Genomic DNA, 128628 nt, shown 5'->3' on the forward strand with positions numbered 1-128628 from the left:
ACACGTGAAGGGGCTATCTACATACTGAGTGGACACGTGAAGGGGCTATCTATATACTGAGTGGACACGTGAAGGGGCTATCTACATAGTGAGTGGACACGTGAAGGGGCTATCTATATACTGAGTGGACACGTGAAGGGGCTATCTATATACTGAGTGGACACGTGAAGGGGCTATCTATATACTGAGTGGACACGTGAAGGGGCTATCTATATACTGAGTGGACACGTGAAGGGGCTATCTATATACTGAGTGGGCACGTGCAGGGGCTATCTACATACTGAGTGGACACGTGAAGGGGCTATCTACATACTGAGTGGACACGTGAAGGGGCTATCTACATACTGAGTGGACACGTGAAGGGACTATCTATATACTGAGTGGACAGGTGAAGGGGCTATCTATATACTGAGTGGACACGTGAAGGGGCTATCTACATACTGAGTGGGCACGTGCAGGGGCTATCTACAAACTGAGTGGGCACATGAAGGGGCTATCTACATACTGAGTGGACACGTGAAGGGGCTATCTACATACTGAGTGGACACGTGAAGGGGCTATCTACATGCTGAGTGGACACGTGAAGGGGCTATCTATATACTGAGTGGACACGTGAAGGGGCTATCTACATAGTGAGGGGACACGTGAAGGGGCTATCTATATACTGAGTGGACACGTGAAGGGGCTATCTATATACTGAGTGGACACGTGAAGGGGCTATCTATATACTGAGTGGACACGTGAAGGGGCTATCTATATACTGAGTGGACACGTGAAGGGGCTATCTATATACTGAGTGGGCACGTGCAGGGGCTATCTACATACTGAGTGGACACGTGAAGGGGCTATCTACATACTGAGTGGACACGTGAAGGGGCTATCTACATACTGAGTGGACACGTGAAGGGGCTATCTATATACTGAGTGGACACGTGAAGGGGCTATCTATATACTGAGTGGACACGTGAAGGGGCTATCTATATACTGAGTGGACAGGTGAAGGGGCTATCTATATACTGAGTGGACAGGTGAAGGGGCTATCTATATACTGAGTGGACAGGTGAAGGGGCTATCTATATACTGAGTGGACAGGTGAAGGGGCTATCTATATACTGAGTGGACACGTGAAGGGGCTATCTACATACTGAGTGGGCACGTGAAGGGGCTATCTACATACTGAGTGGACACGTGAAGGGGCTATCTATATACTGAGTGGACACGTGAAGGGGCTATCTACATAGTGAGTGGACACGTGAAGGGGCTATCTATATACTGAGTGGACACGTGAAGGGGCTATCTATATACTGAGTGGACACGTGAAGGGGCTATCTATATACTGAGTGGACACGTGAAGGGGCTATCTATATACTGAGTGGACACGTGAAGGGGCTATCTATATACTGAGTGGACACGTGAAGGGGCTATCTATATACTGAGTGGACACGTGAAGGGGCTATCTATATACTAAGTGGACACGTGAAGGGGCTATCTATATACTGAGTGGACACGTGAAGGGGCTATCTATATTCTGAGTGGACAGGTGAAGGGGCTATCTATATACTGAGTGGACACGTGGAGGGGCTATCTACATACTGAGTGGGCACGTGAAGGGGCTATCTATATACTGAGTGGACACGTGAAGGGGCTATCTATATACTGAGTGGACACGTGAAGGGGCTATCTATATTCTGAGTGGACAGGTGAAGGGGCTATCTATATACTGAGTGGACACGTGGAGGGGCTATCTACATACTGAGTGGGCACGTGCAGGGGCTATCTACATACTGAGTGGGCACGTGAAGGGGCTATCTATATACTGAGTGGGCACGTGAAGGGGCTATCTATATACTGAGTGGACACGTGAAGGGGCTATCTATATACTGAGTGGACACGTGAAGGGGCTATCTATATACTGAGTGGACACGTGAAGGGGCTATCTATATACTGAGTGGGCACGTGAAGGGGCTTTCTATATACTGAGTGGGCACATGCAGGGGCTAACTATATACTGAGTGGGCACGTGCAGGGGCTAACTACATACTGAGTGGGCACGTGCAGGGGCTATCTACATACTGAGTGGGCACGTGCAGGGGCTATCTACATACTGAGTGGGCACGTGCAGGGGCTATCTACATACTGAGTGGGCACGTGAAGGGGCTATCTACATACTGAGTGGGCACGTGCAGGGGCTATCTACATACTGAGTGGGCACGTGCAGGGGCTATCTACATACTGAGTGGGCACGTGCAGGGGCTATCTACATACTGAGTGGGCACGTGCAGGGGCTATCTACATACTGAGTGGGCACGTGCAGGGGCTATCTACATACTGAGTGGGCACGTGCAGGGGCTATCTACATACTGAGTGGGCACGTGCAGGGGCTATCTACATACTGAGTGGGCACGTGCAGGGGCTATCTACATACTGAGTGGGCACGTGCAGGGGCTATCTACATACTGAGTGGTCACGTGCAGGGGCTATCTACATACTGAGTGGGCACGTGCAGGGGCTATCTACATACTGAGTGGGCACGTGCAGGGACTATCTACATACTGAGTGGGCACGTGCAGGGGCTATCTACATACTGAGTGGGCACGTGCAGGGGCTATCTACATACTGAGTGGGCACGTGCAGGGGCTATCTACATACTGAGTGGGCACGTGCAGGGGCTATCTACATACTGAGTGGGCACGTGCAGGGGCTATCTACATACTGAGTGGGCACGTGCAGGGGCTATCTACATACTGAGTGGGCACGTGCAGGGGCTATCTACATACTGAGTGGGCACTTGCAGGGGCTATCTACATACTGAGTGGGCACGTGCAGGGGCTATCTACATACTGAGTCGGCACGTGCAGGGGCTATCTACATACTGAGTGGGCACGTGCAGGGGCTATCTACATACTGAGTGGACACGTGAAGGGGCTATCTACATACTGAGTGGACACGTGAAGGGGCTATCTACATACTGAGTGGACACGTGAAGGGGCTATCTATATACTGAGTGGACACGTGAAGGGGCTATCTATATACTGAGTGGACACGTGAAGGGGCTATCTATATACTGAGTGGACACGTGAAGGGGCTATCTATATACTGAGTGGACAGGTGAAGGGGCTATCTATATACTGAGTGGACAGGTGAAGGGGCTATCTATATACTGAGTGGACAGGTGAAGGGGCTATCTATATACTGAGTGGACACGTGAAGGGGCTATCTACATACTGAGTGGGCACGTGCAGGGGCTATCTACATACTGAGTGGGCACATGAAGGGGCTATCTACATACTGAGTGGACACGTGAAGGGGCTATCTACATACTGAGTGGACACGTGAAGGGGCTATCTATATACTGAGTGGACACGTGAAGGGGCTATCTATATACTGAGTGGACACGTGAAGGGGCTATCTACATAGTGAGTGGACACGTGAAGGGGCTATCTATATACTGAGTGGACACGTGAAGGGGCTATCTATATACTGAGTGGACACGTGAAGGGGCTATCTATATACTGAGTGGACACGTGAAGGGGCTATCTATATACTGAGTGGACACGTGAAGGGGCTATCTATATACTGAGTGGACACGTGAAGGGGCTATCTATATACTGAGTGGACACGTGAAGGGGCTATCTATATACTAAGTGGACACGTGAAGGGGCTATCTATATACTGAGTGGACACGTGAAGGGGCTATCTATATTCTGAGTGGACAGGTGAAGGGGCTATCTATATACTGAGTGGACACGTGGAGGGGCTATCTACATACTGAGTGGGCACGTGAAGGGGCTATCTATATACTGAGTGGACACGTGAAGGGGCTATCTATATACTGAGTGGACACGTGAAGGGGCTATCTATATTCTGAGTGGACAGGTGAAGGGGCTATCTATATACTGAGTGGACACGTGGAGGGGCTATCTACATACTGAGTGGGCACGTGCAGGGGCTATCTACATACTGAGTGGGCACGTGAAGGGGCTATCTATATACTGAGTGGGCACGTGAAGGGGCTATCTATATACTGAGTGGACACGTGAAGGGGCTATCTATATACTGAGTGGACACGTGAAGGGGCTATCTATATACTGAGTGGACACGTGAAGGGGCTATCTATATACTGAGTGGGCACGTGAAGGGGCTTTCTATATACTGAGTGGGCACATGCAGGGGCTAACTATATACTGAGTGGGCACGTGCAGGGGCTAACTACATACTGAGTGGGCACGTGCAGGGGCTATCTACATACTGAGTGGGCACGTGCAGGGGCTATCTACATACTGAGTGGGCACGTGCAGGGGCTATCTACATACTGAGTGGGCACGTGAAGGGGCTATCTACATACTGAGTGGGCACGTGCAGGGGCTATCTACATACTGAGTGGGCACGTGCAGGGGCTATCTACATACTGAGTGGGCACGTGCAGGGGCTATCTACATACTGAGTGGGCACGTGCAGGGGCTATCTACATACTGAGTGGGCACGTGCAGGGGCTATCTACATACTGAGTGGGCACGTGCAGGGGCTATCTACATACTGAGTGGGCACGTGCAGGGGCTATCTACATACTGAGTGGGCACGTGCAGGGGCTATCTACATACTGAGTGGTCACGTGCAGGGGCTATCTACATACTGAGTGGGCACGTGCAGGGGCTATCTACATACTGAGTGGGCACGTGCAGGGGCTATCTACATACTGAGTGGGCACGTGCAGGGGCTATCTACATACTGAGTGGGCACGTGCAGGGGCTATCTACATACTGAGTGGGCACGTGCAGGGGCTATCTACATACTGAGTGGGCACGTGCAGGGGCTATCTACATACTGAGTGGGCACGTGCAGGGGCTATCTACATACTGAGTGGGCACGTGCAGGGGCTATCTACATACTGAGTGGGCACGTGCAGGGGCTATCTACATACTGAGTGGGCACGTGCAGGGGCTATCTACATACTGAGTCGGCACGTGCAGGGGCTATCTACATACTGAGTGGGCACGTGCAGGGGCTATCTACATACTGAGTGGACACGTGAAGGGGCTATCTACATACTGAGTGGACACGTGAAGGGGCTATCTACATACTGAGTGGACACGTGAAGGGGCTATCTACATACTGAGTGGACACGTGAAGGGGCTATCTATATACTGAGTGGACACGTGAAGGGGCTATCTATATACTGAGTGGACACGTGAAGGGGCTATCTATATACTGAGTGGACAGGTGAAGGGGCTATCTATATACTGAGTGGACAGGTGAAGGGGCTATCTATATACTGAGTGGACAGGTGAAGGGGCTATCTATATACTGAGTGGACACGTGAAGGGGCTATCTACATACTGAGTGGGCACGTGCAGGGGCTATCTACATACTGAGTGGGCACATGAAGGGGCTATCTACATACTGAGTGGACACGTGAAGGGGCTATCTACATACTGAGTGGACACGTGAAGGGGCTATCTACATACTGAGTGGACACGTGAAGGGGCTATCTATATACTGAGTGGACACGTGAAGGGGCTATCTACATAGTGAGTGGACACGTGAAGGGGCTATCTATATACTGAGTGGACACGTGAAGGGGCTATCTATATACTGAGTGGACACGTGAAGGGGCTATCTATATACTGAGTGGACACGTGAAGGGGCTATCTATATACTGAGTGGACACGTGAAGGGGCTATCTATATACTGAGTGGACACGTGAAGGGGCTATCTATATACTGAGTGGACACGTGAAGGGGCTATCTATATACTAAGTGGACACGTGAAGGGGCTATCTATATACTGAGTGGACAGGTGAAGGGGCTATCTATATTCTGAGTGGACAGGTGAAGGGGCTATCTATATACTGAGTGGACACGTGGAGGGGCTATCTACATACTGAGTGGGCACGTGAAGGGGCTATCTATATACTGAGTGGACACGTGAAGGGGCTATCTATATACTGAGTGGACACGTGAAGGGGCTATCTATATTCTGAGTGGACAGGTGAAGGGGCTATCTATATACTGAGTGGACACGTGGAGGGGCTATCTACATACTGAGTGGGCACGTGGAGGGGCTATCTACATACTGAGTGGGCATGTGCAGGGGCTATCTACATACTGAGTGGGCATGTGCAGGGGCTATGTATATACTGAGGGGACCTGTCAAAAGAGTCTAGCTTGTCATGGCTTAAAAAAAGTTTTGGTCAAAAAATAAATTGTGTTATGTATCACTGTGGGAATGGACGCCGGGGAGGAGGGGGCCTACAACAATCTTCTAGTCAGGGACCCCAAAATTTCTAGGGGCGGCCCTGATTGCAGTTTATGTAAGAGTTAATATTGTCTTCCCTGTTTGTGGTATACGATACAAATTTCTTACTACATGAAACATACTTGCCGGCTTTACAAATAGTATGTCCACACATAAAGCATCCTTTGTAATATGTTGTAAGATATAATATAATTACTAGTGCTTCCCTAGGACAAAAATATTATTATATTGCTGTTTACACTGGTGTTGATCTCAGGTTTTGTTTGTTTTTATGCTATGTTATTAGATTGTGTATCACCCACCCTGTGATGTCACAGGAAACATGGGGGAGGGGTATGACTTTTAAATTGTGTGCAATGCAAGTACCATCAGATCATGACTAAAGCCCAATGGGGCTGAAACGCGTTGATCTTCTAACTGTGCCAGGTTTTGATGTCTGTATGTGAGTAGTTTCTCCTGGGTCTCGGGAATGTCCGTGCATGCCGACTTTTTTCGTGCTCCCACACCCCGATGTGGAAAGTTACCTGTGAGATAGACTACTTAAGGCCATATAAAATTTTTGCAATTTGGCACGTTTGTGATGGCAAACAATACAAGGAACTGGAGGTCAATTCACAGTCTGAATGCAACTGAAAGCTGCACCAAAGTTTTCAGAGGACCTGCCGTAACCATTGTCATCAGTTCAATACCAGTAATGAATCAACTAAAAAAAGCTTTGGAAAAAGAGAGGAGAACCTGGAGGCAGAGTCGGCTCCAGGTTACAGTAGGCCCCTGGGCGACAGAGCCTCAGTGGGCCCCTTTGCAGTGAACTCACGTTATAGAATTAAAAATTCTGAAAATAAAACAAACTCCATTTCCCGAAAATATTCCTTAGTTTAGTTTCCTCATAGTTATTTTATATGCAGCCCCACTCACCCCTATGGATTCATTAGATATAGCCCCCTCACCCCCATGGATTTTTTATGTACAGCCTTATGTTGGGCCCCCCAGGAACCCTGGGCCCCGACACTTGCCCAGGAATGCTCAGTGTTGGTGACGGCCCTGTGTGGTGGGATATAAAAACTTAAAGCAATTATTTATCAAAGCATATGATTCCGAGAGGATTGTCTTTAAAAAAGTTTTCCAAAAGGAGGATACAGTTGGGAAATCTCTACTTGGTAGGCTATTTTTCAAATTTTACAAGAGGGGGCTAACTTGCCCTAAGGCACCATAACCAAGGAGTAAAACTTAACCTTTATTAGTATTAAATTAATAAATGATGAACAAAAAAGTGACTTAAAAACACAGGGTTGCTTCAATGCCACGTGTAAACGTATCCCAGTGCTGGTTTACCGGATTCGCCAGACTGGGTATCATGAATGCCACATAAGTGTTGTTGGGGCATTTGCTGTAGTTGTGGGTGATGGAATTAAAGTGTCAGGTGAGGGTCCAATATAGGTTGTATGTATTTTAGCTAAGTGGGTATATGAATCGAGAAGGGTACAGTCTGCACCTCCTGGTCAGATCAACAGGCTTTCTTTTCAGTTACCCAGATGGGTTACTGGGGAAACCTTACTTTTGCACTGTAACTCTGCAAAAGTTTACGGGGTATGTCTCAATATTTGTTATTTCAAATGAAAAGTTTGGAGAGTAGTAGAGAGGTCCCCAATTAGCCCATCAATGAGGTAGGGCTGCCTTATCAGCGTCCGTACTTGGTGTCCTGTTGTTTATTGTCACCCTACATACACTGATTAACAGTTGACCCAGTCATCTCATACACCTGATAAATTCATTCACTCCACACACTACTAACATTGATTCTACTCTGCCTCCTATGTAATTTTGTGTAAGATTAATCACTGGATTGGCGCACTCTGCTGGTTAAAATTTGCTACCAAAGCCCCCCAACATGTTTCGCCGAATTCACGGCTTCATCAGGGGTAACGGGCTTAGCTCGCGAGCGGCGTGCGGGGTATATATTTATATGTTAACCCAGAATGCCATTGGTGATGGGAGGGCACAAACAGATGAGGATTAGAGATGAGCGAGCACTAAAATGCTCGGGTACTCGTTATTCGAGACGAACTTTTCCCGATGCTCGAGTGCTCGTCTCGAATAACGAGCCCCATTGAAGTCAATGGGAGACTCGAGCATTTTTCAAGGGGACCAAGGCTCTGCACAGGGAAGCTTGGCCAAACACCTGGAAACCTCAGAAAAGGATGGAAACACCACGGAAATGGACAGGAAACAGCAGGGGCAGCATGCATGGATGCCTCTGAGGCTGCTTAATCGCACCATTATGCCAAAATTATGGGCAACAGCATGGCCATGACAGAGTGACAGAATGAAGCTAGATAGCATCTAAAACATCTAATAATTGACCCTGACACTATAGGGGACGGCATGCAGAGGCAGCGGCAGCAGGCTAGAGAGTGGCATGGCGACATACCCTAAATGGACTCAGGCTTCAAACCAATGGGTGGCAGAGAGGAACCAAAGGAGGTGAGCAAGAAGCGCTCAAATAATATCGGTACATGATAAAAGTTTGCCAGTATATTTTGTGGATTACACAGCAGGGTGGCGACAAAGTTAACATGGAAGCCATGAAAACAACCCAAAATTCTGCCTGACACAGCTCGTTTGATAAGGGGACCATGTATGGAGGCAGTGAACTAGTAGTAGATTAACCCCTTAACGCTCTGCGCCGTAGCTCTACGGCGCAGAGGTATAAGGGATGTATGAAGAGGGCTCACGGGCTGAGTCCTCTTCATACAAAGGTGGGGGTTTTTGCATTCTGCACAAAACCCCCACGGCTAATAACCGCGGTGGGTGCTTGCACCGATCGCGGCTATTAACACCTTCTTTGCCGCCGGCAAAGTCGCCGGCGGCGTTCAAGACGGCGGCGCGCGGGCGCAGCCATCTTTTTTTCGATCGCCACGCCCCCGAACGTCATCGGGGGGCGGCGATCGGTTGCCATGGTAGCCTCGTGTCTTCTCTTGACACGAGGCTACATGGCAGCTGCAGATTCGTTACAATGAGCCAGTGGCTCATTGTAATGAATGTGCTGCAAAAATGCCATATATTGCAATACAGAAGTATTGCAGTATATGGTAGCAGCGATCTGACCATCTAGGGTTAATGTACCCTAGATGGTCTAAAAGATAGTGAAAAAAAAAAGATAAAAAAAAGTTTAAAAAATAAAAAAAATTAATAAAATATTAAAAATTCAAATCACCCCCCCTTTCCCTAGAACTGATATAAAACATAATAAACAGTAAAAATCACAAACATATTAGGTATCGCCACGTCCCAAAATGTCCGATCTATCAAAATATAAAAACGGTTATGGGCGGCGGTGACCTCCGAGGCGGGAAATGGCGCCCAAATGTCCGAAATGCGACTTTTACACCTTTTTACATAACATAAAAAAAGAAATAAAAAATGATCAAAATGTCGCACAGACCTCAAAATGGTAGCAATGAAAACGTCGCTTCATTTCGCAAAAAATGACCCCTCACACATCTCCGTGCGCCAAAGTATGAAAAAGTTATTAGCGTCAGAAGATGGCAAAAATTTTTTTTTCTTTTTTGTACACATTCGTTTTATTTTTGAAAATGTATTAAAACACAATAAAACCTGTATAAATTTGGTATCACCGCACCGAACCAAAGAATAAAGTAGGCGTGTTATTTGAAGCGAAGAGTGAAAGTCGTAAAAACTGAGCCCACAAGAACATGACGCACGTGCGGGTTTTTTTCAATTTTTCCACGTTTGGAATTTTTTTTCAGCTTCGCAGTACACGGCATGTTAAAATAAATAACATTACGGGAAAGTAAAATTTGTTACGCACAAAATAAGCCCTCACACAGGTCTGTACACGGAAAAATGAAAAAGTTATGGATTTTTGAAGTTGGAGAGTGAGAAATGAGGCGAAAAACCCTCCGTCCTTAAGGGGTTAAAGGTGCTGCAGTTAAAACTATGTTAGTTGGATCTTGGCATGGAGCTGGCGCTCCGCTGCCAGGCGAGCTTTCGCCAATCCAAGCCCCTGTCTCTAGGCTACTCCCCAAACAGCACTTCTAAGAACCTTTTGTATAAGATCAAGTGTAGTAGCTTTCTTATAAGTTTAGGATATGCCGGGTGAGGGGAATGTAAACAGATGCGCAAGAAGCGCTGAAATAATATCGGTAAATGATAAAAGTTTGCAAGTATATTTTGTGGATTACACAGCAGGGTGGCGACAAAGTTAACAAGTTTGATGTGGAATGCCCTGTAATAGCTCTTGGGCGGTGTGCCTTTTATCGCCTAGGCTCAGCAGTTTGAGCACCGCCTGCTGTCGCTTAGCGACGGCACTGCTGCTGTGCCTAGAGCTACCGACTGATGGCGCCATGCCCACGGATGGTAATTCGGAGGAGGAGGAGGTGGAGGAGGGTTGGGAGGAGGTATAGTAGGCCTTTGAGACCTGGACCGAGGTAGGCCCCGCAATTCTCTGCGTCGGCAGTATATGACCAGCCCCAGGGTCAGACTCGGTCCCAGCCTGCACCAAGTTAAGTGTAGTAGCGTTCTTATAAGTTTGGGATATGGCGGGTGAGGGGAATGTAAACAGATGCGCAAGAAGCGCATGATGCGCATGGAGCTGGCGCTCCGCTGCCAGGCGAGCTTTCGCCAATCCAAGCCCCTGTCTCTAGGCTACTCCCCAAACAGCACTTCTAAGAACCTTTTGTATAAGATCAAGTGTAGTAGCGTTCTTATAAGTTTGGGATATGGCGGGTGAGGGGAATGTAAACAGATGCGCAAGAAGCGCTGAAATAATATCGGTAAATGATAAAAGTTTGCCAGTATATTTTGGGGATTACACAGCAGGGTGGCGACAAAGTTAACAAGTTTGATGTGGAAGCCATGAAAACAACCCAAAATTCTGCCTGACACAGCTCGTTTGATAAGGGGACCATGTATGGAGGCAGTGAACTAGTAGTAGATTAAAGGTGCTGCAGTTAAAACTATGTTAGTTGGATCTTGGCATGGAGCTGGCGCTCCGCTGCCAGGCGAGCTTTCGCCAATCCAAGCCCCTGTCTCTAGGCTACTTCCCAAACAGCACTTCTAAGAACCTTTTATATAAGATCAAGTGTAGTAGCGTTCTTAAAAGTTTGGGATATGGCGGGTGAGGGGAATGTAAACAGATGCGCAAGAAGCGCTGAAATAATATCGGTAAATGATAAAAGTTTGCCAGTATATTTTGGGGATTACACAGCAGGGTGGCGACAAAGTTAACAAGTTTGATGTGGAAGCCATGAAAACAACCCAAAATTCTGCCTGACACAGCTCGTTTGATAAGGGGACCATGTATGGAGGCAGTGAACTAGTAGTAGATTTAAGGTGCTGCAGTTAAAACTATGTTAGTTGGATCTTGGCATGGAGCTGGCGCTCCGCTGCCAGGCGAGCTTTCGCCAATCCAAGCCCCTGTCTCTAGGCTACTCCCCAAACAGCACTTCTAAGAACCTTTTGTATAAGATCAAGTGTAGTAGCGTTCTTATAAGTTTGGGATATGGCGGGTGAGGGGAATGTAAACAGATGCGCAAGAAGCGCTGAAATAATATCGGTAAATTATAAAAGTTTGCCAGTATATTTTGGGGATTACACAGCAGGGTGGCGACAAAGTTAACAAGTTTGATGTGGAATCCATGAAAACAACCCAAAATTCTGCCTGACACAGCTCGTTTGATAAGGGGACCATGTATGGAGGCAGTGAACTAGTAGTAGATTAAAGATGCTGCAGTTAAAACTATGTTAGTTGGATCTTGGCATGGAGCTGGCGCTCCGCTGCCAGGCGAGCTTTCGCCAATCCAAGCCCCTGTCTCTAGGCTACTCCCCAAACAGCACTTCTAAGAACCTTTTGTATAAGATCAAGTGTAGTAGCGTTCTTATAAGTTTGGGATATGGCGGGTGAGGGGAATGTAAACAGATGCGCAAGAAGCGCTGAAATAATATCGGTAAATGATAAAAGTTTGCCAGTATATTTTGTGGATAACACAGCAGGGTGGCGACAAAGTTAACAACTTTGATGTGGAATCCATGAAAACAACCCAAATTTGTGCCTGACACACCTCGTTTGATAAGGGGACGATGTATGGAGGCAGCTATATGGACGACTTTTGGAGGTAGCAATGGAGACAACATGTGGAGGCTGCTATGGAGACAATTTAATTTGGATAGTGCCTGTATGTGGCAGTCCAAAAAAGTTTTCAAACCAGAGGAGCAGGTAGGTGGCCCTCCAGAAAAATGGAATAGATTGAGTGCCTGTGTGTGGCAGTCCAAAAAAGTTTTCAAACCAGAGGAGCAGGTAGGTGGCCCTCCAGAAAAATGAAATAGATTGAGTGCCTGTATGTGGCAGTCCAAAAAAGTTTTCAAACCAGAGGAGCAGGTAGATGGCCCTCCAGAAAAATGAAATAGATTGAGTGCCTGTATGTGGCAGTCCAAAAAAGTTTTCAAACCAGAGGAGCAGGTAGGTGGCCCTCCAGAAAATTTGAATAGATTGAGTGCCTGTATGTGGCACTCCCAAAAATTGTTTAAAACAGAGGACCGGGTAGGTGGCCCTCCAGAAAAATTAAATGCATAAAGTACTATAGCTAGAGCCAGTGGGCCCTGTCAAAAAATAGCCAGTTTCCTCTGCTTTAGTGTACAAAGAGGAGGAGAAGGAGGAAAATGAGGAGGAGGAGGAGTGCATAAATTATTAAGGTTGAGCTTCCTTCACCTGGTGGAGATTGGAAATTATGAGAAATCCAGGCTTTATTCATCTTAATAAGCGTCAGCCTGTCAGCGCTGTCAGTCGACAGGCGTGTACGCTTATCGGTGATGATGCCACCAGCTGCACTGAAAACCCGCTCGGACAAGACGCTAGCGGCAGGGCAGGCAAGAACCTCCAAGGCGTACAGCGCCAGTTCGTGCCACATGTCCAGCTTTGAAACCCAGTAGTTGTAGGGAGCTGTGTGATCATTTAGGACGATGGTATGGTCAGCTACGTACTCCCTCACCATCTTTCTGTAAAGATCAGCCCTACTCTGCCGAGACTGGGGACAGGTGACAGTGTCTTGCTGGGGTGACATAAAGCTGGCAAAAGCCTTGTAAAGCGTACCCTTGCCAGTGCTGGACAAGCTGCCTGCTCGCCTACTCTCCCTCGCTACTTGTCCCGCAGAACTACGCACTCTGCCGCTAGCGCTGTCAGAAGGGAAATACTGTTTCAGCTTGTGCACCAGGGCCTGCTGGTATTCATGCATTCTCACACTCCTTTCCTCTGCAGGGATGAGAGTGGAAAGATTTTGCTTGTACCGTGGGTCCAGGAGAGTGAACACCCAGTAATCGGTGCTGGAATAAATTCTTTGAACGCGAGGGTCACGGGATAGGCAGCCTAGCATGAAATCTGCCATATGCGCCAGAGTACCAACGCGTAAGAATTCACTCCCCTCACTGGCCTGACTGTCCATTTCCTCCTCCTCCAACTCCTCCAACTCCTCTTCTTCTGCCCATACACGCTGAACAGTGAAGGACTCAACAATGGTCCCCTCTTGTGTCTCGCCAACATTCTCCTCCTCTTCCTCCTCATCCTCCTCCACCTCCACCTCCTCCGATATGCGCTGAGAAACAGACCTGAGGGTGCTTTGGCTATCAACAAGGGAATCTTCTTCCCCCGTCTCTTGTGACGAGCGCAAAGCTTCCGACTTCATGCTGATCAGAGAGTTTTTCAACAGGCCAAGCAGCGGGATGGTGAGGCTGATGATGGCGGCATCGCCACTGACCATCTGTGTTGACTCCTCAAAGTTACTCAGCACCTGACAGATATCAGACATCCACGTCCACTCCTCATTGTAGACTTGAGGAAGCTGACTGACCTGACTACCAGTTCTGGTGGAAGTTGACATCTGGCAGTCTACAATCGCTCTGCGCTGCTGGTAAACTCTGGATAACATGGTTAATGTTGAATTCCACCTCGTGGGCACGTCGCACAACAGTCGGTGAGCGGGCAGTTGGAGGCGGCGCTGCGCTGCCCTGAGAGTGGCAGCATCTGTGCTGGACTTCCTGAAATGCGCACAGATGCCGCGCACCTTCGTGAGCAAATCTGACAGATTGGGGTATGTCTTGAGGAAACGCTGAACTATCAGATTTAACACATGGGCCAGGCATGGCACATGTGTCAGTCTGCCGAGTTGCAGAGCCGCCACCAGGTTACGGCCGTTGTCACACACAACCATGCCTGGCTTCAGGTTCAGCGGTGCCAGCCACAGATCAGTCTGCGCCGTGATGCCCTGTAATAGTTCTTGGGCGGTGTGCCTTTTATCGCCTAGGCTCAGCAGTTTGAGCACCGCCTGCTGTCGCTTAGCGACGGCACTGCTGCTGTGCCTAGAGCTAGCGACTGATGGTAGTTCGGAGGAGGAGGTGGAGGAGGGGTGGGAGGAGGAGGAGGCATAGTAGGCCTTTGAGACCTGGACCGAGGTAGGCCCCGCAATCCTCGGCGTCGGCAGTATATGACCAGCCCCAGGGTCAGACTCGGTCCCAGCCTCCACCAAGTTAACCCAATGTGCCGTCAGCGATATATAGTGGCCCTGCCCGGCAGCACTCGTCCACGTGTCCGTGGTCAGGTGGACCTTGTCAGAAACGGCGTTGGTCAGGGCACGGATGATGTTGTCTGACACGTGCTGGTGCAGGGCTGGGACGGCACATCGGGAAAAGTAGTGGCGGCTGGGGACCAAATACCGAGGGGCGGCCGCCGCCATGAGGTTGCGAAAGGCCTCGGTCTCTACTAGCCTATAGGGCAGCATCTCCAGGCTAAGTAATCTGGAGATGTGGACATTAAGGGCTTGGGCGTGCGGGTGGGTTGCACTATATTTTCTTTTCCGCTCCAGCGTCTGGGGTATGGAGAGCTGAACGCTGGTGGATGCTGTGGAGGATCGTGGAGGCGACGATGGGGTTTTTGTGCCAGGGTCCTGGGCAGGGGGCTGACTATCAGCTGACACAGGGGAAGGAGCAGTGGTGTGCACGGCCGGAGGTGAACGGGCTTGGTGCCACTGATTCGGGTGTTTAGCATTCATATGCCTGCGCATACTGGTGGTAGTTAAGCTAGTAGTGGTGGAACCCCTGCTGATCCTGGTTTGGCAAAGGTTGCACACCACAGTCCGTCGGTCATCCGGTGTTTCCTTAAAGAACCTCCAGACTTCTGAAAATCTAGCCCTCGCCGTGGGAGCCCTCGCCACGGGAGCTTCACTACGTGACACATTTGGCGCTGATGCACCTGCTCTGGCCCTGCCTCTCCGTCTGGCCCCACCACTGCCTCTTCCAACCTGTTCTGCTATAGGACTCTCCTCCGTCTCAGAAGCACTGTGTTCACCCGGCCTCTCAACCCAGCTTGGGTCTGTCACCTCATCATCCTCCGATCCCTCAGTCTGCTCCCCCCTCGGACTTCCTGCCCTGACAACAACTTCACCACTGTCTGACAACCGTGTCTCCTCATCGTCAGACACCTCTTTACACACTTCTTCCACTACGTCAAGAAGGTCATCATCACCCACAGACTGCGACTGGTGGAAAACCTGGGCATCGGAAAATTGCTCAGCAGCAACCGGACAAGTGGTTTGTGACTGTGGGAAGGGTCCAGAAAACAGTTCCTCAGAGTATGCCGGTTCAAAGTCTCACTCCAAATTCCTCACAATTGGCTAGTATATGCACTGCAGCAAGGACAGCCACCAGCAGATCAACCAGAAATAAAATATATATAACGCTATTGTAGGCGTAAGTAAGCCGTTTGGATTCTCCTTTGGCTATTTTCTAGCCAAGTATGAAAGCACACTGATGAGATGACGCTGAGTTATGAAAAAATAAACGTAAAATAAAAATAAACTGGCAGACTGTGCCTAATTGAAATCAAACCCCTAATAAATTTTCCCACTTTGGTGTTTGAGGTGGATATGTGTGTCACTAAGAGCTAAACACAACGGTAGCAAGTCCCCCTGCAAATTCCTCACAATATGGTACTAGCTGCACTACTAGTGCCAGCAAGCCCAGCCACAAGCAAACAAAAAAAAAAAGTATAACGTTATTGTAGCCCTAAGAAGGGCTGTTGGGTTCTTGTTGAATCACTCCTGCCTAACACTATTCTAATAGAACACCCTAACGCTGTCCCTGACCAGCAGCAGCTCTCTCCCTAGCGGCATCCAGACACAGAATGATCCGAGCAGCGCGGGCAGCGGCTAGTCTATCCCAGGGTCATCTGATCTGGCCAGCCAACCACTGCTATCGACGTGTAAGGGTACCACGTCATGCTGGGTGGAGTGCAGAGTCTCCTGGCATGTGATTGGCTCTGTTTCTGGCCGCCAAAAAGCAAAACGGCGGGAGCTGCCATTTTCTCGAGCGGGCGAAGTATTCGTCCGAGCAACGAGCAGTTTCGAGTACGCTAATGCTCGAACGAGCATCAAGCTCGGACGAGTATGTTCGCTCATCTCTAATGAGGATCTGCAGAATACATCAACCTTTCAAATTGTTAATTTATCTTCATACCAGCTCAATGATGCAGAAAGGTCTGTACTGCAGAAAGGTTTATCCTTTTGTCCAATGCATAAAATGAACAGATTTGAAATAATAAAAGATTTATATCTGTTCTGCAGACAACTAACCTTCAGAATTCTTTATCAACAACCCATGCTGATTGGGACCCTCACTGAAAATGACCGACGCATTTTTAACGACCTGCTAGATCTCCTACAAGAAAACGAAGGACCCTCAGGTGAGCCTGACCCCACCAAATTTCCAAATCGGCTACCATCTCAATCTACTCCCTCCCTCAATATCTGTCCAACTATAAATGTCTTTTTCCACGCAGTGACCAAAGAGATACAAGACCTCAAAATCGACAACAATCGAGGCAGAAATATTACTCTACAAGAACAGGAAGAAATGAAAAATCTCAGCAACAACAAGACATTTATTATTAGAGAAGCGGACAAGGGAGGTAATGTAGTGTTGTGGCCCATAGATGACTATATGAAAGAAGCTAAAAGAAAACTTAATAATAGTCAATTCTATTATGCATTACCAACAGATCCAACGGACACATTCAAAAAGAAAATAGATCGCTTGATTGCCACCGCAGTGGAACACGGAATCATTACTCAAAAAGAGGCCAAGTATCTCCAGGTGGATAAACCGGTCACACCAACCTTCTATCTTGTCCCTAAGATTCACAAGTCCCTGGAATCACCACCAGGTAGGCCAATAGTAGCAGGCATAGGGGGTCTGTGCGAGAGGATATGCATTTATCTCGATTTTTTCTTGCAGCCCATTGTTACCAACTTGGATTCCTACGTCAGAGATTCCATCATGGCCGGCGCCAGCACCCGGCTTAGCCGGGCAAGTGCCGGGGCCCCAGAGGTCTCAGAGGGGCCCACAGCACACACTGGCAAGATGAGCATACTCAATTACATCGGCATGCTTGTTGCCGATGTAATTGAGAGAAGCGCCTCACTCACACTGCCGGCGCGGCTGACAGGGGGGCGGCACCGCAAGTGGACACTCACAGAATATTATTGCATCGGCGCTGCCGATGTATTTCTGGAGCAGCGCGTCTATCACTGTGCAGGACGCTGGCCGACGTCATGACCTCACGCCGCCAGCGTCCCTGCTGCTGCACAGAAGACACTGTGCTGAAGATGTAGCAGAAGAGCGGCGAGCCCCAGAAGAGATGAAGAAGACATCGCATGCAGCCCTTGAGGTAAGTTGGCGTTTATTTTTTTTCTGGCCACTAATAATGTACATTTAATTAATTAATGGAGGCTGGGAAGGGGGTATATATTAATTAATGAAGCCTCAAGGGGGTTTAAATTACTGAATGGAGCCTGGGGGGGGGGGGGGTATATATTAATTAATGGTACTCGGGTGTATAAATTAATGGAGCCCCAAGGGGGTATATATTAATTAATGGAGCCTGGTGGGTATATATTAATGAATGGAGCCCGGGGGATATATATTAATGAATGGATCCCGGGGGGTATATATTAATGAATGGAGCCTGGGGGGGGTATATATTAATTGATGGAGCCTGGGGGGGGGGGTATATATTAATTAATGGAGCCTGGGGTGGGTATATATTAATTAATGGAGCCCGGTGGGTATATATTAATGAATGGAGCCCGGGGGATATATATTAATGAATAGAGCCTGGGGGGGGGGGGGGGGGTATATATTAATTAATGGTACTCGGGGGTATAAATTAATGGATCCCCAAGGGGGTATATATTACTGAATGGAGCCTGGGGGGTACATATTAATTAATGGAGCCTGGGGAGGGGGTATATATTAATTAATGGAGCCCGGTGGGTATATATTAATGAATGGAGCCCGGGGGATATATATTAATGAATGGATCCCGGGGGATATATATTAATGAATGGAGCCTGGGGGGGTACATATTAATGAATGGAGCCTGGGGGGGGTACATATTAATTAATGGAGCCTGGGGGGGGTACATATTAATGCATGGGGCCTGCGGGATATAGTAATGAATGGGGCCTGGGGGGTGTATATTGATTGGAGCCTGGGGGGGTATATATTAATTAATGGAGCCTGGGGGTGTATATTAATTAATGGAGCCGGGGGGGGGGGGGGTTGTATATTAATATTTGTATCTTAAGATTCTGCGTTTTTAATGCCACCACATTTCACTGCTAAGGGGCCCACTGAGGCTCTGTCGCCCAGGGGCCCACTGAAACCTGGAGCCGGCCCTGGATTCCATGCACCTTATTGAGCAGCTGGAAAAGCTGGAAGTCCATCCAGGTCTTCTTTTGGTGACCATGGACGTAGAGTCTCTCTATACCATCATAGCACACGACATTGGATCAACAGCGGTAGAATATTTTCTGGATAAACAATCCAACTCAAATCGACTTCATGACTCTTTCATTCTGGAACTCCTCAGTTTCACCTTGGGCCACAACTATTTCCTATTTGACAAGGTATATTACAGGCAAATATCTGGGACGGCCATGGGCGCGCGCTGTGCCCGCTCCTACGCAAACCTTTTTCTAGGGTGGTGGGAGGAGACACAGGTGCGCCTCATGCCCCGTTACTGCATGCATGTCATCAAATGGTATTGATACATAGACAATATTGTGTTTCTCTGGCAGGGCACGGAAGAGGCCTGTATGGAGTTCATTTCAGAACTAAACGACAACAATCTAAATATCAAATTGATTCCACAAATTTCCGAGAACACGGTAGAATTTCTGGACTTAAAGGAAATCTACCACTTTAAAATGACCCTTCTGACCCACAAATACCTTAAGCTAGCTCAGGATGAGCTGATGCCGGACCATATTTTCAATTAAACCAGAAACCGCTGTATTTGTAGAAAAATTCTTTTCTTGTGGTAGTAAAATCTCCCTTCGGCGCTTCTGTAAGCGTCATACGGCGCGCACCCCGGACCCTGCTCCGCGATCACGCTCTCGTCAGCGCCGCTCCCGTCACTAATTTTGCTGTGCCCGAGAGCCGGTGACGTCACCGAGCTCTCGGGCACACTAGCGCATGCGCACCACCTCCTCCTGGCGCGTCGCGGCCGGATCCCATTGCGCATGGGTGAAGTCCCGAAGCCTCGTAGTATCGCGATACTACGAGGCTTCGGGACTTCGCGCATGCGCAATAGGATCGCGGCGCGCCGGGAGGAGGTGGTGTGCATGCGCTAGTGTGCCCGAGAGCTCAGTGACGTCACCGGCTCTCGGGCACAGCAAAATTTGTGACGGGAGCGGCGCTGACGAGAGCGTGATCGCGGAGCAGGGTCCGGGGTGCGCGCCGTATGACGCTTACAGAAGCGCCGAAGGGAGATTTTACTACCACAAGAAAAGAATTTTTCTACAAATACAGCGGTTTCTGGTTTAATTGAAAATATGGTCCGGCATCAGCTCATCCTGAGCTAGCTTAAGGTATTTGTGGGTCAGAAGGGTCATTTTAAAGTGGTAGGTTTCCTTTAAGACTGAGCATGGATGAGAACAAAATCAAAACATCTCTATACCGTAAACCCACAGCTACAAATAGTGTTTTACACTATGATAGCTTCCATCCCAGACATCTCAAGAAGGCAATACCTTATGGCCAATTTCTAAGATTGAAAAGAAATTGTAGTGATGATGATGACTTTAGAAAACACTCGGCTGATCTTACAGCACGACTCAAAGCAAGAGGTTACCCCAAAAAAGTCATCTCTAGAGCCTTCATGCGAGCTAAAAAACAAAATCGAGAGGAGATGCTGGTTCCAAGGAATAAAGCGAAATCTGACAACCAGGTGAGAATGATCACTACTTACAACAATCAATGGACTGACCTTTATGAAATTCTCAACAAAAATTGGAACATCTTGTTGAGTGAGCCAAAATTGGAGAGATTTATCAACAACCGTCCCACACTAATAGCAAGGAGGACCAAAAACCTCAAGGACCAACTTACCGCAAGTCATTTTGTGCGACCTAGTGTAGGAACGGGAGGACACCGCATCAAGGGCACGTATTCCTGTGGAGAGTGCAACATATGCCAGTTCATAACTAACGAAGATACCTTTACCAATCCCTTGAACAATAAGCAGTACAAACTCAGAGAATACACAAACTGCAAAACTCATAACGTAGTTTATGCCATCCGTTGTCCATGTTCAAAAATTTATGTTGGACAAACAACCCAACAACTAAAGAAGCGAATTCAACAGCATATATCTACAATTAGGACAGCGCATCGTGATTTCAAGCAAAACTTTATCATCAGTAGCAGCACATTTCCTACAATATCATGCAGGTAACCACAGAGGCCTTCAAGTGGCGACTCTGGAAAAAGTAAGCCTAAACATGAGAGGGGGTGACATAGTACCGAAACTCCTACAACAAGAGTCAAAATGGATCTTTGATCTAAAGTCAACATCCCCGCAGGGCATTTAACGAAGAACTATTATTCACCGGCTTTTACAGGTAAGTTGACTACAACACAACATCACATTTCTGCTTAGTTTCTTTATATGAATTGTCATTTTTCTCTATTAATATTTTATTTTATTTTCATATTTAATATATCCAGGATAGATTCCTTTTGTTAATTGACATGCCGGGTTCTGTTCTCTTAATATACACATGGTCACTCAGTCTTTAGTTAATTATTTTCATTTTTTCTTTTCTTTTCTTTTTTTCCTTCACAGGATCATAAGACACCGCAATTGGATACATCATGCAGTATTAACTGCTTTAAAGCAACATTGCATAAGAAATCACAGGGAGCACAGCACCAACAGATCATAGGATGCACCTATAACACGAATGTCCAAGAACAGTTATCAAAAGCTCAAGCACTACGATACTCACCGCAGAGAAATGATCCCGTCCAGTCCTGGATACAAGGAACATAGGAAAAACAAGAAGGAACATGTAACAATTATGATCAAAAAACCTGACCATCGAAACATAGACCTATAGAGAGCTCCTTATTCCAGGACTTTATATACATACTCTCTCTGTCCACTTTGGTAAAAGCCGACTTGGAATCATAATCATTTTTATCTTTATCTTATACATTTATCTTTTTCTATTTGCAGCATTTACTATGATGTTAGCAATCACCAGTCTACCAATAATGCCTTCTATCCACTATTTTTGGATTTGCTATTCATTGTTTATGTCTTGCTTTATGCTACCAGACGTACCTGTCATAACCTTGATCCTTATGCCATCAGCGAGCGCGGTGGTTGGGCGTGCGCTCGGTCGTGACGTCACATGGCCCGCCCAAATTGGAGGTGGAGGATTGGGCCGGTCATGTGACCTCGCGGCGGGCGCGGGCGCACACCCCGCACTCGCAAGCATTCATTACTGTTGTATATTATTTTCTTGCTGCTATATTAGAGACTCAGCACCATATGGTGCTTTTTAATTGATTTTAAATTGTCTTTGGCATACACGTTTGGTCTATATTTATGTGAATTCAAATAAAGATTTTCTATTTTTTCACTTCCATTGTGTATAGTATCAGTACCTTTAACACGTTCCCTTTTCCTTGGTGCACATTTTTTTATGTTCAATGATCAATATGATTCCATGTTCAATGATTGATTCAATGTTCAATATTATTTGCAGGTGAGGGGGGCCCCTATGGGAGCTGTATTTCCCCCTCACTTGCAAATATATATGCAACACCCCTGCCAGTGCATAGGCAAGGTGGTTGTTGCAAATAGCTTCCTCTCCAGGTCGGAAGCTGCTCAACTCACCCAGAAGCTACCACTAGGAGAACTTAGTGATTGCAGCTGTCTGGTAAGGCAAGAGCTGACAATACATAATGCTGTTGTCCAATTAGGTTCTTGTAAAGCAAACAAAGTAGGAGTGCCACCACCTGACCAGGGAGTTCATAAACCCCTGGTGGGCGGGAGCACATGGTCTTGGATTCCAGTCGGTAGATAGGGAAGCAGGTCCAGTGTGCAGCTCCCTGCAGAGCTGCTCTCCAGACCCACTACCAGGCTGCTGCCTGATACCTGAGGGCAAGTCAGGAGACTTAAGCCCCAAAGCAGAGTTCCCCATCTGTACCAGCCCAGCCTGCAGTTACCACCTGGCTGAGAGTAACCTTCCTGCGGACCAGCTAACTCCCACCAGCTCCCTAGCTTGCTGAAATCTGCTCTTCATCGTTTGGCCGTTGGCTGCTGTTCAAAAAAAGAACTGTAAGTTGATTTGCACAACATTACCTCAGTCTAATCCCTGGATACGGCTGCTTACCATCACGGAATCACCCAGGGATTCCCCGTCCTACAGACACCTCAGGGGTTGCCCCAGAGAGAAACCACTGCATCCGCCTCTCCCTCCATATTTCTTGCACACACCACCTGCTGGAGACCTGCCAGGCTGGAGGTCAGTCCTCCGGTCCCCTTACCAAGCACCCTGACATCAGCGCGCCCAAGGCCGCACCAGCCAGCCCCTCTGGTATTCTGGGCCCCGGCTGCTTCCAGGCCTCAAGAAAAGGCTAGGCCCGGAGGTTGATGTTCCATATACATGACACAATGGGAAGAATTGTTTATTTTTTCTCCAAAAAAACCTTTTAACCCCTTCCCGACCGAGCCCTCTCCATAGCCGGTAAGTCTTTGCTGCATATTGCAGCAAAGGCTTACCGGTAACACCCGCGATCGGTGCTAGCACCGATCGCGGGTGTTTTCTCCTCGATCGCTTCAAAGAGATGGCGCCGCATGGGCGCCGCCATCTTGTCGTGGATCGCCGCTCCCCGATGACGTCACGGGGAGCGGCAATCCGTCGCCATGTTAGCCTCGGGTGTTCCGAATACCCGAGGCTACTTCGTTTTAACCCATGCATTACAATGTGCTAATTGCAAATTGTAATGCATGGGGAGTAAAATCCACATATACTGCCATACAGTAGTATGGCAGTATATGATAGGATGAATCAGACTACCTAGGGTTAGAGTACCCTAGGGAGTCTGAAAAATAGTAAAAGTAAAAATAAAAAAAAGTTTAAAAAAAAAAAATTATAATAAAAAAACCTAAAAGTTCAAATCACCCCCCTTCCCTAGAACTGATATAAAACTAAATAAACAGTAAAAATCATAAACACATTAGTTATCGCCATGTCCGAAAATGCCTGATCTATCAAAATATAATAAACTGAAAATAGCGTCCAAAGTCGAAAATGGCATTTTTTTGCCATTTTGAAAAATATAAAAAAATTCATAAAAAGTGATCAAAAGTTCGCACAGTCCCAAAAATTATAGTAATGAAAACGCCATCAAAATTCGCAAAAAAATTACATTACCCACAGCTCCGTACACCAAAGTATGAAAAAGTTATTGGCGCCAGAAGATGGCAAAATAAAAAAAATATATTTTGTACAGGAGGTTTTAATTTTTTTAAATGTATGAAAACATTATAAAACCTATACAAATTTGGTATCCACGTGATCGTACCGACCCAAAGAATAAAGTAGACATGTCATTTGGGATGCAGAGTGAAAGCTGTAAAATCCAAGCCCACAAGAAACCGTCGCAAATGTGGTTTTTCACCATTTTCACTGCATTTGGAATTTTTTTCACGCTTCCCAGTACACGCCATGGAATATTAAATACCGTCACATGAAGTGCAATTTGTTACGCAGAAAATAAGCCATAACACAGCTCTTTATGTGGAAAAATAAAAAAGTTATAGATTTTTGAAGTTGGTGAGCGAAAAATGGAAGTGAAAAAACTAAAAAAGGCCAAGTCGTTAAGGGGTTAAAGAACACATAAAGTGGATGGGAAGATTTATTGATGACCTAATATGGATCTGGTAAGGAAATCTAAAAAAATATAAAAAGTAAAACATCCAAACAGCCATAAAAAAAAAGAGATGGGTTAAGATAGGAGGAACACAGGTCAATAACATTTGTCAGCACGCAGTATAATGAGTTAAAAACATCGTCCCATTCTATCACATGATCCAGACCTATATAACATGATAGCACCCTGGCTGAGGTTTGTTTCTAAAAGAGACAATTCTGTGGGCTCCATGATATCTCCAAGTTTATTTACTAGTAAAGAACAGAGAAACCCGACTTGGCTAAATTACAAAGGATAATAATAATAATTCTTTATTTATATAGCGCACACAGAGTATGCAATGCTGCACAGAACTTGCCAAATAGGTCCCTGTCCCCAATGGGGCTCACAATCTAAACAACCTACCAGTATGTTTTGGAGTGTGGGAGGAAACCGGAGGACCCGGAAGAAACCCATGCAAACACGGAAAGAACATACAAACTCTTTGCAGATGTTGACGTGGGTGGACATGAACCCAGGACCCCAGTGCTGCAAGACAGAAGTGCTACTCACTCAGCCACCGTGCTGCCCCGTTATATGCAGGATGCTTTAAATGCAGTCATACAATTTGTAAAGCCTGCACGTATGTGTCAACGTATTTCACAAACAGGGAATACAATATTACCGGTAACTCTTACATAAACTGCAATACCACAAATGTGGTCTACTTAGCAGCTGGTAGTTCCTTCAGAATACAGTACGTTGGTTGTACTATTTGCCCAGTAAATACAAGGATTAGAAGGCATATGTCAGATTCATTATCTAAACATTTCAGGGATTGCCATCAATGGATTTTTGTGGCAAGGCACATTTATGCCTTTTATAGATCAGGGGAGGAGAACACCATTGGTAATGTCTACCTGTATATGTTGTAAGATATATTATAATTACTAGTCCTTCCCTTGGGAAAAAAATATTATTATATTGATGTTTACACTGGTGTTGGTCTCAGGTTTTGTTAGTTTTTATGCTATGTTATTAGATTGTGTATCACCCGCCCAGTGATGTCACAGGAAACACGAGGGAGGGGTATGACTTTTAAATTGTGTGCAATGCAAGTGCAACACCCCTGCCGATGCAAATTATTAATTTATTAATATGTGTTAATAGGTGTTGCGAACGTCTCCCTCTCTATGACAAGAGCCACACAAGGAGGTCTCTATAATGGGAGAACTTGGTAAATGCAGCTGTAAGTCTCTGCCACGCAGGTCATGAGTTAAATGTTCTAACCAATGACATGCTCTGTTAGTACTGTGAGGTAGGAGTAAGCTTTTTCGACAAAGTGCTTGCTACCTCACAAGGGGACATTATAAAGCCCCTTGTGGGTGGGAGCAAGTGGTTAGATTAAGTCCAGACTCAGAGGTCCAGTCTTTACCAGGAGAACAGCACAGGAAGTCAGCCCAGGAAGAAGCAGTGTCTGAGGCAAGCTGCCCTGACACCTGACCAGAACTGAGGTCCACATCAGGACTACGTCCCTGCACAACCAGCCCAGCCTGAAGATACTTCACCAGGCTGTGAGCAACCACCTTCCTGCGGAGCTGCTCCAACCAGCTACCTCTAAGCACCTAAGTCTGCTGATGTTCATCACTGGCCACAAGGCTGCATTGCCAGCCACTCCATAAGTCAGGAGTCCGGCTTCCTCCAACCACCCATAAAAAGGTCAGGCCCCGGTGGGGGATGCTGCATAAGTAACATCAGATCATGACTAAAGCCCTAAAGGGACAGAAAAGGGTTGATCTTCTAACTGTGCCATATTTTAAAGCCTGTATGTGAGTAGCTTTTATTCATAAAGAGAAGAAATTGTTTCATATCCACATTGGTTGCTGGACATCAGACTTTCTTTACCCATCAAAGTCTATTCCAGGCCCCCAACTATAATGTATGGTTTATAGTACAAGTCCATATGGGCCCCGTAAGCCTCTTGGGCCTGGTGTAACCGCACTCTCTGCTCCCCCTCAAGTTACGCCCCTGCTTGTAGGTTTGGTTCTGGTAACGTATCTATATAGTAAGCTTTTTTACTGCTGCTGCATCTATGTAGAAAGATTGGTTTTGGTACTATTCCCATATGTTTAATTATATTGTAGTTTTGTTATTGCTATTTTTAAGCACTAAACTTAAGACCGTTTTCGAGGCCGCAATCTCATTATGGTTTTATAGTTCTACTTCTAATACATCACATTGTAAACATAAGATAAGAAACTAGAGTGTGTGTGGGTAAGGGGGGAGGGAGGGCAAAATTTCAAGTGGTGGCCCTGTATGGTGTTATTAGTTTGCTTTGAATAGCAGTTTTACGGCACTATATTTTGGCTTTATGTTGCAGCATTATAACAGTGCATAGGTGTATTAGTTTGCCTTGCATGGCAGTATTTTAGCACTTTGTTTTGGCTTTATACGGCAGTATTATGGCATTTTATGTGGTATTAGTGTCCTTTGTATGATAAAATTGCACTTTATATTTGGCTTTGTATAACAATATTAGGGCAGTGAATTAGGGTATTAGTTTGTTCTATATGGCAGCATTACAGCACTACATTTTGGCATTGTAGGGTAGTCTTTTGGCACTGCATGGGTGTATTAGTTTGTATTGACTGATAGTATTGCACTATATTTTGGCTTTCTATAACTGCATTATGTTTGATATTAGTTTGCATTGCATAGTAGCACTACAGCACTATATTTTGGCTTAACATGGCAGTATTATATTGTCACATGGTTGTATTAGTTTGCTCTGTATGGCAACATTATAGCACTACCGTTTGTCATTGTAGGGCAGTCTTATGGCACTGCATGGGTGTATTAGTTTTTATTGTATGATAGTATTGCACTATACACTCACCGGCCACTTTATTAGGTACACCTGTCCAACTGCTCGTTAACACTTCATTTCTAATCAGCCAATCACATGGCGGCAAATCAGTGCATTTAGGCATGTAGACATGGTCAAGACAATCTCCTGCAGTTCAAACCGAGCATCAGTATGGGGAAGAAAGGTGATTTGATGCCTTTGAACGTGGCATGGTTGTTGGTGCCAGAAGGGCTGGTCTGAGTATTTCAGAAACTGCTGATCTACTGGGATTGTCACGCACAACCATCTCTAGGGTTTACAGAGAATGGTGCGAAAAAGAAAAAACATCCAGTGAGCGGCAGTTCTGTGGGCGGAAATGCCTTGTTGATGCCAGAGGTCAGAGGAGAATGGGCAGACTGGTTCGAGCTGATAGAAAGGCAACAGTGACTCAAATCGCCACCCATTACAACCAAGGTAGGCAGAAGAGCATCTCTGAACGCACAGTACGTCCAACTTTGAGACAGATGGGCTACAGCAGCAGAAGACCACACCGGGTGCCACTCCTTTCAGCTAAGAACAGGAAACTGAGGCTACAATTTGCATAAGCTCATCGAAATTGGACAGTAGAAGATTGGAAAAACGTTGCCTGGTCTGATGAGTCTCGATTTCTGCTGCGACATTCGGATGGTAGGGTCAGAATTTGGCGTCAACAACATGAAAGCATGGATCCATCCTGCCTTGTATCAACGGTTCAGGCTGGTGGTGGTGGTGTCATGGTGTGGGGAATATTTTCTTGGCACTCTTTGGGCCCCTTGGTACCAATTGAGCATCGTTGCAACGCCACAGCCTACCTGAGTACTGTTGCTGACCATGTCCATCCCTTTATGACCACAATGTACCCAACATCTGATGGCTACTTTCAGCAGGATAATGCTCCATGTCATAAAGCTGGAATCATCTCAGACTGGTTTCTTGAACATGACAATGAGTTCCCTGTACTCAAATGGCCTCCACAGTCACCAGATCTCAATCCAATAGAGCATCTTTGGGATGTGGTGGAACGGGAGATTCGCATCATGGATGTGCAGCCGACAAATCTGCGGCAACTGTGTGATGCCATCATGTCAATATGGACCAAAATCTCTGAGGAATGCTTCCAGCACCTTGTTGTATCTATGCCACGAAGAATTGAGGCAGTTCTGAAGGCAAAAGGGGGTCCAACCCGTTACTAGCATGGTGTACCTAATAAAGTGGCCGGTGAGTGTATGTTGGCTTTGTATATCTGTATTATGTTGGTATTAGTTTGCTTTGTATAGTAGCATTATAGCATTATATTTTGTCTTAGCATGGCAGTATTGTATTGTCGCATGGTTGTATTAGTTTGGTTTGTATGGTAGCATTATAGCACCATATTTTGGATTTGTAGGGCAGTATTATGGCACTACATGAGGGTATTGGCATGCTTTGTATGACAGCATTATAGCAGCACTATATTTTGGCTTAGCATGGCAGTATTTTAGCACAGTGCATGGTTGTACTATAGTGAAAATATACTTATTATAGCAATATATTGTGATTTTTATGATATTGTAGCATATGGCACGGCACGGGGGTATTAGTATGCTCTGTATGGCAGTATTATTGCACTATATTTTGGTTGCACAGGTTAGTATCATGGCAGTGTATGCGGGTAATACTCTAACCCTGTTTGCCTTTTGTTAGTTATGTGCTTTTCCTAATAAAGAGGGAATTCTAGCACAGTCTGATTTCTATGGATGTGCAGCAACACGGCCGATGCGCTACTTAAGCTTTTTTGGCCCTACGTAGGAGCCTTACACGCGTTCCGATTGGTTAAGTAAAAACCAATCAATAGCCGCAAATGCTTCCTGTAAACCAATCAGGTTGTGAGACTTCTCCTACGTTGTAGCTAGTCGGGACTGCGTTTACTTCCGGATATGTTAGGAGTAGGAAGCCGCAGCCGGGAGAAGCCGTAACACAGCGGGAGGTAGTGGGAGCCTGAGGTGAGTGTCCTGCGGAGACCGTACACCGGGGGTCACCTTGTCGTGCTGTGGAGGTGGCGTCCGTACGGGGAACTACAAGTCCCAGCATGCACCGGGGTAGGACTTCTATAGTCCATGCCCGGGACTGGGAGTGTAGTTGGAAAACTTTACTTTATCAGTTTGGGAATTTGTAAAATGACGGTAGAAACTTGGCATAACCTGTTACTATAGCAACATCGGCCTAGCATGTAAATACAACCGGGCTGTCCTGTCTGTACATGGACTTAAAGGGGTCTTCCATTTAAAGTGATGGATATATATGTGAAAAATCGCTTTCATGTTCTGGCAGTCTGAGCCGGGCCGTCCGAAAACTGGTTTCTAGGTGTTTGCTTTATGACAACAACACGGCGCCGGTGTAGTAAAATAGTGATGATGTGATTGGCTGTACATAATGGTGGAGAATTCCTTGATAATAATAATAATTCCCTTATTTATATAGCGCACACATATTACGCAGCACTGCACAGAGCATGACAAATCAGTCCCTGTCCCCAATGGGGCTCACAATCTAATCAACTGACCAGTATGTTTTGGAGTGTGGGAGGAAACCAGAGGACCCGAAGGAAACCCACACAAACACGGAGAGAACATACAAACTGTTTGCAGATGTTGACCTTGGTGGGAACCCAGGTCCCCAGCGCTGCAAGGCAGAAGTGTTACCCACTCAAACACCATGCCGCCCTTGATGTCAGATGTGTCACACTAATCAGCGATAAAAGGGCGGTCATATGACATTCGCTTATCACATGACCCCTCCCCCCTTCGGTGTAGGGTGGAAGCCCCAACTATCATAATTATGGAGTCCCCAAGTGCCCCATGTATACATGACACTTGTACCCCCTTCATTTGTGTTCGCTTGGGGTTCCTGTAGTCAGTAGAAACTTATTCTGGAATCACATCTTTTAGGACCACATCCTCCATATGTATCATCAGAATACAGATTTCTCTGTCCTACATAAGGGAATTGCTCTCTAAGCAGTTTCCTATAACGCAGTAACATTGTGATGATCACTAGACTGGAGATGATTACTTTAACACCTTATATTTTAGCAGCTGAAATGCCACACACTGGCTACAGATAAGGATTACGGGAATGGCTAGTGGTCAGCAGAATGTAGTGAGGGGGGCAGCAGTTGTCTGGCCTGAGAAATTAAGCAGCAGTTTAAGTTTCAATGCTTTTGTTCACTGTCACTTCAGATATGTCACCTTCTCCTGTCTGTGCAAGTGCATCCCACTATGTGTACATTACAGTAGCTTTGGATAACCTATACTGGGGTCCTGGGTTTGAATCCAGGTCAACATCTGCAAAGAGTTTGTATGTTCTCTCTGTGTTTGCGTGGGTTTCCTCCGGGTCCTCCGGTTTCTTCCCACACTACAAAACATACTGTTAGGTTGTATAGATTGTGACCCCCATTGGGGACAGGGACCAATTTGACAAGCTTTGTGCAGTGCTGCGTAATCTGTGTGCACTATATAAATAAATAATAATTATTATAATTAATATTAATGAGAATACATAACTTCCAGGTATGTGCTAGTGGTCAGTAGTGGTCGGTGACATCCGTGCCTGCAGTAGACTCCTGGGGTATAAGCCTATTGTTGTAATGTGATTTGGCATTGTACTTCAATCTTCTTCAATCTATTTTTTCTGTCCCATGACATGTGGACAGCGTTGCTCATACAGTCGTGTGTATAAACCAAGGTGTGGGTGCGTTTCTCTAGTAACTCTTCACATGACAGTATTGTGTGTCGGTTGTACAAGCGACATTAGGAAGCATCGCATGGGATGTACACATGGAGGACTGGTCAGACTTGTCCCCTGGGAGTAGAAGGAGCACAGTAAACTGTTAGATAAAAGGCTTTAAGACAACTATTTATTTCAGCTGCTAAGATTCACACGGCATTTTTAACCTGTTCAGACCCGGCACTTTTTTGAAATTTGTTGGGCTTCTGCTTTGTAGGAAAATCCCCCCAAATGACAGATTTGTCCTTAACGTGGTATTCTCATAAATACATTATAATTGCAGGTGGCAGGATCTCCAGGCATTGCGCCGAGGGGGCCTAGAGGTGACGCGGCCAGCGTGGGACGTTCTTTTCCCATACCGCCGCACTTGCTGGAGCCGACGACAGCTCAAGCTGAAAGGCCACTGGTTAAAGGGGTTGTCCGACATTATAGAAAAATCTCAAGGTGGTCAGGAGAGGGGGAAGGTACTTGGGCTGTACAAAAAATAAACCTGTACTTGCATTTTATGGCGCTCCCACCTGATACAGAAGTGGGACAGGGGACGGGTGGACATGTCAGGAGGGCGGAAGATGTCTGAGCCAAGGTGCCATTCCCCTGTGAAAAAAAAAAACAAAAAAACCCAACACAGCGGCGTAGGACACCAGGAGTGCCGGAAAAAGTTCGCCCACTGCAACGTCGGACAACCCCTTTAATAACTTAATTCTAAGACCGGGCCTGGCATAGGGCCTGCCTTGTAAAGCCGGGCCTGGCAATCCAATACACTTTTTTAAAAGTGTGCAAATGACAGGGTGGGCCTCGGAGACCCTGGCCTGCAAGAGGTCTGGCGCGTGCCAGTATATTAAACTCTACACCAGGCAGGACTTTTTTGTTATTTTTTTTTTTAATAATTTGTTTTATTGGTAGCCAGAGTACACAAAGAAGAACAGGAATGCAGTCCTTATCACAATTCAAATAACAGATCAAACATGAGTCACATATGATGATACATATTGCATATAATGTTGGAAGAGGATCCATAGCTGCCCTGTTTTGTTGAACTTGGCATACAGTATTTTTCGGACTATAAGGCGCACCATCAATAAATGCCTGCTTAAACGTCTAGGTTCATATATAAGGCGCACCAGAGTATAAGGTGCACCTGATTATAAGGATGAATGACCAGCAGGTGGCCGACCCGTGCACAGTTCAAGGCAGCTGTTGTCTGTCAGTACGGTTCATATATATAGCGCACTGGACTATAAGGCGCACCTTTGATTTTTGAGAAAATCAAAGGATTTTTAGTGCGCCTTATAGTCCGAAAAATACGGTATGTGCCGTGCAAAGAGGAAGTGAGGTCTTCCATGTGCATGATGTGGTGTACTTTGGTGATCCACATAGCAATTGTTGCAGGTAGGACTGCTAAGTAAATCCGGTGCTTTATTGTGCCCACAGTGGGGCATTAAAGAAAATCTACCACAATGACGAAGGATTCTTCACCAAGCGCACTTACATGCTGGTGTGTGCTTTTTCTGACATGATCTGTTCTTCTTTTAGCTTCTTATGCCCTGTTTTTTACAAAAATAAGGCTTTTAACCTTTTCATGGCCATTCCATATAAATATACAGCAGCTTTTCCTGTGACAGATTACCAAAAGGACAGTAATTTACATTATGACAGTGTCCAAATTCTACTGGCTATATCTGCTGAACCCTGGCATCTAGAAACATAGTTATGGTGTAAAATTAAACAGGAGAGTCTTCCCTTTCATATGATGTAAAAAAGAACAGGAGATATCCACTCTTAAATTTACAATCTGCATAGAAAGCTGCACATAAAAATCAACTTTTTTTGTACAACTTTAAAGAACATCTATCACCAGATCAAGGATTGTAAACCAGGCACACTGACATACTGGTGTGCGCCCCCTCTGGCAGGATCTGATCTTCTTTTGGCTTCTTATGCTTTTGTGTTTAAGAAAAAAGGCCTCTAAAAATTACGCAAATGAGCCTGAGGGGCTCCAGGCTCCATAGACGTTAATGATCGGTATACCAGCATCTTTAATAATAATAATTCCTCTATTTATATAGCGCACACAGATTACACAGCGCTGCACAGTGTTTGCCAAATCAGTCCATGTCCACCTACCAGTATGTTTTGGTGTGTCAGGAAACCGGAGAACCCTGAGGAAACCCACACAGACATGGACAGAACATACAAACTCTTTGCAGATGTTGACTCTGGGACTGAACCCAGGTCCCCAGCGCTGCAAGGCTGTAATGCTAACCACTAAGCCACCGTGCTGCCCCTATAAAATAATATGTGAACTGTGCCCTATATCTATAGCAGGGAGCCGGCTATAGATGTCCATTAGCTGCACATAAGGTTTGTCTTTTTGTAGCTTTAAAAGCGTAGTGTAAAGCAAGTAGTTTTTATACATAATGCAGTGTGAACAGAGGCAAACTAGTCTACCGTATACAGTGCATCTTGTCTCTGCACATAAAAAACTGAACCAAACTTGTATTAATGACCTAGAATTTTGTTGATGGTACAGGAAGCGGCCTGGATGTCCCTGATAAATGTTGTAAATTCTTACACCTTGTATACGGATGATGATAGGAGAGCACTGCTGTGTTTACCAGCAAACAGTGACCCAGATTTATCACTAATGAGGCAAACAGTACTATGTGCAGGGGGCACCAGATCATTGAATACTGCTCGGGAAGTGTGCACCATGTCTTTTAGGAGCACAATTTAGCATGTAGCGTGTGACATAATTCTGTTGTGAGTCGCTGTATTAAATGTGTCGCCAACTCGGACCAAGCAGTTATGGGTCCCTTCAGGCCGGCGGCACATGTGGGGTTTTGAACCCGTTTTTGAGCTGTTTTTAAGCAGTCTGTTAAAAATGCATGCGCTTTTTGAAAACGCATCAGTTTTTGACCCCTTTTAATTAAGGTAATTGGTAAAAACGGTCTAAAACACATGCGTTTTTTTAACGGACTGCTTAAAAAACGGCCCAAAAACAGGTTCAAAGCGCCACGTGTGCCGCCGGACTAAGGTGCAAATTTTTCTGTCTTGTCGGACACTTCATAAATACATGTACATGCTCCAAAGACGTTCTGTTTAGTGCATAGTCCGATGGAAAATTGGCGCATACAGAATAAAAGATCTGGGCCAGTGACTTGTAGAGACAATGGATGTAGCTATTAGGATTTATTATTGGCAAGAAGCAAAAAGCACAGTGGTCACCAACATGTGGCTCTACAGCTGCTCCAGGACTACAACCCCCAGCATTCCCCCGCAGCCTCAGCCAGAGGAGAGTAGCAGTAGTCACATGTATGTAAGTAAGTGATGCCACTAGTGGGAGGCACAGCCATAGGTATATAATGTCCCAGCAGACAGCCAAGCCCTGGCCCTGACGCTTCCTTCTTCAGCCCTGGTGTCAGGACCTTGTGTGGACTTGGCACTGCCGGGATAGGCTGTTGACTTGCACATCCTATGGTTTCTTATGACTATCAACCCTAGAGTCCCATCGCTAAACAAAATACATGACTTGCTGTATTTATTGGATTGTAGTTTCCCTTCAATTACTAAAGCATGCTCTGATGCCTTTTCCTATAATCTGGTAAATGGGCTGATGTTTGGGGTCTGACCCCTAGAGGGCACTCTCATGCACTGTATCAGGACACTGGAGACCTAGTGTAAGCATTAGCCTATGTGCAATATGTCCTTCTACAATGTGCCCTTAGCTTGGAGGGTATAGGGGGGGATAGGATCTGTATTGTTATTAGTGTTTGTTTTAGGGGTTTAATGCATTGCTTGTGAATGAAGGCATGTGTGGGGTGGGATATGTTAAAATATGTGCTTATCACATCAGTTTACAATGTAAACTTTACATGGTCTCGCTGATGTCACTGCTCCATAGCCAACACCTGGTGGTATCAGGTATGTCCCCAGCCTGGTGATACATCGCCATCTAGTGGGAGAGTGTGAAATTACCAAATTATTCTGTAGAGTCTGTGGCCATGAAGCTAACGTGGCCTGCTGCATATAATTGTTCTTAATTCTACCTGACCTTTTGTGTTGTAGTATTTATTCCACATTTATTGATACTAGCAGGAAAATATGATATTTTTCTGTTTTTCAGAGGCAGCTAGAAGAAGAGAAAAGCCCAGGACACTAGGGCAGGACTTGTGCCTCTTCTCTAAATTATGCGGTTAGCAGGTATGTTTATTATCCTTAAAAGGACATTCCCATTTCATATAATGATGGCTAGGATATACCATCACTTTTATGATCAGTGGGGGACCCCTCTGGCTGCTGCTCATGGCCCTCCAAATGTGTAGGGAGCAAGAGCCATTTAAAAAAAAAAAAAAAAAGAGTGCCATTACCATATCCTATGGCCTACATTTATTAAAGGAGGCCTATCACATGATTTTACTACCCTAACTAACAATGCCTGCTGATAAAGGGTTACAAATCCTCCCCATATCACCTAAAATTAGCTGCCAGTGGGGCACTGTACCTTAATTACTGCCATTTTTGTGATATGCAAATTGGCTTTCCTGACGCCGTGTGTTACATTCATGTCATGTGACCAGTGACGACATCGCAGGTCCTTTAGCCTTCTAACAATAGCAAACTGTACACCATGTAAGTGATTACATGAAATCCCAGCAGCCTCCATGGAGGAGAGTAGAAGTCCATGGAGGCTGCTGTGACTTTATATGGTCACGTACAGTACAGATACAGTTTGCTATTGTTAAGAGGCTAAAGGACCTGTGATGATGTCACCCATGGTCACATGACATGCTGAGAAGAGCCATGGGACATGGGGAGGAGTAGATGGGGAGCGTCCGGCCAAATAGTAAAAGCCTTCTCTGATGCCAGGGAATATAACATAAAAGGTGATTTATGTGGATTTCAGGGCAACTGTTTTTAGCTAAAAGAAGGTGTCATTTAGTTAATAGGGCTCTATCACTGGCTGTATTTGTGCAAATGTGCTGACAGGTTCCCTTTAAAGTGTTCGCCCCAGTTTTCTGTCTGTCTTTGCACTGAAAAGAATGTGCAGACTGCTTGCACATGTAGCTATGGAGTATCCTGACCATATGCCATCGCGTGGAGAGACTGTCCCTTTTAATTATAATCTTTTAGTTTGGAAGAGGATGGGATAGTTATACAGTGTTCTTGGTATATTGTGGCAGGTCCAGTGCGTATTATCGTGGTACTCCTCACCGTGGGCCTTACATGGATATTAGCTGGAGTTATCCTGGGAACACAGAATGGCTTCCCCCGATTGCAGCAGATAATGGGTGGTAAGTGACCTCATGCTGAGCTCCGCTCCTCTCATCTACCATGCTCTGCATTCAATACCACACTTCACCACACTTCCCATCATGTATTATCCCTACTTTACTTATTGGCCATGTTGTCTTAATTGTGCTCATTATCTGCAGGTTCCGAGGTGACCAGTACGGTTGGTGAGTATATGTGCCGGCGTCTCTAAACCAACCTGGGCACACTTGTACTAACCTCTGCTAACCACATACCCAAATGATGATCATTGTCACTAACCATTCTAATTCCACCTGCGGTTGTCATTCATTTCACGAGCGGCTGTATGCATGACACCACTAATAAGAGGAGGCATCGCTGGTAACAGCACCACTCAGCAGACTGTATGCCAGTCTATGCCATCCTGGGAAGGTGCTGATATCAGGATGTCTAACAGGATTAATGCTTGTCGTCTACATGTTTGTATCTAAAAGCGCAGCAGATGGGTAATTGCTAATCGAATCCTTATTGTTGTCTGATTTCATTCTAAATCATGTGGGTACAGCTGGCACACGCATTGGAGGGTCTGCGTGGTCTCCTATGGATAAAATGTACATCTTTCTGGCACACTAAGACTCATTTATAAAACGAATACATAGGTTTACTGCTCTATAAGCAGAAACCCATTCAATGGGGGCTGACAGATGTCACTACTTTTGGGTGATGCTTACCCACTGTGTCATATCTCCAGTCTTCGCTGCTTTGCTTCTTGCTGGCTCTGCTCCAGAGGGCTACAATCAATGATTCCAGTCTGAAATCTGTTGTGTGAGCAACATCTCTGATGCTGATCTGTGACTTGCCTTTTGCTTTACGCCGCAGCATTGCTGGCGGTCTTTGTCAACGCACTTTTTTCACAGTTCTATAATTTAACACAGATTTTATCGATCTCCATCTAAGCTGTATGCATTGAGCTCCCCCTAGTGGAGGCAGTAGTAATATGCTTGCTTGAAATGAACCACAACTCGCCTTGTAACCACAGACCTGCCTACACACTTTTAGAGATGGGAGGTAATTTCTTTATTATCACTGGTAAATGGAAGGATAGTTTAGTGGCCACTTTTATACCCCCAAAAATATTTACTTTACAGTCCACATTCAGAGATGGATGAAGTTTAAATGGTATCACTACTTATAAATGACTCTTGGTGGCAGTTTATGTTCTTTCATGTCGTCTTCTCTGTCCCCCAGTAACCTCTCCCTGTCTTTCTTCTCAGACCCACGGCCCAGGAAATATAAATGTGGCTTACCGCAGCCTTGTCCTGAGAAACACTTTGCCTTCCGAGTAGTGAGTGGAGCAGCGAATGTCATAGGCCCCAAAATCTGCTTTGAAGATAAAATGTGAGTCCAAGTTTTCTGTAAGATGGTGGTGGGTATTGGTGAGTAAACCGAGGAAGGAGACTGCTAAATATATTAGAAAATTCAGACCTTTTAAAGGGATTGTTTGGGGATAGAAAACCTATTTGCAAAGTTTATTGGGGAATTTTGAGCATTTTAGGGGGAAGGGGCTCCTGTTCTATGAGCAAAAGCAATGAAGTCTGTAAAGCGAGTCCCTCTGCATTATATGAACAACAAGAATGGGGAAAAGTCAAGTTTTCATTTCCCCAATTTGTCATTAGGAGAGAGTCTGGAGCCCTTCACCGCCCCCATACTATGTTGGTGCCATTGGAATAAGGAATTTCTTCCATCTACAAGATGTCCAAGAGTAACACTTATTATAACCAATCAAAGCTTAGCTTTTATTTTCGCACAGCAGTTTATAAAATGAAAGCTGAGCTCTGATTTGTTGCCATCAACAACTAGAACAGTTCTGATTTATCCCCCCAAATTTTACTTCCAGCTTCATATACACTACCTCTTATCCTATGGACTGTCTTATATATGTGACCTGATAGATGAAAATTTTTCCTTTTAAAGGGGTTTCCCTCTATAAACACTAGGAGGGGGTATCCACGGGTTAGCAGCATTCGCTTGATTACCCCAGCCCTACCATTGATATGGAAAATGGATCTCTTTAAAGGACATTTACCATGTTGATGCAGTATTGCACACCAAGCACACATATACGCTGATGTATGTTCCCTGAAACAGGACCCGTTATTCCTTTATCTTCTATTGGCCTTGTTTGGGAGAAAATTTTAATTAATCAAATTAACCTCAGGGGCTCCTGTCTACATCACAGAAGCTCCATCTGACATTAAGGCTACATTCAAACACATGTATGGGGGACGTATATACGGCCGATATACGTCCCCCATACACTTCTATGGGTTCACGGCACCGTACAGGAGCGGTAACGTGCGGCACCATACCGCTACGTAGCCCATAAAAAGATAGGACATGTCCTATCTTTCTACGTGATACGGCGCTGTGCGCTGTATATGCCTATGGAGAGGGGCGGGGTTGAGCTGCGCTCATCCCCTGCTCTTTTCCGTAGCGCTGATGTATGCCCGCCGTACTACGGTATGTCTGCCTAATGTAGCCTAACAGTTCTCTGGCCGTCTCCAAGACTAGGCCAATAGAAGATGGATAATGAAGAACGGATCCTGTTTGAGGAGACACACAGCAGCGTGTAAGTGTGCTTGGTGTAAAATACTACATCCATGTGGTAGATTTCCTTTAAAGGTATTTACCTGTAGTACAGGGATGGCAAACATTTAGAGGCCAAGTGCCCAGACTGAATTCCAAGACCCACTTATTCATCACAAAGTGCCAATTTGGAAATTTTAGCATGGAACTTATTTCTACCTGCTCTGCCACAGCTTTCTATTGTATCCTTGGAGCACCAAAACCATTGAAAGAAGAAATGGAAATTGAAATTATCTCCATGGTCCTCAAGAGGGATTGCAGTGCAGGATAATCTAACCTGCAGTCCCAGGCAGCGCGGGATGTGTCTCTTTAATGCGGCAGCAAACATGTCCTGGGCTGCCTGGGACTGCAGGACGATGCCTGCGGTCCTGTCCAGTGAACTCTTTGCCTGGACAATGCCCTCTAGCATCCTCCTACCATAGATACGCCACCACTGTTCTATTAGTTACAGCCTTGTTTCCTATCACAGGTTGATGAGCAGCGTCCAGAACAACGTTGGTCGGGGACTGAACATTGCGCTGGTAAACGGTCAGTGCCATGATGTGTTCTCTACATACCTACATATCTTGCATCCGTCTGGTTTGGCAACTTCTAGGAGCCAATATACAATGGTGTACATATTCCTGTAGTCAGTAGGGGGGGGGGGGGGGGGGCTAAGTGGCTGATTTACATATGAGCACTTCCACAGCCATTTCATTTTCACTGCCCTGTTGTGGTTTTTTTTTTTATGCTCCCCACCTTTATGAGCCCATATGAGGGCTCATTTTTGTGGGACAAATTGTATTTCCTAGTACCACCATTTAATGATATATGATAGTCACCATATTTGATAACACCCAGTTGTCACTTTATTCATAATGTACCAGGAAAAATAACAGAGGAACAGCCCTCATGGTAAATAGAATTATTTACTTAATCAGACATGTCAAGAGAAGTCTGCGTATTTTTAGAAAGACGAGGGTCTTTCTGAACTTTGCCATGTAAGTGAAAAAATATATTTTTTATTTTAAATTCTAGGAGTGAATGGAGAACTCATAGAGGCCAAGAGGTTTGACATGTGGGATGGAGGTAAGTCGTTATGTGTTATACTATAAAGCTGTTTACATCTGCAGCTGAACCCTGTGTCATATTCCATGAAAAACGTATTCTGAGTTTAGTTTTGCTATCCCTCTGCCATTAGTAGGTCCTGTTGTATGTCAGTAGGTGCCCATTGCATGATGTGGCATTAAGGACTGTTCTTTCCATTCGGACAAGAACCATTACATAGATGAGAGCAGGACAAGTCATTTACACCCCATACACACATGGATGACCAGGAGTAGTAAAATCAGCTGACTTAACGCATGTTCACGCATGCCTTCCAGAGCTATTGAAGTTAGTGATAAAGTACAGTGCACCGCGAGCCACATTTATCAGGGCTTGTACGCCTGAAATACTTGTCATTCCTAGCACAGGGCCAGGAATTGCGCTTATATCCCCCATTACACTCATCTACACCAAGTGTGATGAGGAAACAACTGGCGATAGAGTGGGACGGCGCGCTGCGTTCCAACCCTAAGTTTGTGCAGTGCCTATAGTTGCGGATGTTCAGGCACAGGCTAGCGCTCTATTTTGTGCCAGGTCAGACCTGGTGTAGAAGTGCCCACTGGTTCAGCGCATAGCTGATGCCCACCCGAAATTATCGGCAATTTTTCTGACGTGGGCACCATCACATGCTGGTGCACTTGATGTAAGAGGATGATAAATGAGCCTTCGTGTGTAGGTATATACATGTGTGACCAGAGTTCAGGTTTATCAGATACCACTGGCCCTGTTCCTGTACATGTCACTTCGTTTCCATCTCTAGAATGTTTTCGTTTTTTCTTGTCATCTTTTCAAAGATGTGAATGAGCTTTTGAATTTCCTGCGCCCCATCCATGAAGGAACCCTAGTCTTGTTGGCTTCTTATGATGATCCAGCTACAAAGTGAGTTGAAAAAGCAACATCTTCCACAGTTTTCCCTGAGTTCTCCATGGTGTGAACCTATTTTTTCTTTGTGTGTTTCTTTTTCCAAGAATGAATGAAGATGCAAGGAAGATGTTCAATGAACTGGGAAGCTCTTCGGCCAAGGAGGTTGCTTTCAGAGATAGCTGGGTCTTTGTGGGTGCTAAAGGGGTTCAAGATAAATCTCCATTTGAGCAGGTATAGTTCTCTCTGTTTTTATCAGTTTTTTTACGATATTACAGACTCTTCAATAAGATCACTGATATCATAATGGTGGGAGTCCGACATCCTGACCCCCACTGATCTGCTGTACCTGGTACACAGAATGAAGGCGGATATTTTTATCTGTTCTCTGTGTAGTTGCTGTGATTAGCAGTGACTAAAGTTTCTGTAGCAGCATGCTATACATAGAACGTTATGACATTGATGACCTATACTATGGTTTGTAGGGTTGAATAGAGCATCAACGTTCCTGTATAATCTGCTTCTTCATTCATATGCAAATGATGGGAGCTTATACTAAAAAATATATGGATAGGTTTGGAGGTTTCTGCAGAAAGACACCCCAGCGATCAACTTTTATCACATAAGGCTCTTCTGTGAGCATAGGCGCTCAGTTGCCTCTAGGCGCTGTTTGCCAGCTAGACAGCGATTACTTCTACCTCCCTGATATATGTGCATACTGAGAAAACAAGGGAATCCAATATTGAAATTCAATACGCCTGATCATCCGGAAGTTTACTTGTACCCATCATGTAGCTGGCTATTCCCATTATGATAATTGTCTCCTTGTATCTTGCAGCTAATAAAGAACAGCAGAAACACCAACAAGTATGAAGGATGGCCGGAGGCCGTGGAGCTGGAGGGTTGTGTACCCCATCGTACTCTGGATGTTGAATGAATAACCGGTAAAGAAGAAGCAACTCGCTCAGGACATCACATGCTCTGGTGATGCGCCATGCCGCCTATCTGATTCGCTATTTTCATTATCTTGTGTGACCGGCCTGCCATTCTCTGCTGACAGTAACTACACCATACCTGGATATTACTGCCAGCTCTGTATCTTCCTCTTACCAATGCATATGGAGAACGGCTGTAAGAGGTGCAGTCTCTAAGCAGGTTTGTGACATAGCACCACATAACCAGATGACGACTACCAACCACTCGCTGATCAAGAAGCGACACCGGGAAGCTGCAATCTGCAAAATAATTGTACATTTCCATGCATGTCCCCCACTGCATGATGGACATTGGGGCTAATATTCTGCTGGCACATCCGTGCATTTCACATATTCATACTGGATGGGCATGGACAGAATAAGCGATTGCCCCAGAAGAAGCCATTTTTATGACAAATTAAGGGGGAGGTACATAATGGCTTGTATGGTGCTATATTTCAAGACCTTCATATTGGTCAAAGTTGACCTCCGGGCTGGCATTATCTGTACCACACATTTCCTTTTAGTTTTATTCGATCAGGATGGTGTATCTGATGGGACTGAGAATAGTTGATGACCTACCACTACTTCCCCCTGAATGGCGGCGTGGCATCTTAATAGGTCAATCCAAGCACGGATATATTCTGCCCTGAGACTATGTTACCTGATCATTTCTTTATTTATTTTAATATTAAACAGATGGGAGGGAGGGTTAATAAATCGTGGCAATTTAATACCACACACTCCAGACCAAGAATGTAAGGTCAATACCGTAACCTTCCTATACGAATGTGATATGGCTGCCCCGTGCGAGGCATATCTCTTACAATGGGAATAATTGTGTGTGCACATTGATTGTGAGAGCGCGTGGCACAGGAGGGGGCAGGCTCTGAAGCTTTCCCTATGATCACTTTTTTTAACAGAGGATTTAAGACAACAATGTCACGTATTCTTTCCAGTAAATTTAATCTTTTCTTATACTGGTGTTTGTGTTTTTATTGAAAGCATTTATATTCTAGATGTTTTTGCGTCTGTGGACTAGCTGCCATGAGCTCTCCTATACATTGCACACAGAAAATTGAGTTAAATCTGTTAAGAGACCAAATCAGCAGTGGCGTAACTTGAAGCTAATGGTCCTCCGTGCATAGTCTTGTGCCAGGCCCCTGATTATAATGTATGGTGTATAGTAATAGTCTTCTCTTATGGGAAAGTGACACTTTATGGGCTTCTAAGCCTCTTGGGCCTGGTTATGACTGCACCCTCTGCACCCCCTCAAGTTACGCCCCTGCAGGTCAGCAGGGTCATAGAGAAGTGCTGATGTGAATAAAGTAATTTTGGTAAATTAAAAAATTACTTTTAGCAGCACCATCTGTCATACATCTATTCCCTGTTCTTTCTTAATCCTCCATAGATCCTCCACAAAATGTCTTTTGTTCTCTGGTTTAATACATTTATGGATGAGATTTTATCCTTTTTGTACTACATGTGCATCTGTCACCAGAACATCATTCACCTGTACGTGGGTGCTGGGACCACTCTTCCTTTTTTTTGGGAATACAGGATACAAATTTGGGGTTTGTGCAGAAGGATTTAGTTGTACTTGGCTGCAGTGCAAAGTGAATTTCCCAGTGGATAATGCAGCATTTATGTTACAACTGGTTTTTCATATAGCAGAGGATCATGCACCTGCCCCGGGGCATCAGGTCTGTGGCCGATCCTTTAACCCATTGTAGCGACAACAATACTTACAATTGCCATTCAATCAGAATTTTCAGTTTTTACTGGAAATGAGCTTTTAACAAGATGCAATTTCAGGGGACATTTGTCCTTGCTCAGCAGAATCCATTACCAATGGCCTTTATTGATGTAAATTCCATGTTGTCGGTAATGCTACGCTCTTTAGACCTCCAGCAAATTGATTGCCATTAGTCCAATGACATCTAACGCTCTTATATCTGCAGGGATCCTCTTACTGAAAACCCACGTTGTGTTATATAAACTTATGATTATAAGGCTTTGTGCATAGGGCTGCAGTTCTGAAAAAATCCATATGTATCACATTTTACACATGAAATTGCAGCAGAATCTGGCCCTTATGGATCTTAAGCTGGCCATGTAGGTGGTCGGATACTTCAGCTTCTAACCATGCCAAAAACATGTTTGCCTGAGAATGAATGGGAGACAGCCTAATCCTTATCTCCCTGATATCTATATATGGGGTCTTGAATCTCCTATTACATATTGGTTGGCTCTTCTCCATCAAGACTTCTAAACCGTTACATAGGTCCGGTAGTTTTCAGTGGAAGGCTTAGAAGATATCCGCAGCTGAGCTTTGGTTTTCTGTTGAGGTTTGCAGGTTTATACCTGTGGATAGGGGAAAACTTGATTCAACCCCTTAAATTGCATAGCCATGTTCTTCTTTAAGGCTGATCTATATTCCAAGAAGACGGTATAATTGTCCCTATTGCTAGTTTGGAGCCACCTTCCATCTTTTCACTGTTTTATGTTGAGAAATTACAAATAATATTAATATTAAAAATGACATTTAAAAATACACTAAAAATGTGCATCCAGGAAACTAACAAATGTAATGTATTTCTACAAAAAAAAAAGGAAAGTTATTTGCATTACATTGCAGTGATACCTTTGCCTCTGTTATATTATCCCTCACTCTGTAATATTTCAGGATATGTTAACCCTCTATCAGAGCTGCCAGATTTCCAGCTGTGACTGCATATGGCATGGAAACTATGAGACTATAGAGGGGCCCGGCCTGTGCAAACACTCCATACAAGGAAGACACGAGATTCATCTGAAAGTTCTTAGAGATCTTGGAAGGATAAGGGACATATAGCGGTAATAATAACTTTTAAATGTCCTACTGTTTGGGATTTAGATTTGTGGAGGTATTAATATTATTGTTGTAATAAATGTGTACTGTCACAGGGGACTCAGATTGCAGAGGAGAGATCTGCAGCAGATGCATATTATAATGTCCACACAAAATTATCATGTAGAAATTCTCTACACTGTGGACGTAATGGCTTTCACATCTTAATCATTTAAAAGCTACAATCATCTGTAGAAAAATTTCCATCATTAATATTTGCAGTGGATTCTGATGGTACATAGGGGGCCTGAATATTACATCTAATAATAATCTTTATTTCTATAGTGCCATCCTATTCCAAAATGCTTTACAAATCATAGGGGAATATATACAAATACAATAACACATTACAGAGTATAAACATTCATATGGATAATGGGGGTGACACAAGAGCTTACAGTCTATGAGGATGAGGGGGTGACACAAGAGCTTACAGTCTATGAGGATGAGGGGGTGACACAAGAGCTTACAGTCTATGAGGATGAGGGGGTGACACAAGAGCTTACAGTCTATGAGGATGAGGGGGTGACACAAGAGCTTACAGTCTATGAGGATGAGGGGGTGACACAAGAGCTTACAGTCTATGAGGATGAGGGGGGGGGGTGACACAAGAGCTTACAGTCTATGAGGATGAGGGGGGGGGGTGAAACAAGAGCTTACAGTCTATGAGGATGAGGGGGTGACACAAGAGCTTACAGTCTATGAGGATGAGGGGATGGCACAAGAGCTTACAGTCTATGAGGATGAGGGGGTGACACAAGAGCTTACAGTCTATGAGGATGAGGGGGGGGTGACACAAGAGCTTACAGTCTATGAGGATGAGGGGGGGGGGTGACACAAGAGCTTACAGTCTATGAGGATGAGGGGATGGCACAAGAGCTTACAGTCTATGAGGATGAGGGGATGGCACAAGAGCTTACAGTCTATGAGGATGAGGGGGTGACACAAGAGCTTACAGTCTATGAGGATGAGGGGGGGGTGACACAAGAGCTTACAGTCTATGAGGATGAGGGGGGGGTGACACAAGAGCTTACAGTCTATGAGGATGAGGGGGGGGTGACACAAGAGCTTACAGTCTATGAGGATGAGGGGGTGACAAAAGAGGTATAAGAGCTTGTATAATGGCCCAGCCATTCTTAATAAGGGAACAGAATACATTAATTTAATAAATAAAAATTCTGCTGCTTGAACCAGCCATCAGCCGACACCAAAGTCCAAGGTGAAAGTGACTGTAGAGGAGCCTGGTATCTGGTGTTTGCTGGATAACAGGCAGGAGGAGGAAATAGGGTTAGTAAAGAGAGAGTAGAAATTGCATGCAGTTATAGCAATAGTGATAGAGTTGCTCAAAAAAAGATGGGTTTTAAGTGCACAGGGTGGGTATCAGTCTGATAGTTCAGGGAAGGTCACTCCAGAGAATTGGTGCAACTCGGGAGAAGGCCTGGAGACGGGCATGAGAGGTTCTGATTAGGGTAGAGAATAATCTAATATCGCTGGCAGATCGAAGAGCACGGGTTGGACTATAGATGAGATGAAAGAAGAGAGAAAGGGAGGTGCAGCATTGTGCAGAGCTTTGAGGGTTATTGTTTTAAACTAATCGGAAAAAGACAGGCAGCCAGCGCAGTGATTGGCACAGACTGGAGCCATCCGTGTAGCTTTTGGTCTGAAAGATGAGCCTGGCTGTTGCATTAAGAATGGATTGTAGAGGAGAGAGTTTAGTGAACGGAAGACCAATTAGTAGGAAGTTACAGTTGTCTAGTCGAGAGTGAATCAGAGCGACAATTATCATTTTAGAAGTTTCAATTGTCAGAAATGGGCGGATTCTGGAGATGTTTCGGAGATGCATGCGGCAAGAGCGAGCAAGAGATTGAGACCCGTGTATACTAACAATATGACATTTCTTCGTATGAGACTTGGACTCACCTTATTCATTGTCTCCTACTGCAGCCAGTGTTCCCTCCTCAGGGGTGCAGTAAGACTGCCATGTGTCCTGGGATGTATGACTATTATATCCCCTACAAGTCTGGGATTCACTCTGCCGGGCCCTTCAAAGGTTCTGAAATATGTACACTCACCGGCCACTTTATTAGGTACACCTGTCCAACTGCTCGTTAACACTTAATTTCTAATCAGCCAATCACATGGCGGCAACTCAGTGCATTTAGGCATGTAGACATGGTCAAGACAATCTCCTGCAGTTCAAACCGAGCATCAGTATGGGGAAGAAAGGTGATTTGAGTGCCTTTGAACGTGGCATGGTTGTTGGTGCCAGAAGGGCTGGTCTGAGTATTTCAGAAACTGCTGATCTACTGGGATTTTCACGCACAACCATCTCTAGGGTTTACAGAGAATGGTCCGAAAAAGAAAAAACATCCAGTGAGCGGCAGTTCTGTGATGCCAGAGGTCAGAGGAGAATGGGCAGACTGGTTCGAGCTGATAGAAAGGCAACAGTGACTCAAATCGCCACCTGTTACAACCAAGGTAGGCAGAAGAGCATCTCTGAACGCACAGTACGTCAAACTTTGAGGCAGATGGGCTACAGCAGCAGAAGACCACACCGGGTGCCACTCCTTTCAGCTAAGAACAGGAAACTGAGGCTACAATTTGCACAAGCTCATCGAAATTGGACAGTAGAAGATTGAAAAAACGTTGCCTGGTCTGATGAGTCTCGATTTCTGCTGCGACATTCGGATGGTAGGGTCAGAATTTGGCATCAACAACATGAAAGCATGGATCCATCCTGCCTTGTATCAAACGGTTCAGGCTGGTGGTGGTGGTGTCATGGTGTGGGGAATATTTTCTTGGCACTCTTTGGGCCCCTTGGTACCAATTGAGCATCGTTGCAACGCCACAGCCTGAGTATTGTTGCTGACCATGTCCATCCCTTTATGAGCACAATGTACCCTGTAACATCTGATGGCTACTTTCAGCAGGATAATGCGCCATGTCATAAAGCTGGAATCATCTCAGACTGGTTTCTTGAACATGACAATGAGTTCACTGTACTCAAATAGCCTCCACAGGCACCAGATCTCAATCCAATAGAGCAGTGGTGGTGAACCTATGGCACAGGTGCCAGAGGTGGCACTCGGAACCCGTTCTGCTGGCACTCAGGCCATCAACCCAGGACAGAGTTCTCCAAACACTAAATCTTTCTGCAGTCCCAGGCAACTTAAGAGATGCTGCTCTCAGCGCTATTTTCATGCGACAAATCATCAACGGTTTGGAAGTGTGGGAAAAGTGAGAAGGTTTTGACAGAAGTGCATTATCTTTGGAGGTCTTCCTGCTGGACCCACCGTTCTTCCTGTACAGAGAGACCCTGGAGAGAAGCTACTATGATAATCTGTATTTTCCCTCCTTCTTTCAACTGTATTGGTGGCCTCAGGGGGCCGATACGATTGAAAGATGTAGAAGAACAGGTAGCAATAAGTTACTTCCAAGTTTAATTCCATGCCGGCACTTCACAGTAAATTAGTGGATTTTTGTTGTCAGTTGGGCACTCGGTCTCGAAAAGGTTCGCCATCACTGCAATAGAGCATCTTTGGGATGTGGTGGAACGGGAGATTCGCATCATGGATGTGCAGCTGACAAATATGCGGCAACTGTGTGATGCCATCATGTCAATATGGACCAAAATCTCTGAGGAATGCTTCCAGCACCTTGTTGAATCTATGCCACGAAGAATTGAGGCAGTTCTGAAGGCAAAAGGGGGTCCAACCCGTTACTAGCATGGTGTACCTAATAAAGTGGCCGGTGAGTGTATATGTGTATTGAGAGCAGGAACAGATGTACAAGGATTTAATGGGTGCAGGTGCTTCTCAGTATAAAATTTGGAGGGTGGCAGTGGGCCCCGGGCTACCGCCTAAACCACCTGTATTGTAATCGACTACTGCGACTAGGCCTTTTCTGTTTGCTTCTTGTTAAAGATTTTATCCAGGGCTCCAACAACCCTTCTTCAGTTGTAAGGTGATTTCCATATCGGTCTTTGTTCCCACCACTGGGATGAAACCCTACAAAAAGACACAGACACCTGGACATAAACTGCACTCAATCACACTTTATTCAGGGTGCGCAGCCCTGTATATAGAAAACAGAAATGCTTTGCATAGGGCGGGAAAAGGTCATAGGATACTTAGATGCTATAGGTTAGCTTGAATATACTTTGAGCAACTCCCCTTAAGCTACATTTCCCAAAATAATGTTGACATGCTCTACGAATCGTTTCTTCTAAAAAGCACTGTTCTCTGGGCAACAGAATCTTATCACTATCCCAGCCACAAATGAACTCTGAAGGCTCCCCAGTAGTCAAAACAAGATAAGCAGATGCTGCAGAGAAGAAAAGCAGCAGCAAGGACAAATTATCTCTAGGCTGATTACACAAGATGGTGTCTGAATCGCAAGACACACGCCTCCATATATTTCTACAGGCACATACACACGGCCATGGTTTTCCATGGTCCTGTGTATAAGACCACTGCCCATGATGAACATTTTGGAACAGGTCTTATTTCTGTCCAATCTTGGACCTCCCGCGCCAATGGCACACAGACCATGGTTCTGTTGTTTGTGGCCCGATATTGCACATGTTTTGTGTGCAGATAACTTTAGTCTGTCCCCTCTCTTGGAGACACTTGTCAGACTCCTATGATAACAAAGAACCCCACCACCCACTTCTTTATCTAACATGTAAATGAGGAATACTGGTGCCACTTTCTTATCAGCCAGATCCCAGAGTTTGTCCCTTCATTTACACTTGTATCTGTGGGTTAAGATCTATTGTTCACACTACAATTCCACAACTGTAAGAGATACCTGAAAACTATAGAAGATAAGATCAGTGGAAACAATGAGCACTTTGCATACTGATAAGATTCATTTCATCCCAATGTACGGCCATACCCATGATCCTCCACCTATGTCTTACCTGACTCAACCTATATTTATATAAAATATTACATAATATAAGTTTTTTATTTCACCTGTATTCTTAAAACTTGAACTTATAGCAAAACGACCATGAGGTTCAGCATAGCCAGACACTTTACCATAAATTGATGAAACCTCATGTGTGGAGTACACAGCAGCAAGGGGACAATGCACTGAGGATATCACTTCAGATAAATACTTGTATGTATTCTGGGTCATTCACCTCTGTGGTAATCTGCACTTACATAACAGTTACATCACTCTCCATTGTGATCTGATGTTCCTCGGTGTCATGTTGTGACCTGCTGTATAATTACTGGGAATAAATATCTATGAATAGACTAAGCGCGCGATAAGAAATAGAATTATAACGTGGAAACAATCAGCCTTTATTGAAATGTGGATTTAATATGTTCTATTCATTCAATATGCAGTGCAGTTCCCATAGTGTCTTCATCCCAGATTTAGAGAGGAAAATTAGGCATACGGGTAGATATTTTTGATGCCCACGGAATGAAACAGTTTAATATAAAATGGACATAGGCAAGAACGTACGCGGTTCACTGGTCCATGGTTGTTTTTTCAGTCAATGTGTCATCTGTTTTTATAGATGATGGTACATGGATGTCCATGGGACATCTGTGGTTTTCATGTCCCAATAGACTTCTTTGAGTAGGCCCAAGCCACAAACACATGAGGGAATAGGACCTGTTCTGAGTTTTCTACAGCCTCACACGGATCTGTGAAAAACACGTCCGTATGTATAGGTCCAGTGAAATAAATGTGTCAAAAAAACAACATTCATGGATGTGAAAGCATAATCAGAATCCCAATAGTGAAGCTTTTCATAACACAATCAGTCAATGTCCCACAGTAGAAGTAGCCATTGTGTCATATTGCACTGTACAGAACTTTTACCCGCAAACAGGTTTACTGCTTATTGTTCAGCTGGTCGTACACATTGTATGGAGGAAATCTGAGGTTGAGCCTTTGTTTTTTGGCATTGCATTTAAAAATATACGTTATAATTTTGTATTACAAACTATTTCGTCCCATGTCAATAGCGAAGCCACTAATATGTTTGGTGCTCCAGATTATTAAAGACTAGCGCACCCTGCACGCGCCTATTACACTTAGGCCCTATTCAAATGACTGTCATTGTGATATATACGTCCCCATAGACGGCTTTGGCGATCCGGCGGCGGCACGGTGCCACACACGCATGGCATTGTACCGCACTGTACACAGGGAAAAAATAGAGCAATCTTTCCCTGTGTGTACAGCCATGTGGATCTATTTCCTATGGAGAGAGTAGGGGTAAGCACCACTACAACCGAGTGAATATTTGTGTGTCAGAAACCCAAAAACAAACATCAAATGATCTCAAAAGGCAAGGCCCTTCACATAAAATGCCTCCTCATAAATACCACAGACCAACTCCTAATAGAAATTCAAAACCCATCATAAAAATGGAGTTCTCAAATCACATCGTCTTTATTTCATATTAAAAACAAACAGTTTAATGACTATGATCACAACATTATTTCTTTTAGATAGGGGGAGATTTATCATCAAGTTTCTGAGGTAAAACTGTCTAGTTGCCCTTGGAAACCAATCAGAGTTTATCTTTGATGTTGAAAGCTTCTGTGGGGAAAATGAAAGATGTGCTCTGATTGGTTGCAATGGGCAACTAGAACAGTTCTGCTCTAAAAGACCTATGGTAAATCTCCCCCATAACCTCCAAAACTCCAGGTCAATTATTACATTATACAACATGCAACTCCTATAGGATGAAAACCTAAAAATGTGAATTGCAAGTATAAAGTGCTAGTGCTAATAAAGGTGCTAAGGCTCCAGAAAGTGTATACATTAGGTATATATCTCATTGTTCATCTCCGGTCTTACCCATAGTGTTGATCATGAGACCATGTATACCAGAGTACACATGTGTATATGTGTGTGAATGCACCCTTAAACTTGCACCATTTTTTATTTTCCCTTTAATAGGTGTGCTCTGCATTTCAATTGTCGAAAGTCGCAACACAAAACTTCTGCAAACACATCATAAATACATGTGCAAGCAATTTGCACTTGTATTTATGTGCAAAGTACAGCAGAAAACTGGTGCGGCCAGTTTAATAAATGTGGCCCTTTGTGTCTGCAGTAAGTGGCTTTTCAAGCTAGAAATCTCTTATTTATCTCATACCCTACATGTTAAATGTTGGACTAAGATGCAATTTTATTATTTGAACTTGCTTTATTAAAAATAACCGGTGTTAATTGGTAAAGAGAAGTGTAATTTGGAGCTGCTGTGGCATTACAGGAGGTATCACTGTGTGTGGACTACATTTCCCGCCATGCACCGCGCCTGGAATCCGGAAGTGTCACAGGGAACGGCTGGGAGGGGCGGGGCACTCTGTGGTCACGTGATAACCAGGAAAGGCGAAGCTGTTCTGCTTCTAATCAGCTACGTAGTGACTGTCAGGGCAGTGATTGTGCAAGTCTATGGAGCGGCGCCGGGTAGTGCAGACATAGGACGAGGAGTCACCCGCTGTTCTTAGAGGGGAGGTCTACATCTATGAGCAGAAGCTGAGAGTCACCAGTGACAACGCCTAGCAGGATCCATTCAGTGGCAGCAAGCAGAGAGGGGACGTTTGCAAGCAATGGAAGGTAAAAAAGCAAGCATTGGAGAGTGACTTTATCACATCACAGGATAACGTATGAGACGTCTTAAAGGGGATCTCTATAGTGACTCTGATGGTGGCACATAGATCTAGCAGAGGGTGCTAGTACTTATGGAGGGTGAGGACTGACTACCCTGTGCCATGCACCATGCAGTATTCGCTGTTCCTCTTTTGTGCTTGTGTCTTCTCCATTGCACTGTCCAAGCCGACGAATGAGTCCAAGGTGACACCGCAGAATCGCCCTCTTGGCACGAGATTGGGTGAGGACCTATTAAACACGTCTGGCGCTCCCTCCTCCAGTTCCTTATCGCCTACATTGCCCTCCTTATCTCCTGTGGGTTATCTTCAGATTGGCGATGGGTGTTGCCTACAGTTTGACTTTCCGGAGCACAGTAAAGGAGTCATAGTGATCAGTGCTGGCGCTGCGTCCCACGCCTCCGAGCTCAGCGTACGTTCCCTGGACACGTCCGTCTTACAGATCCTTAATGTGAGTCGTGCCCCAGAGGGACTGCCGGATAAATTCCTGGCACATATCTGGTCAGGGATGCCTGGCACTGCCTCTCTCCACCTCAGACTGAAGCTTCTGGAGTCCGTACTTGAAGAACGAGAGGACTTTTCCATCAACGTGGTTCCTAATCCCGATGCTCCGGAAGATGCAGGAGGCTTTGCAGCCAGTCACTTCTCGGAGAGCCCGCTCCTGTATGCCCTCCTACCCCTCCTCTTCATCAACAAATGTGCCTTTGGATGTAAAGTGGACCTGGAGATCCTGAAGAACCTAATCAAGCGTCCCTACCCGGTCCTACTGGGCATTGTGGGCCAATTTGTTCTGATGCCACTCTATGCCTACCTCCTCTCCTTGCTTTTGAGACTTTCTCAGCCCTTGGCATTAGGGCTGGTGGTGACTTGCTCCTCTCCCGGCGGTGGTGGGGGGTACCTGTACAGTCTCCTGCTGGGTGGGGATGTCACGTTGGCAATATCAATGACGTTGGTGTCCACAGTGGCGGCGGTGGGCTTGATGCCACTCTCCTCCTCCCTGTATGGACATTTCTTGGGGGTCCACCAGACATTGCACATTCCTTTTCTAAAGATCTTTGCCACGTTGCTTTTTATAGCGGTGCCAATCTCGACAGGAATGGTGATTAAGTGGCGCTTTCCTCAAGTGTCCAAGCTTCTCCTACTGGTGATCAAGCCTTTCAGTGTTGTGTTGATGGTGGGGGGGCTGTTCATGGCCTATCAGATGGGCTCCTCCCTGTTGAGCCAGGTGCCCCCAATCCTGGTGGTAGCCGGGGTCAGTGTGCCGCTGGTAGGTCTGATGACTGGGTACCTGTTGGCATACTTGTTGCGTATACCCATTGCCCAGCGTCGGACTGTCAGCATTGAAGTTGGGGTGCAGAACAGTCTCCTGGCCCTGGCTGTTCTCCAGCTCTCCTTCCAACGTGTTGAGGCAGATCTCTCTTCTCAGGCACCTTTCCTGGTGGCCCTAAGTGGCACCTCCGAAATGTTATTACTGGTCCTGTTACACTTTGCCTATAAAAAGTTGAAAGACAATACCTGAGGTGCCATGTGCAGTCGGTGGCTTCTACGACATGTTTACATGCTGCAAGTTTCTCTTTATTTATATTTACATCTAAATTTTTTGACATATCACCACATTCCTGCGTCCTTATTTAAAACTTTCCAGCAATGTCGCAGGGTGGTGCAAATTGTTTTTTTTTTTTTTTTAAGTTGAAATTTAAGACATTCCATTTAACTAGCGAGACGTCTTAATGATGTTCTATGACCTCAGGCAGACAGGTGTTAATATTTGAGGTACGAAATTCTGAAAGGTGTCCTCTACATTTATGGTGCCTACGGCTATTATAACCTTGTGTTAGTTAACCCTTTACTTTATTACATTGCCATTCCATCATTATCCTCAAAGGCCAAAGCTCTGTGTTCAGTCCGCTTCATGCACTGAGGGGGGGAAATGGCTATTTTTTTATACAATGTTTTTTGTAATGTATGCAGGGTACGGTTCAAGACAATTTACTTTTTGTCGTATAAAAGAATTAAAACTAAGTTGAAACCATTGTGTGTCATGTGTAAGTATATGTGCGGGTTCCCTCATGTATATGTGGTTAAAATTCTGTAGCCCAGGGTCAGCGACTATTAGTTCGTCACTGACCCCTTACTACGGAATGTATGTAGCATCTCTGCTTTATAGATTGTGAACTTAAGGGTGTAGATACATGGTGCTAGCCGCATCTAGTTAGTGCATTGTGCCGATATGTAATAACAAAATTATTTAGTGACTGTATCAAATGAATAATCATTTTATAATAAATTGTAAAATGCGTTAATTGGATGCCGGCGACCACAAGGGAGCCTAGTGATGTACCATTATTTTTAAGATTGGCACACCCCTTTAACACTTCTCTTGGCTCATCACTTATTGGGAACGCTCATCCTATTCATAGCTACTTGTAGGTCTTGTGTCCCTAAAATATGTTCTTAATTACCTCCACTCAGAGGTCTCACTGTGAGCCTGAGGTGTTAACCGCTTAGGTGCCTGGCTTTGCACCTCAAATCCTGTGCAAATAATGCAATATGGTCTGCGCCATACTGAATCATGGAATCTGTGGCCAAATTTAATGGACTGACCACAGTGCACAGCACGGACTCCCATCATCATAGTGATAAATGATGTGCAGAGTCCCTGCTTCCCTGCAAAATTTCAGCGTCAAACCGTAATAATGTTGTCAGTAGGACGTCCTGTCCTCTGCACTGTGGTCAGTCTGTGGAAACTGTCCAGGGCACAGCCTGTGATTCATGACCACGCTCATGTGCTGCTTACCTAGGTCTTAAACTTGTAATCATTTCCCTGAAAGTGTAGATTTTGGTGATTGCTGATCCCTTAATTAGTCCCTCCCTTAGGCTTTCCAGTCAATGGGGGACATTTACTAAGGGTCCGCAGCCGCGAATCCGTCGGGTTTTCCCCGAATATTTCCGCTTTGCGCTGTATTTCACGGGATTGTGGCGCACGTGATCGATTTTTGGCGCAATCGCGCCAACTTTCGCGCGACAGAAATCGGGGGCGTGGCCACCGGCCAACCCGAAGGATTCGGAAAAACCGCGGAATTTAAAAAGCCATTTGTGTCGCAAGATCCAAGCACTCACATACACCAGAAAAAAGCAGGTGAACTTCGGCGGACCTCGGCGCAGCAGCGAAACATGGTGAATATCGGCGCACGGACCTTAGTGAAGCCCGGCAGAACCCGAATCAGCGTCGGAGAAACCGCCGCTGGATCACGACTGGACCGGGTAAGTAAATGTGCCCCAATGTGTATAATCCACCCAGACTATGTCAAAAATATAGAACATGTCAATCAAAATCTGTGTTACATTCCACGTGTGAGCATACCCACGTCCTTACTCCCTTCTGTGCGCAACACATGGGGTTAGGCCTGTTCTACAATTCTAGTAAGGAAGGACAAAAGTTGGTCCGTCACTTACCTGTTGTGAAATGTGAGGTTTTACGAGTTGCCATGTCAGGTTCTTGTGTACACAGGACAAAGGGAAAATGTCTGCCTGTTGTTGTCTCTGGCTGTCGATACATATTGTACTGTAGCGCTGCCATCATTCCCTCCACTTTACGGAAATTGTCATTATTTCATGAATCTTTGATTACATTCCTATTGTCCTCGGCCACATTATGTCCACGTTATCAAGGTCATGAATGAAGATTATTGATCCGGTTTTCCAGCTCTTATGTCATTAGCAAATTGAGATCCATTAGTATCACTAATGTTATCCCTGGGCTCAACAGCCCGGAAATACAAGTATCTCATCCTAGTAGGACTGTGGAAGAAGCATGACATCTGAGACCCCTTGTGTCTCGCAGAAGGGGACCTCAAGTACCCCTGAGCTTCTTTATACTGAATAGAAGTCAATATTCGCATCAGCCTCTACACTCCATTGAATTTTTTGGAGTATAGGGCTGCTCAAGGCCCCTATTCTGCTGATTTATACCCCCCTCAGAAACGTATATGCTATCCTATATATTTGCAGCATCGGCCACAGTTTAGCAAAAGAGTGTTGCAGTTTCCCACAGAAAGACGATTCGGGAAAGGAAGGGACCCGAGCAAACTTACACTCCATGGTGTGTCCCCTGAAACCGGATCCGTTCTTCATTTAGCTTTTAATAACATGTTTTTTTTCCAGAATTTTTTTTTAAATGTGCAGATAAGCCTCAGGGGATCCTTGGCAGAAGCCCCTTCTGGCTCTGTCGGCTGTAACTGGATGGGGATTGGATTGGATTTGGGAGGGGAGGTAGGAGTCGGGCATAAGCAAGGAAGGAAGGTGTGAATAATTAGCGGCCTGATGAGCCAGAAGTGGGTTCTATGATATACACAGAAGTCCCCTGAGGCTCATTTGCATATATTTACACAAATGTCTTTCACAAAAAAATAGGCCATTAACAGCATGTCACCCGCTTTACCACTTTAAACTACTGGTCCCCTTAGGTAGGGTATGAAATGTCCTTTCTAGAATTCCCTGTTTTGAGTGAAATCTCACCAATCTACCTATAAAAAAAAAAAAAAAAAAAAAAAAGTGTGACATGTTTTGACTGAGATGAGTTAGGTTTAGAGGCTGCGGAGGAACATCCCTATCTTGGGCTCTCTGTTCCCTAGAAACATTCTTTTGTATTAAAGATACAATTCTCATCTTTCAGATCACATTAGGCTTGTGGTTCTATGACTTATAGAACTGCGCCCTTCCACTGCATGGTGAGGCACAGCCCCTTCCGCACCAAATGGACGTAGAGGGCTGAGAAGTCGCAATGACTCGCTCTGTACCCGACCTTCCGTCTAAAACATAACTCTGATTCTGTAGATCACACAACCCCAAGCCTGATGCAATCTGAAAGATTAAATTTTTGTCTCTAACATGACCCAGGCAACATGTTTCTAAGGTATTACAGAAGAGTAAACTGAGGTGTATGAGGGGACACTCACCCTCCAGCCACTGTGACTCATCTTGGGCAAATATGACTCTTCTCACCTCAGTCTCGTGTGTCTTCGTAGGTAATATTTTTCTCATAGGTAAACAGATAAGAGGGAATTTCATACCCTACATGAGGGGGACTGGTAGTGTAACAGGGCAAAATCCGATACCGGAGTTGCTTTTAAAGGAAAACACATTTACTGAAATAAAGTACTACCTTGTGAGCAAACTTTCATCTTCAGCATTTACCTCACAGTCCGTAAACAGCGCAAGTTTTTTTTTGCTCAGGCTGTGTCTGGTAATACATCTATCTTGTACCATACAGCTAGTACATGTGTACTTGTTATAGGACAATCCTAATCTGAGGTAAATGTCTTGTATTTGTTATAGGACAATCCTAATCTGAGGCAAATGTCTTGTACTTGGCCTTTGAACACGGGCGGTAAATGTCGAAGATGTCCTCATATAGTTTTATAGCTCTGTACAACCTTGTGCACAGATATGGATGGTTCTCCATTGGTGTGGTATGTAGTGGTGGGAGGAATGACGCTTCTTGATACACCCCCCCCCACCCCCCCTCATGGCCGCTGTGTCATTCACCTTACAGGCCGCAGCCATGAGATGGATTAGCGCAGGGTAGCCATGGCAGCGGCATAGCTCCGAGCCCGCAGGCTATCCAGACAAGAATAGCTTCAGCTTTGACTATAGTCCTGTCAGACATAATCCTGTTAACCAGCGTCATTATCACGGCCACGTACACAAGGGAAAACGTCTGTCTCTACCTCAGCGAATGTACACACCGACCCGGTGATCCGGAAATCCTGATAATTAGCCATTTTACAATAAGAGGATTTAGGATTAGCAGAGAACATCCCTGAATATGCTCATCTATGTATAATGAACCCCCATTCGTTAGTTGTATTGCAGTCTCAATAGTTGGCGCCTTACAAATCAGATACCAATGTAAAAAATATGGCGCTCCTTTAACCTCTTAGAGACCGGACACCCTCTTCTGTTTTGCATTTTCGTTTTTTTTTTCCACTTGCTGCGCTCAGGAAGCCACAAACATTTTCAGTTTTATTTACAGAGCTGAATGAGGGTTTGGTATCTATGGAAAACTGTACTGCCTAGTGTCAGGATTTAATATACTCTGCAATTTGCTGAGAAGCTGGGAAGAAAAATCCCAAATATAGCAAATAATTATCGTGTGGGCTCTGCTTACAGCTTTCACTGTGCGCTCCATTTAACACCTCTCCTTTTTCTTTGGGTCCCTATGATCATGCAGGTATTAAAAAAAAATATATATTTTGAAAATTTTGCCGCATATTCTGACACTGAAAACATTTAATTTTTTTTTTTATTTTATATTTCTGTATTTTTTTTTTTTTTTTCACAATTCAGACAATTTCAGGGTTTTTCTCGTACTTGCAAGTTGGGCCCTGTCCACAGGATATCCAGGTGGTGTCTCGTTGATTGGACCCCCATGGTCATGAGAATGGGGCTCTGTTGCACCTGAGATGCGTGGAGCAGCCAGTAAAACAAGTGCTGACTGATCCGTTCATCTTTATGGCGCTGACAGAGATAGCCAGAAGCCACACTCATCTATCTCCGTGAGCTCCATAGAGATGAACGGAGCAGTCTGTGCATGCACGACTGGCTGCTTTGGTCATTTCAGGTACAATGGATTCCTGTTCTCGTTCTCTCCCATGAATTGCAAGTTACTTGCTATCTCCAGAGAAACCCTTTAACCCCACAATGTGATTATAATCTTTTAAGGGTTATTCGAGGTATTTTAAAGAAAACCTACCACCACGGATATACCTATTAAGGTAGATCGGGTGGAAAGTGCCTCTAATGTATTTGAGGATAGCCCTTTAAAGGGCTAATCCTCACATCCCCTGTATCTTTTTATAACTTTTATTGCCCTAATATGCTAATTTTCTAAAGAGGCTACTGGGGCGTGGAGTAGCCCGAGCTGAGACTACATGGTGCGGCTACTCCACGCCCCAGTAGCCTCTATGATCTTTCTACCCGCATATTTTTGGTGTGCAGCTACGAGAAGCTGCAGGCCCTTGTCTGCTAAGTCAGGGTTCTGAGCATGCGCAGAAAACAGGCCCAAAGCCGGAGCTACTGAGCATGCGCAGAACTCAGGCTTTGTGGACGAGGGCGTGCAGCTCCTCGTAGCTGTGCGCTGAAGATATGCGGGTAGGAGGATCAAAGAGGTTACTGGAGCGTGGAGTAGCTGCGCCGTGTAGCCTCAGCTCCGGCTGCTCCACAACTCAGGAGCCTCTTTAGAAAATTAGCATATTAGGGCAATAAAAGTTATAAAAAGATACAGGGGACGTCTCGCGCCTTATCGATCTACCTTAATAGGTAGAGCTGTTGTGGTAGGTTTCCTTTAAGTTCTCTATCTGAGGGGATAACATGCTGATTACTGGGGGTCCCATCACTAGGACCTCTACTATGCACAAATCTATAGGCCTCGAAGACCTGCAAATAACTTTGTTTCTGGTAGTTGCATTGGGAATGAATGGGGAGGCTGAGCGTACCATAATCAGTGGAGGTCACGGCACGCGAGGTATACTGTACCTTAGTAAGCGTCGCCTGCTATGGGTTGTGCCAGGTACTGCAGCTGAGAATAAGCAGCTGTGCTGCAGCTTTCACCCAATTCCCTGATATAACATGATGACCGGCACGGTTATAGATAAATTTATTGAAGTACTGTGACAACTGTATTAAAAAAAAACAAAAAGCTTCCTTTTACATGTAAAACAATCCCCTATAGTGGACACATGAGAATTAACAGACTAGCACACACATATATATTGCCATTCATGTCATAAGCACCATCACCCATCCATCTGCGGGTATCATGTACATGTATAGGCGTGTGCCCAGAGACGTTCTCCTTGTGGTGTAATATTCCCGGGGCCGACAGGTGCCTCATCCTCCGGGGCGGCTGCAGTGGGTGCTCAATGGCAGGTACTTGTGTGAGACAATGCAATCCCTCCCGCTTGTACAAAATGAAGGTTTAGATGTTGTCAGGAGACTCTGAGATGAGAAGGTAAAAGATATTATACTTGGAAATTCCAAAAAAATAAGTAACGAGATATGTTGACTGATAAATCAGGGGTACTTACTCATAGATCCAGGCACTGTGACTGTGGTAATCTTATTTTAAATCTGTTATTTGTGGTATCCTTCATTCTTAAATCCGCTTTCAAAATTATGCTACTGAGCTATAATGGCTTCACAAGCTGTTACACTGTCCACCACACCCCCTCTGCATTTCAAAAGGAAGGTGAGGGGGGAAGGGTGAGAAGGAAGGAGGCCATGGATAACTAATATAAGATTACCCCAGACACAGTGCCTGGATTTATGAGTAAGTGTCCCTGGTTTATCATACTTCATTTTGACTCTAGATTTCCTTTACTAGGTCATGGTGGTCTAATACAGGAGACCTCCAATCATCTGTGCACCGGAACTTACACAAAGAAATGAGACAGAAGAACAGCTCCGTTCTTTGCATAGTGGCCGGGCAGCGTCACTGCAGCTGAGATCACATTAAAGTGCTTGCGGCTTCTATTAAACAGTGTCATACAGAGGCATTACTAATGTGCTGTATATCATTTGCATGTGGAAATAAGTTTCTCATAAGTTGTGCTTCTTCAGCTTCATTTCTAGGAAATCTGTAGCAGAAATAGCGTGGGGTAATTTCCTGAGTTACTTGATAAGACAGACAATTTCCTCCACTTCCTTCAACGCATTCTTGTTAAAAATAAGGTTTCACCTTTAGGGGACCACTGTGAATACAGACTTATGGGACTGCTACTGGTAGAGCACCCCCTAGTGGTGACAACAGGTGGCTGAGACTTTTACCAGCAGATGGATTACACTACAAACCTAGGGGGTAGAAGCAATGGCTGCTGCTGCAGGGCCCACAGAGTCTACTTCCCCCATGTGGCACTGATCTTCAGATTGGAAGACTGCCTGACTATGCATATATACGCGTGTGTGTGTATGTGTGTATAAATGTATAGATGTGTATATGTTATATGTATATGCTGTGTGTGTATGCATACATGCTATATGTATTTATATGGTACTATATGTGTGTACACACCTTTATATGGTACTGTATGTGTATCTACTGTATGTTTGTATATGGTACTACTGTATAAATGCTATATGTATATGTTAACACTGTATACATGTGTGTATATATGGTGTATTACATGTGTGTATATATGGTGTATTTCATGTGTATAAATGCACATGAGTGTATAGATTTGTGTGTGTATAAGTAATATAAATTTGGCGACAATGGAGAAAACAATAGGGGTACTAGAGGCTCAACTAATCTAAATGTAGACCTTGGTAGCTGGTATGGTGCTCAGCCCACATCAGCAAAGTGAGTAGATATTAGAGGCAACAATCACCTGTAGTTTCCAATTAAATTTTATTTTCTGAGTGCAGGAGGACGCCAGCCATAATCCAGACAACAGAGCACTTTTTGGAGGCCATAATTATATAAATGTGAGTGTATAAATACTTGAGTTTGTAGAAACATGCGAGTGTACAAATATGTATTTTTTTTTTAGGAGGAGGTCTGCTATGGGGCCCAGCCACTTTTAGTTACGCCCCTGTATAAACCATATGTAATCTAGTACATGACCACACAAAGCCTAATGAGCATGCACAGCTCCGGATGATTGGCAAGTACTTACCAGTTGCGGCTGGTACGTGTGGTTTTCTCAGTGTAGTAAAAGTGAAAAAAGCATCATAAGCAAACAGGATCCCTGCAATGAGCCCGAAAACCTGCAAATGAATGGGAATGACTTTATTAGGACGTCACAGAGACACCGTATAAACCTAGATTAAAAAAAGTATAGCCCCCGCTCCCATGTACGTAGGCCTATGTAGTGGTTGGATGAGTACAAACCAATAGTATATCACCTCTTTCCCCTAACTAATGGCCTGGTACCTGGCTCTCCTGGCCTCTCATAGAGGGTTAGCAGGGATTCCATTCTCACTATCGGGAGGGGTGGCGAAACGAGCCTATCTACTGGTGCTCCATTCAGTACTATGGGAGTGACTGGGAGACGCCCAGTGCTCACCTATTTCCGACTGTTCCATAGACATTATATGGACAGCGGATATCTACCTGATTGGTGAGGGATTGACTGCTGGGACCCGCACCAATTGTGAGAATGGGGTCCGCTCTCATTAGTGGGAGGAGTGGTGAACAAGTATATCTCTTGCTGCTCCATTCAATTCTACAGAAGTGACTATTTTCTAACACTCTCATAGGCATTGAATGGAGGGCAAGAGACGAGCTCGTCTTGTCGCTCCACCCACAATAATGAGAATGAGGACCCCACCCCACGACTGTCATGATTGGTGCCGGTCCCAGCAGCGGGGAATATAGTTAGAGGAAAACTAAGGGCCAGTTTCCATCTGTAATTTGGCTTCAATTATGTGGTTTCCTTCTTTTTTTTTTTAAATTGTAATTTTAACAGATCTAAAAGAAGAAAGTACCAACACCTGACAAGTAATACAGAATTGTAATGTCTCCTCCTTAAAAATCCGAAAACTACAAAGCCTGTAGAGCATGCAGGCTCGCACATGAAATCATTAGGCAGACCTTTGCATTAGTCATGGTCAGGACGACATATTGTAATGTCCAAAAAGCGTGTAGGTCTGCCTAATGATTTCATGTGTGAGCCTGCATACATGTTTTGTAGTGTTCGGATTTTTTCTATATGAATTTTAAAGAAAAGAATACGAGTGCTGGATTTTAGATACCGTATATTTACTATGGAATTTAAGCAGATGGACACATTAATGGCAAAGTATCTGGTTTTTTAACAGATACCTTTCATAGATGCATTTAAAAGTCTTATTATTTTATAGCGTTTTTTTGTATTCCATCTATCCCCTTTAATAACAGTAGGTCTAATGAAACATACTGACGATCACCATTAGAAGCCTATTGAAATCAATGGGGGGAAAAAAATCTGTTATTCATCCCATTTTAATAAAAAACTGAAAAAAAGAAACTTGAACGCAGATTGGCCCTTACTGCCACTAATGGAAAGCAAGGTACGCGTTTTTTTGAAATGGGTCTGCTAAAGGTATTCTTTAAAAAGAAAAAAAAAAAAAAGGGATACTTTGCTTTTATTATTTCTAGACCTCTGTTTACTGTAAATTATAATCCTTTTTTATAAAAAAAACAAAAAACTAACCCCAAGCCAAAACAGATTGTAACTGGCATTTAGATACTTAGGACAGATAGGAAACCTATAATCAGCATATTCATCACACAGTTCAGTTTCTTGCTTTCTGTCTTTATGTTAAAATATTCCAATTTACCAATAAAATATGGTAAATTCATGCCGTATGTAAATTATCTGATAATAGTCACACAGTATCAGCTTTTTAGTTAAAAAAAACTTACTAAATTTATTTTTTGGTAAAAATATCTGGGCAGTAGATTACATTTATATAGGACAGAACTCGGACTCGTACTAAGAACAAGAAACGGAACAAAGAGGGGTTAACACACCATTGGTTGTATTAGAGATAAACAAATAGTCTTTATTGGTTACAAAATTTCTTTAAGAATATTTAAAAATCTACAATAACTCGGACTCATTGATGTCTATGGTGCTATGTACACGTCAGATGGTTTTCACGGTTGATTGCAGCGTGCGTTACTCTGAAAATCGCCTATTGAATCATTGGGTGTGTTCAAAAACTGGGCGGCACTCAGTATATCACCCTTGTATATCGGAGCAGGGGTAAAATATACTAGAAACATCTGTCAATTACACAACTATCAGATCCAATCCGGTAATACGTGATACTCACCGATCCGGCAATACCAGGACCATCACCACCGCGGATTAGACACACTAAGCAGAGAATGAGGAAAAGTCCTGCACCGATGGCGGCACGTAAAAAATCCTAGAAGCAAACCGAGACACTGGTTTAGTAATGGGTGACACTTGGTATTATGGCATGCAGCGCCCCTTACTAGTCAGGCTTATGGGCGGTGCCCTTCTTATCAGGCCCAAAACATATCACATTTTTTACGTTCTAACCTCTATTTCACGAACTCCAACTTCCCAGAGAAACTTGCACAAACAATGAAGGTCTATGGGCCCGGACACATTGCATCATGATTACCATGCCGTAAGTTGACACTAGGGGGCACAACTTTCCAATGTATGGAATATCCATCTTTCCACATTGCGGCTCTCTGGATTTTGGTTCTTCTGTGTGTTAGAGCCTCCTCCACTGTAAATAACACCTGCACTGTTTGCTATGTGCCAGTCCCCTGCCAAGGCCTCTCTGCCCGCCTCTAGTAACAGGCACAGATATCTCTGTTTTCCTTACACCTACAGTATAAGTGTTGTATGCCCCAAAGCAACAATTACATGTAATTACATCTCCCTTAGTACGTTGTCTCTCTCTTAGTAACCCACACAGAGGATATCCTCCCAATGAAGGCACATGATGGGGGTTATTGTATGGACAGTTATGTACGGTAGATTTGGCAGAATTTAGAATAAACCCTTATCAATCAGTCTTAGTGAGCAGATGATATACAGAGCATCTCTCTTGCTGGAGTGCCCCCTGCACCCTGGCGTTGCATGGGCAGCATATTGATTTCAGATACTGGGTGATGGTCTCTGTCGCTGCAGGGAAATTAACATTTGCAGGACAGACGATAAGTAGATCACCATGAGTATTCATCTCTAACAGGAAGGGCTAGTACTATGGAGTGTTTAAAGTAGCTCTCTGGATTTTACACACTGCAAAATGTTAGGGATCTATGGGGCACATTTACTTACCCGGTCCCTCGGAGTTCCCGAAAGTGCATTGTCCGCTATTCACTTAGATTTTGCGCCCAATTTCCTGCATCTTTCGCTTCCCCACTCAGCTCCGCCAGAGTTCACCATCTTCCTCCCGCTGCATGTAAGTGCTTGGCTTGCGACACAATTTTGAAGTTAAATTCCACGGTTTGTTTGAATCCTACGGCCTTGCCCCTGATTTCTGTCACATGAAAGCCGACTGCGCCAAAATCCGATCACGTGCGACAAAAACCCCTTTTAAATCCCTGTCCCACTGGCGCAAAATGGAAATCGTCGGGGTGTCCGATGAAAGTGCGGTCTGCGAGGCCCTTAGTAAATGAGCCCCTAAGGGAAACATTTACTAAGGGTCCGTGGAACACATTTCCGTTTCCCGAATTTTTCCGTCTTGCGCCGCATTTAACTGGAGCGGGATTTAACATCTCAAATTGTGTCGTAAGCCATGCACTTACATGCACTGGGAAGAAGAAGGTGAACTCCGGCGGACCTGAGCAGGGAAACGACACATGCAGGATCTCAGGCGCATCAGCTACGTGAATTGCGCCAGACTTCATTGGACCGTCCGGATCGTGACAGGACCGGGTAAGTAAATGTGCCCCTATGTATATGATGATCCAACTTTCAGCCCTCTTGTTCCATTTAGGACAAGCTCAGCAGAGGAATGCATGCAAGTATATGGGGGAAACGTGTGCGTTTACGCATGTGTTAACAAAGCGCATGGTTAACACAACATTAACAGTTTTGTACACAGCAAGGTAATAAGGCAAATCTCCTCTCCTCAGCTGTTGTATTGCATTTGTATACGCCACATGTGAATGCACCCTAACTCGGATAACAAGGCTCATTGGCTTATGTTCTTAGAAAATGAACCCCCACCAGAAAAATTCCACAATCATTTGTACTGCTCATGTCAGTGGGTGATCAACAGTAGGGTGGCATAATGATTTCCAGAACCCTCAAGTCATTAGTTTAGGTAAACTAACATTGAATTTCTCATAGAGCGAGTGGTTCCATAATTTCTCCAAAGTGTCCCTAGAGCGGTTTTTAAACACAGCGACAGGCCACGTGTTCCATGTGCCACTGTGAGCAGTGTCCTAACTATCCCTGCAATGTCACTGGACTTGTCTCCCCTCCAGCACATTTGGGATATCATTGGTCGGAAATTGCACATGTAGCTGCCAGCTGCAGATCTTGTTGATCTACTTCTCTTAAGTCTGTACAGTGTGGAGAAATAATCCTTATTAATAACCTAATTGATAGCATGCCAGGGCGTGTAAGTGCAGGTATTTCTGTACATGTCGCTCATACTTGATATCAGATAGGCACTTAGTATTTTTTTTATCATTTGCATATCATTAGCATGTCTGCCGATCCTGTGATTTCCATAATTCCATGACTTTTACTTCTTGATGTGTATATACTCTTACTGTGCCCATACTCTGTCTGGCACCTGTTCCTCTGGCAGTGGTTTACCTCAGTAAAACATGGGAATCACAGAGAATCAGGAGAATGTTTGCTAACAAATACAGTAACACATCCTTAAATGGGTTTTCCCACAAACACAAGTTAGGCCCTATTCACAGGATAGGGCCTAACTTGCTGATCAGTGAGGGTCTTAAGACACCCACACAGATCACGAATACGAGGGCTCTGATGGAGACATGCATGACCGTGCTCCATTATCGCCAAGCGTGTCATCAGACCCCTCGTTTTCGTGATCTGTGAGGGTATCATCACTGAGACCCCCACTGATCAGCAAGTTATGCCCTGTACAGTGGATAGGACCGAACTTGTGTTCGTGGGAAAACTCCTTTAAAGGGGGTTGTCCCGTGTTTGTTTGCACAAGATATCCACAAGATAGAGGATAACAGCCTGATCCATGTCCCAGCAGTCAAAACCTCAACAATCAGTCTATTATTCTCTATCCTGTGGATATGGATAACAAACTAGGGACAACCCCTTTAATAGACATGGCACAAATGTCTTGCAAGTCACACACAAGCTGCAGTGCAAAGTGATAAGTTTATCAGATTATCCTTATCTCTAGCACAAGACATCAGAGAGAAAAATAAACCTAAACAGATAGTTTCTATGGGCAAATTATGGTTTTTATGGCTTTCCCTTCCTTCATAAATGTAACATTTGCCAGTTATCTTTAGGCTAAACTGATCAATACTTACAGTCCAGCCCCAATGGATGAATGGGATCTGTTGGTCATAGCGTGTTGCGAATATGATGAAAATTATAACGGCAAATATGAGTTCTCCGATTGCAACTCCAAGGTATCCCGGAGAGATTGAGGCAGCGTAACAAATAAAGACGATGATGCAAATGGCCTGCGGAGACAAAATACACGGAATTGGAGCATGTCAACTTATGGGCGGCGTATATAGGTTTCTGAAATAACATACACCATAATACAGACACTATACACGGTAGAAGTAACACACTAGGCCAGTGATGGCTAACCTATGGCACGGGTGCCAGAGGTGGCACTCAGAGCCCTTTCTGTGGGCACCCGGGCCATCGCCAGAGATGACTCCTGGTATCTTCCTGCAGACCCAGATAGCCCAGGACTTGCTGTGCACAGAGCTATTTTAAAGTGACAGCTGTACCTGGGATTATTTTCTGCTTTATTGGTGTCCTCAGGTGCTGGTATCAATGAAAACTGTGACAGAGAAGGGAGTATAAATCACAAATTAAATTTCTGTGTTGGCACTTTGGGATAAATAAGTGGGTCTTTGTTGTAGTTTGGGCACTCGGACTCTAAAAGGTTTGCCATCACTGCACTAGGCTGTAGCTATACAGGCGGTCCCCTGCTTAAGGACACCCAACTTACAGGGGACCCCTAGTTAAGGACGGATGCCTCTGCCCACTGTGACCTCTGGTGAAGCTCTCTGGTTACTTTACTATAATCAGCTGTAAAGTGTCTGTAATGAAGCTTTACTGATAATCCTTGGTCCCATTACAGCAAAAATGTTTGAAACTCCAAAATTTTTTTTTTTTGTCTGGATCTACAATTATAAAATATACAGTTTCGACTTAGATACGAATTAAACTTAAGAACAAACCGGTGGAACCTATCTTGTACGTAACCCGGGGACTGCCGGAATATATTTAACTGCTACACATTATACTACTATAAGTACAGTTGAAACCAGAAGTTTACATACACTATATAAATACAATAAACATATATTTTGTTTTTGGTCAATTTTGATTACCAAAATTATTTATATTTGCAAAATACCAGAATAATAAGAAAGAAAAATGTCTGGTTCATCCTTGGGTGCAAATTCCAGAAACCTTTAGGTGACTCGTTCTCCTGTACAAACAATTACAGTACAAGGTGGGAATGTCCAGCCATCATACCACTCAGGAAGGTTCTGTGTCCCAGAGATGGACATGCTTTGATCAGAAATGTGCAAAACAACCGAAGAACAAACGCAAAGACCGTATAAAGATGCTTCTGAGGCTGGTGAGCGCGAGTCATTATCCAGTGACACAAGTCATGTATTGACACGGGCTAAAAGACCTCTCTGTCAGGAAGAAGCCATTACTCCAAAAGAAACACAAGAGATCAACCAGGACGTCAAAGCTTGAGCACAAATGGCTCATACAAATGGGGATCGCGTCAGGGATTGTGTCGCACACGATCTGATTTTGTCGCACACGATCGGTTTGTGTTGCAATCGCACCGGCACAAATTGGGGGGTGGGCCGCCAGGCAATCCGACGGATTCCGACTAAGTGCGGGATTTAACATTTAAATTTGTGTCGCAAGCCAAGCACTTACATGCACGGGGAAGAAGAAGGTGAACTCCGGCGGACCTGAGTGGGGAAGCAACACATGCAGGAATTCGGACGCACAATCGTTCTGGATTGCGGCACAGTGCATCATCATCGGAGAGTTTGAATCGGGGATCGTGACTCGGACAGGTAATTAAATGTGTCCCATTGTCTTAATGATTACACATCATTTAGGATTGGTGGTGATCTCAGGCCACAGATCATGGACCACAAGTGGTTCCCTTTTCATTACAGGCATATGATATAGATGCTCCTCCTGCACCTCATTTAGCCCTCTTCTTCATTTTAGGTAGTCTCAAAATTTAGTCCTATCCAACGAACAAGTGATGACAGCAATTAAGATTATCCTTGCTGTAAGATCTGAATGCATATCTAACACTGACCACGAGATCACATCAGTTAGGTGAGACTAGCCAACTACATGGCCACCAGAGATTACAGGGCCAGTAGGAGCAATAGTCTGTCAACGTCCCAAAACCACCCCACCAAGGACTGTATAGAGCTGTGATTTGAGTATTGTATTGCAGTATTATTTGAGCACAGTATGGGAGTTGGGACCAACCTATGTTTTCGGCTAGGCTTGTTAGTCAAGAGTGACACAAGAACTCCATCACAATTGTCCCTTGATGTATCGTGCGCTATGTATAAAGAATGAAGACAAACATCCATTCATTGTATAATTTTGGTTTTTTCAACTTCTGGTTCTCCGTGGGATGGCAACATGATGCACTGCACACTGGGCCATCATCATTGGTGGCCAGATAATAGTGGCAGCTGTCAGCAAATTCCATGTCACATTCCATGTGGAACGTCTGGGTTACGTATATTAATATTCATATGACCTATCCATATGAGACTACAGTATCACACCTTTACACACAGACCTAGGAGGTGATTTCTGCTGCTCCTCCATGTGAAGCTGGATCTTCAGGCCATAGTCCTGCTCACAAGTTTTTATGATCTGGCTCCTTCTTCTAGTGGTAATAAAGGCCTCACTGTAGTGGGGAGGAATCTTAGCTGCCTCCTACATGAAGTCTTGAGAACCCTTCTGTGTAATGATTTACTATTCAGTCCCAAGGGTTTTCAGCCAAAAAAAAAAAAATAACATTCTTGTAATTTTTCCTGCAATTTCCAAAACTGAACTCTGACAACTGATACTTATCTTCCTCTTCCACTTTTAAGAGGAGATAAAAGCAGCTGTTTGTTGAGGGACTCGGGGACATAGGGAAGACAAGGTGGTTTTATTTCCCTGAATAACTAGAAGGGTCAAGATGTCAAAAATAGATGTTTTAGCTTGGAAAATTCCAATTTTGTTAAGTCATAAATCTGAATCACCTCTGACCACTGCGTTCCTTTCATCTATTGGGCAGGCGCAAGAATAGCTAAGGGCTTGTTCAAATCTGTGTTGTTATTCCTGGTGTTTTAAAAGAAAACCTACCATGTATTATGAAGCAAACATACCTTGAGACTGCTGTAGCTACACTGATGCAGGATCATACCTTGGTGCCCCTCTCCATAGCGCTGTATGGCGTACAGCGCCGTATTCAGCAGAAGGATAGGACATTTGCTGCACCTTTACGCTCCGGTACGGCGCCGTGCGCCCATTGCTGTCTATGGAGGATGTATATACTCTTATTCACTTGTTGCACATTTCCATGAAGAAATCTACAGCATTAGGCTAGTTTCACACACATGTAGCCCGGGCGAGCACATGGCAGCGCGCTGGAGAGGGGTGAGCAGCGCTCTTTAGCGCCTCTGGAGACATATATATCACACCGCAAACTTACCGTGTGAAAGTAGCCAAACATTGGTGAGGTTAAGAGTAACAGAGGGCTCCAGACTTCACATCAAATGTTTGATGCGATGTTTGGCCCATTATGAAGATCGATGCGGCTTTTCATTATACTCACTTTTCGGCTTCTTCTTCCGTGGCTCCATCTTCTCCTCTTCCGGCCCAAGCGCAACACTATGGAAGAGGAGAAGACGGAGAAGTGGGGAGAAGAAGACGAAGGTGAGTATAGTAGATTATTTTTTCAAGGGGCTGTGGCCATTTCATTAAAGAGGAGCATCTGCTGCAGCCATTTCTTTACATGGGGGCTCTGCAGTGGCCATTTCATTAAAGGGGGGTTTTACTGTGGACAATTCTTTAAAGGTGGGCTCTGCAGTGGACATTTCTGTGAGGGGGGGCTCTGCTGTCGACATTTCATTAAAAAGAGGCCAGTATGGGCTGTGGTGGTGTCGTTGGGGCGGAGGAGATTAGGACTGGTTTGGATGCTGGGGGCCCGTGGGACATTTAAGTCCCCACTGGGTATATGCTCAGCCTATACGCCAGGAAAGGTCACGCTGAGCATATACATATACTGGCAGGAGGAGTCATCCTTTTTGTGAAGTATACGCTCAGCGGAGGTCAGTGGAGGCAATGGGGGGCAGATGCAACACATTGCATCCCTCCCTCGGCTTTTACTGACCATACACTGCTGTTGATATTCATCAGAGGACGATGCATCATACTTCATAAGAATACAGTGGGATACATCCTAGCTCTCTGTTGTAGGGAGACATCGGGAAATGGCCCGATGTATTCTTGGCTACAACGCAATGGGGCACATTTACTTACCCGGCCCATTCGCGATCCAGCGGCGCGTTCTCTGCACAGGATTCGGGTCCGGCTGGGATTTAAGATGGTAGTTCCTCCGCCGTCCACCAGGTGGCGCTGCAGCTCCGAAAAGAATCTTAACGCCCCGGAATGCACCATCCCATAGAAGGTGAAGGTGAGCGCTCCCCAAGCGACACATTTTCGGTTTTTAAATGCGGCGGTTTTTCCGAATACGTCGGGTTTTCGTTCGGCCACGCCCCCCGATTTCTGTCGCGCGCATGCCGGCCCCGATGCGCCACAATCCGATCGCGCGTACATGAATTGCCCCGCAAAAACCCGGGGCAATTCATGTACAAGCGGCGCAAATCGGAAATATTCGGGTAACACGTCGGGAAAACGCGAATCGGGCCCTTAGTAAATGACCCCCAATGTGAATGTAGCTTATCCCGTACTATCCGATGCTTGGAGTCCTGCTCCTTACATGGTGTTGGATTTAAGGGATGAAGTGAATTGTATTAATCCTCAGCAAGATAACACAGAAGCAGTAAAAATCCTTTCTATTCTTGGATTCCATGGCATCATGAATCCATGACATCTAATACACTGTCATAAATTGCAGATGATCATTGGTGGTACAATTTCTGTATCCTGACTCCACCCTGAATAATTATATCTAATTTAATGAATGAACAGGTTTGATCTCCCAGATTGTTGGGGGTCTTACTGCTAAATCTGTGCCCACAATTATATCCTGCCGCTTCTTAGGGCCTGATCATTGCAGTAAGCAGAGGCCCTTGAAAATTTTAACAAACGAAAATGAATGAATTTTCTACAAAAACAAATCCTGCGCTGCCAAAATATTTAATACACTACAACCCATTGGCGAAATATATGAAAATTGCACAAATCAAGAAATGTGACCATAAAAGTCAGGATGTTAGACATTAGAGTTTTGGCGGAGGTTGCACATGTTCTGTTGCTGAACACGAGGCCTGGGTGTGTCAGGAAGAGTTTACTCTGAATATATATTACTCATTCCTTCCTTCCCAGCGAGCGCGATGGATGCAATCTCTGCAGACGGAGAGGGACTGTGGTTAAGATTGTAAAATATTAAAGGCAGAGTATGAGTCAGGCAGCTGGTAATATATCCTAATGCGTGTAATAACACAGCGCCTACAGAGGTGGATATATAGGGATTATATAGGGAAAAGGAAAATGGCAGCACTTCAAGGTTCAATCCAAAACACGTGTACCTTATTCAAGTGACCACTACAAGTCACACAGAGTGCATGTAGACATGGTCAAGACAATCTCCTGCAGTTCAAACCGAGCATCAGTATGGGGAAGAAAGGTGATTTGAGGCCTTTGAACGTGGCATGGTTGTTGGTCTGAGTATTTCAGAAACTGCTGATCTACTGGGATTTTCACGCACAACCATCTCTAGGGTTTACAGAGAATGGTCCGAAAAAGAAAAAACATCCAGTGAGCGGCAGTTCTGTGGGCGGAAATGCCTTGTTGATGCCAGAGGTCAGAGGAGAATGGGCAGACTGGTTCGATCTGATAGAAGGCAACAGTGACTCAAATCGCCACCCGTTACAACCAAGGTAGGCAGAAGAGCATCTCTGAACGCACAGTACGTCGAACTTTGAGGCAGATGGGCTACAGCAGCAGAAGACTACACCGGGTGCCACTCCTTTCAGCTAAGAACAGGAAACTGAGGCTACAATTTGCACAAGCTCATCGAAATTGGACAGTAGAAGATTGGAAAAACGTTGCCTGGTCTGATGAGTCTCGATTTCTGCTGCGACATTCGGATGGTAGGGTCAGAATTTGGCGTCAACAACATGAAAGCATGGATCCATCCTGCCTTGTATCAACGGTTCAGGCTGGTGGTGGTGGTGTCATGGTGTGGGGAATATTTTCTTGGCACTCTTTGGGCCCCTTGGTACAACGCCACAGCCTACCTGAGTATTGTTGCTGACCATGTCCATCCCTTTATGAGCACAATGTACCCTGTAACATCTGATGGCTACTTTCAGCAGGATAATGCGCCATGTCATAAAGCTGGAATCATCTCAGACTGGTTTCTTGAACATGACAATGAGGTCACTGTACTCAAATGGCCTCCACAGTCACCAGATCTCAATCCAATAGAGCATCTTTGGGATGTGGTGGAACGGGAGATTCGCATCATGGATGTGCAGCCGACAAATCTGCGGCAACTGTGTGATGCCATCATGTCAATATGGACCAAAATCTCTGAGGAATGCTTCCAGCACCTTGTTGAATCTATGCCACGAAGAATTGAGGCAGTTCTGAAGGCAAAAGGGGGTCCAACCCGTTACTAGCATGGTGTACCTAATAAAGTGGCCGGTGTTGCTGTATGAATAAGCTGCATTACCTACATAAACATCTATTGTATAGTAGTGCTATGTATATAGAGATCAAACATAGTCACATCGACTGTTTGGTTTCCCTGAGATCACTGCTTAAAGGGGTTGTCAAGTATCCACAGGTTTGGTAATAACTTGCTGATTGTGACCCCTCCTGTAGAGCATGGCTTCCCCCAAACTACTAAATCTATGCCCTGCATACTGAGAAATATGTTTATTCATATGAAAATTAGGATTTTGGTACAAAGTGGTCATGGCCACAAGATCTTGTGCCCACTCTTATGTGCCAAGTTTCACAGGGCACTGTCAATTAAATGGGTTGGATAATAATAATAATCTTTACCAGGGTAAGTCACCCATAAGATCAGCCACATTGCACTTACAGGATGCCCCCTGTCTATGATGATGATACAACCGCCTCTCCTCTAGGTGTAGAGGATGCCCCCTGTCTATGATGATGGTAGAACCTCCTCTCCTCTAGGTAGATCCACCTCTCCCCGGCCGCGGGGAGAAGAGGAACAACCAAGGTAAGGACCGGGGGACCACTGTTGTAGAGGATGTCCCCTTTTCCTGGTTACAGGCCTAGATATAAAAAGATCTGTGCGGCGGGCACACAGCAGTGTGCATGTAGCCTAATGACGTCTCCCCCTCAGTTGTCTTTTTTCCTAAACTGAATAACCCCAAGTTTCTGTCATTGTATGCTAGTCCCCCGATTCCCCTAATAATCATGATTGCTCTCCTCTGCACCCGTTTCAGTTCTACTATATCCTTTTTATAAACTGGTGCCCAAATCTGTACACAATGGGGCAGATTTCTCAACATGTCTAAAAGTAAGATGGGGATGTTGGTTAGCGACACCGGGGTTACCACCAGGGGCATTTCTTTCTATTAAAGCGAACCTGTCACCAGGAGACCCATTTTTAGCACTCCCCCAGTCCCCACAGAGCATAGTACATACACTGCCAAAGTGTTTTTGTATTAAAAATAGGTTTTACAGAAAAAAAGATATGTTATATTGTACCTTTCATTAGCATCTGCTGTGTGACTAGGCAGTTGCCAATTGGGAGGGGCTGGAAAGGAGCAGTTCCCCCCACCCTTGGGAAACTGCTACTCCATGTGACCTTTTCAAATATATGAATAACTCCCGTTACTTGGCTTAGCAACGCCCCCTGCTCCTCTACAGCCAATCCCGAGTTATTCATATACCGTATATACTCAAGTATAAGCCGACCCGAGTATAAGCCAAGACCCCTAATTTTACCACCAAAAACTGGGAAAAACTACTGACTCGAGTATAAGCCGAGGGTGGGAAATGCATTGGTCAAACCCCCCCAGTAGTATACAGCCTGCCAGCCCCCAGTAGTATACAGCCTGCCAGCCCCCAGTAGTATACAGCCTGCCAGCCCCCATGTAGTATTTAGCAGCCCCTAGTAGTATACAGCAGCCCCCTAGTAGTATACAGCAGCCCCCTAGTAGTATACAGCATCCCCTAGTAGTATACAGCAAGCCCCTAGTAGTATACAGCAAGCCCCTAGTAGTATACAGCAAGCCCCTAGTAGTATACAGCAAGCCCCGAGTAGTATACAGCAGACCCTAGTAGTATACAGCAGCCCCTAGTAGTATACAGCCAGCCTGCCCACACGGCCCTTAAAAAAATAAACTTATATACTCACCCTCCGATGTCAGCGCGGCTCCCCGATGTCGGCGCGACTTACCGATGTTCCCGATGTCAGCGCGTCCCGTCTTCTTTCTTCTCCGCGGCTCCTCTTCTCTCTTCCAGCATGGACGCGGCCATCTCTTCTTCTAGTATGCGCGGCCACTAAGAAACCATGGCCACCTCCATGCCGGAAGATAGAAGAGAGAAGAGGAGCCGCGGAGAAGAAAGAAGACGGGACGCGCTGACATCGGAGGGTGAGTATTTAAGTTTATTTTTTTTTTAAGTGGGTAATTTTTTTTTGTTCTTGACTCGTGTATAAGCCGAGGGGACGTTTTCCAGCACATTTTTTGTGCTGAAAAACTCGGCTTATACACGAGTATATACGGTATTTGAAAAGGTCACATGTTTCCCAAGGGTGGGGGGGGGGAACTGCTCCTTTCCAGCCCCTCCCATTTGGCAACTGCCTAGTCACACAGCAGATGCTAATGAAAGGTACAATATAACATATCTTTTTGTATAGAAAAAAAACACTTTGGCAGTGTATGTACTATGCTCTGTGGGGACTGGGGGAGTGCTAAAATGGGTCTCCTGGTGACAGGTTCCCTTTAAACAAAAACTGTCACAGCTCAGTGGGTAAACAGGCATGTTTCATTAATAGTCTCATGAGGCGATAGTCACCATTTTTCAGATACAGGGGGGGACCTATTGACTCTATAGACACGCTAGTTAGAGGCGCTTTATTGGGGAAGGGGTGGATGGGGGACAATCCCACTGATATGGACTGAGCATGGGATTTAATATTCAAATTGTGTTGCAACCAATGCACTTACATGCACCGGGAAGAAGAAGAAGGGGGCCAATACTAACCCCTGTGTCGCCCTCTTCCGTGGTAACTTCCAAGAGGAAATCCAGCACAATAACGGGGAATGAGTTTAAAAATCCAGTTCCTTTATTCGAACATTGTTAAAATTTCAGGGCAACATGTACATCAGCACACGGACAACATAGCACAGACCTACGCATAACTTCAACCCAATCTGAGAATGTACCATTAATGGAAACATACCATCCACCTACTGAGGTACAACCGGTGGCAGGTTCCTATAATGTATTGTAGTCTAATCCTTTTTATATTAAAACTTTTTGTGCCCCAGATTCTCAGAAAAATTTTATTCAACACATATACAAATTTTCTTAGGAGGCTACGTGGGCTACAGCCACTCCATGCCCTAGTAGCCTCTTCTGATCCCTCATACCCTCCAATCCCTCATACCCTCCGATCCCTCAAGCCCTCGTCAGAGATCCCGGAGTACTGCGCATACGCAGATGAGGCCAAGCAGCTACTGTAGCTACCAAGGGATTGAATTAGGCTACTGGAGCGTGGAGTAGCCGTAGCTCCCGCTCCACGTATGGTTACTTCACGCCCCAGAAAATTAGCATTTATTTTATATAGATAAAAGTTTTCTGAGTATCTGCGGCACAAAATATTTGTACAATTTTTTGCATTTGGAATATTACTCGTTTTTACTTTGGTTTCTAAGTGAAGAGTTTACACCAGTCTCTTCCTCATGTTAACAAAACATCTACAAAAAATACCCTCTACCTAAAGCCACCATTTCTGGGCCACACTGCCACAGTCTATACTGCTGGATGCTATAAGCATTGTATGGCGGTAATAGGATGCACAGTCTATACTGCTGGATGGTATGAGCACTGTATGGCGGTAATAGAATGCACAGTCTATACTGCTGGATGGTATGAGCACTGTATGGCGGTAATAGAATGCACAGTCTATACTGCTGGATGGTATGAGCACTGTATGGCGGTAATAGGATGCATAGTCTATACTGCTGGATGGTATGAGCACTGTATGGCGGTAATAGGATGCACAGTCTATACTGCTGGATGCTATAAGCATTGTATGGCGGTAATAGGATGCACAGTCTATACTGCTGGATGGTATGAGCACTGTATGGCGGTAATAGGATGCATAGTCTATACTGCTGGATGGTATGAGCACTGTATGGCGGTAATAGGATGCACAGTCTATACTGCTGGATGGTATGAGCACTGTATGGCGGTAATAGGATGTACAGTCTATACTGCTGGATGGTATGAGCATTGTATGGCGGTAATAGGATGCACAGTCTATACTGCTGGATGGTATGAGCACTGTATGGCGGTAATAGGATGCACAGTGTATATTGCTGGATGGTATGAGCATTATATGGCGGTAATAGGATGCACGGTCTATACTGCTGGATGGTATGAGCATTGTATGGCGGTAATAGGATGCACAGTCTATACTGCTGGATGGTATGAGCACTGCATGGTGGTAAAAGGATGCACAGTCTATACTGCTGGATGGTATGAGCATTGTATGGCGGTAATAGGATGTACAGTCTCTACTTCTGGATGGTATGAGCATTGTATGGCGGTAATAGGATGTACAGTCTATACTGCTGGATGCTATAAGCATTGTATGGCGGTAATAGGATGCACAGTCTATACTGCTGGATGGTATGAGCACTGTATGGCGGTAATAGGATGCACAGTCTATACTGCTGGATGGTATGAGCATTGTATGGCGGTAATAGGATGCACAGTGTATACTGCTGGATGGTATGAGCATTGTATGGCGGTAATAGGATGCACAGTCTATACTGCTGGATGGTATGAGCACTGTATGGCGGTAATAGGATGCACAGTATATACTGCTGGATGGTATGAGCATTGTATGGCAGTAATAGGATGCACAGTCTATACTGCTGGATGGTATGAGCATTGTATGGCGGTAATAGGATGCATAGTCTATACTGCTGGATGGTATGAGCATTGTATGGCAGTAATAGGATGCACAGTCTATACTGCTGGATGGTATGAGCATTGTATGGCGGTAATAGGATGTACAGTGTATATTGCTGGATGGTATGAGCATTGTATGGCGGTAATAGGATGCACAGTCTATACTGCTGGATGGTATGAGCATTGTATGGCGGTAATAGGATGTACAGTGTATATTGCTGGATGGTATAAGCATTGTATGGCGGTAATATGATGCACAGTCTATACTGCTGGATGGTATGAGCATTGTATGGCGGTAATAGGATGCATAGTCTATACTGCTGGATGGTATAAGCATTGTATGGCAGTAATATGATGCACAGTATATACTGCTGGATGGTATGAGCATTGTATGGCGGTAATAGGATGCACAGTCTATACTGCTGGATGGTATGAGCATTGTATGGCGGTAATATGATGCACAGTCTAAACTGCTGGATGGTATGAGCATTGTATGGCGGTAATAGGATGCACAGTCTATACTGCTGGATGATATGAGCACTGTATGGCGGTAATAGGATGCACAGTCTATATTGCTGGATGGTATGAGCATTGTATGGCGGTAATAGGATGCACAGTCTATACTGCTGGATGGTATGAGCATTGTATGGCGGTAATATGATGCACAGTCTATATTGCTGGATGGTATGAGCATTGTATGGCCGTAATAGGATGCACAGTCTATACTGCTGGATGGTATGAGCATTGTATGGCGGTAATATGATGCACAGTCTATATTGCTGGATGGTATGAGCATTGTATGGCGGTAATAGGATGCACAGTCTATATTGCTGGATGGTATGAGCATTGTATGGCGGTAATAGGATGCACAGTCTATACTGCTGGATGGTATGAGCATTGTATGGCGGTAATAGGATGCACAGTCTATACTGCTGGATGGTATGAGCATTGTATGGCAGTAATAGGATGCACAGTCTATACTGCTGGATGGTATGAGCATTGTATGGCGGTAATATGATGCACAGTCTAAACTGCTGGATGGTATGAGCATTGTATGGCGGTAATAGGATGCACAGTCTATACTGCTGGATGATATGAGCACTGTATGGCGGTAATAGGATGCACAGTCTATATTGCTGGATGGTATGAGCATTGTATGGCGGTAATAGGATGCACAGTCTATACTGCTGGATGGTATGAGCATTGTATGGCGGTAATATGATGCACAGTCTATATTGCTGGATGGTATGAGCATTGTATGGCGGTAATAGGATGCACAGTCTATACTGCTGGATGCTATAAGCATTGTATGGCGGTAATAGGATGCACAGTCTATACTGCTGGATGGTATGAGCACTGTATGGCGGTAATAGAATGCACAGTCTATACTGCTGGATGGTATGAGCACTGTATGGCGGTAATAGGATGCACAGTCTATACTGCTGGATGGTATGAGCATTGTATGGCGGTAATAGGATGCACAGTCTATACTGCTGGATGGTATGAGCACTGTATGGCGGTAATAGAATGCACAGTCTATACTGCTGGATGGTATGAGCACTGTATGGCGGTAATAGGATGCACAGTCTATACTGCTGGATGGTATGAGCATTCTATGGCGGTAATAGGATGCACAGTCTATACTGCTGGATGGTATGAGCACTGTATGGCGGTAATAGGATGCACAGTCTATACTGCTGGATGGTATGAGCACTGTATGGCGGTAATAGGATGCACAGTGTATATTGCTGGATGGTATGAGCATTATATGGCGGTAATAGGATGCACAGTCTATACTGCTGGATGGTATGAGCATTGTATGGCGGTAATAGGATGCACAGTCTATACTGCTGGATGGTATGAGCACTGCATGGTGGTAATAGGATGCACAGTCTATATTGCTGGATGGTATGAGCATTGTATGGCGGTAATAGGATGCACAGTCTATATTGCTGGATGGTATGAGCATTATATGGCGGTAATAGGATGCACAGTCTATACTGCTGGATGGTATGAGCATTGTATGGCGGTAATAGGATGTACAGTCTCTACTTCTGGATGGTATGAGCATTGTATGGCGGTAATAGGATGTACAGTCTATACTGCTGGATGCTATAAGCATTGTATGGCGGTAATAGGATGCACAGTCTATACTGCTGGATGGTATGAGCATTGTATGGCGGTAATAGGATGCACAGTGTATACTGCTGGATGGTATGAGCATTGTATGGCGGTAATAGGATGCACAGTCTATACTGCTGGATGGTATGAGCACTGTATGGCGGTAATAGGATGCACAGTATATACTGCTGGATGGTATGAGCATTGTATGGCAGTAATAGGATGCACAGTCTATACTGCTGGATGGTATGAGCATTGTATGGCGGTAATAGGATGCATAGTCTATACTGCTGGATGGTATGAGCATTGTATGGCAGTAATAGGATGCACAGTCTATACTGCTGGATGGTATGAGCATTGTATGGCGGTAATAGGATGTACAGTGTATATTGCTGGATGGTATGAGCATTGTATGGCGGTAATAGGATGCACAGTCTATACTGCTGGATGGTATGAGCATTGTATGGCGGTAATAGGATGCACAGTCTATACTGCTGGATGGTATAAGCATTGTATGGCGGTAATATGATGCACAGTCTATACTGCTGGATGGTATGAGCATTGTATGGCGGTAATAGGATGCATAGTCTATACTGCTGGATGGTATAAGCATTGTATGGCAGTAATATGATGCACAGTATATACTGCTGGATGGTATGAGCATTGTATGGCGGTAATAGGATGCACAGTCTATACTGCTGGATGGTATGAGCATTGTATGGCGGTAATATGATGCACAGTCTAAACTGCTGGATGGTATGAGCATTGTATGGCGGTAATAGGATGCACAGTCTATACTGCTGGATGATATGAGCACTGTATGGCGGTAATATGATGCACAGTCTAAACTGCTGGATGGTATGAGCATTGTATGGCGGTAATAGGATGCACAGTCTATACTGCTGGATGATATGAGCATTGTATGGCGGTAATATGATGCACAGTCTATATTGCTGGATGGTATGAGCATTGTATGGCGGTAATAGGATGCACAGTCTATACTGCTGGATGGTATGAGCATTGTATGGCGGTAATAGGATGCACAGTCTAAACTGCTGGATGGTATGAGCATTGTATGGCAGTAATAGGATGCACAGTCTATACTGCTGGATGGTATGAGCATTGTATGGCAGTAATAGGATGCACAGTCTATACTGCTGGATGGTATGAGCATTGTATGGCGGTAATATGATGCACAGTCTAAACTGCTGGATGGTATGAGCATTGTATGGCGGTAATAGGATGCACAGTCTATACTGCTGGATGATATGAGCACTGTATGGCGGTAATAGGATGCACAGTCTATATTGCTGGATGGTATGAGCATTGTATGGCGGTAATAGGATGCACAGTCTATACTGCTGGATGGTATGAGCATTGTATGGCGGTAATAGGATGCACAGTCTATACTGCTGGATGGTATGAGCATTGTATGGCGGTAATAGGATGCACAGTCTATACTGCTGGATGGTATGAGCATTGTATGGCGGTAATAGGATGCACAGTCTATACTGCTGGATGGTATGAGCACTGTATGGCGGTAATTTATGGTAAGAGAATTGTATGGTGATAATACAGTGTACAGTGTGTACCGCTGATGGTTGATGTATAGGGCTTTATGGAAGTCAGTATAGTGGTCACAGTATAGTGTAGCGATTATGGTAGCTATATGATCTGTGCATTGTGTGGTGGTAATATGGTATATAGTGTGTACTGTTGATATACAGTGTTATGGGTGCATTCACACATTGGGGCTTATTCACTAAGGCCCTGCGGATCGCATTTCTGTCGGACTTTCTGCCATTTTCGGGATTTGCGTGCTGGGATAGGTATTTAGAAGACGATTGTGATCGCACACGATCGTATTTTGGTGCAGTAGCGCCGGCTTTCATGCAACAGAAATCGGGGGGCGTGGCCGTCGGACGATCCGACTGATTCGGACTGAGCGTAGGATTAAACATTTAAATTGTGTCACAAGAACAAGCACTTACATGCACCAGGAAGAAGATGGTGAACTCCGGCGGACCTGAGCGGGGAAGCGACACATGCAGGATATCGGGCGCACGATCTTAGTGAATCGCAGCAGATGTGACAATGCACATCGGGGAACGCGCCAGGGACGGGTAAGTAAATGTGCCCCATTGAGATTTTCAGATGCAGTTTTTGAAGCCATAAGAAGGTGTGGATCATAATGGGTGAGAACATATAATTCTGAGCTGCTACTCCTCCTCGCTTTCTCACTCCACTCCTGGTTTGGATATCAAAAACTGCATTTGAAAAACTGAACATGTGAATGCGCCCTCAATGTTAGTCAGCACCGCGTGGCGATTTATGTACAGATTATACAAGTCTCCGGCATCATTTGAGCTTTGCCGGCAGGGAACTACCGTGCTTGCGCAGAGCTCAAATGATGCTGGAGACGGGCTGGAACGGATAGAGGAGGGTCAGCAGTGGCTACTGGGGGTGTAGAGTAGCTTTCACCCCGGAGCTGTCTCAGGCTACTCCATGCCCCCAGAAGCCTTAGAAATGATATAGCATATTCCAGCATTAAACTTTATTTCTGCAGCAGCCGCATGAAATACAGGATGCAGCTGCTGCCCGGACAGGGAATCTACCATGAGGAATATCTCAGAAAGTAGATTCTCCATGGTAGATTTCCTCTAATAGATGCCATCTAACAAACATTCATAAGGATGAATTCACATACAGCAGTTCTGTAGCTGAAATCTCACGTCCATCTAAATCCTGGCAGTGTGTGCAGAGGTTTCTTCACGCCCCATTCAGAGGAAAGCAACAGCGACAAAAACTTTCTGCCGCTTGTGAATATCCCCCAGTACTAGAGAAATAACATCTTTACCCCGTGCATTCTATATATGGGTGCAGTATACACATATACACGGCTCTTCTAGGGAACTTCCTGCTGTTTACTTTGGCTTCTAGAATGGAAACTAGAAATATTTTCCTTCCCCGGTAACACCTGAGTAGTGTGAACAGTCCCTTACTTCTCTCCTGGACTGATTACACTTCTTTTCCTACATCCCAAAGCCAGACTTTACTGCCCTAGTCCTGCATGTACATGCCCTGCTCTAAGAGGAGAGGACAGTCCTCCTGGCACCAGCATGGCACCGGGCATGAATCAATGGCACCCTCTGTCTGCTCACATGGCATTCCCTGGATTGGTACTACTGATACCAGGTGTCATTCAAAAGCTACAACACATGGTGGGAAAATGAAAGAGGAGAAGGGGGAAGGAAAACTAAGGATAGGGATAAGGAGGCGAGGAAAGCTGCAAATAAAGAAGATGGCAGAGAGAAGAGAGAGTGCCATGCAGGTGGGCACTGCAACTTACTATCTCTGCTGTTAGGATGATCCCCTTCCTGGTCCGTATGTAGTCTTTGACCTGGCTCATGCAGCTGGCACTCTGCTGGGTTCCTGAGTCCGACATGCTGGCACACAGGGGCACGGATGGAGCTGGCCAGGCGCGGTGGGGAGCAGTCACTGGGCGGGGGCAGGGCACACCCAGGGGCTGGCAGGGGAGTGTTCCTCCGTGTATGGAGGAGAGGAGAGGCCTCGGCTGCTCACACCAATCCGCTCCTCTGTGTTGTCGGAAGTTGAGAAGATTTCTTGCTGCAACAGGTTGAAACAATGTAACTCTGACATTACTGGAGGATGGCACAGGGTATATAGTATGTAGTGCTGGAGGATGGCACAGGGTATATAGTATGTAGTGCTGGAGGATGGCACAGGGTATATAGTATGTAGTGCTGGAGGATGGCACAGGGCATATAGTATGTAGTGCTGGAGGATGGCACAGGGTATATAGTATGTAATGCTGGAGGATGGCACAGGGTATATAGTATGTAGTGCTTGAGGATGGCACAGGGTATATAGCATGTAGTTCTGGAGGATGGCACAGGGTATATAGCATGTAGTGCTGGAGGATGGCACAGGGCATATAGTATGTAGTGCTGGAGGATGGCACAGGGTATATAGCATGTAGTGCTGGAGGATGGCACAGGGTATATAGTATGTAATGCTGGAGGATGGCACAGGGTATATAGCATGTAGTGCTGGAGGATGGCACAGGGTATATAGTATGTAGTGCTGGAGGATGGCACAGGGTATATAGCATGTAGTGCTGGAGGATGGCACAGGGCATATAGTATGTAATGCTGGAGGATGGCACAGGGTATATAGTATGTAGTGCTGGAGGATGGCACAGGGTATATAGTATGTAGTGCTGGAGGATGGCACAGGTTATATAGTATGTAATGCTGGAGGATGGCACAGGGTATATAGTATGTAATGCTGGAGGATGGCACAGGGTATATAGTATGTAATGCTGGAGGATGGCACAGGGTATATAGTATGTAATGCTGGAGGATGGCACAGGGTATATAGTATGTAGTGCTAGAGGATGGCACAGGATATATAGTATGTAGTGCTGGAGGATGGCACAGGGTATATAGTATGTAGTGCTGGAGGATGGCACAGGGTATATAGTATGTAGTGCTGGAGGATGGCACAGGGTATATAGCATGTTATGCTGGAGGATGGCACAGGGTATATAGCATGTAGTGCTGGAGGATGGCACAAGGCATATAGCATGTAGTGCTGGAGGATGGCACAGGGTATAAAGTATGTAGTGCTGGAGGATGGCACAGGGTATATAGCATGTAGTGCTGGAGGATGGCACAGGGCATATAGTATGTAATGCTAGAGGATGGCACAGGATATATAGTATGTAGTGCTGGAGGATGACACAGGGTATATAGCATGTAGTGCTGGAGGATGGCACAGGGCATATAGTATGTAGTGCAGGATGATGGCACAGGGCATATAGTATGTAGTGCTAGAGGATGGCACAGGATATATAGTATGTAGTGCTGGAGGATGGCACAGGGTATATAGCATGTAGTGCTGGAGGATGGCACAGGGTATATAGTATGTAGTGCTGGAGGATGGCACAGGGTATATAGTATGTAGTGCTGGAGGATGGCACAGGGTATATAGTATGTGGTGCTGGAGGATGACACAGGGCATATAGAATGTAGTGCTGGAGGATGGCACAGGGTATATAGTATGTAGTGCTAGAGGATAGCACAGGATATATAGTATGTAGTGCTGGAGGATGGCACAGGGTATATAGCATGTAGTGCTGGAGGATGGCACAGGGTATATAGTATGTAGTGCAGGATGATGGCACAGGGCATATAGTATGTAGTGCTAGAGGATGGCACAGGATATATAGTATGTAGTGCTGGAGGATGGCACAGGGCATATAGTATGTAATGCTGGAGGATGGCACAGGGTATATAGTATGTAGTGCTGGAGGATGGCACAGGTTATATAGTATGTAATGCTGGAGGATGGCACAGGGTATATAGTATGTAATGCTGGAGGATGGCACAGGGTATATAGTATGTAATGCTGGAGGATGGCACAGGGTATATAGTATGTAATGCTGGAGGATGGCACAGGGTATATAGTATGTAGTGCTAGAGGATGGCACAGGATATATAGTATGTAGTGCTGGAGGATGGCACAGGGTATATAGTATGTAGTGCTGGAGGATGGCACAGGGTATATAGTATGTAGTGCTGGAGGATGGCACAGGGTATATAGCATGTAATGCTGGAGGATGGCACAGGGTATATAGCATGTAGTGCTGGAGGATGGCACAAGGCATATAGCATGTAGTGCTGGAGGATGGCACAGGGTATATAGTATGTAGTGCTGGAGGATGGCACAGGGTATATAGCATGTAGTGCTGGAGGATGGCACAGGGCATATAGTATGTAATGCTAGAGGATGGCACAGGATATATAGTATGTAGTGCTGGAGGATGGCACAGGGTATATAGCATGTAGTGCTGGAGGATGGCACAGGGCATATAGTATGTAGTGCAGGATGATGGCACAGGGCATATAGTATGTAGTGCTAGAGGATGGCACAGGATATATAGTATGTAGTGCTGGAGGATGGCACAGGGTATATAGCATGTAGTGCTGGAGGATGGCACAGGGTATATAGTATGTAGTGCTGGAGGATGGCACAGGGTATATAGCTTGTAGTGCTGGAGGATGGCACAGGGCATATAGTATGTAGTGCAGGATGATGGCACAGGGCATATAGTATGTAGTGCTAGAGGATGGCACAGGATATATAGTATGTAGTGCTGGAGGATGGCACAGGGTATATAGCATGTAGTGCTGGAGGATGGCACAGGGTATATAGTATGTAGTGCTAGAGGATGGCACAGGGTATATAGTATGTAGTGCTGGAGGATGGCACAGGGTATATAGTATGTGGTGCTGGAGGATGACACAGGGCATATAGTATGTAGTGCTGGAGGATGGCACAGGGTATATAGTATGTAGTGCTGGAGGATGGCACAGGGTATATAGTATGTAGTGCTGGAGGATGACACAGGGTATATAGTATGTAATGCTGGAGGATGGCACAGGGTATATAGTATGTAGTGCTAGAGGATGGCACAGGATATATAGTATGTAGTGCTGGAGGATGGCACAGGGTATATAGCATGTAGTGCTGGAGGATGGCACAGGGCATATAGTATGTAGTGCAGGATGATGGCACAGGGCATATAGTATGTAGTGCTAGAGGATGGCACAGGATATATAGTATGTAGTGCTGGAGGATGGCACAGGGTATATAGCATGTAGTGCTGGAGGATGGCACAGGGTATATAGTATGTAGTGCTGGAGGATGGCACAGGGTATATAGTATGTAGTGCTGGAGGATGGCACAGGGTATATAGTATGTAGTGCTGGAGGATGGCACAGGGTATATAGTATGTAGTGCTGGAGGATGGCACAGGGTATATAGTATGTAGTGCAGGATGATGGCACAGGGTATATAGCATGTAGTGCTGGAGGATGGCACAGGGTATATAGTATGTAGTGCTGGAGGATGGCACAGGGTATATAGTATGTAGTGCTAGAGGATGGCACAGGATATATAGTATGTAGTACTGGAGGATGGCACAGGGTATATAGTATGTAGTGCTGGAGGATGGCACAGGGTATATAGTATGTAGTGCTGGAGGATGGCACAGGGTATATAGTATGTAGTGCTGGAGGATGGCACAGGGTATATAGTATGTAGTGCTGGAGGATGGCACAGGGTATATAGTATGTAGTGCTGGAGGATGGCACAGGGTATATAGCATGTAGTGCTGGAGGATGGCACAGGGTATATAGTATGTAGTGCTGGAGGATGGCACAGGGTATATAGTATGTAGTGCTGGAGGATGGCACAGGGTATATAGTATGTAGTGCTGGAGGATGGCACAGGGCATATAGCATGTAGTGCTGGAGGATGGCACAGGGTATATAGTATGTAGTGCTGGAGGATGGCACAGGGTATATAGCATGTAATGCTGGAGGATGGCACAGGGTATATAGCATGTAGTGCTGGAGGATGGCACAGGGTATATAGTATGTAGTGCTGGAGGATGGCACAGGGTATATAGCATGTAATGCTGGAGGATGGCACAGGGTATATAGCATGTAGTGCTGGAGGATGGCACAGGGTATATAGTATGTAGTGCTGGAGGATGGCACAGGGCATATAGTATGTAGTGCTGGAGGATGGCACAGGGCATATAGCATGTAGTGCTGGAGGATGGCACAGGGTATATAGTATGTAGTGCTGGAGGATGGCACAGGGTATATAGCATGTAATGCTGGAGGATGGCACAGGGTATATAGCATGTAGTGCTGGAGGATGGCACAGGGCATATAGTATGTGGTGCTGGAGGATGGCACAGGGCATGTAGTATGTTGTAATGCTGGAGGATGGCACAAGTGCGATTGTCTTGTACAAGTCTCAGCTGCACCATACAGAACTCTGACTCTTGGAAAGACCATTGTGCCATGCACACATCACAGTCCAGTGATCTGATTCTATCAGCATGTACTGTTTGGATCCGAGTTGTGCGTGAAATTTCTCCATTGAAGTCAATGGGTATGTAAATAAAAAACAATGTCACTCCGAGACCTTCATAGTACAGTCACTTTTTGATGCACATGTTTCAAAGCAGTAGCTTAGAGCTGAAAATGTCTTAAGTGGATATGTGACACAACTTGCATGACACTAGGACTACAAAAAAAAGGATGGTAGAACAGAAAATACACCAAAGTTACATCAAAAATCGTATGATTGTCGTATTAATTGACACTTAGTTTGTGGGGGAATTCACAGCAAGTCAAATATTGTTGCAGACTCTAAATGCAGAATTCTAACTTTTCCACCATCTAAATGGAGTATCTTATGGTAAAGGGGTCGGGTCGTATTTTAATGCTATCCCCTATTCCCAGATTGAGAACTGATGAAACTCCTCTTCCTCAGTGACACACTACTGTGAAAATTAGCAGGTAATTGCGGAAAGGTCAGTGGTCAGATGTCGTCAGCTGTAGGAATGTGGTGGGCGCAGTTCGAGGGCAGCTCCATTTAGACCTCTAGGAGAGAGTCCCTGTATATAACCACTCCCTGTATCCATAGTGACTGAAGACAAAGTCTGACAAGAGAGAGCTTGTTGAAGGGTTCCATGGGAAAACATTAGCAGACACTTTCCTCCTCCCTCCGTCCCTGAGGCACGGTGCTCGCACATGTCCTGCACTCCCTGCATGTACACAGCCATTTATAGATGGGGCAGATAGGGATCAGTGCCCTGAAGGACCATGAACAATTATATGACATGTAAGGTCCAGGGCAGATGGGAGTTGTCCTGACAGCCCACAATTCTTCTAGTAACGCTGATGCAACACGCAGACATTCCTATGAACAGCTGCCAGACACCTGGCTACAAAAAATCAAACATGGCCAATACAATCTCTTCCTATCTGGCAGCCTCCCAAACCCTTCATACAGCACACGCCATATCCCATTGGGGCAAATTTACTTACCAGGTCCTGTCGCGATCCCCGATCCGGACGGTTCGACGAAGATGAAGTCCGGCGCAATTCATGTAGCTCGTGCGGCCGAGTTCCTGCATCCGTCGCTTCCCCGCTCAGGTCCGCCGGAGTTCACCTTCTTCCTCCCGGTGTATGTAAGTGCGTGTCTTGCTACACAATTTGAAATGTTAAATCCTGCGCGTAGTCCGAATCTGTTTGGTTGTCCGACCCCTGATTTTTGTCGCGTGCAAGCCGGCGCCAATGCGCCAAATTCGGATCGTGTGTGCCAAAATCCCCCGTTAAATGCGGCGCAAAATGGAAATCATCAGGAAACCCGACGAAAATGTGCTCCGCGGACCCTTAGTAAATGAGCCCCACTATGTTGGCAGGATCCACAAACAATTGGGTGTTTCTTAATGTCACCTATTCCGAAACATGTTTGCAGGGCTGATGATCAGATAAGCAATTGTCAAAGAGCAATTGTCTCCTATTTTCAGCTCAAATAGTAGGTCTGGGGACAACTAAATCCGGCCTGACAAAATGGGCTCCCTAAATGATTTCGGAAAACCCCTTTAAGCAACTACTTAATTGCTGAGCAAAAAATAGCTTGAGAACATATCTAAAATTAGTGTGTGGTTCTTTTCGCTGCAATATGATCCCGGATTTCAGGGAGCAGGAAAGGTATAAATAAGTTAGCCATAGTTCCATAAAGCTATTATTGCCACGTATGGAGCACATACATTTGTGTTTTTATGGGCGTGCAGAAGCTTGTATGGACTGCGGTCACTGAGATTTATTAATAGCCCCGAAATACTTAACTCTTCTATCTATTGTTTAATACGTTGCTGCTTATCAGGCGGAAAAGGCAATCTGAGGACAGAGGAATCCATACCGGGGCGGTAACTGTCAGCGGCAGGAGAGTGATTTAGATGGTGAGTGTTATATTTTACATGGGATGGTTATGTAAACTAAGCAAAAATCTTGCTTGCGTACAGATTAGCAAACTGATATGTCGCCCCGCCCCCCGCCCTTCTGAGAATTAAAGGGTATCTCCATGTAAAAGTTCTGGGGTCCTGGGTTCAAGTCCCACTAAGTTCAACATCTGTAAAGAGTTTGTATGTTCTCTTTGTGTTTGCATGGGTCTCCTCCGGGTCCTCCGGTTTCTGCCCACACTCCAAAACATACTGGTAGGTTAATTAGATTGTGAGCCTCAATGGGGACAGGGACCGATTTGGCAAGCTCTGTTCAGCGCTGTGTCATCTGTGTGCGCTATATAAATAAAGAATTATTATTATTATTATTAAAATCGAAAGGCTGCGAAAGGTCAGGGCATGGATTATGTGACGTTTTACTGTGTTATGGGATAGCTGTTCCCCTGGAGCTCTAATAGGACCTTCATGGGGGCTTACAATTCCTCCTAATATGTCCCATAGTTTTCCACAATTAGGACACTTGAATCTATGTCTAGATCATTGTCCCGGGACTAGCTTCACATAATCTACCTGTACAAGTTCCTCAATATCACAGGTTCTCCAATCAGGTCTTGGTGCCTGCTCTTTTTGTCTACTTTGTGGTTTAAAGCCATTTATAAAGGCTCTGTAAAAGAGTTTGATACCTACCTGCTCTACTTTCACCTCATCAAATTTTAATCAAATAAAATTTTAGATTTACTCAGAATTAATCTACTGTGTCACTTGGAACTCGAGTTATGTCGATCAGTGATGCAATTGCTTCTTCTAATCTATTGTGACACCAAACCATTGATTGTTTCAAAAAGTAGTTTCTAGAGTCCCCTGGTGCCATTTCCCTTAGAGTATTATGAGATCGGCACCTGCACTGGGTTCAGGTCCCAGTTTATATGTTCTCTCTGTGTTTGTGTGAGTTTCCTCTGGGACATCCGGTTTCCTCCCACACTCCAAAATATACTGGTAGGTTGTATAGATTGTGAGGGACAGGGACCAATTTGGCCCCATTAGGGACACGGACCGATTTGACAAGCTCTGTGCAGCGCTGCGTAATCTGTGTGCGTCACAGACTCACTCCCTGTACCTTCAGAAAATAGATCATGACTTATAAGATGGCTTTTTCAATCTAACTTAAATGTTCTCAAGAAGAGAAAAAAGATCTGGAAACCATCAGGGGTGCCTCTTGCACATGAACCGGACAAGCCAGTGTCATAGAAAAGGTTAGTCTTAACGGAGAAGATTGTCAAGATCATGTAACCAGGGGCGTAACTTTAGGGGGTTCAGGGGCCCTTATGGTGTCACTTTCCCATATGCGAAGACTATTACTATAAACCATACATTATAGTCGGGGGGCCTGGCACAGACTTTGCACTGGGGCCCATCAGCTTCTAGTTACGCCACTGCATGTAACATAAAATCAGTAAAATAGCAGCACATAAATACAGCTTCTCCAATATACTTTCAGTATCTCAAGGATATTCTATGGTTCTGTGCCAAAAAATATTGGACACAGAGATGAAAGACTTATGTATAACGTACTGTAAATCCGGCGGCAGACTTTGAGATAGAGGAGACACAGAGAAGTTTGTGTAAGAATAAAGTTCTTACCGTCCCCGGGGTTTGTGTTCTGTGTGTCCTCTGCCATAGAGCCTGTTGTGTTGCCCGGGTCTGCAGTACTGAAGCCGATCTGATTAAATCTGCCCTACGTTGGTTAAGTGCCAAATAATGTTAGGGTGGTCCTCAAGGGGGTCAGTATATTGGAGAGGAGCCAAATTCAGGAGAAGGATGAGCTCGGAAGCAATCACAGAAAGTTGTTTCTGAAACTAGCTCAACCTTTATTATGAGACTTTTTATACCCTCACCAATGGGTGACTTCATAACCTTTGGTCAATATCATTGTGCTATCAAGTAACATATTGGTTTTTACGTTACAAATAATAAAAGTAAGTAAATAGCCACGTCACACTTATCTGGGAGAAATAACTTTATATCATTCAGTGATTATATGACCGAGTAAAGTTCTTTCAAGCCTTCATGAATCATATTTTCCATAAACTGAATTAGAACACCCTTATTGTGCTAAATCATTATAAGTGACTTAAAATTATTTTCTTAGGGATAGATTCTATATTGTCCTCTTTTCTATCAGCTGACATATCTGCCCTAGTTAGAGGTTACGGTTTCCTGCCTTTGAGGAAATGGTAGTCATAAACAGAAGCTGACGGGAGGGATGGGATTTTTTGGCAGTAATGTAAGGTCGTAGTACAGTCATGGCTACTGGCAGTGTAAACTATGTATGTGATTATTAGGGGATTCCCCTGTGTCTTTCTTATAGCTTAAAGGAAATCTACCATCATGGATATACCACATAAGGTAGATCCAATGGCATGCTCCTTTTTGTTTGTTTAAACTTTTACTTTAGCAAAACATTGTAAAATTGTTATGTTCGATATATGTAAATTTTCTCCAGAGGCTACTGGGGTGTGGAGTGGCCGCACCGTAGATTGGGAGCTACGGCTACTTTACGCTCCAGTAGCCTCCTATCAGCTTCTCTTCAGCACCTGTCAGCGAAGTCGGAGTTCTGCGCATGCGCTGCATATCTGGATTTGGTTGAGCGCAGATACAGCAACGCAGCCTGCTGTCGGATCTACCTTATTAGGTAGATCTGTGATGTTAGGTTTCCTTTAAGAACAGTGCTAATGGGATCCCCTCTTTGTAGAAGAAAGGTAAACTTTCAACTGACAGCTAGGAAAAGCAAAATATTACAAGCAGTTTGCTTCCCTCAGGAGTTGTGGCCACATCTGAGGTCCTCCAATAGTGTGCTTCAGGTTTGGACTGGGGGACCAAGGGCCCACCAGTGAAATTGATTTTAGGGGGCCCACCTACTGCTACATGGAAATATTAAATGGTTCATAAATACACAAGTTTTTCAGCACAAAAAATGTGTACTCATCTTCCGATGCCACATTTTCGTGTGTACGCCGCCATCGGTATACACTATGATGTCAGCGAACAGCTGACATCATGACACAAGTAAAGGAACCGTGCAGGGGGCGGGGAGCTGAAGCATCGATGGAAAGAAGAGGACCTGTGGGGGAGGGGCATCGGAAGGTGATTACGCATTTTGTTTTTTTCTTATAGGCTGGGCAATCAGGGAGGGGCCATAGGCTATATTATAGGGGCAGGGGCTGCAGGCTACATACGGGGGGGGGGGGGGCAGGGGCTGCAGGCTACATACTGTGGGGCAGGGGCTGCAGGCTACATACTGGGGGGAAGTGGCGGCAGGCTACATACTCAGGGGCAGGGGCGGCAAGCTACATACTGGGGGACAGGGGCTGCAGGCTACATACTGGGGAGCAGGGGCTGGAGGCTACATACTGGGGGGCAGATGCTGCAGGCTGCATACTGGGGAGCAGGGGCTGCAGGCTACATACTGTGGGTCAGGTGCTGCTGGCTATATACTGCAGGAAGGGGCTACTGGCTATATACTGGGAGCAGGAGCTACAGACTATATACTAAGGGCAGGGGCTGCTGGCTGTATACTGGGAGGCAGGGACTGCTAGCTATATACTGGGGTCAGGGGCTGCTGGCTATATACTGGGCGGCAGGGGCTGCTGGTTATATACTGGAGGGCAAGGGCTGCTGGCTATATACTGGGGGGCAGGTGCTACAGGCTATAAACTGTGGGGCAGGGGCTGCAGGCTATACACTGGGGGGCAGGGGCTATAGGATATATATTGGAGGGCAGGGGCTACAGGATATATACTGGGGGCAGGGGCTACAAGCTATATACTGTGGGCAGGGGCTACAGGCTATATACTGTGGGCAGAGGCTACAGGCTATATTCTGGGGGACAGGGGCTGTTGGCTATATACTGGGAGGCAGGGGCTGCTGGCTATATCCTGGGAGGCAGGGGCTGCTGGCTACATACTGGGGGGCAGGGGATGCATGTCTATATAATGTCTATATGAAAATGCTCTTTTACTAGCCAGGGTCCTATAGTGAAAAGCAATGGCACTCGTATTGTGTAGGGCAGTGATGGCAAACCTTTTAGAGACCGAGTGCCCAAACTACAACCAAGACCCACTTATTTATCGCAAAGTGCCAACACAGAAATTTAATTTGTGATTTATACTCCCTTCTCTGTCACAGCTTTCATTCATATCAGCCCCTGAGGACACCAATAAAGCAGAAAATAGTCATAGGTACAGCTGTCACTTCAAAATAGCTCTGTGCACAGCAAGTCCTGGGCTGTCTGGGACTGCAGGAAGATACCTGGAGTCCTCTCTGGTGATGGCCTGAGTGCCCACAGAAAGGGCTCTGAGTGCCACCTCTGGCACCAGTGCCATAGGTTAGCCATCACTGGTGTAGGGAATTAGAGGACTGAGGGGGTAGCTGTAGAATGGGTAGTTTGTTTGCAGTGTTGAGTGGTCGCTGGAAGAAGTCTTACTGGTGCTCTGGACCTAGAGAAAAAAGAAATAAAAATTGACATCTACAGCTATAGATGATGTTACTTGGGAATCCCTGGATATAACTGTGACCCAGAACTGAGATACGATCCTTGTTTTGAGCTTGTACACATCCATATTTTATTATGTTATACACAGATCTAAGCCGACATGTTATAAATAATAATAGTAAGCTTTATATAGCGCCATCATATTCTGTAGAGCTTCACAATTAATAGGGGACTTATACAAATAAAATACATTACAGGGTACAAACAGTATTGAACAATAGGAGTGAGGGTGTGTAAAGAAGTGTCAATTTGGCCCAATCCCAGTTGTGCAGGCATGGAAACTGACAATTTTACACAGATTTCACCCATTTTATGTCTAATTTTGCAGGACGATCCCACAATCACAGGACAGTTAGGTCGCGTTCACACGTGGCCTTCGTTGTTGCGTTTTGAAATGCAATTCAAAGGCTCCACTTGTGATCAGACGTTGAGGTAACATTGCGTTTCCAACAAAATGGAACAATGTTACCATAACATATGATCACGGGTGTAACCTTTGGATTGTTTTTCTAAACGCAACGTATATACCACGTGTGAACACGTCCTTAGACTTGGGAGGGATTTTGGAGCATAAAAGATGCCACCTTGAAATGCAGATGGCTTTCTTTTTCATTATTATTTTGCTTTTCATTTTGTAATCCATTTTTTTGGTTAAAAATAAATAAATTACCACAAAAATAGAAAGCATATTGCATGTGAAAGAGAGTGCTAACGACCAATCAGAGTACAGCTATCATGTTGCAAACTGCTTTGGAAATATCAAAGGTGAATCCTTATTGGATCACCGTCTGACGAGGTAATTTTTTTAATCGTTATAATCATAATTTCCATTGACTAATGTGGTGGAATGGTATAATGTATGAAATACTTCTGATGATGCTAAACTACAACTCCCAGCTTTCCCCTGACTGCTTGATGTCTTAATTGGGCTGATGGGAGTTGTAGTTTACTAAAACCCGCAGAGTGAGCGCTAGCGGTTAATAGTGCAGCAGCTTAGAACTACAATACCCGGGATGCTCCGCGCCACAGCCCAACAGCCCAGCATGCTGTGCGCTCTGACTATCCCGGCAGTACCATCCTGTGTGTGAAAATAATAATGGCGGCCCCCGGTTCCTCTCAGGCTCCGGTATCTTTCGGTTTCAGTCGTGTCTCCAAACCAAAGCTCCTTGTTCCCGGTAATAAGGAGGCGGGAGATGGTGAAGAGAAGGAGTATCTGCTGGCGGCGGAGGGGAAGGAGCTGCTGAGGTGAGACATGAGTATGTTTTGCACCCCGGAAAGCTGGGTGACGATTACCATGGCCACTTCTCTCTCAGGGCTCTTGGAAAGCTGGGCGACGGACACTATGGCCACTTTCCTGGTGCTGTGCTCAACAAATATGCCACTCAGGGCTCTTGGAAAGCTGGGTGACGACCACTATGGCCACTTTCCTGGTGTTGTGCCCAACTGATATGCCATTTAGTGCTCTTGGAAAGTTGGGTAACGACCATTATGGCCACTTTCCTGGTGCTGTGCTCCACAGATATGCCATTCACGGCTCTTGGAAAGCTGGGTGACGATCACTATGGCCACTTTTCTGGTGTTGTGCCTCACAGATATGCCATTTAGGGCTTTGTGAAAGCTGGGTGACGACCACTATGGCCACTTTCCTGGTGTTGTGCCCAACTGATATGCCATTTAGTGCTCTTGGAGAGCTGGGTGACGACCATTATGGCCACTTTCCTGGCGCTGTATTCCACAGATATGCCATTCAGGGCTCTTGGAATGCTGGGTGGACATGTAATATAGTCATGTGACATCACACTCGGGCGAATTGTCCTGAACAGATAAAGTAATAACGTAAAGGGTCAGAGTGATGAGGACATATTTACTGCGAAATTGCAGCTGAGAACCCCTTGATGAAGGGAAACTTGTCTGTAGTAACATATTGCAGCCACTGCACAGAAAATGGAGCTGTTCTTTTATATAAACATTCTATGTTTTGATTCTGGAGGTAGAGATTCCGAAACTGTTGACCCCCTTTGGACCCTTTTGTTGATTAACTTTACTAATAGAAATGGGAAACCTGTCACTACATTTTATGCATTTTAAAGGAAATCAACCATTTGATGCATTATGAAGCAAACATGAGAATGCTGTAGCTACACTGATGCAGGCACATATCTTGTTTAATCCTTGAGCTGAGTGGTTTTGTAAAAAAAAAACAATTATAAAATTCAGGACCTTGGGAAAGCTGGGTTGCAACAGGCTGCCGTACATAAACACATTGGACAGTTCAGGAAACTCCGTGTAGACAGGACTTATCGACCTGAGTTGGATGACGTGTACACAGCAGCTGGGGGATGGTGCAGCAATTTATTGCTTCTGCCTGTCAGACACAACTCAGTCATAACATAATTCTCTGGAGCAGTGTAAGAGGAGAAGAGCCGAGCCAGGCACAGGAGCGACAGAGCCTCATTATCCTGAATGTCATAATTGTTTTTTCACCAAAACCATTAAAAAAGATATGTTTCTGCATCAGTGTAGCTACAGCATTCTCAAGGTATGTTTGCTTCATAATGCATCAAATCAAATGGTAGGTTTCCTTTAGAGGGCATCTACCACCAGAATGTATGCAAGACTGTATGCAATTGAGCCTGAGGCTCATTTGCATACATCCCTTCATCCTCAGGTCGGGTATGAAATGTTCTTCATCCCCCCATTGCCATGTAAAAATGAGAAAAGTCATATTTTGCCTTAGATGAGTATAGAGGTTGCAGGCGGAGAGTCACTTCAGGCACCCCTGCGTTTGATTCTGTAGTAACTACAAATTGGCATCTGGTGTCATATTAAATATAAGAATCTCATATTTCGGATTGCTTAAAAAAAAAAGTGGGAACTGGATTGGCTGCTCTCATTTCCATGTATGTCCTTTACTGCCTGTATCTCAGAGCCACAATCTGGAAGATGAGGTTTTTTAATATTACACCAGAACCATGTTTCTAGGTGCTACAGAACTGAAGATACGGTCACCTGAAGTCACAGCTTCCCGCAGCCTCTTAACTTTACTTATCTTGGGCATAATATGACTCTTCTCTGCTCATTTTCAAATGAGAAGTTTTTTTTTTTTTTTATAGGTTAAGAGGCGAGATTTCAATTAAAAACAGGATTTTGTAGAAAAAACACTTCACACTCTACCTAAGGGGATAGTAGTTTGATCAGGTAAAAATCTAATGACAGGTTCCCTTTGAATCAGGTCTGTACAGGCAGTCCCCGGGTTACATACAAGATAGGGTCTGGAGGTTTGTTCTTAAGTTGAATTTGTATGTAAGTCGAAACTGTATATTTTATAATTGAAGTTCTAGACAAATTTTTTTTCTTTTGCCCCAGTGACAATTGGAGTTTCAAAATTTTTGCTGTAATTGGACCAAGGATTATCAATAAAGCTTCATTACAGACATCTTACAGCTGATCATTGCAGTCTGGGGCTATAGTATCACCCAGAGAGCTTCATCAGTGGTCACAGTGGGCAGAGGGGTCCGTCTGTAACTATGGGTTGGCTGTAAGTCGGGTGTCCTTAAGTAGGGGCCCGCCTGTAATTGAAATATTATACAGCAAGAAATAAACTAGAAAACTCCCTATGACAGTGATGGCGAACCTTTTGGGGAGTGAGTGCCAAAACTACAAGCAAAAGCCACATACTTTTCACAAAGTGCCAAATGCCAATTTAAAGTAACTAAAGTAACTCACAGGTTTCAAACGTATTGGCATCCTGAGGACACCAATACAGTAGAAAGGAGAAATTCTGATTATTAATGTAGTTTACCTCTAAAGTCCCTTAACAGGACGAATCACAGGTCCGGAGAAGAGTCTATAATGATAATCCAGCTCTGTCAGCACCTCCTTGCTCCTCTTGCACTTCTAGTCACTTTAAAATAGTGCCAAACGAGGCACATACTGGGCTGCCTGTGCAGGAGAAGGTATGGTGACCTGGATCATAGCCTGGGTGCCCACAGAGAGGGCTCCGAGTGCCACCTCCGGCACCCGTGCCATAGGTTCGCCACCACTGACCTATGACTTCCCACTATGTCTCTCTATACCAGCTGGAGGTCACATACATAGCACAAGCCTCTCATATAGATAGAAAGTTATAATGACATTAGAAGCTTCAGTTTGGAGAAGTCACATTTTATTGATGGTATAATGGTCAGAATGGTGGATTGTCTTGATCCCTGATGTCCGCCCATACATGTTACATGGCAGGTGAGGTGGATGATGATACTATTCATCTGAAAGTAAACCCCTATAAGGTGACTTGAAGTGCTGGTAGATCTGATTAAGAACAGGTACATGGCATAATGCATCTTCCATCTATATCTAGCAAGGCCGGTTCACCACATGCATCTCACCTGCCATATAACATCTATAAGACCAAGCCAGAAGAAGCAGAGTAACATCATCCACCTGCTGCCATGGGACATCTACACTCACCGGCCACTTTATTAGGTACACCATGCTAGTAACGGGTTGGACCCCCTTTTGCCTTCAGAACCGCCTCAATTCTTCGTGGCATAGATACAACAAGGTGCTGGAAGCTCCTCAGAGATTTTGGTCCATATTGACATGATGGCATCACACAGTTGCCACAGATTTGTCGGCTGCACATCCATGATGCGAATCTCCCGTTCCACCACATCCCAAAGATGCTCTATTGGATTGAGATCTGGTGACTGTGGAGGCCATTTGAGTACAGTGACCTCATTGTCATGTTCAAGAAACCAGTCTGAGATGATTCCAGCTTTATGACATGGCGCATTATCCTGCTGAAAGTAGCCATCAGATGTTGGGTACATTGTGCTCATAAAGGGATGGACATGGTCAGCAACAATACTCAGGTAGGCTGTGGCGTTGTACCAAGGGGCCCAAAGAGTGCCAAGAAAATATTCCCCACACCATGACACCACCACCACCAGCCTGAACCATTGATACAAGGCAGGATGGATCCATGCTTTCATGTTGTTGACGCCAAATTCTGACCCTACCATCCGAATGTCGCAGCAGAAATCGAGACTCATCAGACCAGACAACGTTTTTCCAATCTTCTACTGTCCAATTTCGATGAGCTTGTGCAAATTGTAGCCTCAGTTTCCTGTTCTTAGCTGAAAGGAGTGGCACCCGGTGTGGTCTTCTGCTGCTGTAGCCCATCTGCCTCAAAGTTCGACGTACTGTGCATTCAGAGATGCTCTTCTGCCTACCTTGGTTGTAACGGGTGGCGATTTGAGTCACTGTTGCCTTTCTATCAGCTCGAACCAGTCTGCCCATTCTCCTCTGACCTCTGGCATCAACGAGGCATTTCCGCCCACAGAACTGCTGCTCACTGGATGTTTTTTATTTTTCGGACCATTCTCTGTAAGCCCTAGAGATGGTTGTGCGTGAAAATCCCAGTAGATCAGCAGTTTCTGAAATACTCAGACCAGCCCTTCTGGCACCAACAACCATGCCACGTTCAAAGGCCTCAAATCACCTTTCTTCCCCATACTGATGCTCGGTTTGAACTGCAGGAGATTGTCTTGACCATGTCTACATGCCTAAATGCACTGAGTTGCCGCCATGTGATTGGCTGATTAGAAATTAAGTGTTAACGAGCAGTTGGACAGGTGTACCTAATAAAGTGGCCGGTGAGTGTATAAGACCTTTACTTTATCACACAGTGATATGTGGAATCAATCATCCCTTTGCATTGCTGGATAAATAATTACCCATAGGATAAGGAATAGCTTGAAAATTTGCTACTATCCCGTTAATAAGTAAAAAACAAATTAATGATAAACATTGCAGGAATAAAGGAAAGGGTGTGTTTTTAAATTTTTTTTTATAGTTAAACTTTTGAGGCTTTGCTTGCTCGTACACTATACTGTAGTATATGGTAAATTTATATTCTTCAGCTATTACAGTCTGCCTCCAGCAGATTTGGCTGCAGTAAAGGGGCAAACTTCAGCGAAGATTTCAGCGCGGAAGGGCGTGTCATATATACCTGATATGTGCCGCTCTTTCCTCTCTGGTAGCCTCCACTATTTTCATAGTTCCCGTTGACTGTAGTGGAGAGCTGTGTACATTTGAGGCCTGCGCCAACCACTCCTCCATTCCTGACAGCAGTAAGACTCGGGTCAGGAGACCTTAGGACAGATCATTTGGATCTTCACTTTTCCTATTTCGTATGTAAGGACTATGAAGTGACTTTGGTCTTTCTAGTCTGATATATTTGTATATTTAACGTCGAGGGGATGTCAGCATCATCTCACAATATAATTGTTCATAAAAGTTGTTTTGCAGCAGATGTTATCTTCACTCTGCTATAACCCCCCACTGATCATGACAATGGGGGTCCCATTCTTTTTAAAAGGCAAGCTGTCAGGTGTAACATGTGTTCTGCTGCACCGTCCCTTAGTATGGGAGTGATGGAAATTGCCGGGCACAGTGCTTGGATATCTCCTACAACCCTATTTGCTGTCTGTCAGTAACGGACATACCCCAGCACTGTGCTCGGCAATATCTGCTATTCCCGTACTAATGAACGGTGCAGCAGGATGTATACTAAGGCCGTTGGTGAGAACAGGATCCCCTTTCTCCAGATTGCTGGAGGTCCGTTCTGGTGATTGTAAGGTGTCCCAGCAGTCGGACTCCACTAAGGCTTCATACACCATTGACTTCTGTAGTGCACAGTCACGGTGCGGTGAGGCAAAGTGCATGCACTGTGACTGCGCCGGGAAGCCGTGCAACAAATTATAGAGCAGGTCCTGTTCCTGACTGTATTGGGTTGTGGCCAAGCAGGATTTGTAATGGACATTAGCGGTGTGAGTATTCGCACACAGTCATTTGCGTGGGGCCACAGTTTGTAGTCACTAATTTCATTGGTTTGTACGTGTCCCTTGGCTTTGGTTTCCCGTCACTAATATATTAGGATACGTGATCCAGATCAGATGTGTTAGAGGAGCAGATCCCCCTCTAACCTTGTACTAATGCTCAGCACTACTTCCAGAAATCACCTTTTATGATTGTGTGGAGTAGGAGGTAAGTAACATCAGGGGACAACCACACTTTTTAGAAAGCTTGTGGAGTGGATATGCAATGCATCCAGTTATCAGCAGGTTTTCTGTGATGGAAAATTCTCTTGTTCTTCTTTGCCATATTTTTTTTTTTTTTTTGGGAGAATGTATGTGATCCACGGCATTGGCTGCCGCAGGCGATCAGATTCATGACCTGACTTGAATGGAACAACTTATTAGCTTTATAGCAATTATGCTAATGCCGATTATTATGCTGCTTTAACTTACAACGAGGCATAGAACAACATTACCGTGTACCTCAGGGCACCAGTTCTGTTCTCATTATCTGGGCACCTCCTGTTCATTTGCATATAAGCAAAGGGGAGGTTCTCCTGCAAACAGCGGGTCTCACAAGAGTCAGGCTTGTCCGTCTGTCACTGGATCGCTACCTAGAGTTTCTTTAAGATAGAAGCTCACGTAGAAATTGACCAAACCCTGCAATGCCACCTCCTGTCTGCTCTGATCACACACCACATTTATGTAGATTTATGTCTTTGTGCTCTGTTAATAATCCCATGATGCCTCAGCACAGGATCAAAAGGGGAGGTTAGAAACTGTAATATATCTTCCTGCTAAATGGACAAAAAGGGGGTTCCTGGAAGTATACCAGCTACCAAACAAGTACTCCTCACCTTGTAGAGCACTTTATAAGCTTTCCAGATGTAATACCTTTCCTGTTTTTTCTGCAATCTGCTGTTTAAGAGAAAATTTAGATTGATGGTAAGTGCTTTTGGTGCACCAGGGGCGGAATCATGCCTGTTTTATTCCTTTTATACGCTTCTTTCCTTGGGTGATATGGTACATCTCCAGGCGCAGACCCTCCCCTACTGCACTGGAAAGCTCATTAAATTGTGCCCAAGATGACCAATTGCTGGGAAACAGGAGTTGAACCCTTCACAATTTGCTTGTAGGATGTTTTGGGAATTGCTAGATGGAATTGTACATTGTTATTTGTCCCTTGGATAACATAAAAAGGGATCATCCCATGTCCAGGTTTAGTAGTTGTATCACATGGAGAGTGGATAACAATGTGATTGGTGGAGGGTCTTACTACATGGACCCCTACAAATCACACTAATTGGAGTGGAAGGTCCATAGTACCTGCTGAACAGTCTATGTGTATAGTAGCCATAGTCGTAACAGTGCATAAGTGCAAGTGTGTATAGGTCACTGTAATGCATCTTAGTATAGATGTGAGAATGTAAAACTGACATTGAATTTATCTGTCAGGTTAGGGTCCCATCTGTGTATTAAAGCAGTACCTCTAAGGAGAGGCTTCAGCCCGAGATTCTGTGTTTGGATTGTCTGGGCTGCTAGTAATAATGCATGAGGGGAGAGCTCAGCATTCTGGGAAGTGAGGGAAAGCTGTTCTGGCCTCAGGATTTTATTAGTTGGGCTGATAGATATGCCTGGATGGATCTCGGGCTACAAAGAAGCCAGTAGATATAGGTACCATTGGAATTCTTTACAATTTTTGGTCAGGCAACTTCAATCGTGCCTTCTTTCCTGCAGCTTTTAATGCCTAAAAAGTGTGGCCAGAAAGTATGAAGGACTGAGATTTCACCATCCACATCTTTTTTTAAATCAGAAACTTTTATTGCTTTCACTTATAGCATAGATATGCACAATACAAATTGCCAGTAGTCAGTGCATATGAATACAAATGTATATTCAGTATAAACACATAGAACATTCCCCAGATCCACCCCCCACCCAACAACCATTTGGTCTGCCACCTCTCCCTTAATCCATCTAGTCATCACCAATACAGCCTTCAATATACTAGGATAACCCTTACTGTCCCAGTATACTCCCCATATTTAACCTGGACCCACCATCCATGTCTGGTTTTCACTTTTTATAAATTGCCTGCAAAAAAAAAACTGAATGTGTAAGACCAGCCTGATGAAGGAGAAGCTGCACTAGTGGGTTTGTGTGGTAGGACGAGGTAAAGTGAGGTCTTTTTGCAATACTTGTACATGAGAAATTGCATATCCCACACATATGTGGTTATTCATCTACAACTTCTGAGAAGAGTGAAGGAGCTGCCACCTCCTGTGGTTTCTCTCTAGTGCTCACTGGAATTTGTTATTAACATTATTACGACGTACAGTACTTAATATGCAGCCAAGCGTTATCATGTCAGATCATGGCTAGTAGCTCCTCCACAATCCTTCAAGCTTGTTATCCATGGCCTCCTTCATTCTAAAATCATCTTTTAAAGTGAATGCGTCTGAGGTGCTCTGGGGGTGTTACTAGAGCCCCTCAGTGATGTCTTTTCACTGGTTGTTACAATGATCTGAGCAGGGAGTGATGTTCAGCTCATTGTAACAGCCAGTGAAAAGATCTCGCTGAGGGGCTCTGCAAACATCCCCCAGAGCCCCTCGGGCTTAGTAGCATACTTTTTAAAAGTTTATTTTAGAAGAAAGAAGGCCATGGATAACAAATATAAGAAGATTACCGCTGGCGCTGTGTCTGAATCTAGACTGTCACCGGTTAAACCATGTTTTGATCCATGTTTTTTTAGGAAAGTTAAGGCATTGCCGGGGATGGGTTTTCCCACCCTTTTCAGAACACATGCACCCTGATTGTTTGGATGTGAACTACAGAATAAGCTGTGACTATTTTAATGGTCGTCGTTACGCGCTATTGTTTTACAGCACCCTTAAAGTGTTGGTTCAAGTGTATTATTGTTGTACCTTGGGATGCCCACCTATCATGGCGGATAACTGGGGTGCTACACCTCTTCATGTGAGTGGGTTCAGACCTCAATAATCATAAAGTGATGATGTGGCCTAGAGAAAAGATGCTGTAATTTCCACTTTTTTACAGTTTTTACTACTCTCTTATTTTTTGCAGCACTAAACCAGCTCCAGAGAACAAACCTCTAGTGATCCCCCTCATACAGAAGAATCGGTGGTCTCATCTGAGCAAAGAGAGAGTGGAAAATGGCAGCACAGAGAAGGAGCTTGATCCGGTGCTCTCGCAAGCCGTGCAGGAGCTTATTGAAGGTATACGCATCAGACAAAGACTTAGTTAATTGTAGCATGGGGTCACCCACATTATACTTGCCCTGTTAAATTTTGAACTTGCCACGGGTTACACGACTTTTGAGCAGCGGGATTCGGCACTTCATGTCACATGTCCTGCTGTATCCATGCTTCCTCTGTGATCACACCTCCCATATCAGTGTTTGGAGGGGCGTGCAGAGGACGTACACCTGCAAGAGACTTTCTGTTAATAATCGGGGAATAGCAATTTTTTCATTTTTTTTTTTTGCTAGATAAACAGTAGAGAACAGATTATGTATCAGCTAAAATAATAGCATAAAGTAAATGGTGAGAAAGGGGAATATCAGTTCTCAATAAAGTATATACACAATTGATTTTCTTGAATAGCCATGGATGTAGAAAATTGATTTTGTTCGTTTTTTTGTTGTTGTATAAAGAATCTCGGAAAAAGGAGCAGGAGAATCCTGAGGGCGGCTCTAGTATCAGCATACCAATACTTATGCAAAACAGAGTACCTGATGGATATGAAGATGGAGATAAAGTGAATGTCAGCCTGAGGCCAGAGTCTGTAAGTCATTCGTTTGTTTTCTCTGCATCCTAATTGTCTAACATTGTGGCTCTGGCTACCACTTAGAGAGTGAAAAGGAGTCCATGTTGCTGCATTTATCCTGTTATGTGTGTGTGTTTTTTAATATAATTAATTCTATATACTTCTACAGGCAGAAGCTGCAGACTATGAAGTGGTGCCAGTGGAGCACTATGGGATGGCAATGCTGCGAGGTATGGGCTGGAAGGAGGGAGAAGGTATTGGAAAGACCTTCAAACAGTGAGTGTTATACATTATAGGTCATTATACATGTTTTAAAAGTAAAGTCCTGTTGTAACTTCTGTAAAGTGGCAGAGAACTCATTAACAAGACAGTGTTTTTATTCTAATGAATAGAGGGGATCCTTGTCTTGTGCGCCAGCGTATGATAGCGGCCAGGCCCCCACTTGTCGCGCCAGAAACTTTAGGAGGCTTAGGCAACTTGATGTATCCTGCGGGCCACAAGGCCGGCAAGCAAAACTACACCAGGCCTGACCTGACATAGTTTTGCGTAAAAACCAGCAAACTAAACACCACAGACACGAGGTGGGAAACGTACCCGCCACCGTGCCCCTGTGCTCCCCTCCAAGCCCACATGGTGTGCAGGAGGCGTATTTACTACTCTAATAGCAAATTATTGCACAATAATTTTTGATTATTTAACTGCTTCTATGCCAGAAAACTGGTGTGGAAGCAGTGTTAAATCTCCTCCTCTATCTCTTGTAGAAATAGTTAACTTTTGAGTAGGATCTATAAATTTTAGGAAGGGATCTGGAACACCTAGATCACTTCACAAGGCTCCCCCAACCTTGAAAGAGCTCTATCCCTGTCCCCTTAATGGTCCATTATGCATCAACATGGCTCCAGCACTTCTCCACATGTAGTCTTGGTCTATCCACTATCTATTCTACACTATACAGTTCTTGTGATCTTGTTACCTGTATGCTTTTCTCCTTCCCCTTGTGTCCCCTTCCCCACTCTGGTTCCCCTATGTTTTATTGTTTTGAATGATACAGAAGCTGGCTATGTATCAAAAAAAAACCCCCTGTTTTCATTACTAATTACCCTGCGTGGGGTACACCTTGCGCTTTGACCTATTGTAAGGTATTTTTCTATGTTTTTTAAACCATAAAACCGTGTTGGAACTAAAAATTTAAGGAGGACTTCATTTCTCTTTGATCTAACTTAGAGATGTAAAGCCATTGGAGCAAAAACTTCGTCCCAAGGGTCTTGGACTAGGAGCTGACCGGTCCGCCATCAATGACCTTGAGCCCCAGAAACCTTGCAGACCCTTAAAGCCAGGGGACAAACCAGAGGAAGAATCAAAGGGCCTTGGTACAGGAAGCGCAGTATTGATACAGAGTGGTGCCCACAAAGAGCTATATGGGAAGGTAATGCCAGTTATAGTGGTATATATGAGACGTCATGGGTTTTCTTGTAGCCTTATTCTTATTTGCTTGGCTCTATTACTAGGTGGAAGGCCTGGATGCAGACAATTGCCGTGCAATGGTGAAGCTGGCTATTGGAGGGAAAGTCGTGACCGTCTCCCAATTTGCATTACGATTGGTTAATAGCACAGAGTACAACAAATACGCCAAAGATCTCAGTAAGTACAAGATGGCATTTCTATCCCAGCCATGTGTGCTGATCGTAAGCGGCAGAAGACGGGTGCGTCCTGTCACTCCCATTCTGATTTATTACACACCGCACATAATAATTACATCAGATTACACTGACTCAATAAGCACTCACATGATGGGTGTTACACACAGTATTCTGCAGCCTCCTCTGCTTCTTACCTCCACCCCATGTCCGGGTCGAGATAACACAATAGATTTTTCAGTAGATTTCAGCTGCTCTGCTTCTTTGCAGCTCCTTATCCTGCAGAAAGGAGTAATTATTTGGTTACCTGGATATGGATTTACACAAGGGTTACTGATTTACAAAGTGTAGTTGGGTGGTGGCCAGCCTTATGTACTCAGATCACTTTACAACCTCTGTACAATGTAAAGCGATAGATGAAAGTCTATTAGTTTTACAGCGTGAAATAAACTGAACGATTGCCCCACAGGTGACAAGTTATAGGTCCTTCTGATGTATCAGGCTAGATTATTCAATAGGAAGGAGATGAGCGGGGAATCCTTCATATATTATGCTTACTAACCATACTTTTTTGGAATGTTTTATGTTCTCACTTTACATATATTTTAGTTTATGTAACTAATGCATTCCTTCATGGGTGCAAATGGGTGTTGATTTATGATGGGATTCATATTAGCCCCTGTGTTTTCCATGTTCTTAAAACAGAAAGGTCTGCCAGACCATTAGCAAAAGTATCAAAAACCCAGGCAGAAAGTAGTGTGTTCTTTGTTTCTCTCCTAGATCTGTGCGGAACGAAATATAAGGCTAAGCAGAACTGTGTGTCCTGGTATATTTTGAGGTGTAGGCTTCATTTTCGTATCCATTCCAAGACCCCCACCCCCATCCTGGCCTGCCTGGCTGTTCATGGAGAAGGCTCTCTCCATTTATAGGACTTATGTAAACAGTGGAGCACACTAGAGCTGGGAGGGACCATGTGGAAGAAATCTTCCATCATAAAAAGTTTCATAGTATAATCCTTGTGCTTGTGTATACAGAGGGAGCTGAGGGGGGATCTGCAAACATCAGTAATGGAGCAGGGACTACAAGACTACGTCTTATCAGCAGACACTGAGACTCTGTCATAGAACTGTGACACATGTAATGCTGGCACCTAGCAGGAATCTGGACGAGATAGCCGGGGTGTGCATTGCTGAAATGCTGGCTCATCAGTCACTAGTAATGGAGGAGGGCTGACACTGGAGCGGGGTGGTGTTTTAGGATGGGAAACAGGGTGGAGTCTTTTCTAATGAGACAGGATTAGTACCTGTATACACTGTGGGAGATCCGAGTCAAGTGGTGACAAATGGTTGGAAAGCTGCATGGGAAATTAACTCTTTACATTAAACATAGTTGCTTAAGGAGACTATTTTTAGGTTCCGCAACATGTTCCTAAAATTTTGCACATCCTGTTGTTACGTGTGGGAACGGCTTGGACATTTTAAGGGCAAAATTGAGAACTTGATTCCTAGTAACATTTCTACTTATTGTTTCCAGTTACACTTTTTTTATTTGTAAGGAAGCATTTCTTTAGTTCTTATTAACCGTTTAGATTCAATAACAAATAATCTAATCTACAACATGGTCCCTGATCCCATTGAAGAACTGGCCACATGGACTATTAAAAATATTTTAGGAAAACTCCCTTAATATCTGATGGGACTTTATTTTACAAGTCAATGTAATATATTTTAATTCTATCCCAGGTCGCTTAAGTAAAGCAGAACCGCAAAAACAACAGCAGGATGTTAAAGAGGAGCAGCGGAGGGAACGATCCCAGGATAGAGAGCAAAGGAGACAAGGCGATGAGGAAACCAGAGAGCAGAGGAGGAATGGACACTCCAGCAGCAAAGAGAAAAGACATCGACCAAGGAGCCCGGAAAAAGAGAAAGAAAAGAAGAGGCAAAAACAGGACGAACAGAGGTAAATTACCTGATGAAGTCACTAACCGTCCACCAGTTTAGAGAAGGCTGTAAACTACAGTGGGGTAATGAAGTTTGATAGAAAGATGAGGTACACTTAAGGCCGCATTCACACAACCGTAGGGAAACGCATGTACGAGCACTGTACACATCATACCTGACCTGTTTTGCATTATCAATCACATGTAGTTTCCCTCTAGAGCAGTGATAGCGAACCTTTTAGACACGGAGTGCCCAGCCTACAACCAAAACCCACTTATTTATCCCTAAGTGTCAACATTTTAAGTACAATTTAAGCAGTAACTTCTTGCTCCCTTCTCTGTTATAACTGTCAATCGTATCAGAATCCTAAGAACACCAATACATTAGAAAGCAAGGGTGACAAATTTGTGTTCTCCTGAATAGGAACAATTTTCGAGCCTGGAGCTGAAGCTACAATGATAATCCAGATCTGCCCACACCTTCCCATTCCTCCTGTAGTCTCAGGCAGCACTGTTTCTTTAAGATGGCACTAAGAGCAGCAAATCCTGGGCTATCTGGGAATCCATGAAGATCCCTTGTGCCCTCTTTGGTGTTGGCCTGGGTGCCTACAGACAGGGCTCCGAGTGCCACCTCTGGCACCCTTGCCATAGGTTCGCCACCACTGCTCTAGAGTCTGGCCATCTGTGTTGTCACCATCCTCTGCCATTCGTTTGCTGACTGCTTGTAGCTTATCCCGTGCTGTTGCTTCTTTTGCAGTTGGTTACATCGCGACTTGAGGGTTCGATTTATTGACAAACGTTACAAAGGAGGAAAATACTACAACTCCAAGGTAATTGTTACTGTTCACTTCTACGGTATATGTGTGGTGCTGTTCGTAATGGTCTTATCTGTCTCATAAATTCTCATTTATAAGCATACCTTGTAACCCCACTGCCAAGACTATTTTGTGTGACATAAATACTTTTCACATGGCACATTGTATCAGATCATGTACAAAATCTACATATGCTGCCATATTGTAGTGTGGCAGTATATGGTAGGATAGATCAGATAACCTAGGGTAAAAGTACCCTAGGGGGGGCTGAAAAACAGTATAAAAATAAACAAAATCATAAACATTTTGGGTATTGCCATATCCCAAAATAATAATAATAGTTATTCCCGGCGTTGAATGTCATAACTCGTCACTTATGTGCGTTTACTACTTGTGTTTCTGTTTAATGAACACAGCTGGGTGTGAAAGATTCCTTATGTCTGTCATGTTTTCGCACTCTGCCTCTGTCCTTTCATTCTCCATAACTGTGAGGATTAAGTTGTAATCTTACTCCTGTATTTTTTCCACTATGCAGATGTTGGTAGAAGATGTCTCGAGCCCCTTAACCTGTGTGTGTCGGACTGAAAGTGGACGAATCCTTGAAGGTAAATACAGGCTCATGGACACAGACTTTGGTAAACTCCTAAAAGGACCTTCTCCTGCAACTAAAACACAGCAGTTATAACATGTCTGATACGCATCAGATACCTTGTTATAGTTATCTAGCTCTTAGATGCCATGGAAATTCTTTTTCCCAAAAATCTGTTGTTTTATTTGTGTAGTTTGGACAGTATTCTACTGATATTGGAACCATCCACCACCTGTGAAAGGGCGCTTGGTACCCCCTAGTGGTAGCTGCAGGCAATGTTATCGTTTGGACGAACATGTTTTGCATTCTATTTTGGTGCTGTGCCAGATTACTAGGGATTCTGTACTGCTGAATGTCTGTTTTTGGGAATTGCATTTTATTATAATATAATTAGTTCAAATATCTATCAAGTGCTAGACTGTCAATGGCGCTACTCTTGTCTGCAGGCTGTGAATGGTACTGCAGCTCAGCTTCCTTCCAGTGAAATGACATTACAACAGCTTTGGATATTGGGTTTCCACATACTTATGTTGTAGGTTTACATTAGGACTAATCTGGGTGATCTGCTAGAATGTGCTGTTCTCTCCCACAGATGTAAAGCAGGACATGCTGGAAACTGTCATCCCTAAAGAAGACGGAGACCATGTAATGGTGGTGCTGGGAAAACATAGAGGACAGGCAAGTACAAAGTTTTTCCTTTATATAGACTCTTGGCTCCCTCCTAAAGAGGGTTTTCCTGCCTAAGACTATCCATGTCTTTTACATGGAAGTGTGAGGGGAGCAATGCCCTGACACCCCACAATCAACTGTTTGATGAATACTTTAATGGTTTAGGGGATGAAAACAGATTTTGGAGTGTCTTGGTGGTTTTTATTTATTTTTTAAAATTTGATTCCTGTATTATACTACAGGGGGCAGATCACCAACTGATGAGTTAAAGGGGTTGTCCCGTCTAAGCAAGATATGCAATCCCTGCGGCTCCATTGAGATGAATGTAAGCTCCATAGTGATCTGGGTGCAACGGGGGTACATAGGACCCCCTGTTCTCGTAATCCGAGGTGTCCAATCAGAGACCTCCACAGGTCATCAAGTTAGGCACTATCCTATGGATAGAGACTAACTTGCTTAGATGGGACAACCCCTGTATGATATTCAGGCTCCTCTGTAGTTCATCTATTTCAAATGTACATTACTACTTTCTCCTGATATTCACTGATCAACACATCGTGTCTTGAGTAATGGACTTTGATAGGTTGTTGGACATTATCCCAGTCTCAGCCTGACTTACAAACATTGACACATGAGGCCCTGCATTCATTTAGCCATTTAAAGGGATTGTTTACAAAGGTTTTGTCAAGCATTTGTTACACATTCCTGTTATTTGTACAGTTCACATAAACTATTGTCTAGTTATGTTCTCCATTATGACTTCAGCCTGGCTCCTAGATTATTGGACTAAAGGTTCAGTCTGGTGTGAAAGTGTCAGCCGGCAGCACCGTGGCAGTTTAGTGAAAACATGAAGACTCCTCATGCAAATGATGCTGCACTGAAATCCTGTGTCACGTTTGCACAAGCTGCAGACTGCTCCCTGCTCTCAGGAACATCCATAAAGCTGACAGCATTTTGGTGTACAGGCGGTCCCCTACTTAAGGACACCCAACTTACAGACAACCCATAGTTACAGATGGACCCCACTGTGACCTTTTGGTGAAGCTCTCTGGATGTTACTATAGTCCCAGGCTGCAATAATCAGCTGTAAGGTGTCTGTAATGAAGCTTTAGGTATAATCCTTGGTTCCATTACAGCAAAAAAAATTTAAACTCCAATTGTCACTGGGGCAGAAAAAAAAATAAAAAATTGTCTGGAACTACAATTATAAAATATACAGTTTCGACTTGCATACAAATTCTACTTAAAGGAAACCTACCACTTGTAGTGGCAGGTTTCCGATGGCAATATCGGGCACCAGCTCAGGGTGAGCTGGTGCCGGAGCTTATTTTAGTTAGTGTTTTAAACCGCGGTATCGCGGTTTAAAACACTTTTTAAACGTTGTAGCCGGCGCAGGCAGGTACGCGCTCGGCGCTTACCATGCGCGCGGCTACATAGGAAGTGAATGAGAGCCGCGTGCACGGTAAGCGCCGAGCGCGTACCTGCCTGCGCCGGCTACAACGTTTAAAAAGTGTTTTAAACCGCGATACCGCGGTTTAAAACACTAACTAAAATAAGCTCCGGCACCAGCTCAGCCTGAGCTGGTGCCCGATATTGCCATCGGAAACCTGCCACTTCAAGTGGTAGGTTTCTTTTAAGAACAAACCTACGGACCTGGGGACTGCCTGTATTTTAGTTTAATAAAAATAGAATTATTTATTCTGAGTCTTTCTTTTTTTGGATCAGCAGATCCAAAAGCAGAGGACTATTAGGATAGGTCATCAGTGACTCTGCACTCCTGGCGACTTAGCTTTTGGAGGGGGTCACGGTGCTTGTAAGAACATAGTGGACTCTTCATGAATTGCCCTTGGTCCGTCTATGTTCATGCTGTGCACTTACTGCTGGTGCATTGCTGTCCTGTCCCGGTTACAAGTTCGGCAGCCCCTTTGGATGGATAAGGTTGATGAGTTGCGCCCCCAACAATCTGATATTGACCACACATCCCAAGTATATTTTCATCATTGTACTGGTTCTGAAAACCCTCTTTTAAATAAAACCTGGGTTCTGAGGTACTGGATTACAAACTTTGCTCTTTTAATTAAGGCTTTAGTCTGCAAGTTAAAATGTTCTAGTTGCTACAATCCCCATCTATCCATAAAAAGCAAGAAAGAAAGAAAGAAAAAAAAATTATTCCTGTTAATTTTTCACTAAAGGTTTTGGAATTTTTTTTTTAGGTTGGGAAGATCCTACATAGAGAGAGGCAGAAGAGCAGAGCATTGGTGCAGCTAGAAGGAGAGAATGATGATGCGGTCACCCTCAGCTATGATGTCATATGTCATTATACCGGGATGCGCGAGGACTGAGCACCGCACTGAGGCGGATAAAAGTTTTGTACATTCAATCCAGGCTATTGTAATTTTTATTATTTAATACCTGTAAATAAACTTTCTTTTTGTAAAATATTTGTAATTTCAATTTGTAAATTGCCAATTTTAGATTTTTTTTTTCTGTTCACGGCCGGGAATAATTCTTTTTTTTTTTTTTTTTATATCATGGTTGATCTGGTATTTTGGGATTTTGGGACACAGGAATAGCAAACATGATTATTTACATATCTGATCTAGGGAAAGGGGGGGGGGGGTTAATATTTTCATGTTGTTTTTTTTTTTGTTTTTTTTCCCCCTGCACTTTAAGGCCTCCAGTTGTACTTGAACCATAGGGAGTCTAATGGCTCATTTCATCTGTAACTCCCTGGCTCTGGAGGTCTGTGTTACAGATGTGGCCCTTAGGGTGTCAGACTGCAGCTTTGCCCCCTGCAGCATTTGAACAGTTAACAACTGCAATTGATGGCAGCAATCCCTCATATAACTACGTAAAAACTGAGTTCTCTCTATTAGAGTGGAACAATTAAAATATGAACACTTATTTCGAGGCTGTCCACTAATGAGCCCTTCTGTTGTAAGGGGACTTATAAATTAACCCTTTAAGCCAAAAATGGCTACCGGGATGAGAGCAGAAACCAAAGAGGAATATCTCTCTCACAAACCCATCATTAAACCATGGGACATCAAAACTGTGACTCTCAAACAATGGACCCGTGACCTGTTGCTGCCTGAGGTCTTTTCGCGCACTGATTTCAGGAGAAAAGACTGCACCAGTTGTAAATAAGAGTAAGGCTATATTCACACGAACGTATGGGGGACGTATATACGGCCGATATACGTCCCCCATACACTTCTATGGGCGCACGGCACCCTACGGGAGCGGTACGGTGCCGCACACGTGCGGCACCGTACCGTTCCGTACCCGGGAAAAAGATAGGACATGTCCTATCTTTTCCCGTAATACGGCGCCGTGCGCCATAGGTTGCGCTCACCTCCTCCTCCTCTCCCCGTACACTGCCGGTACGTTACGGTACGGGCGGGCAACGGCAGTGTGAATATAGCCTAACAATGAGACCTGATCTATGATTCGGCCATATACATTTTGGGGGAGATTTATTATGAGTTTCTGAGGTAAAATTGTTGTATTTGCCTGTACAAACCAATGAGAGCTCAGCTTTCATTTTATAAACAGCTGTGGGAAAATAAAATCTGAGCTGTGATTGGTTGCAGACTGATAACTCTTCCCCCTTTGTGTGCGTGTAGTAACCTGTACAGACTTTTAAGACCACATGGAATGCTGGGAGATTTCAGCACTGGAGTTTACAGATCTGTTACTGCATTACAAAACAAACTAGAAACTGGGTTGATTTTGTATCACTGATATTCTGAGTTGGTCCCTATTAACAATTGCAGAGCAGATCCATATAAGCCATGAGAAAATAAACTCGTAATATTACCCTGCAGTAAGGAGAAGCCCCATCTCCCCTTGTAAACATGCCATGCCCCCATCAAACATGGCGCCCATGCCTAATTCCCTCACTGTGACGACGCACAACGCGGAAGTGATGCCTCCAGTGCGGGAGAGAACAGAGCAGCGGCCCTGCCCTAATCAAATATGGCGGCGGACCGCGTCATTCATTGCGTCACTTCCGTTTCGTAGAATGTAAACACGGAAGTGCAGTGGCAAAAACAAAGCGGCTATAACCCGCAGCGCCAGATTCAGACGAAGCGACACCGCGGTGCGGTATGAGGTCTGCTCTCGGCACTGTCACCGTTTAGTTCCTCTATTTCGTTCCAGCTGCGGTTTTCCTGTGTCCGCCATGTCCCAGCAGCGCGGTGTCAATGGCCTCCGCTTCAACCAAGACCAGAGTAAGTGACTGTGCCCTCTCAGGACTGTAGTGCAGGGCAGTGACGTCACTGCCATGGTAGTCACCCGTGCTTTACAATATGGCGTCCACTGACAACATTAATGTTTGTCTATAACCCCTTAAAGGGGAGTTGTCAGGCAGAAGAGACATATTCATGCCCTGATAGAAACCCATGACCTATCGCCCCATAATGTGCTCTTACAGTGACAATATTTAAAGGGGCAGTGTGACAGATAACTGATTCTTTTCTTCCAGGCTGTTTCTGCTGTGCGATGGAGACGGGTGTAAGGATCTTTAACATTGAGCCTCTGATGGAGAAAGGACACCTGGGTGAGGCAGACTGGGCCAATGACGTATTTCTCCATGTTGATAGTGTATGTCATGTGGCTAGATCCAATTATACATCAACGGAATTTGATGTCGCCATATAAAGATTATTAGAATTATTATTATACGTCCAAAATAAAACAAACCTACTACAAGGTTTCCTTTATGGCCTGTTTTCTCGTCCATTCATCGGGTATAGACTTGTGGAGTGATCTACACCAGTATCTAGTGTGAATTGTAGCTAATCCCCCCCCCCCCATCCAAGTGGCAATAACTGATCAGTGTTTGATGTCTCCTGTCCAGATGTGGAGCAGGTGGGCAGCGTCGGTCAGGTTGAAATGCTGCATAGATGTAATCTGCTGGCACTAGTGGGAGGCGGAAGTAATCCCAAATTCTCTGATATCTCGGGTAAGTACTACTCACCTTTGGCTGCGTCTCATTTTCCTGGATCTGCGCTGACTTCTCCTTATTCCTGAATAGTTCTGATCTGGGACGACTCCCGGGATGGGAAAGACAAGCTGGTGCTGGAGTTCACCTTCACTAAACCCGTGCTCAGCGTACGACTACGAGCCGACAAGTAAGTACCAGTCATCTGTGGCCACCACGGACGAGACTGACCTGTGGTAGACACTGCTATGTAGAGGTATACAGGTAGTATGTTCATTATACGCTGTTCCCATCTACCCAGGGAGCAGGGGATATACTCCCCAGACCACCCCACCAATGGACCTGTGACTATTATCCAGAGTAATTGGGCAATGGATTCATGTGTCAGTGTCCTAAACTGAAAATCTAGGTAATGGGAGACCTAATCACTACAAAGGGGTCAAGCAAAGTGTACAACCCCTCTAAATGATCAGCAGACACTAGTGCAAAACAACCAAAAGGCTACTATAGTGTTTCTTCACATCTGTAAAGTTATTAGTATAAACAATGTGAATTTGATGTTACAGGATTATTATCGTATTGAAAAACCGCATTTACGTCTACACCTTCCCCGATAATCCAACTAAACTGTTTGAGTTTGATACAAGAGACAACCCTAAAGGTAACTGCTTCCTATAGATGTAAACTATGTTCAAGTGTGAATGTACAAAGCAGAACTGAGTTAGTGAATATAGTAAGAAGTATAGGTTTAAGCAGTGTTGAGTGTGAGAGTATGGATGTAACAGAACTGTGTGTGTGAATGGATGTAGCGGAGCTGTGTGTGAATTAATTGGGTGTAGCAGGGCTGTGTGTGAGTGTATGGATGTAGAAGACCTCTGTGTGGATGAATGCATATAGCAGCACTTTTTGTGAGTGAATGGATGTAGAAGACCTCTGTGTGGTTGAATGCATATAGCAGCCATTTTTTTGTGAGAGTATGGATGTAACAGAGATGTGAGTGAATGGATGTAGCAGAGCTGTGAGTGACCAAACAGGGAATTTTTACCTGGTATCAAATATCTTTTTCCTTTTTTTTTGAATGACTAAATCTGGGGCTTGTCTTGTAGTCCATAAACTTGTGTGAAATAACAAATCTGGAGCATATTTCCTTCTAGTTTCATGCTGTGTAAGCCTTCTAACAGTTGGGGTCCCTGTACACATGTTATGTCGCCTCCTGCTGTTCTTGTGATCAGCTCACTAAATGTCCACCTAATGTGTTCAGTGCTGGGAAGGTCACACATGCTCAGTAGACCCCTGCTATTGTGCAGCCAACCAATACGATCAGTGTATTAACACTGGCCACTTCTCGCTATCACTGGACACATAAAGGACTATAGGACTATATGAAGGCATTTAGAAGAACAGCAGGGGGCGCCATAACCATAACAAGAATGTTACAGCAATATCTACACATATAGACATTTAATATGTATTTATATATCCCAATTAAACATGTTTCCATGATCTTACAGACAAATTTTATATTTGTGTCAGACAGCCCCTCAAATTACGAACATGTCAGAAAGTCATCTGCCATTCAGATATGTATGTTCCCCCAGGAGTTATTTTCCACAATGGGAACTCAATAGTTGTGTGCGGTCCAATGCATAGCACCCTACAGATTATCTGTTCCATGCAGCTGATTAACAGAGAATGGAAGTGGTGGCGGAAAGCGCCGTTCTCTATGTAGTGGCTGAACACTACAAGTCAGCTAACATCCTAATGCATAGGAGCTGATCTGCAGTACCCAGCACTTGTGCTGATAATACAGCACATTGCAAAGTGCTCAACCAGTCAGTGGGGCAGATTTATCAAGCAGTCTGAAAGTCAGAATATTTCCAGTTGCCCATGGCAACCAATCACAGCTCATCTTTCATTTCACCAGTGCTCATGAATATTTTAAAGGGGAGCTGTGATTGGTTGCCATGGGCAATTGGAAATATTCTGACTTTCAGACTGCTTGATAAATCTGCCCCATTGTCTACTGGCCTAGTGCAGAATAGGTCCGTATTGTGTGACATGTACAGGACTCAGTATGATTGGTCCTCTAGGGAGAGGAATAACTGGTAAGATCGTCCCCTCTTTATAGCCGTATGACATCCTGAGGTTCATGCTGACGTTACTGCTATGGGCTGATCTGCTCTGATACTTATATTCCCTCCAGGCCTCTGTGACCTCTGCCCCAGCATGGAGAAACAGTTGTTAATCTTCCCTGGCCACAAATGTGGCAGCTTACAGCTAGTGGTAAGTCCACATCCACCTCCAGGATCTATCACTAGAATTGTGTGACCTATCTAATGATTACCTCTGCTTTCAGGATCTGTGTAATGCCAAGCCTGGCAGCTCCTCTGCCCCATTCACCATAAATGCCCATCAGAGTGAACTGGGCTGCCTGGCAGTCAATCAGCAGGGTACACTTGTGGCTTCAGCATCACGTAAAGGCACCTTAATACGGCTATTTGACACCCAGACTCGGGAGCAGCTAGTAGAGCTACGGCGTGGGACAGATCCAGCAACTCTCTACTGGTATGTTTGATATTATAATAGGGGTAGTAGTAAGAAAGACCTGCCACTACTGTGTTATGATGATGTAACATCTAATTAGGATCTATTAACATTCAGATTTCCTCTTTCCACAGTATCAACTTCAGCCATGACAGCTCCTTCCTCTGTAGCTCCAGTGATAAAGGGACAGTGCACATCTTTGCTCTGAAGGACACAAAGCTGAACCGCCGCTCTGCGTATGTATCCAAGTGTGGATGCTACAGTGCAACTTCTTATAATCTAACACCTTGGGGGTCCTGGGGTCTACTGTATTGAAATTCAAGACTTTCATTCCCATTAACCCCTTCCCGACTTGGCGCAAGTCGCTCCTGGTGCATGGAGAGGGCTCCCGATGCTAGTGTTTTCCCGACGATCGCTTCAAAAAGCATGGCATGGGCGCCGCCATCTTGCCGCAGATCGTCGCTCCCCGTGACATCGTCAAAATATAACAACGGTTTTTCACTGCGTTTTACCCCGTAGCGGAAAATAGCGTCCCAAAGTCGAAAATGGCACTTAAAACGCTTTCTAACACTGCAGCGGAGTGCAATGTAAACGTTGGACCTCTTGCAAAGCGGTCTGACATATTCATGAGGGGGCGGTCCGAGGCACTGCCTCTCCCTGGACTGCCCCACTCGCTGCAGTCACCGTCCCTAATCCCGCCCCCTCATTAATACATTGGACCGCTTGGCGAGCAGTCTGGAGTTTACATTGTACTCCGCCGCTGTGTTAGATAGCGTTACTGGAGTTTTTCGGTAACGCTATCATTCTAACACTGCGGCGTTTGTTTAAGCAGCTCCTAGTGCCCAATTTATGGGTGACAGGTCCTCTTTAATCTCAGCCTAGTGGTGGCACTACTAGTAGTGTGATTACCAGGGTCAGTATGTGTTACCTGAGGACAGTTGTACTGTTGTGCAGTGTGGGTAGAAAGCCGGCAGTGAATACAGTAACAATCTCACTAACAAATCTTTATTTTCATTCTCCCCTGCTGTTCAGGTTGGCACGTGTTGGTAAAGTTGGTCCCATGATCGGTCAATACGTAGATTCGCAGTGGAGTTTGGCCAGTTTCACTGTGCCCGCAGAGTCCGCCTGCATCTGTGCCTTTGGCAAAAACACGTCTAAGAATGTGAATTCTGTTATAGGTGAGTGTATGAGATCACTGCACGTAGCTGCCAGCCTCACCCTCAGTAATCATGGCATCTAACCTGCTTCTTCTTCCTCAGCTGTCTGTGTGGATGGAACGTTCCACAAATACGTCTTCACTCCAGAAGGGAACTGTAACCGCGAGGCCTTCGACGTGTATTTGGACATTTGTGACGATGACATTTTTTAAGCCACTTGTGAAATGACTGTCACTTGGTTCTGGATCGGGGGGAATTCAACCCATGTACCCAGAGCTATACCCTGTACTGTATAGGGTTGTTCTGTGTATACAGTATTATATTGTACATAGCTTGTAATTGTATGTGTTCTTAATTATTAAAGATTTATTACACTAGGAAAAATTATAAAATATAAGCAAAATCTTATTTGACTCAATTGATGGGATCTTCATACATGAAGACATCACACATTCACTGATCTAAAAGTCTCCTATTAAAGGGGTTGTCCGCCAAATTTCTCATTGCTATAAGTGAGTGGCAGAATATGTTTTGGGCAATATCTGATGCAAGAAAATAAAGCATCATAAAAAACAATTCCATTTCCTGACAAGGATTTTGCCTTCTGGGTAATTCCACCATATAAACCCAACCCAGAGGAGTGGGTTCATGCTTTAAGAACAGAAGATGATATATGGATCTGTATGAGACCTTATGATCATAAGAAGAGGGGTCCTGTTCTCAATTGATGAATTGGAGCAAAAGGTTGAGCAGAAGCATCCTGAGATTTCCATTTACTGTCTATGAGGCTGCCAGAAATAGAGCACAACAGTGACTGTCTCTGCCATTGCCATAGAGATTGAATCTACAGGGCCTGGTGCATGATTGTGCGTATAGCTTGCTCCATCCGGGGGTGAGACTACAACGTCTAGAAGTATTTCTAAGTTACTACTACCTGTCTTACAGGTCTACACAGTGTTACTTGTTTCTTCTTATGATCAGTATCCTGAAAAGTCAGAATCTTAGAGAGTGGGTATTGCTATGATAATTCCCATAAATAAATAGTTCTTTCTCAAGTAATGTAGGGTCAGAACAAGATACATGGATTCTTTTTGCTCTTTGAATTCCAGTGTAATACTGTCAGACCCTGCACCAGGCATGACACATGTTCCCGAAACGTTTCTAATGTATGATGAAAAATACACATTCTGCCAGGACAGTCTATAGTCCAGTTGTGGCGAACCTATGGCACGGGTGCCAGAGGTGGCACTCAGAGCCCTCTCTATGGGCACCCGCGCCATCACCCCAGTGCAGTTTGCCAGACAGGACTCAAGGCCTCTTGCACTCCCAGGCAGCCCAGGACCCTAGAAGGAAGCTACAATGATCATCCAAATTTCTTCTCCTTCTTTCTACTGTATTGGTGTCCTCAGATGCGTATACAACGTGACAGAGCAGGGAGTAATAAGTTACTGCTTAAATTGTCGCATTGGCACTTTGCAAAAAATATGTGGGTATTGGTTGTAGTTTGGGCACTTGGTGTCTAAAAGGTTTGCCATCACTGCTATAGTCCATAACGTATAGACATTTATTTTCTATAAAACTGACCACAAAGAACATGATGAAGCCTGGGCTCAGTGATACGATGCCATATGAAAAGTCTCATCTGCAGGAGTTGCTACCCATCCGATAACAGAAGGTAAACTCTGCAGAAGATCAGGAGTCGGGAAGTGCAGGTCCAAATCTGTCCATTGTCTGCACCACAAGTGAGAGGTGTTCCAGGAAAGAACTGACTGACACCCGTAGGATACGAGCTTCATCTGCCCGCCAATGTCTACAGAGAGAAAAATACAGAGAAGATGGGATATGTTATACAGATTTATATAGTGCAGTCATGTAGAGCCACAACAAACCTATCTTATGTGATTGTTTATATCAGTGCAGCAAAATAAAAGGTGATACTGCCTTAGTACTTGTATATCATACACAGTGTAGCCCGTGTCCTGGTGATACTGCCTTAGGCTATGTGTACGGTATATAAGTACTATCCTGGTGATATTTCATTAGTACTTGTATATCAGGCAAGGTGATACTGCCTTAGGCCACACCATGTGCAGTACTATGTCCCGGTGATACTGCCTTAGGCCACACCATGTGCAGTACTATGTCCCGGTGATACTGCCTTAGGCCACACCATGTGCAGTACTATGTCCCGGTGATACTGCCTTAGGCCACACCATGTGCAGTACTATGTCCCGGTGATACTGCCTTAGGCCACACCATGTGCAGTACTATGTCCCGGTGATACTGCCTTAGGCCACACCATGTGCAGTACTATGTCCCGGTGATACTGCCTTAGGCCACACCATGTGCAGTACTATGTCCCGGTGATACTGCCTTAGGCCACACCATGTGCAGTACTATGTCCCGGTGATACTGCCTTAGGCCACACCATGTGCAGTACTATGTCCCGGTGATACTGCCTTAGGCCATACTGTGTCCAGTATATAAGGACTATGTCCTAGTGATATTTCATTAGTACATATAGCAGTATCAGACACAACAACACTGACAAGACTAGCGCTGTGCTGGCTACTGCAGTAAACACCTGTGTTTTATACACATAATACATCCCTTATGATCACATAGCTAATAGCTCTAAGACCTGTAAACCGCAGAGATGCAATATGGCAGGATTAATAATGTCCAAGGCCACTAGCACATATAGACATACAGGTGACACTTCCGAGGTCTGCAGTATGACTTACACATGGAGGACATTGTCTGTGACACTCAGAGTCTTGCTCACTCCTCCCTTTCTTGGTTCTGCATCAGGGCTCAGTGTGTCGTGGGCGATCTGGGCTTCCCTGGAGCAGGGGAAGGGGACCTGTAGCCGGCTATATAGTGGTTAAGGAAAAAACAGAGTAATCCTGTACAACACTGCCCCATGACTAATCCAGGCAACATTATGAACTGCAATATGAAATACTAGAATGTGCCTAGAACTGCGCTGCATTTAGAACAAGCAGAATAATTCCAGGCTCCATCATTAAGGGAAAACCTTTTCCTGGCCCGTAGACTCTTCTAAAACACTTTGCATGCTTGACAAAGACTGTTGCATGTATTTCAAATGAAAAGAGAGAAGATCTAATTCACTGGATTACATTGTGTACACTTTACAGTTCTGCAGATGGGGAGTCCAAGAATCATAGTTATACGATGCATGGAGTCCCTGCAGAACAACAGCGCTAAACTGTAATCACGATATCCAGAGCTTAGGTTGCAGCTCCTTGGATCATATATACCTACAAGCCACCTATGACCACACAGACAAGAACAAACCCCTTACTAATGTCCCCATGGCACACCTGGTCAAGAGTGTGACAACACTTTAACCACATGCTCCATATATTTGTCATATATCCGTAACCCTGATTTTAAAGGCGGGAATTCAAAATGTAACTTAATTTATATATGATACTGAAAAATGGGTTCTTAAGATCCCGGAGGTACAGGAAAAATTGCCTGACCTTCATATTGCGATTTTCTCATATCTATAGGTCTCTAACTATATTAAGGGTTCACTCACATGGACGTATGGGGGGACGTATTTGCTGGCGTACATATGTCCCCCATAGACAGCAATAGACGCATGGAGCAGCACCTTACCGTTCCGTACATGGGGAAAAGAAAGGACATGTCCCATCTTTTCCCGTGTGCACGGCCATGCGTCTCTACAGAGAGGGGAGGGGGTCATGTTCATGTGTATGTAGCCTAAGAGGGAGTTCGTGGGCCTAGAGATAAAGATTGGAATCCAAGTTGTCGGGTTTGGAAGAGCTAACAGACAATATAAGCAGATTTCATTAAATGATGTGCATGATGCGCCCACTTTCAGAGATGCAGCGAGATATTAGAAATTGCTTTGCAACTACTGTCTGGTATCAAGAATGAAAACTGTTAGGAGACCCTCCTATCGAACTTTACGTTAATAATTGGCCTATAGAAGTATAGCACATCTTGTGCCTCACTTAACTGTGATAGTGTGCATCTGATTGCAAACTTGGGATTGTTTCTTTTTAGTTATGTCCTGCATTGAATGTTCTGCATGTTCTCCTACCTACCCCCTCCAATGTGTTAGTCATTTTGCAAAAAGTCACAGCAACTTATTTGGCCACCAGAACTTGGATCCTGATTCCTATGCTAACAGTAGGACTCCCTGTACTTTGGAGGGAATGGGACATGACTGCACAGTACTAACAAGATAGCATGCCCCCCTCCTTACCACTTTTCCCCTATGTTGGTATAACTGACCCACGTCAGGGTACTGTTCTATATTAATTTCTTCTCGAAAATTAAAATTTTAAACAAAAATAGATCTAAGTCCCATCTCTAGCACAGTTTTGGGTCTGTGAAATCCACCCACCACACATTACAGGATTGAAGTAAGGACCATGGTCTTGTGTTTTAGCCCTTATTAAAGAACATCTATTATCAGATCATGGATTGTTAACCATGCACACTTACATGCTGGTGTAAGTGTGTGCCCCCTCTGGCATGATCTGCTGTTCTTCTAGCTTCTTATGTCCGGGTTTTTAAGAAAAAAAAAAAAGGAATTAGTCCTCACCGGTAATTCGATTTCCATAAGTCCACCATGACGGCCCCCTGGAGGTTGCTTCCCCTTCCTCTGTAGGGACAGGAAATTGAGAGTATTAAAAGGCCCTCCCCCAACCTCCCACCAGTGTATACCAAATCACTACACCGGTATAGGCTTCAACTCAATTTTATTTTGCATGTTATATTCACATACAGTATTTACAAGAAGAAACAACAAATATAACAAGGGAGGGAAATAATAGGGCCGTCATGGTGGACTTATGGAAATCGAATTACCGGTGAGGACTAATTCCTTTTTTCCATTTCGTCCCCCATGACGGCCCCCTGGAGACATACCAAATTATCCCCAGTTAGGGTGGGACCACGGCTTGTAGGACTTTACGGCCGAAGGCCAGATCTTTTGCCATTGCTATATTCAGTCGATAATGATTAACAAAGGTGGAATTTGAACTCCAAGTGGCTGCTCTGCAAATTTCATCAATGGAGGCTCCCCCTCTCTCCGCCCACGATGTGGAGACTGCTCGGGTAGAGTGAGCCCTTAACTTCAAAGGAACAGGAACGCCTTTAAGACTGTAGCATTCCCTGATCGTATTTGTGATCCACCGGCCAATAGTTGACTTAGAGGCCTTTCTTCCCTTATTTTTTCCTGCAAATTGAACAAAAAGGTTTGAGTCCTTCCTCCAGGGACTTGAGACCTCTAAGTATCTAAGTACTCAGCGTCTCAAGTCTGAGAGTAATTCTATCCTCAGAAACTGACAGGTAAGGTTCACAAATCGACAAGGCCTGGAGCTCCCCTATCCTTCTAGCGGATGTGATGGCAACTAAGAACGCTGTTTTAAGCGTTAAAAAACGTAAATTATTTGACTCATTGGGTTCAAAGGGATCTGAGGTTAACGCATCTAAGACCAAGGAAAGGTCCCACTGAGGGGAAGATTCCTTTACAGTAGGTCTTAAGCGGGTACAGGCCTGAAAGAATCTCTTTACCCACCTGTGTTCCGCAAGTGCTGTATCAAAATATGCGCTTAAAGCTGACACCTGGACTTTCAGGGTACTAGGCCGTAAACCTTTGTCGAAACCCTCCTGCAGGAAATCAAGAACCTGGCAAATATTGGGAGAATCTTGGTTAGAATGATCTTTACACCAGGCACAACATTTTTTCCATATCTTAAGATAGATAGCATGGGTCACAGGCTTCCTACTATTCCTCAAAGTCTTTATTACCTTAAAGGAGAGTCCTTTTGTGTTCAGGAAGGCGCTTTCAGGATCCAGGCTGATAGATTCAGGAACCCTGGGTTCTGGTGTAAGACTGGTCCCTGGTGCAAGAGATATGGAATCTTGGGAAGGATGAAAGGAAGGTCTAGAGCCAGCTTTTGTAGAAGCGGAAACTAGCTTTTCTTTGGCCAAAACGGAACAACTAGAATCAGCTTGGCCGGACTGGATACTAATTTCTGGAGAACTCTGTTGATCAGAGGAACTGGAGGGAATGCATAGAGGAGATCCTGATCCCAAGGCTGGGAGAAAGCATCCAGACCCCAAGGAACTTCCTTTGGATTTAGGGAATAGAATTTCTTGACTTTTGAATTTGTCCTGGATGCAAAGAGATCGATGGCAGGGTTTCCCCATCTGAGGACAATCTCCTGGAAGATTTCGGATTTCAGGCTCCATTCGTGAGGGAGAATAGGTGTCCTGCTGAGGTAGTCCGCTACCTCGTTCTCTGAGCCTCTCAGATGGACTGCTGAAATTGAAAGAGCATTCTCTTCTGCCCAAGAAAATATTTCCTGGGAGATGGTCTGAAGTTTTTTTGACCTTGTTCCGCCCTGTCTCTTTAAATATGCAACCGTAGTTGTATTGTCGGAGAAGATTTTTAGGTGCTTCCCTTTTAGATCCTTGGTACAAGCTTTCAGGGTTTTTAGGACGGCTTTTAGCTCCCTTTCGTTTGAGGATGCACGAGTCATTGAATGGGACCAGAGGCCCTGAACGTACTTCCCTGGAAGAAGAGCTCCCCAACCTGAGGTGCTGGCATCTGTCTGGATCTGGGTTATTGGCCAGAGAACCCAGTTCACACCTTTTTGAAGGTGATCGAGATCCTTCCACCAGTTTAAGGATTCTTTTACTGCTGAAGGAATCTCCAATCATAAATTCAGGTGATGGTAGTCTTTGTCCCATTTTGACAGGATCCAGGACTGGAGAGGTCTTGTTTGGATCTGGCACCAGGCTACACATTGAATGCAGGAAGTCATGGACCCCAGAAGACTCATCGCTGCTCGTATCGAGATGTATTTCCTCTTCTGGAAGTCCTTGATTTTCAGAAGTAATCTGTCTACTTTCTCCTGTGGAAGATAAGAAGTCTGGGTTAATGAATTTAAGGATACTCCCAAAAATTCTTTTATAGGACTGGGAGTCAGATCGGATTTTTCCAAACTTATAATCCAGCTCAATTCCCGAAGAACTTCTATTGTCACCTTCTTCTGTTTTTCTAGATGGCTTACCGAGTCTCCCACAAGTAAGAAATCGTCCAGGTATGGGACCACTAAGACTTCTTCGGTCCTTAAGTATTTGACCACTTCCGCCATAACTTTGGTAAAGATTCGGGGAGCTGAAGAAAGACCAAATGGTAAAGCTGTGAATTGAAAATGAGATTCTTCTCCCGAAGGAGAAACCACTGCAAAACGCAAAAACTTTTGGGAATCCGCATGAATGGGAATATGATAGTATGCATCTCTAAGATCCAGAGTACACAAAAATGCATTGTGGTTTATTAAGGGAGTAGTAGATTTTATAGACTCCATCTTGAACTTGATATACGTCACCCACTTGTTCAGAAATTTTAAATTTATAATTAACCTGTAAGACCCATTTGGCTTCTTTATTAGGAAAAGGGGGGAGTAATGACCCGTACCTTTTTCTTCTGGGGGGACTGGACAAACCACTTCCAGTTTCTGCAGGGTTGACACTTGCTCCCAAAGATGATGTGTCAGACTTCCTGAGGATTGCCTGGACAGAAAAAACCGATGAGGAAGAGAAGACATAAATTCTATACGGTAACCATCTTGGAAGTCACCCACCTGTTGTTTGTTATGTTCTTCCACTGGGGGAGAAAGTCCTTCAACCTTCCCCCCACCCTGGCGTCATTGCTTCTTTTCTGGTTTGTTTGAGGAACTGAACAGGAATGGCTTGTTTTTTCCTCCCCTGGAACTATTCCAGAAGCCTTGTCTCCAGGAAGATCTCCCCTTATTCTTTGGTTGGTCTTTGTTTGCTCTAAAGCCACGAAAAAAAACTGCTTTTTTGGTGTAGGTCTAGGTTCAGGAAAACCTTTCTTCTTATCCGCAGCTTTGTCAAGAATCTCATCTAGCTCAGATCCAAACAAGAATTCACCTGAAAAGGGAAGGCTGCAAAGTTTTGCTTTAGAACAAATATCCCCCGAACATTGTTTTAACCAGAGGGCCCTTCTGGTGGCATTTGAGAGGGCGGCATCCCTTGAGGCAAAACGAATAGATTCAGCTGAGGCATCAGCTAAAAAGGCAGTAGCAGATTTAAGTAAAGGCAATGAATCTAAAATTTCTTCTCTAGGGGTGCCTTCCCTGAGATGGTCTTCTAAACCCCCTAACCAGAATAGGAGAGTGTGGGATACTGAGGTTGCCGCAATATTTGTTTTGATTGTAGTCATAGAAGACTCCCAAAGTTTTTTAAGTAGAAAATCCGATTTCCTGTCCATAGCATCTTTAAGTTGCGTGGAATCCTCAAACGGTAAATCCGTCTTTTTTACAACTTTGGTAATAGGAATGTCTACTTTGGGTACGTTCTCCCACAATCTCCCACGTCTCTTCTGGGTCAAACAGTAAGCGATTTTTAAAGTCTTGAGGGACAATTAACCGTCTCTCTGGTTCTCTCCACTCATCTACCACAAGACCCTTTAAATTTTCGATAACTGGAAACACCCTCGTTTTCTTCTGTCTCAGTCCCCCGAATAGT

The 128628-nt window shown here is 44.7% G+C and overlaps 6 protein-coding genes across 11 annotated transcripts in view; 4 read left to right on the forward strand and 2 right to left on the reverse strand.

Moving 5' to 3' along the window:
• Positions 1-29239: 29239 nt before the first annotated feature.
• Positions 29240-42969, forward strand: FAM3A (FAM3 metabolism regulating signaling molecule A). 2 transcript variants are annotated; one of them, XM_072124290.1, is made up of 10 exons: positions 29240-29391; positions 35298-35374; positions 36355-36465; positions 36607-36630; positions 37699-37822; positions 39540-39598; positions 40088-40138; positions 40951-41035; positions 41125-41251; positions 41856-42969. In XM_072124290.1, exons 2-10 carry the CDS (start codon positions 35362-35364, stop codon positions 41952-41954), a joined length of 693 nt encoding a protein of 230 aa, XP_071980391.1. In that variant the 5' UTR covers positions 29240-29391; positions 35298-35361; the 3' UTR covers positions 41955-42969. The 2 variants fall into 2 exon arrangements, with proteins under 2 accessions (XP_071980391.1, XP_071980392.1); XM_072124291.1 differs by lacking the exon at positions 36607-36630.
• A 9218-nt stretch (positions 42970-52187) lies between these two features.
• SLC10A3 (solute carrier family 10 member 3) lies at positions 52188-54556 on the forward strand. The gene has a single exon (XM_072124294.1). The coding sequence runs from the start codon at positions 52637-52639 to the stop codon at positions 54041-54043; it is 1407 nt and encodes a 468-aa protein (XP_071980395.1). The 5' UTR covers positions 52188-52636; the 3' UTR covers positions 54044-54556.
• A 5608-nt stretch (positions 54557-60164) lies between these two features.
• On the reverse strand, positions 60165-92269 carry LOC140077273 (proteolipid protein 2-like). Its single transcript, XM_072124295.1, has 6 exons — positions 92218-92269; positions 84076-84353; positions 67526-67681; positions 64342-64437; positions 62199-62289; positions 60165-60522 (listed from the first exon to the last, which is right to left on the reverse strand). Exons 1-6 carry the CDS (start codon positions 92252-92254, stop codon positions 60503-60505), a joined length of 678 nt encoding a protein of 225 aa, XP_071980396.1. The 5' UTR covers positions 92255-92269; the 3' UTR covers positions 60165-60502.
• Positions 92270-96127: 3858 nt separating this feature from the next.
• GPKOW (G-patch domain and KOW motifs) lies at positions 96128-113861 on the forward strand. Its single transcript, XM_072124297.1, has 11 exons — positions 96128-96373; positions 105070-105221; positions 105659-105789; positions 105941-106047; positions 106996-107197; positions 107280-107412; positions 109151-109367; positions 110105-110177; positions 110698-110767; positions 111344-111429; positions 113634-113861. Exons 1-11 carry the CDS (start codon positions 96225-96227, stop codon positions 113760-113762), a joined length of 1449 nt encoding a protein of 482 aa, XP_071980398.1. The 5' UTR covers positions 96128-96224; the 3' UTR covers positions 113763-113861.
• Positions 113862-115415: 1554 nt separating this feature from the next.
• On the forward strand, positions 115416-120474 carry WDR45 (WD repeat domain 45). Its single transcript, XM_072124307.1, has 10 exons — positions 115416-115652; positions 115907-115981; positions 116282-116386; positions 116459-116555; positions 116932-117026; positions 118569-118648; positions 118722-118930; positions 119044-119145; positions 119942-120087; positions 120169-120474. The coding sequence occupies exons 1-10, from the start codon at positions 115604-115606 to the stop codon at positions 120276-120278; spliced, it is 1068 nt and encodes a 355-aa protein (XP_071980408.1). The 5' UTR covers positions 115416-115603; the 3' UTR covers positions 120279-120474.
• Positions 120475-124687: 4213 nt separating this feature from the next.
• LOC140077278 (uncharacterized) overlaps positions 124688-128628 on the reverse strand; it is a 5044-nt gene continuing 1103 nt past the window's right edge. Inside the window, exons 1-4 of one of the 5 annotated variants that reach the window (XM_072124302.1) lie at positions 127722-128628; positions 127556-127650; positions 127146-127252; positions 126682-126986 (exon numbers count right to left, since the gene is read on the reverse strand). The exon at positions 127722-128628 is cut by the window's right edge and continues 1103 nt beyond it. In XM_072124302.1, coding sequence (XP_071980403.1) covers positions 126789-126986; positions 127146-127252; positions 127556-127650; positions 127722-128371 — 1050 coding nt within the window. In that variant the 5' untranslated portion in view covers positions 128372-128628 and the 3' untranslated portion in view covers positions 126682-126788. Of the gene's footprint in view, positions 126987-127145 lie in introns of all 5 variants that reach the window. The other 4 variants (XR_011849749.1, XM_072124300.1, XM_072124301.1 and 1 more) reach the window with 4 other exon arrangements.

This window comes from Engystomops pustulosus, chromosome 9 (assembly GCF_040894005.1).
Source record: "Engystomops pustulosus chromosome 9, aEngPut4.maternal, whole genome shotgun sequence".
NCBI classification, from domain to species: domain Eukaryota; kingdom Metazoa; phylum Chordata; class Amphibia; order Anura; family Leptodactylidae; genus Engystomops; species Engystomops pustulosus.

Coding starts and splice junctions, on each gene's coding strand:
- SLC10A3 (XM_072124294.1), top strand. CDS start 52,637: ATGCAGTATTCGCTGTTCCTCTTTTGTGCTTGTGTCTTCTCCATTGCA.
- FAM3A (XM_072124290.1), top strand. Junction 36,631..37,698: donor CGAGGTGACCAGTACGGTTG/GTGAGTATATGT, acceptor CTTTCTTCTCAG/ACCCACGGCCCAGGAAATAT. Junction 41,036..41,124: donor TATGATGATCCAGCTACAAA/GTGAGTTGAAAA, acceptor TCTTTTTCCAAG/AATGAATGAAGATGCAAGGA.
- WDR45 (XM_072124307.1), top strand. CDS start 115,604: ATGTCCCAGCAGCGCGGTGTCAATGGCCTCCGCTTCAACCAAGACCAG. Junction 115,653..115,906: donor CCGCTTCAACCAAGACCAGA/GTAAGTGACTGT, acceptor CTTTTCTTCCAG/GCTGTTTCTGCTGTGCGATG. Junction 116,556..116,931: donor GTACGACTACGAGCCGACAA/GTAAGTACCAGT, acceptor TTGATGTTACAG/GATTATTATCGTATTGAAAA.
- LOC140077273 (XM_072124295.1), bottom strand. CDS start 92,254: ATGGCAGAGGACACACAGAACACAAACCCCGGGGACG. Junction 84,354..92,217: donor GAACACAAACCCCGGGGACG/GTAAGAACTTTA, acceptor AACCTGTTGCAG/CAAGAAATCTTCTCAACTTC. Junction 64,438..67,525: donor TCATCCATTGGGGCTGGACT/GTAAGTATTGAT, acceptor GTTTGCTTCTAG/GATTTTTTACGTGCCGCCAT.
- GPKOW (XM_072124297.1), top strand. CDS start 96,225: ATGGCGGCCCCCGGTTCCTCTCAGGCTCCGGTATCTTTCGGTTTCAGT. Junction 109,368..110,104: donor CAAAAACAGGACGAACAGAG/GTAAATTACCTG, acceptor CTTCTTTTGCAG/TTGGTTACATCGCGACTTGA. Junction 110,768..111,343: donor AAGTGGACGAATCCTTGAAG/GTAAATACAGGC, acceptor TCTCTCCCACAG/ATGTAAAGCAGGACATGCTG.